Source organism: Desmodus rotundus, chromosome 2, assembly GCF_022682495.2.
Source record: "Desmodus rotundus isolate HL8 chromosome 2, HLdesRot8A.1, whole genome shotgun sequence".
Lineage (NCBI taxonomy): Eukaryota > Metazoa > Chordata > Mammalia > Chiroptera > Phyllostomidae > Desmodus > Desmodus rotundus.
The window spans coordinates 44,764,486-44,868,661 of NC_071388.1; the positions used below are offsets into that span (position 1 = coordinate 44,764,486).

The following is a 104,176-nucleotide window of genomic DNA, read 5'->3' on the forward strand; positions in this document are numbered from 1 at the left end:
GCTGTGAGAACAGCTTACCTGGAAGCAGTTAAATGTTCACAAAAGAGCGCTTAGAGTCAGAAATTCAAATGTGTTGTGGAAAATAAAGTTATAGTTTATACAGCTGAGCTTGTAACACATGAAATATTCACTCCCTGAACATAGTTTTTGTGATTTTCAGATTGAATTATTAATGGCTATATTTTATATTTAAAACATTTAATTTTTAAAAAGCAAAAACAAACAACAACAAAACAATACAAAAAAAGACAAAAGAAAGAAAAGCATAGCTTCCACAAAAAGTTGCTCATGAGTCAAGACCCTGCAGAAAATGGGGCATAAGGCTGATGGAAAGTCACCCCTGGTTCTGAGGGTCATCTTCCTAGAGGACCAGAGCTTGTTTTGTGTCTCTAACAGCCAGGACCCCCGGTCAAAGAGAACCTGGAATCCTGACCACAGCTTCTGCCATTAGGGTTCTGTGTTAGTGTAGGAGCAGCTGGGGGGAAATGTGGAACTTGCCCTTCTAGCTACTTCCTGTGCCCCATCACACTCCCCCACCTCCTCCCCTCCCCCAGCAAATCGATATTAGTAAGCTCCCCTCTGGAAGGCCCCCTCTTTTTTTAAAACCAAGTTTCATTCTCTGAAGCAATAGCAAACAACAGAACAAATCCACCCCCACACAATGACGACCTCTAAATGTTTGAAGAACATGTTGGTCTCCATGTAGGGCTTCTTTGCTCCAGGTTAAACCAAGCCAGGTCCTCACACAATATTTTCCAAGCCTCTTGCTATCCTGGCCACTCTCCTTGGAAGTTACACCTCGGATTGTCAAGGGCCACTTTAAAGCAATGCCTGGAACTAACAGTGTGGCCCTGTGCTCTGGCCAAAAAGACTTTAACTCTGCTAAGTCTTCAGAGGGCATTTAGGAGGCATTTGTGTTCTCTGCTGCCCCTGTGGTGTCTCCACTGCAGTAGGGAACTCGAACTCAGAGCTTTGTCAAGTGAATGGCTGTTATCCCAGCCCCCCTTGCTAGCCCTTGTGTTGCACTTGTGCACTTGCTGGGGGCTTGAGCTGCAGGTGGCACAGGGCCATTGGTGCCAATCACACCCAACCACCCAGAAGACCCAGGCAGTGCTGTCTATGCTGTCACCTACAGGGCCTTGACAGTCAGGTCTGGAGCCAAGCGGATGCGGGAGTACAGAGTGCCATATTGCTCTAGTGGCCACGGCCCTCCCTGGCTCTGCTGAGGGAATCCCCTTGTCTCGCTCCCATTCCCCACTTTAGGCAGAAACATCTCTCTTCTTTCTTTCTTTCCTCCAAGAATCTTACCTAAGATCTTAGCCCTCCCTTCTCACTCTAGATCACCTGTAACTTTGCTACATCTGTGGGCCTTGCCCTCCCTCTAGAACCCCTCTTGGAGGAGATAACGCTCCCCAATATTACATGATTTTATCAAATTTCTACACACACCCCTTTTTACCCTCAAAGACCCCATGGTGTGCTCAGATCACAACAGAAGGCTCGTGCTCTGCTGCCAAACCGCAGCACTCAACAGCCCACCTCACCTCGATGCACACCTCATCACTCCCTCAGCCTCCTCTCACTGCTGCTGGGACCATGTTCCAAGCCAACTTTAGAGCATCTCCCCCACCTCATTCTCAGAAGCATTGATCTGGCAGATTTCTTGGGGGCCAGCAATGTCCTAACCTGTTTGCTTTTCCAGGGCTCATGTTTGCAGGAGTTCTCTTGGAACCACAACAGAAATCATCCCACGCCCTTATGCAATTCCTCTGGGAGGCTTCAGCAGATAAATAAAGCCCTTGGCCTCTCCATTGGTCTACCTTTCCCAGCAGAGCACCTGATTACTTCTGAAGCTTCCAGCACCTGCCCACCTTCCAGGGCCTCTCTGGAGCAGCCATGAAGTTCCTCGTGCTGGTCCTCTGCCTTGCTCAGCTCTGGGGCTGCCACGCTGTCCCACCTGGCCTAGGTTTGGCCTATAGAGAACTGGATTGTGATGACCCAGAAACAGAGCAAGTAGCCATGGAGGCCGTGGACTACATCAATAAGAACCGTAATCGAGGCTACAAGCACACCTTGAACCAGATTGACAAAGTGAAAGTGTGGCCTCGGGTAAGTGAACCTGCTGCTATGAGCTGAAAGAACCTGTTTGTGGAGCTTAAGTGGGTGTCTCAAAAGATCACATCTGTCAGCACAGAAGAAACTGCAGAGGAATAAACTCTGACTTCTTCCCAGGAGAGAGGGAGGGAGCAAGTGGAGGGCAAGAGAGGAAACGACCTGATCTGTACTCGGGAGTCGCAAGGAAAGTGTTGGGGGCGGGGGAGATTTGTAGGAGAAGAAAAGGATATTTTGAGGATCAAAGGAAGAAGGTGTGGCTTGCTAGAAAAACCTGGGTGCAAGAGACTGGATTCTAGTTGCCTAATTACGACTGATTGGAAATCACTTATCTTTCTTTGCTTTTGTGTCTCTGGATGAAGACTGAAAGTGAATGAAAATAGCATTTGACAATTCACCTACTACATTCCAGACCCTTTCACATGTATTATCTCTTAACTCCTCCCATCCCCCAGTCCTGTGCCTTACAGAAGAGGAGACCAAGGATCTGACAAATTGCGGTTTGTTTGTCCCCCATCCCCAAGGTCATATAATTAGTAAGCATTGGTCTGGGATGTGATTCCAAACCTTCGTTCCTTCCTCTATACAAGCTGCCTCCCAGATCCCACAGCCCAGAGAGAAATCTTGGCATCAGTAAGATTTACTTCCTCACAATGCTGAACAAGAAACCAATGCAGTCAGTGACAATAAAGATCAAGCTAAAAATCATGCCTAGGAGATCAGCTGTGACATCTGGAGAGGTGGGGAAAAGGCATCAGTCTACTGACTATTTTGAAATTAGATTGTATATCTGATGAGGAATAATTCTTTCAGCAAATGTTGATTATAATCCTCCTTGGGCAAGAACCAATGTCAGATGCTATATTAGGTTGAACCACATGAAATTGCCATTTTTGTACATTAAAAGCAGTCAAATAGTGGCATTTTAATGGCTCAACCCAATACAAAAGTGAGAAATGACGTAGTGCCCACAAGAGGTTTACAATCTAGAGAGGAAAATAAGACACACATCATCAGGATGTCCAGATTGACTAACATATGATCTCCTAATGGGATAAAATTTCTAAAATCAGGATTGTCCCAGATGGATTGGAGGAGCTCTGCAGCCATACTGAAGTCCAGAGAAAACACGGATTCAGGGGGAATAACACACAATGTGCATATATGAGGAAAAGGTAATGAACAGACGTGGTTTTCACTAAAGGCAGAGCTTGAGAGTTACTTTCCCTGAGAAATGCAGGGGTGTGCAGCTCCTATTCCCTGCAGCTCTGAGTGTTTTCAGGAAGTTAACTTGGGCACATCTGCACATCATAAAACAGCTTTCTCCAGGAGAGGAGATTCCGAGGCTTCGGGTACTAGTGAATAAGGCAGAACAGATATGAGAGGCAAGGGTGAAATAAAAAAAAAAGGTATACCTATACCTTCTTGATTTTCCAGGCTTTGAAGAAAGGATACAGAAATGGGTGAACCAGCAAGAACAATTCCAAGGAGTTTTATAAGCTCCCCTATCATTGCCTCCCCCACAACTACTGGCCTATGCTAGGGACTTAGAACACAGCTTCCTTTGACAGAGAGGTGCGCTTCTTTCCCCTCACTACCAGCAGGGGGCAGTAGAGGGCAGCAACACTGCATCAAACATTTACAAAACCAATGACATATCCAAGGACTTTTTCTTTAGGAAGTGGGGAAGGAAGGAATGTAGATGATGAGAGGGAAGAAAAAAAGAGGTTGATGGAGGGATGGAGAAGATAAAGTAGATATTATGAGTAGAATAGTAAGATATTATTCTACAGTATCTTACTTTGCTGCTTAACTGAGAAGAATCCAAAGTTGACTTTTTCAAAGCTGCTTGAAGGGCGAAATTTTCAAAGTTAAACCAGTGTCAGCACTCCCTTTTATCCTCCAAATAGAGCTCAGAGTGATGACTGTGGTTCCATCAATCCATCCAGGCCCATGCCCCCTTCTTTAAGCACCTGCCCAGTCAGCAGGTGAGGACCAGGAGGCCCTGTTGGGGTCCAGTCCACAGGGCAGATCAGAGCTGGATGGAGTTGCAGACTCACAGTAGAAATGACTTCCCTCACCTCTCCAACGGGGGGTGGGTTTAAGCTCAATGAGGGCTCACATTTTGGCCTGATCAACAGGAACAGGGCAATAGGCTGCTTACCTCTTCACTCTATGTCTCCACAGAGGCCCATGGGAGAAGTGTTTGAGATTGAAATAGACACGCTGGAAACCACCTGCCACGTACTGGACCCCACCCCTGTGGTCAATTGCTCTGTGAGGCAGCTGACAGAGCATGTGAGTGGCACTCTTAGGGTGACTGTGGGGGGTGGGGGTGATGCAGCCATTTCCATCATGGTTCTGCAGAGAGCAGGCCCATTTATCCAGCTGCCCAGCTGGCCCTCATGACCAGCCAGTGTGCAGTTTCTAAAACTGCCATTTGAAGCCTCCTTCCCTAGGGCTGATCTTTTGCAACAGTTCAACTTTCTTATTGTAGCCCTCCCACAACCAGAGTGTAATGGGCCAATATCATTCAGTGAAGGTGATTTAGTGAGGCTCACCTTTGACAACCATGCGTGAGGGACCCACCCCTCCCTGGGGGTGAGAAGTGAATGGTCAGCCCTCCTCCAGGGCCCTCACTGTAGGTTTATTTCTCTAGGCTGTGGAAGGAGATTGTGATTTCCGTGTGCTGAAACAGGACGGCCAGTTTTTCGTGTCGTTTGCAAAATGTGATTCCAGTCCAGGTAGAGATGATTCTTCTTATTTTGTTTGACCTTGTGGAGAGAGTGAGGCAGGAACCTACATTGTTATCTACATAAGTAGTTCTAGACCCTTTGATGCTGAGGAAAAGAAGAAGGCAAATTTCCTGGATTCTGGGATTTTATTTTATTTTATTTTATTATTTTTTTGATTTTTAAAAATTTTTTTATTGTTATTCAATTACAGTTGTGTGCCTTTTCTCCCCATCCCTCCACCCCACCCCATCCACATCCCCCTCCCTCCCCCACCTCCACCCTCCCCCTTGATTTTGTCCATGTGTCCTTTATAGTAGTTTCTGTAATCCCCTCTCCTCACTGTCCCCTCCCCACTCCCCCCTATCCATTGTTAGATTGTTCTTAACTTCAATGTCTCTGGTTATATTTTGTTTCCCTTTTTTTTTCTATTTATTATGTTCCAGTTAAAGGTGAGATCATATGGTATTTGTCCCTCACAGTCTGGCTTATTTCACTTAACATAATGCTCTCCAGTTCCATCCATGCTGTTGCAAAGGGTATAAGCTCCTTCTTTCTCTCTGCTGCGTAGAATTCCATTGTGTAAATATACCATAGTTTTTGGTATATTTACACAATGGAATTCTACACAGCAATCCAAAAGAACCTGTGCACCCCAATGTTCATAGCAGCACAATTTACAATAGCCAAGTACTGGAAGCAACCTAAGTGTCCATCAGCAGACTAGTGGATCCAAAAACTATGGGTTCTGGGATTTTCAAACTGTTTTAGGAAGCTGTTCTCATTGGAGGTGAAAATTGCCCTTGTTGAGAGAGAGGGACTCCTGCAGGAATGCCGGCATGACAGGAGCCACCTGAAGCAGAGAAAACGCCTGAAGCCATTTGGATCACGTCTTAGCCCTTTCTAAATAAGTAGAGTTGGGGTGAACGCCGCAGAGAATTACAGCCTATTCATTTCTTCTTTCTGCGCATAGACTCCGCAGAGGACGTGCTTAAAGTGTGCCCAGACTGTCCCCTGCTGGCTCCAATTAACGCCACCAGGGTGGTGCGCACTGTAGAGGCTGCGCTGACAGCTTTCAACGCTGATAATAATGGCTCCTACTTTCAGCTTGTGGAAGTTTCCCGGGCTCAACTTGTGGTAAGACTGAGACCTTTTGACAAATTGGGCAGTTTGGTGGCCCTTGGGGAAGGCACGTGATGAAGGAGCAGTGAGGGAGAGAGCAGGTGCAGAGGTAGCAATGGGAAGGCAAGGAGGGTGATGGGAAAAAAAGGGAAAAGAGTTGTGGAGGATATGAGGGCCCTGAGTGTCATGTGGACCCAAAGAACCCTCAGTGCCTCCTCCATGCTGAGCCACTCTACCATAAACAGCCAGTCGCTGCCTGTCCCCAATTCCTCAGTTCTAGTTAATGCCAGGGCTCGCTGTTCAGTGGGTAGGAGTTCCCATATTACCCAGAAGGACTCACTGGAAATTCATGGGTCTCCACATCCTTAGCAGCCATCACCACTGACCATCGACAGCACTCGCATAACTGATACTTATAAAGGTGTGAGTCTACTCACACAGGCATATAATGGCAGGATCCCAAAATGCCTTTTGAATCACTGAAAAAAAATCTAATTGTATTATGGATAGTTTAGCATATTTGAATGCAACAGAATTCTAATATTTAAGAAAAATGGTATTCTGGATACCAGCTATGGCACACTTGGAAATGCACTGTATAGGTGGTAATTCTATTAACCGGAACATGTGCTTCTCAGAGCATGCCCACCCCCACACTATACCAAATGACAGACATTTGATTATTTTAAATGCCCAAATGCTTCTTAAGAACTACAGAAAAGAAAAGCATAAATATCTTCCGTATTCTCATTTCTATTTTTCATTTGATCCTACTTGATACAATTTGTGGGAGAGGTATTAATTAATCTCTACTTTTCTGCCCCTTGGAGTAACCTTGGGTCTCAAAGTGCAGCCCCACGAGACAAGGTTGGGGTGGGGGAAGCTGGGTTTTCACTCAGATTAGTGTAAGGTTGGTTTCTGGGCTCCTGCTTCCTATTTGAAAATTCACTCTGCCCTGAATGATGGACCGTGGATACCTGCACCTTCTTTAGGGGAGACCCACCCCTGACCTTTGTGTACAAGCACTTCAGAACATGAGGCTGCAGTAACCACCCCATGCAATCCATTGGGGATGTGATTTCTGGCCGCTCACTGTGGTGCTCCCTGCAGTGTGCAGTGCCATGGCCCTGGCTACTTCTTTCCAGCCTCTCCTTCCCTGCCTTTTTCATGCTGTCATGTTGCCTCATGAGCATTTTCATTTATTCTCATCAGCCTCTTCCACCTTCAACCTACGTGGAGTTTGCAGTGGCTGCCACTGACTGTGTTGCTAAAGAGGTCACAGACCCAGCCAAGTGTAACTTGCTGGCAGAAAAGGTGAGTGGACCAGGTCCTGGGAAGGCAAAGCTGGTCATAGAACAGAGCATTCTCAGAGCAAGCTAGTATCTTGGGGCTGTGGAAAGGAGATCACTGTGAAAAATACCCACTCCCTGTGGGGCTGTATCATGCCAGGGCTTCTTCTAGGATGTTACCTTCTCCCTTTAAGAGCTGTCCCTGAATCATCTCACCTGCTGGAGTCCCCTGGAGTTGGGAAAAACAGACTGTTCCTAACTAAGCTAAGTCATGCCCTGTTGCTGGGACTGTGAAGTCCAGATTTTCTAGATATACCTCTGATATGAAATATTTCAAGCCTTTGAGCCAATAATGCCCACTTCTAGAATTTAGCCTAAAGAGATCATCAGAGACATTGGACAGAAATTTATATATACACACATGAAACTAATGCAAAATAATACTGAAGGTAATTGGCCCTGATTGGTGTAGATTAGTTGATTGGGCATTGTCCCACAAAATTAAAGGTCACCAGTTTGATTCCCAGTCAGGGCACATGCTGGAGCTGCAGGTTCGGTCCCCAGTCAGGGTGTGTAAGAGAGGCAACCAATCGATGTTCCTCTCACACATCAATGTTTCTCTCCCTCTCTTTCCCTCTCCCTTCCACTCTTTCTAAGAATAAATAAATAAAATCTAAAAAAAGTATTGAATGTAATTGAAAAGTAAAATTAAAAAAATAAATAAATAAAAAGAAAAAATAAAATAGTTTCCTAATTTAAAAGATATCTATAAAGATGATTTATCACAGATACAAAATGACCCCCAAAAGATCTGAATGTCTAACAGGGGAGAGTCATTGAATAAAATATGGCACATCAGTGAACAGAAAATTATACAGACACTAGAAATCATGTTTTCAAGGAATAATGAATAATGTAAGAAAGTGCTCTCATATTATAGTAAGGGAAAAACACAGAATACAAAATGGTACAGTCACAATGATTTCAATTTTTAAATGATACTTAACAGTGTTTTAAAATAAGAAAGAAAGACATGGTTGTTAATGGAAGCTCTCCTGAGGTGCCACCATTTGGAGGATTATGCATGATTTTTTCCACTCTCAAAGCATTTCTGTACTGTCCACATTCTATAAAGAATTATATTTTATATATCTTCTGTAAGCAGACACTATAAATTTTAGAAAAATCATTTGAAAAAAGGAATTAAGAATTCAAGTTTTTTCCCTCTGATGTGTTGGAGTATTGGTGGAACTGGGGGGAGAAGTCCGCTTATTGAACCAGTTCAACTAATTCCTGTCTTTCTGCAGCAGCAATATGGCTTCTGCAAGGCAACCCTCAATGAGAAAGCTACTGGGGATGCTGTTGATGTGACCTGTACAGTGTTCCAAACAGAGGTAATGGCATCAGGGATACACTTGCCCTCATCTTCAGAAACCAAAGACCCTTTGACATGTATACAGTTTGTTCGTAATCACAGGGCATTCTCCGCCCTGTCCCTCTGAGCCCCATAGTGATAAATAGCACTGGGTTGTGTGGAACCATCAACAAATGGAAGGGTATTTCAGCCATTCCTTCCCTTTCTGTGAGCTGGTGCCTGCAGGGCAGAACCATCCTAGTAAGTAGTTGAAAAGGCCACCTTTTTATTTGCAGGGAGTGGGAATGGTTTTCTGTGCTGCAGAGACCAGATGGCCAGATCTGGCCTACAGCTCCCAGTGGCTGCAGGTGTAGATGACAAAGTGGGTGACACTGTGGTGAAGGTTAAACATCAAGTGGGGTGCTGTTGCTCGTGGGACATGTGTGAGTCCACAGTCCCTAAGACAATTGGTGAGAAGGGGCTACCATAAGCCAGTTACCCTCCCCTCAGCTCTGATGACAATCCTTTGCTCCTAGGTAGTCCTTTTTATTGTTTTTGCCAGATTCCTTGCAAATAGAAATTATTATTGTGGGAGAATTTGGTGGGGCTCCACCCAGATGCATGGGTGGCTTTGTCTGGGAGGAGAAAGATAGCTTGCTAACCCAAGGAAATGGTTCTCTCTCCAGCCTAAGTTACCACAGCCTCAGCCAGACACCTATACACTCACCCCTGGGGTGGCCTCAGCTGTGCCTGCAACTCTTCCAGCTAACCTGCCAGCAGCTGCCATGGTGGTGGGACCCCTGGTGGTGGCAGTTCCCCCGCCACCTGCACCAGTGAACCGGGCACACTATGACCTTCGCCACACATTTACGGGGGTGGCCTCAGTGGAGTCAGCCTCAGGAGAAGCATTCCAAGTGGGGAAAGTACACACGGTGGTGCAGCCTGACGTTGCTGCTGCTACCAGGCCACTGGTCCGCCCTTGCCCTGGGAGAATCAGACACTTCAAGATCTAGGTGAAGGTCAGAGATGAGAAGGATTGGCAGAAAGAACATAGCCACCATTTTGTCCAAGTCTGGCGTAGGGGCCTTGTCTGCTATCAAAGCAAGTGGTACATGTGGTCTAGATTAATATCAAGCCTTGAATCGCAATTTCTCTTCATTCTTCAGAAAACAGAAGCAGAGGGGGTGACAGTTATATTTGATAAAAGGCATAAAGCTGGCCACTCGATTGTCATTGTTTTGATGCTAAGCCACTACCACTGTTCTCTGACTTATTTGACCTCACAAAAACGAGAACTGTGATTTTGACAGGTGCTCTTGCCAAGCTCATATCTGCTTGTTAATAAAAATGTCAGAAGGACCTTCCTTAATAAAGAACGTTCTAAGCTGAAATGTGGTCACGATCATTGCCTACTTCCTCCAAGCTCTTGTATATGGACTGTCTTCCCAACAGCCACGCCACAAGTGTCCCTAAGCAAAATGAAAATGTAAATAGAGACAAAATAGAATGAAAAGCTGCTACATTACTATACACAGGAAAAAGTGAGACTAGAATCTGCTCAAAACCGATAGGATATGCCCATTTCCTCATGAGAAAATAGTTCTTTTCATAAAGTTCAAACTTAGTGCTAAAGGAGGACCAAGTGCCTGAACTTTGTACAGACAAACCACCCATTGTTTTCCCCAATACCCAGGTAGGGAGAGAATGGTAATTAACACAGGAACCTCACTTTAATTATATGTTTATTGTGTATGTTTAAAGTAACTGTTGGTCATACTGAATACACTTCATGTCATTATGCAGGATTGGTCTTTTTAGCCAATCCATTTTAAGGCTTCAAGTGAAAGCTCTGGTTTGAAGAGAAGAGGACTACCTGGACAGGTAAATCCAGTGGACGTTTGTACACACTATTCAAGTGCTCAGATAACATAAAGGAATAAACAGGTCCCACTATTGAATTGTGCCTAGACAATTTCAATTTTTGTCACCTAGCAGTAGGTTGTTCTGAGCAACCCAAGTGATGGCCCCTTCATGTGGAATTTTAAAGAGGTGGGACTAACAACCAGTTGAGCGGTTTCACTTGAACCAAGAAGACTGAATCAAGCACTGACTCTCACCTAATCACTCTTGCCTAGAGGTTTGCCAATAATTCAGTACCCAAAGGGAATGGCCAAGAGAGAGATGAGGAAGGTATGGTCAGCTGGGCTAAAGGCTGCAGAAAAAGCAATGAGAATGAAGACCCAGAAAAGGCCATGGTTAGTTGACCTACTTGGAGGTCATGGTAACCATTGGCAGACTCAGTCTTACCAGACAGGGGGTGTAAAAGCCTGGTTGCAGAGGGTTGATTGGTGGTATGTCTATGATAAGGAAATGAGAGGCACATATATTCTCTTGCAAGGAGTTTCATGGTGAAGGGTCAGAGAGATAACATGTAATTTAAAAGGATAACTGGGTGGAGAGAAGACTTCTTTTTCAAGAAAGAATTTTGAGCCTATTTAGGGAAAAAGATAAAAAGAGATGGAAAAAAAAAAAAAGAGAGGAGATGATGGAGCAGGATGCCAGGAAAGATATTTAGTGGAGAACTGGAAATGAGAAGATTTGAGCAACTCTGCCAGGGATTCCAGTCCTTCCTTGAGGGAGCTTGCAAGGAGATCCAAAAGAGTCACATTTCACCCAGTGCTAAAAGAGACTAACCTTCTATCCACCCTTATACACACAGGTGCGACTCTGAGGAAGCACATGGAGTATTAGTCACAATATTTTCCATGGAAAGTGAGCGATAGATACCCCACCCAAAGTATCTTTAGTGAAAAGGGGAATGCTACTGCCTTGTGTACTGAGAATTCAAATGGATGAGTTCTCCCTAAGGCACAGCCAGGTCCAGGGGTTCAAAAGATGTCATCCCTCCTCCTCCCCCACCTCTATTCTCCTCCCCTCCTCTCCTCTCTCTTCATCTCTTAGCAATGCCTGCTTTTAGTCTTAGCCCAGATGGCCATTGGCAATCTCACACCTACATAAGCATTAGTGCCTACGCTTGAAGAAAGAGAAAAGGGTCAGTCAAGAAGAGCCAAGAAAGGAGCTATCCCAGGAGAATAGCAGGCATAAAGGCCTAGAGGCAGGAAATAGTTGATGTAGCCAAGGAGGAGAAAGCAAGCTGGGCTGAAGTAAGCAAGAGGAGGAGGTGACGGGCTGTAAAAGATGAGGGTGGAGAAGTGGATGGGGGCCAGGTCATGAGCAGCCTTGAGGTCCGCAGAAGGAGACGGAAAGTTATTCTCAGTGCAATGGGAAACCATTAAAGGTTTTAAGCAGGGCAGTGACATATTCAGATTTATGTTAAAAGATCACTAAGGATCCATGGGTCTCAACCTGGGGATGGGGTCAGGTGGGGTGAGGCAGTATTACCTCCAACTCAGAAAGATGTTTGGAAGTGGAGGCATTTACTTAGGATACTACTGGGCAGAGGCTAGCAATGCTAAACGTTCTGAAATGAGTGGGAACGCCTGACCAATGAAGACCCAACAATGGACAGTGATTATCTGAGGCTCCAAGTGCCAATAGCATTCAGCTTGTTAGTTTCTGTAGGGAAAATGGATTGTAGCTGGGTAAGAGTAGCCACAGGATAGGAAGTGACTGGAGCTTGCTAGGGGAGAGATAAGTGTACCTTAGACAAAGGTGTTGGGCAGCAGATGTAGTAAAACAAGGATATAAATTTGCAGGTAGAAAAACTCCTAGGACCTGCTGATGGATTTGATGTGGGGGTGAGAAAGAGAGAGTTGAAGGATAACTCCTGGATTTGTAACTTGGCTAACTGGGTAGGCGGTGGTGCCATTTACTGAGGCAGAGGACAGTGGTTCATTTCATCCTAGTTACCTCAGCTTCTCTCCTCTCTATCTTGAAACCATGCAGTTTATTATTCTATGTCAGGCTAACCCACGCTTCTTAAGGAAGCAGTGAATCCAACAGAACTGCATGACCTGGGTCACGTTGCTTTACCTTTCATTTCTCATTGCCCTCCTTGTACAACCAGGTGTATACAACAGCCCGGAATTAAATAGTAGGACTAAATGAGATGCTAGAAGTAGATACTTGCAACCTTCTTGGCACATTCTATGTCCTCAGTGACAGTCTTCCTTCTCTGCTTCTCTCTTTCCGTCCTCTGAATTTGGTGTCTTCAGAAGATAGTGTTTTTGACCTTCTCTTAAATGTGTACTCGCTGCTTGGCAAGTCCATTCTCTCTCATGATTTAAATTCTCAGTCACACACAGATAACTTTCGACTATACAGCTCCAGCTTGGGCCTCTTCTTTTGAATTCCAACACTACACTTCCAAATGTCTCCAGGGTTTCCCCAGTTGAATTACCTAGATCTGTTTCTTACATGATTTATTTACCTAAGAGATGCATGTCTGAAGACTCAGCATTATTCAAAGTGTGCATGTTCTAGAAAATTTCTTCCCCAGGATAAACATAGAGATGACGAGTTATGAATCTGTTAAATTTATTGTGCTTATTACACATTTTTGCATTAATGTCGCCCTGTATTTTCTCAAAATCATTTTTTAACATTTTGCAGAATGTTCTCTCCTAAATTAATAGCATCGCATATGTCCCACTAACTTGCCTTCTTAGTAGATTTTTAATCACTTCTAACTCATGTTCTAAAGTTATTGAATTTCAGGTATATTTTTCAATACTTGTACCAATTAGCAATATTTGATGCATGTTAAGATAATACAAGCATTACTTTTCCAATTAATGATTTTCATGAAAGATTACTCGTGTTGACACATTCCTATCTCTGCACTGACATTTTAGGATCTTTTACCACCATCCCTGAAATTTTCATTCTCCTCTGCCATTGGGATGCCCATTCCCATCCTTGTCATTATGACTCTGACACCCCCAGGGACTCCCCCACATTCACCAATGGCTTTAGTGTCTCTGCTGTCCAGCTGTAGCCAACTTCAACACCCCTGCTGATGGCACACCATCTCTCCCCCCATCTCACCTCCTCTACTGTTTCTCTATTTCTGTGACCCTCTGGTTCCCACCACCACGCAGGAGTTGTCCTCATCCTGATGGCACCCCTTGCTCTACCCTTTCTCTGCCCTTACTCTCCTTTTCATCCACTTCTCAGTTGCCCCCGATCAGGTTAAACTGGGTGTTCAGTCTCCTTAAGGGCTTCAGCCCCTCTATTTCTATGTATTGTAATAGTTTACTTGTCAGACTCCTCCTGGTTTCACTTCCTTGTTTATGAGCCCCAGGCCCACAGTCGGGCATTTCAGTGATACTCACACAAGCATCCTCTATAAGTCTTCACCTCTGTCCTCTGGACTACATGCCTTTCCAGAGCCCAACTCCAGCCATTCCTGTTTACAGCCTGCTGGGTCCAGCCGAAGGGCTTCCCACAACGTGGCTCTTAATACCCTGACAAATGTTGCTTTCTATCCTCAGATGAGACCATGAGGCTACTCCCCCTCATTATCCTCATTTTTACTCTATTTCCCATCCACACATATTTCCCTCTCAAGTCTCCAATCTCACTCCTATATCTCTACCCTCAATAGATGGAAACTCCCAGTTTCCATATCAAGTAAATGTTCCCAGGTAAGAAATCCCCTCCACTTCTATCCAAAGTCATTGGTTGTTACCTCCTTCTCTCTTGCTCAGATTAGATGTCTTTCTCTTCTCTCAAGCTGCCCCCTACCCCATCCTAACCCCTCACCTTCCCTAATTACTTTGCCCTCCACAGCATCCTGTCTACTCTCACATCGGCCTCACCCTTCTTACTGACCACAGACTTTCACATAATCCTCATCCTAAAGGGTCACTCTCCCCTTGATCCTGCATTCCTCCAAAGACACTTCCCCATCCCTCCCCTTCTCTTCGCCATCAAACTTTTTAAAAAATGTTTACTTAATTGTTTAAAATGTTACATGCACATTAAAGAAAACTTGGAAAATACTGAGAAGCTGAAAGAATAAAAATAAGTGCTTCCTATAGTCAAATCCTATGTCTCTGATAATAGTAACATTTTTGTATTGTATTCATTCTACTTCCCAGCCCTAGTCCATAGAGGTGCTTTATGAATCAGTATAACTACCCTGTAGTTTCAATAGTCTATCCAGCTATTAAGCTTATAACCTAACATTATAATGTAAACATTTCTGTTCCTACATAGACTTCACAAACATAATTTGTAATGACTAGTCAGTATTCCAGCAAATGGACATATCATAGTTTACTTAACTATTCTTTTATTGCTGAACATTTAGGTGGTTACTACCTTTTTACAGTTATAAGTGGCATAGCAATTATTAAACACAAGACAACAGGCTCAAAATGGAGTTGCTTTTGCTAAACCCCACATCACTGAACCAAGACAATTTAATTATAGTTTTGACTCTCCCAGAAATGGACTCTTAAACTAATCAATCAGGAATTGCCTGACCAGTACCAGTGAGGTAATCTGCCTGGTAGACTCCTTCCATCTTCATGTAGGGGTGTCCAACTTGCAGCCCATGGGCCACATGCAGCCCAGGATGGCTGTGAATTTGGCCCAACACAAAATCATAAATTTACTTAAAACATTATGAGATTTTTTTTTTGTGAATACATGTTGCAATGCATTTAATGTATGGCCCAAGACAACTCTTCTTCTTCCAGTGTGGTGCAGAGACACCAAAAGTTTGGACACCCATACTTGAAAGTAACTTTGCAATAACTAATTCTCTTTTTTGTCCAGTATAACTTCTTTGTTCCCATTCCTTTCTGCTTATACAAGTCTTCCATGAGGCCTGGCCAGTGTGGCTCAGTTGGTTCGAGCATCGTCCTGTAAACTGAAGGGTTGTGAGTTCGATTCCCAGTTAGAGCACATACCTGGGTTGCAGGTTCAATCTCTGGTCAGGTCATGGGCGCATGTGACCCTTGGTCCAGGCACTGATTCCCATTCTGAGCATATATAGGAGGGAACCAATCAATGCTTCTTTCTTGCACCGATGTTTCTCTCTCTCCCCTCTTCCTTCCCTTCCTTTTTCTTAAAAAGAAGTAAAAAAAAAAAAAAATGTCCTCAGGTAAGGATAAAGCAAGAAAAAAAGTCTTCCATGTTGTGCAGCTTTTTGGAGCTCCTTTCTATCTGCTAGATGGAATGTTGCCTGATTCAGACCAATTTCTGCTTATATAAACTCAAAAATTTAAATATGCTTCAGTTAAATTTTTAACATAATAAAATCATTATTATGCATGAAATTGTCCAATATTTTGATCTTGTTGTTTACCTCCTATTTGGAGCTCTTTCTCTGTCCCTATCTCTTCTACACATCTATAAAAAATTGGAGTCCCACCTTGGGGCGGTGTGGCTCAGTGGATTGAGTGCCGGCCTGCAAAGCAAGGGGTCACTGGTTCGATTCCCAGTCAAGGCACATGCCTGGGTTACAGGCCAGGTCCCTGGTGTAGAGAGTGCAATAGGCAACCACACATTGTTTATCTCCCTCTTTTTCATCCTCCCATCACCTCTGTTTAAAATAGATAAATAAAATCTTTAAAAAACAAAAAAGAATGGTTAAAATGGAATATTAAAAAAAAAGTTGGAGTCCTTGGGATTTCTATCTTGGGTCTTCTCACTTTATAAGCTCTCTACCTGCCAATCTAATCCATTCTACAATTTCAGTTTACTGAGTGGTCTTATTCCATAAAATTTCCTCTTTCTGTTGTATTTTTAATCTTCCCCTCTCTGATGATCCTAAACCCTCAGCATATAAATGTTCTCAAGTTTATTCCATTTAAAAAAGTTATTTATTTTTTATTTACTTATTTTTTAATCCTCATCCAAGGATATATTTATTGATTTTTAGAGGAGGGGGGGCGAGAGAGAAAGAGAGAGAGAAACATCAATCATTTGCTTCCTGTACATGCCTTGACCAGGGATCTAACCTACAATCTCGGTATATGCCTTGACCTGGAATCAAACCTGCAATATTTTGGTGCACGGGATGATGCTCCAAGCAACCAAGCCACCTGGCCAGGGCAAGTTTCTTCCATGTTTCTAAGAGGCTCTTCCTCAGTCCTGTATTCTTGTCTTTCATGTGTTACTTTCTTTTATTTGCAGTTAAGCTTTTAAAAAACAGTGGTATTAACTTCCCAAACTCCCATTTATTTTTAAAAATTTTGTTGCTAACTTCCAGCCAAGATGGAGGTGTAAGTAGGTGCACATTGCTTCCTTATACAACCAAAAGAAGAACAACAAATTTAAAAACAAAAAATAACCAGAACTGTGAGAAAATTGAACTATATGGAAGTCTGACAACACAGAAGTTAAAGAAGAAACATTCATTCAGACTGGTAGTGGGGGCAGAGACAGGCAGCCAGGGTGAAGAGGACACACAGCAAGGTGGTAGCTGGGAACCGGTCAGTCCCACCTTTGCGTGCAGATAAACTGGGAGGAACAACTGGGGAACAAGGCAGACCACATAACTCAGGGTTCCGGTGTGGGGAAATAAAGCCTCAAAACCTTCGGCTGTAAAAACCTGTAGGGGTTGTGGTGCCAGAAGAAGCTCCCAGCCTCACAGGAGCATTTATTGGAGAGACCCACAGGGTCCTAAAGCATACACAAACCCACCCACCCAGAAATCAGCACCAGAAGAGCCCAATTAGCTTGTGGGTAGCGGGGGAAGTGACTGAAAGCCAGCAGAGAGTCAAGCAAGTGGCATTGTTCCCTCCTGGATACCTCCCTAACATACAGCGCCACACAAAGCAACGTGGGTTGCCCTACCCTGGTGAATGCTTCAGGCTTTGACCCTTATAATGTAACAGCTGTGCAGAGACTATATATATATATATATATGTATGTATATATATATATATATTTACTATATAGTAGGTACAATATTATACTATTTTTATATAAAAATGTGCATGATATTTGAATAGAAGAAAATCTAGAAGGTTATCCATCAACTATTAACAATGGAGTGGAATATTATCATCTTCTTTACTTTCTGATTTTTAAAATTTTTTTCTAAATGCACACAAATATTTGATAATATTCTCTTAATGAGAAAAATGTTTATGAAAGTTGTATTTAGTTCTCTAAACTCTTCCCCCAGCTCCATTCATAGGCATAAATGCCTTTGAACCCAAAGGAAGAAGAAAAAAATTACCAAGTACAATTGGGTGGGCATGTATCACACGCATGATCACAGTTGTCCCCATTTTTATTGATGAGAAAACTGAATGTCAGAGAAAATAAATTGCACCCGTGCTTTAAAGTCACTCAGCTCATGACGGGTCCCGCCCACCAGGTCTACCCAACTGCAAGCTCTGGACTTTCCACTGCATCACATAGCAGGGGCCTCTCTTGGGAGTGCCCACATCTAAAGCCATTGCCCACATTAGTTCCTGATGCCCTTGTCCTCTCACGTAAGCCCACCAGAGGCCATGTACCCTTGAATTAGTAGGAACTGGATCAAAGCTGTGGGGGTGTATGTTGGGTTTGCACTGTGGTTAATGAATAATAGTCTTATCTGAGTATTGTATTGACCTAACAAGATCCACAGTGAAGGAGGAAAACAAATACCACATACTAACTGTGAAGAGCACTGGGTTAGGGTCTTGGGTCCACCCCTGGCTGGATGCATTGTCTTGGGCATGTCATCTAATTTCTCAGGACTGTGGTCATATCATTTAAAGAAAGCAGGTATTGGCCTGCCCAGTCTCCAAGTACACTTCAATCTCCAACGCTTTACAAGTCTGTGATAAGATATACATCCCACAGCATGTAGGAATGGCATCTTCTTAAGAGAAGGGGGAGAGAAACATGTTTCCAGTGCCTCAAAGACTTCGGTTTTAACATCCCTCAGAGAGAGATTTCCTTTTTCTTATTTTCAAGATGAGGAAACTGCTTCTTAGAAAAGTTACAGGGACAATTTTTAAAGCTTTTGAGCAGCTTCCTGTGTGAAATTTCACACTTTTTTTTCTCCTCCCCATGTCTTTGTTTTTTTTAAAGGATCTGTGACTTCCCAGTTTTCTAGAAATTAGTGAGGGATAAATCAGTGCTTCACTGACAGAGAGGTAAAAGCTGACACATTTTCCTCTGACAGATCCACAGAATTCTCTATCCAGCTCAGCTGCGATTCCTTTAGCCTGGCTCAGGAGATGCAAGACCAAATATTTCTTAAAGGCACATTCCTCAAAGCTTATTTATTTTTTACTTACAGTGTTGCTGACCATCATCTCCACCTAGGAATCTTTAACAGCCTGTTTTCTCTGTGTGCTTTGAGTACCTGGATTGTGAGACTTATACCTAATACTGCCAGGATACTGCTTAGAGTCCCCTAGTACTTCTCAACTGTTTTGAAAATAAAAGAAAAATTAACAAATTTTATGAACATTGAAAAGTGGCAAGGTCATGCTGATAAACAAAGAAAATGTCTTCAGAAATTCTGTTCTGTTTTTTTCCTACTAACTGGAAGATACTGGTATAGGGTGAAAGGGGCAGAACATGTTAAATTCTACCCACTCCTTCTCTGCTAACTCACCTTTGTATTCTCATACGTCTGCCCCACTCTCCTCACTCCAGTTTCTCCCCATCCATCATTATTCTTACAGAACTGCTTAGTGTGGCTGGTAAGCAGTAATTACCAGCAGCAGGCATAGCAGGTGTAAATCCTGGAGGACAAAACCCTCTCTCCTGTCTCTGTTGCATTGCAGACAGAATTGACTGTTGATTGTTTCTTCTTGGTGCTCATAGCTGAGCTTCTACTGAAAGAAAATGTGCCAGAGCTGCAGCCCCTCCCACAGAATGGGTCATGCAATCAGGTTCTGGTTCTGTTAATCTGGCAGATGTTACCATATTGTGGGTACTGGAAAACACACATGTTTGGGTGACATATTCATCAAGTGGGGATGAAGATACCTCCCAACAGGCTTCATGAAGATTAAGTGTAAATGCCTCACTCTCAGCAGTGCTGGCATGCAGTAGGCATTCCGCAGTGTTACTTCCTCATTCCCATCTTTGGTCAGTGTATGGGAAGTACTGGTTAGTGTAGAATGTAGCAATAAACCCTCCCACTGGGAGTGAAACCCATGAGAACCAGCACCTGTGGGTGAAGGAAGCCAGCTGCAGGAAGGCCTCACCCTCTGAGCTGGCTTGTAAAGGTGTTGGTGAGGTAACTTGGGAAGTGCCCAGGTCAGGCTAGGGTGCTGGGTAGCTTTTCAGAAAGAGACTCTTCCTAATTAAAGTTTAGCCTCATGCCTAGGACCTCACCTGTAATGCAGGAATGAGGTGTATGCCTGGCAGTGGAAGACACTAATGAAGGCTGTGGCTCAGCCAGGTGCATTGTTGCATGGTGTTGTGAAGTAACAATGCAGTCCGTTTGCAGGAAACAAAAGGGTGGTGAGAGAGGAAGAACTTGTCAATGTTTCTCCATCCCTGCTGGGGACATGCCAGAGAGGCAGCCCTCTACAGTGTAAATGAAGCATCAGGCTTCTGGTTTATACATCAGTTGCTGTGCATTGGGTTGGTCTGAGTCAGCTCCCAGGCCTGTGTGACCCTGGGTTCTCAGGAACCTGAATATGTGGCCTACAAACCTTTGACATCTCTTCATAAAGCAGGACTGCTGCCTCCAACCTCATTTATCACTCTGAGTACAAGATGTGGGTTTGGAGATCCTACCTGCCTTCCCTTCTTATCTTTTAGATTCTCTTTGGCAAGGTGCTGAAGGCAAACCGTGTGCCAGGTACTCTTGTGTAGGATCTCATTTACCCTCACATCCATCCTATGGATTCACTCTGGCCTCGATTTATCAATGAGGGATTCAGAGAGAGTGAGAAGCCTTTTTGTCACACAGCAGATGAGTGGTAGAGCTGGGGTTCCAACTCAGGCTGTTTGAGCCTACAGTCTGTGCTTTAGGCCACAGCACCTTAGGGATTCTTGGAGGAAGTTCCACTTTGCCCAACAGATTTGCCCAAGAATATTTTGGGCACTAAAAAATGAGTTCTAAACATTCTGAATTTTCTCATACATTGCCTGCATGTGATTGATAAGAGTAAGGGAGGAAAAGAGGTTCCAGGTGTAGGGTACTTCAGGAGACAGACTGTCAAAAGGTGGCCTGAGGCTACTGGGTAGCTTAGCGGTGACAAACGCCATCCAGTTTATAGAGGAGACAATGGAAAGTGATGAAAGGACAGAAGGTAAACTATGTAATTCATATTTGTTGCTTTTACTACTCTTACTCCCATTTCCTTGGCCCATCAGGCACATTCCTATTCATCCTTCAAGCCCCAGACTGAATGTAACCTCCTCTATGAAGTGACTTCTCCAACAGAGCTAGTTTCTCCCTCTGTTGCTTTCTTGGTACCCACTCATCGAGGGCAAGCACTGTGTCTTCTTCTCTGAAGCTACATGGGTTAGACACAAACCCTGGCTATAAGACTTTGGGAAAGCTTCTCAGTCTCACTGTTCCTCAGATTTCCTCATCTGTAAAGTGAGAATAACACTGGTACCTACAGCCCTGGTTGGCTGTGGGCCTTAAATGAGAGAAGGAACACAAAGTGTTTAGGATGGGACTGGGCACACACTGAGAACTCATCAGTGTTATTTATTAAAGGGTGAGGCAAAAGTGGGTTTACAGTTGTTCCTATGGAAAATAATACAATAGTTAATAAATAATAAAACAAGAATGAACTCTGTGTTTTACGTACTCACAACTGTAAACCTACTTTTGCTCCACTCTCTACTTGGAACACTGGGCCTTGGCAGCATATCAAGCAGATTTTTATTCAGGATTTGTGGAAGGAAGAAAAGATAAAGAAGGGGAAGAGAGAGAGAGAGACAAACTGACCAGCTGCAGAGATCATTTCTTAGCAGGTCAGAACTAGCTTGATATTTTGGAGCTGTGGCTGCTGCACAACTTTGGTAAGTACACACCCCACCATCTCAGGTCAAGACTTGGTACCTATATTTCTAACTTCCCTGGACCTAATGCCAGGTGCCACACCTCACCCAGTTCTGCAGCAAACAATAGCTCACCTGTCCACCTGTGTGGTTCTAAAACCAATCCTAAATCGATGCCCTGACACACACTTGTCAGGAGGAGGGTCTCTGGGAGGCCTTGTACCCTCCTGGCTCAAGGAAAATCAAGTCCCTGTTTCTCCTAACCTGGCTCACCTGGTGGTGACTCTCCATTCAGGTAAACTGGGAAAAGGTGGCCAGCAGAGTCACTCGGGATCTGCACTGTGTGAGACGAGGTAAGGACCACAACAAGCAGTCACAGCACTGACAGAAGACATTGTCCCCAGGTGTCCTGTGTTCTGGGGCTGCACCAAGCACCTGGCATTCATTTCCCCAGGACTGGTCCTTACTGCAGCCTCAGGAGAGCGGGATTCTGCTGCCTTCCTTTGGCCGGAAGGAGCCTGTGAGTCTGATCAGGTGGCCACATGTGACTACTGAGCACCCTAAGTGAAGCCAGCCTGAATGAAGGCATGCAGTAGTGCGAAACAAAGAATGTAAATGATCTAAGTCATATTTTTATATTAATTACAGATTGAACTAATGTTTTGAATATTTGGGTTGAGCAAAATATTAAAATTAATTCCATCTGTTGCTTTTTACATATTTAATGTGGCTACCAGAAAATTTAAAATTAAACATGTGACTTGCACTGTGCTTCTGTTGGAAAGCACTGGATTAGAGGATTACCCTAAACCAGAACCCAGATTCCAATCCAGGATGATCTGTCTCCAAGACCTTGCTCTTCACTTCTATGCCAAAACTTCACTTCTATATATTGGTTCTAGAATTGTCCCCACACATGATGGGCACCCAGCATAAGGGTTCCTTGGGTGCAGTTCCCAGGGAAAGAGGAAATATGTCCCCCTCTTTCTACAAGTGAGTGCAACTGTGTGTGTGTGTGTGTGTGTGTGTGTGTGAGAGAGAGAGAGAGAGAGAGAGAGAGAGAGAGAGAGAGTACTGGGGGTGCTGCTATTTTATGGACAAGAAACTAAATGTTATGGTGTACCCAATGTCTCAGGCCCCCTACCATGCAATGGCAGAAGTGAAATTTAAACCAGGCCTGTCTGACCCCAAAGACTCACCTGTTCCTCCCCCTTCTCACCCAGGGCTCCCATACTTCACAACCTAGAAGGAGGCTGGGCTCAGGTTGTTGGAGACTCGGTTAAAACTCAGATCCCTGGGAAGTTGTAAGCAAATTTCATTGTACTGGATTCAAGGAGTGGTATCTCCTGGAAATAGAATGATGTCAGGTAAAGAGAAAGGCAGGAATTCCCTCTCGTCAGAACTGAAACATGTTTGATGCATTTCCTCAGTCTCAGGCTGTCTCCTCCAGTTTGGGCCCTTCTCCATTGCTGTGTCCTTGGTCCTTCTCAACCCCTTTCCGTACATCACTCCAGCTCTGTAATGTTTGTTCACTCATGGCTATAAATTTTTGTTTTACCCCAGAATTTGAACGTCGAGTGTTCATGCTGTCTGGTTTTCATACCCATTTTCCTAGTGTTGTTCCTATTTGAAAACAATGCCTAATGCCTCTCTCAAAGGAACTGGGATCATTAGACTTGGGTTTGTAAACCAAGCCTCAAAAACTGTTATTGGCTTGTAGAAATTACTTAGAGACTGTATCTTATTCATCTAATTAGCTTTATTAACCCTTGATTCCAGAGAGCTTGACACAGTTCCCTGTGGAGGTGCTCAATAAGGACTTGTGGACTTTCAAGCGACTACCATAATTATACTTAAAACAAAGCTACCACTGTGTGCCAGGTGCAGGTCCAGTCCTCCCTGTATATAATCTCCTATGAGATGGGAGTATGACGAACCCATTTTAAAGATCTGGCTACTGAGGCTGATAGTGGCTCAGTGACTTTCCAAGTGTATCCAGTTGATAATTAAAAGAATTAGAACTAGGCTACTGCTAAAATGCTTGGTTTGATAAAAAGAATTCTAAACTAGAATGTTTCTGTACTGATTCTGCCCCTAATTCAGTAATGATTTTTGTTTAGGTACTTCATCTTCCTACATCTCAGTTTTCTTGGCTGAGGTGTTGCTGATTAGATTCACTAAATTCCCATTAAGGGTGCTTTTCAGTAAGACCATGTATATATGACCACTGAAAAACCTACAATGCCATGACTTGGTTAGCAAATTTTAAAAAACCTATTTTTCATTCAACTTTTTAATAAAAATTTAAACTGTATCATAGTAGCTAATTATAGTAACCCTAACTAGCAACACAGATCATTATGTTTAAGCTTAGTGTGAAATTAAGGTTTTAAATAAGCATAGATAACATTAAATGCCTTGTTTATGTTTAGTTCACCGTTATCAGTCATGGCTTACCACAAGCTGAATTTTGGTTCAGGCCAATAAATTTTTTTTCCAATCCATTTGGAATATTTTCAATTCTAGTCATCAAATCTTAATACCACTGAACAGTTTCTTATATTAAAAAACTTAGATAGCAATCCTTATCTACCAGTGCAATAATTCCCAAGTTGCATTTTGTAGTAAGTATTACAAAGACCTGTCTTATAGTGAAATAATATAGGGCATTGTGGCACAAGTAGACTTCTTTACCTCAAAGCTTTGGAGAGCTTTCAACATCTAATGTGTGTGGAGATGCTATAAGACTGTACATCTGTGAATGCAGGGGTTCCCAAACTTATTGAAGCACAGAACACTGAGGATGATGTGGAGTGGGGGTGAGGCTGGGGGGAGTACAGGATGGGGAACACATGTCACAGACTAGGGTTCTATGGAATAGCTTCCTGTTTTGGTTCTTTTCTGTTACAACAGACTAACTCTGATGTGCGTGATTTTTTAAATAGACAGTATTTAAAAGATATTTGTATTTTGTACAATTCCAATCAGTAGAAACTTCTGAACCTGCAAGAGAAAAACAAGAGCCCCAACCTTTCGGGACTACTGGTATTCCCAGTCTACCTGCCTATCATTATCTCTCTGTTAATTTGTTTTTTCCATATGACGGCTCCAGTAGTGCTTAATTGTCTTTAACTTCATTCAAAACAACTTTGTTACATTGTATTGTGACAGCTATCATATCAGCATGCATTAAAAAAACATATCAAAATTGGTGAATTTTTGTGTAGCCATTTTAATATTGAAGATTGAAGAAAATATGCAACATTTTTGGCATATTACTCTATTATTTCAAGAAAGGTAAAAACACAACTGAAGCACAAACAGATATTTGTGCAGTGTATGGAGAAGGTGCAGTGACTGATTGAATGTGTCAAAAGTGGTCTGAGAAGTTTGGTGCTGGAGATTTCTCATTGGACGATGCTCCATGATCAGGTAGACCAGTTGAAGGTGATAGTGATCAACACTATACACTCAGGAGATAGCCAGCATACTCAAATATCCAAATCAATAAAGTTATTGGTGAAACTGAAAAATGTGTCTTTTATTCAATGGATAAAAACTATATAGACTTTTTGGCTAACCCAATAGTAGGTTTGTCCTGACCCGTGTGACTCAGTTGGTTGGGCATCATCCCACAAAGTGAAAAGTTGCTGGTTCAATTCCCAGTTGGGTCACGTGCCTTGGGGGCAGGTTCCATCCCAGGTCAGGATGCATACAAGAGGCAAGTGATTGATGTTTCTCTCGTGCATAGTGGTTCTCTTCCTCTCTTTCTCTCTCCCTTCCCCTCTCTCTAAAAATAAATAAAATCTAATAAAACACAACCTAATATTAAGGTTTTTGCTTCCTTATAAATTTGCTTCCACACAGCTCCATAGAAGGAATTATAGATATGGAGTATGATCAGGAACTATTGATATCTTTTTTTTTTTACTTAAATTAAGTCTTTGTTTTAAAAAACCTAAACGGCACTACATAGACCACTTTCTAGCCAATCTCAAAGTGCTTTATGAATCTTACTGGTCTTTTGTGCAGGTGATTTGGGGTTAGAGCATTTTCTCTGAACTAACAAGAATGGTAACACAGGAGTTCAGGCAGGAAGTATGAATTCACTGAGTACTGTTGGCACCATGACCCATGACCCCAGGCTCCATGACTGGGACAACTATTAGTGTGGCCGAGGACATCAGCTGGATGAAGGTGTGAGGGGAAATGGGAGAATGGGACAGTCTATGTACTCTGATTCAGGTGGAGCTTGGGAGGAAACCAGGGTATGGTCATGACCTCCCAGGGGCCTTGATTCACATGTTTACTATGATTTCTCAGGAAATGGTTAGGAAATGTCATTTTGCTTACATGTACAAGAATATGAGGTCGCTCATGGGCCTAAGGTTAGAAACATTGACAAATCCCATCCAAAGTGCTGATTCAGAGAAATTCACATATAGAGTTCCAGGAGATAAAGTGAGACATTGTGTTTTAAATTCTGGTCATGTGTTCAGATTGTGATTATGAAAACTGCTCCAATTGGCCTTATAGAGCTGTGTAAGTAGCCCATCCTTGCAGGTCCACATACTGAATCACCCTGGGTCTTGTTCCCCACAGAATGGGTATGTTCCTACCTCTGGTGCTCTGCACCTTGGTTGCATGCTGCACGGCTAGATCTATGCCCCCGATGTTACCCAGCCCCTTCTCTCTCCTCTCCCAGGCCTGCAACGACTCAGATGTGCTGGCTGTGGCAGGCTCTGCCCTGAAGGACATCAACAGTGACGGAAAGGAAGGCTATGTACTGAGCCTCAACCGAGTGCGTGATGCCTGAGAACACAGACAGGCAAGTAACAGTCCTCTATCTGGGGCAGGTGTTCACACTAGCTGCGTAGGCTGGCAGCGGGTGGAAATCCAGAGACACACATTGGTAGGTACTTTCCAAATTGGAAACCTGCTAAAAACCCTCTGTTCTCCTCTGCTAGGTTGTGTTGTATATGCTCTTACTGTCATTAGAAACAAGTGCTAACAGTATCCTACTCTGACCCTTGTCTGGTGCCCCACAGTTTATAAGAAATCATCACAACCATGGTAGCCTTGGGCTCTGCCGTAAACCACAGACTCTTGGGCCAGTCTATAGGGGTTTCTGCTTCATGTGGGGTGTGGTGCGTTTCTTCACTCCTTCCCACAGGATGGTCTGGGATCTCTGTTCTATCTCACATTGGACGTGTTAGAGACTGACTGCCATGTGCTCAGCAAGAAGGCGTTAAGGGACTGTAGGGTGAAGATCCTTCATGAATCTGTCAGTGTTTGTTTCCCAGGAGCTCTAGAGGAGAAATTACGTGTTCTCTGTCTATGGAGTGAAGATTTTTCAATGGGCGCCATCTTTTAAATGTTTTTCTTTATAAACATTTTCTTGGGCATGGTGCTCATGTGGTTACTCCAATTCTATTAGACAAAACAGAGGAATTTCTGAGAGTCCCATTGGGATTATGGCCCTAGAGTTGAAAAGTTGCCCCCAACTTATTTCCTGTTCCCAAGACCTTTCTGAAGGCTCCAAGCCTGGTATTTAAATTGTAAGAAAAATGCAGACAACTGTAATTGAACAACAATAAAAAATGTTAAATTAAAAAAAAAAGAAAAGAAAAAGAGCTGAGCTCTAGTGCTCTGGATGTGTGTTTAAGGAAGGCTGTGGAAGAAGTAAAGGCAGAGCTTTTTTTGTTTTATTTTGCTTTATTCTGTTTTTAATGAACACTGACATGAAGTTTGAGGCTGGGGAAAGGAAGGGCTTACCGTATGGGAGCTTTCAGAGGTGCTGTGGAAGGGTTTCCTGGAATCATAAAACCCAAAAGGGCTCAGAATTGAGCCTTTTAAAGATGACCATTGAGTTATTTCCATTAATTGATATAGCACTTTTGAGTGCAAGATAATGTTTAGAAGTAAACTATTCAATCAAGGTAACTTTTCTAGTCACTTAACCAGATTTGTCAAACTGCACCTATCTGATTTTGAAGAGACATTTCTGCGTCCCACTCACCCTGTTGTGAATATTTGTGAAGGTGACACATCCCTAAAAGGTGCATACTGATTCCAACATGATGGAAGTTTATTTCCCACTCATGTAAACTTCAAAATAGAAAGTCCTGATCAAGAGGAGGCTTTCCTTCAAGAGTGACTTGGAGACCCAGGTTGCTTCCACATCGTGGCTATAGACTCTGTCACCTTCACCTCCTGGCTTCTGTAGTCACCTCACCATGATCAACTGCATGAAGCTATAGGAAGAGAAAGAGCCCTGGCTGGTGTGGCTCAGTGGCTTGAGTGCCAGCCTGTGAGGCAAAGGGTCACTGGTTAGGTTCCAGGTCGGGGTACATACTTGGTTTGTGGGCCAGGTTCCCAGTAGGGAGTGTGTGAGAGGCAACCACACATGGATGTTTTTCTCCCTCTTTTTCTCTCTCCCTTTCCTTCTAAAAATAAATCTTTTTTAAAAAGAAAGAAAGAGAAAGAGCATGGAGGAAAGATCACACAGGGGAGATCTTTATGGTCCAGTCTGGGAAGTGATTGCAGCCACTTCTGCTCAGCTTCTTGTGGTTAGAATTCAGTTATACACAGTCACACCTACTGCTTGGGAGGGAGGCTAGGAAATGTGGCCTAGCTGTGTCCCAGGAGATGGTTAAACTGTTCAATGATCAGCTGACAGTTTCTCACACTCAAAGCCACCAAAATTGACCTTAAGTTTTTCATTACTCAGAAAATATAATGTCCAATTTCATTTTGTGAGTATTTTAAAAAGTTAGAGTTTATTCTATGATGTCATAAAATGTGTTTGTTGGTTCCAGGTTTATGGTGAATACAAAGTGGTATTTTACATTAACTATCCAAAAAGAGTTCTCTATTTAACTGCTTATAACTGTACTCTTCGTCCAGGTAAGTGAGCACTCTGATTTTTAAAAATTTTATTTTAATGGAAGGTGGAAAAATAGAATTAAGCAGGGCTATGCCCAGAATGTATAGGGTTCTTCTATCCTTACTTCCTATTCATACTAAGACCAGGTTCTTAACATATCCAATACTTGCCTCCCTTGTGAAATTCAACTTAAACTGCTCTTCCCATAATTAGTCTTCCTAAATCAACAATTTATTCATGAGTACTGCATTAAATCCCAATTTTTTTTAGTCTGACATAAATGGCATCATCTCTACACTGGTCCCCAGGCTGCCTTTCTAGATGTCTATGCCATTACTTCCCTGACTACACCAACTCTGCTCTTTGTTCAACAGAGTATCTCTATTTTCTGAATCCATATTGCACTTTCCCATCTCTGCATCTTGCTTGTGCCTTTCCCTCTGCTGAAGATGCTCTCCCCTGATACCTCCTGCTCTTGGAACTCATATCTATTCTTTAAGGACCATGGCCAATGCTACTTCTTCCACAGCATTCTCTATTCAGGAAAGGAACAAGCTCTTCTGTTCTCATTCCTACAAAACTGTAACCTAACCACTCATGGAGCACAGACCATGCACTGCCTTGATTTGAGGTGTTCAATTTTATTTTGTGTAGTATATTTTATGTCTTCTTTCTTCTGGCTACAACCCTCCCCTAGTTCCTGTCAAGTATAAGGAGTCCATAATATTGAACAAGTGTGTGTGTAAATGGAGTAAAAATGAGGCTGAAACTAAGGACATTTCAAATAAGCACATGCATTCATTCTGGATCTTTCTTTGGAAAGCAAGAATCCAAGGCATAGGAAAATCGTATATGGCTACTTGTCAAACTATTATGTGCATGTGACTCCCCTGGAACTTGTTCAGTTACAGACTCTGATTCCATACCCCTGTGGCGGGGCCTGAGAGTCTGCATTTTTAACAAGCTCCAGGCCATAACAATGCTGCTGGTTCCTTTGAGGGATAAGGCAACAGACCAAATATTTTATTAGCCACAGGTTGAGCTTCCTAGTTGTGAAAAGACTTACTTAAGTTAGAGAACAACAACTAATAAAACAGATCAGGACTTGGAAGTCACAGGTACTAGAGGCATGGGAGGTCAGAAAATGACATGTGGGGATCATGCCAGGGGTGACAACCTATGGATATAACTCTGCATAGTACACCCAAATACACTCAAATAAACACAAAACTGATCAATTATTTTGCTTTGCAAAAACAATTTGCAGACAAGTTTCTAGCCTGAGTTTCACACTAGTTTTGCTGGCCCCAGCCCCTCCCTGTCAGAAATTCTGGCTCTACCATTAGAATGATTATTCTGTCCAGTAGTACAGTGACTTGGCTAATTTTTTTTTCTGGCTCATTTCCATTTTCTAACCAGAGAGAGTGTGCGTAGTCTTTCATATATCATTCACTCATTCATTCACTCAACAAGCATTTGCTAAACACATTCTCTTAGATGCTGGGGACTAAAAGGTGAATAAGACATATCAATAATAAATCCCAACCTTTTAAGACACTCAGCTGCTTTACAGAGGCAATAATGATAGAAGATATGAGCTACTAATAGAGGGGAAAGTTTTTATATCAATATAAATACATACATGTTTTTGAACATAGCACAAAAGTTCCTAGCATAATTTGTGTGAGGTAAAAAAATCTCGCTTTGACTTTTTAATAAATTATGAAAGAAATACATATTAGTTGCAGAAAACTCACTGCTGACAGCTAAGTTTCATTCCAGATAACGCCTTTCCCACTCCATCCTTGCCCAAACTGAGTATCTTTTCATGTTTTTAAATTTCTGCTTCTATTGTGGTCATATGCTTTGTAGGATTAAAAATTATTAAGGAGCTTTATTTTAAAACTGCTCTGTTTGGCATCAACAGTTTCTCGGGAAAAGATTCGCATTAATTGTCCTGACTGCCCAAGCCCTACTAACTTGTCACATCCCAGAATTCTGGAAACTGTTCACGAGTCTCTTGCAAAACTCAACAACGAGAGTATCTTGAAGCAGTATTCTCTCTTCAGAGTCACCAGGGCACCTATGCAGGTGAGGCTGAAGTGCCCAGTTACAGCAGCAATGTGATTCATGACTGTCGCTATCGATTCTAAACCGAGAGGAGGGTTTTAAGGCATGTCTTTTGATTAGAACCAAAGAGCCTTTCTTCACTCCTTAGCTTGGTAGACCTGATGCACATTCAATCGTGTTTCAGTTTCTGAGCTGTTCCTTGGGATTCCCACAATAGTTGTGGGATTTGATTTTACCTCATTGCCTTAAAGGCAGGAATGGAAATGGACTCATGGTCTCCTTGGGTTATTCTCCTGGGTTCACTATTTACAGCTACAGTCTCGTATCTGATTGACTATGCATCTCATCTAGCAACTTCCACTCCGTGATAAGGCCTGAAGTGGATGTTGAGTTTTATGGGTTAGGGGAAATGGAGGCTCATTTGTTTTTGAATTATGTTGATATCTGTCATATAAAGAGAAACTAATCTAAAAACAAATCTACTTGAAGAAAAATAAGCTCACCCCAAGGAGTCCACTCAAATAGTTAAGAAGGGAAGAAAGGTATGCTGATTATGTTTTCTAAATAACAAAATCATCATACCTGGTTTGATCATGGTGGGGATTACAGGGACAACAGGAGACCTGAGTTGACACTGATTATGGTTTCTGTAAAGATTATGCTGGCCAAACTCGGTTATTTCTCCACACGGAGAGGTTTGATTTCTGTTTCTCAACTTTTGCCTCATACCAGGGGGGATTTGGCATCAGTTACTTTGTGGAATAGTTAATCAAAGAGTCACCCTGTACCAAACCCCAGGCCAGCAGCTGTGCACTTCCGCCCCGTGACTCTGCGGTGAGTTTTCCTGAATGTCTTCATAATTTAGGATTTGTGTTCACAAATCATCTATATATATGTATTGAACATAAACTATACATGAGCTGTTGGAATGCATGAGACACTTTTCTTCCCCTCAAGGATTGTGCTGGCCCAGATGCAGTAGTATTTCATTGTAAGTGCAGTTTTCATCAGTAATGTTATGCCTTTGCATAAAATGATCCATAGAGGCTATAAAATATATAAACAAATTTCCTCAGTGGTTGGTGATGGTCCTGCTTTTATCTGAACAAATCCAGTTACATTTGGAATACAGCATGGTGTTTCATTTCTTGGACCACTCTCTAAGAAGAACAAAGTCAACCAGGACTCTTTGAGAGGATGCATCCAGGATTGGGAGGGCGCATTGAAACCATTTGACACACCTGGTGGGAATGCCAGCTGGCACAGTGTGTTGTAACACAATTGGGAAAAATGCATTGAAAGTCTTTTCTCCCCTTTTTACTTCTAATGACAGCTTTATGAAGAATAATTCACACACCATAAAACTGACTTTTTTAAGGTATCAAATTTAGTGGCTTTTTAGTATATTCTCAGAGTTGTGCCACCACCGTTTCTAATTTTAGAATATTTCATCAGCCCCTAAAGAACCCCCATACCCATTAGCAGTCATTCTCCTTGCCCCCCTACCCAAGACCCTGGACACTATTTGCTCTCTATGTCTTTCCATTTGTTTAGAACTTAGTTTCTTTCAACAATGTTTTGTAATTTCAGTATACAAGACCTTCATTTATTTGTACACCTAAATATTCTCTTGATGTTACTATAATGTATTTGTCTTTTTAATTTTATTTTTGGACTGTTCATTGTAAATTTATAGAAATGCAATTGATTTTTATATATTGACCTGTATCTTGTAAACTTGCTGAACTGATTTATTAGTTCTAACAGTTTCCAGTAGATTTCTTAGGATTTTCTATATACAAGATCATGTCATATGCAAATAGAGATAGATTACCTCTTCCTTTCTAATCTTCCTTTCCTTTCCTTTCTCCTTTTCTCTCTCTTTCTCCTCCTCCCTCCCTCCCTCCCTTCCTTCCTCTCTCTCTCTCTCTCTCTCCCTCCCTCTCACTCTCTCTTCCTTTCTTTTCCTCTTTCTTCTTTCTTCTTCCTGGCTAGAACTTAGAACTTTCACTGCAATGTTAAAGAGAGGAGAACAGACATCCTTATCTTATTCCTGTTTTTAGGGAGAAAGCATTCAGTATTTTTATCATGTAATATGATGTTAACTGTAGGTTTTTCATAGATGACCTTCATAAAGTTCTATCGTTAGTTTGTTGAATGTTTTTTCTATGAAGAAAGAGTGTTAGAGTTTGTCAAGGGCTTTTTCTGTGTTAATGAGGTAATTATGTGATTTTCCCCTCCTTTAAGCTATTAGTATTGTATATAACAATGATTGATTTTTGTAGGTTAAAACAATCTTCCACTTTGGGGATGAATCCAAATTGATCCTGGTGTATAATCTTTTTTACATGTTGCTATTTCATTTGCCAGTATTTTTTTAAAAGAGTTTTCATCTATATTCAGAAGAGATATTGACCTGTATAGTTTTCTTGTGTTGTCTCTAGCTGATTTTCACATGCATTTAATACTGGCCTCAAAAAATGAGTTGGGAAATTTCCCCTCCTCTTCTACTTCATTTTGGAGGAGTTTGTGAGGGAGTTGATATTCATTCTTCTTTAAATGTTTGATAGAATTCACCAATGAAGCCCCGTGGGTCTGCATTTTTCTTTGTGGGAAGTTTTCTTGATTAATAATTTAATCTTTTATTATAAGTCTATTCAGATTGTTCATTTCTTCTTCAGTGAATTTAGGTAGCTTGTGTCTTCCCAGGAATTTTCTCATTTCATCTAAGTTATCTAATTTGCCAGCACACAGTTATTCATAGTATTCCCTTTTTATTGAATATTTCTGAAAGATTAGAAGTGATGTCCCTTCTTTAATTCTAATTTTAGTATTTTGAGTTATTTTTTCTTGGACATTCTAAGTAGAGTTTTGTTAGTTTTATTGATCTTTTCAAGGAATTAACTTTCAGTTTTATTTTCTTTATTCTTTTTTTCTCTCTACTCTTTATTTTTGCCTTCATTATGCTTGCTTTGGGCTTAGTTTGCTCTTCCTTTTCTTGTTTTCTAAGGTAGAAGTTAGGTTATTGATTTGTAATCTTTTTTCTTGTCAATGATTTGTAGACCATTATTGTCAGCAGACAGGAACTGGGCATAGAATGGTTCTGCCTTGGGCTGGCCTGTAGAGTGTGGTTTCTTGACTTTGTGCAGGAAAGATTTCACAACATTAATCCAAGTGATTTTGAAAGTACACAAGTCCAGGTGATTTTTAGTGCACGTTTATTAGCTGGGGACAGTGAAACAAGGAAGGGCTTAGGATGGAAAAAGCAACAGAATAAACTAATGGACAAAATAGAAGCAGAAGCACAGATACATGGAACAGATTGATGGTGTTGGAGGGAGGTGGGGGGACTGGATGAAAGAAGGTGAAGGGATTAGCCAAAGAACATATATACATGACCCTTAGATGCAGACAGTGATATGGGGATTGCTTGAGGGTAGGGAGGTGGGGACTGGGTGGAGGTAGGCTGGTGGGGAGGGAAGGCAGGAATAAATGTAATAGCATAAACAATAAAAGGCAATTTTTAAAAATTTAAAATAAAAGCTATTCATTATATACATGCACTCATTGAAGAGAGAAGCAACAGGAGAGAGCCTAAGCAGGACTGCTTTGGAAAGAAGTGAGCCCAGGTGGAGCTGCTTTGACTCACTGGGAAGTTAGAGAAGAGGTCCTTGGAGTCAGGTTCAGGGGGTTAGCCTGGCATGACTAACCAATGGGTTCCCTTGGTTAGCCCATTGCTCCCTTGGTTGCAAGTCTCATGGGACCTTTAGAGTTTAGGAAATGCACCCCTGAGAGGGAAGAAAGGCAGGGGTGTGCTCTTGAGGGGGAGAGCACTGAGTTGTAATCTTTTTTCTCTTTTTAACATAAGCATTTACATCTATAAATTTTCCTCTAAGCAATTCTTTAACTGCCTCTCAATAAGTCATACATATTGTGTCTTTGTTCCCATTCATCTCAAAGTATTTTTCAATTTTCCTTGTGATATCTTTGACCAACTGACTACTTAGGCATATATTACTTAATTTCCACATATTTGTGAAATTCTCCATTTTTCTCCCGCTATTCTATTTCTAAAATAACTTCATTGTGGTTAGAGAATGTATGTTGAATGATCTCAATTCTTAAATTTATTAAAGTTTATTTATAGTCTAACATAGGATATATCCTGGTGAATGTTCCATGTGCACTTGAGAAGAATGTGTATTCTGCTGTTGTTAGGTGAAGCATTCAGCAACTGTCAGGTGTAGTTGATTTATAGTGTGGTAGAAGACTTCTGTTTCTTTGTTAATGTTCTGCATAGTTGTTCTATCCATTATTGAAAGTGAGGTTTCCACCTGTTATTGTTGAACTGTCTTGTCTCCCTTGAATTCTGTCAGTTTTTCCTAATGTAATTTGCTCTGTGTTGTTAGGTCATATGCATGTATAGGTGTTGTGTCTTACTAATAAATTGATCCTTTTATTGTTATAAAATGTTTTTCCTTGCCCTGGCTGGGTGGCTAAGTTGGTTGGACCATCATTCCATACACCAAAATGTTGTAGGTTTGATCCCCAGTCAGGGCATATACCTAGGTTATGGGTTTGATGCTGGTCAGGTTGCATACAGGAGGCAACCAATTGATGTTTTTCTCTCACATTGATGTTTCTTTCTTTCTCTCTCTCTTAAAATCAACAAACATATCCTCAGATGAGGATTAAAAAATGTTCTTTCTTCTCTCTAGTAACAATTTTTACCATAAAGTCAATTTTGTATAATAGTTGTATAGCCATTCCAGCTCTCTTTTGGTTAATGTTTACATTGTAATTTTTTCCATCTTTTTACTTTCAACCTATGTATGTTTTTGAATATCAAGTGTGTCTCTCAAAAGCCTTTTATAACCAGTCAGTTGAATGATCTCAGTTTTCTCAAGGAATAATTGGGAAAGCATCTTCACACTATTCTGCAGATCACTCTTGCTCATTTGTCAGTGACATCTTGGGCAGATCACTTAGCTTTCTGGTTATTTTCAGCAAGAGAAACAAATTCACTTAGATAATTAAGGTTCACTCTCAGGTATGAAAAAATTCTGTTCAGTCAATTCTGAATCAGAATTTCTACCTTATATTCAATGCAAAGCCTTCCCTTTCTATAGCTCAACCCTGATCTAGAACTTAAGAGCTGATGTGAGGAAGGGATCAAGGTCTGTTCTTTTATCCTCTCTCCCCCTCCTGCAATCTTTTACTTAATTCTGGATCTTCCAAGTTGAAAGAAGAATGAGAGAGGATTAGAGAAAAGAGTACAGTCTTTTTACATAAGTGAACCTGCAGTTGTAGTTTTCTCTTGGGCTACACTGGCCCCTCTGAAACAGGCTCTAGGGCTGGTTCTGTCAGGTGGTGCAGGCATGAGTTCCTCCTCCTCTTCCTAGTAGGATGGAGTGGTCCCTTGCCGACTCCCTGGAACCACTCTTTTTCAGATTCAGCCCCCACATATTTTTACTGTTAAATGCCTTGTATCTGAGAGTCCCTTTGGGTGGGCACATTCAGAAGAACACTACCTGTTACATTTGCTTGTTCCATGTAAACCTCACACATTTTTATTATGCCAGACAGTGGAGATAGGCTTCCCTTGCTGCCTTTTCTCCTTACCATAATAGGCTGCTGTATCCAATATCCTGCTCTTAGAATGCTCTGAGAGAAAAGCAGATCCAATCTCCATAGCCTAAATTCTAGGATTCACATGCCAAGCATGCCCTCTAACTCCCTTTTTGTGGTCCACTCTAGTTTTGGCACCAGGTAGGCCAATGAATTATGGTAGCTCAGCAGATCCTAGCCTGAGTTGGAGGGGCCAGGCTCTGCTTGGTACCAGGACCTGCTGTCTCTCCAGAAGGTTCTCTTAGAGCCCTTTCCCTGGGTGATTTGGTGATGAAGAGGAGGAGGGAAAGAATGAAGCACCATTCCCCCCAAATTTCCTACATTAGTGAATTTTTCCCACTTAAAAAAATTTCTAATCTTCTCTTCATATTGTCTGCAGATGGGTGATGGAATAATATTCAGGCAATCTGTTTAGGCACATTTTAATAAATTCTATGTGGATACTGTATTCTTAAAATTCTTTAGAAATTGAGGCAACATTTTATTATACTACTCTACACTTAAAAATGTATATACTCTATGACTCTAAAACTTCTCTTCCAGGAATTTACCCTAAGGAGTTAACTGGGGATATATGAAAAGATATAGCTTGAATGTTTAAACAGAACGAATGAGATGCAATCTAGTGTCTAACAAAGAGAACTTCTTAAATAACACAGAGGAATATTAGGTAGCCATTATAAAGATCATAGAAGACTCTTCAATGCCATAAAAGGATTTTTACAATATATTAAGTGACAAAAGACAGTTATAAAATAATATATATAGTGTAATTCTATTTCCTAGAAGAAATATATATGCATAGGAAAAAAGATTAGAAGAAAACAAATCATTGCAGAAAAGATGTACCTTTCATGTAACTACAGGTCTTTTTTTTTCTTTCTGTTTACACATATTCTAAATAACTATTACATGTGTAATAAGAAAGCAAAATTATTTTACTTTTAAATAAAGAGAAGGTGAATGAGGTAAGACTAGCTTTGTCTGATAAAAGTAAACTCAGGTGGACTGTACATAAAGGGCTGCTTTATAGGAGAGTTGAGAACAAGTTTTTTCATTGACCCAAGAGTAGAAGGACAAAAGGTAGATACATTGTATAGACACAAATTTCCACTCAATATAAAGAATTTTCTAATAGAGTTTGTTCCTCAAGAAGTCCTGAGTTTTCCATTACTGGAGGAAATTTAGCCTTGTTTGGGTAGTTGCTTGTAGGAATAACCTAGAGAGAATTGGCTCAGAGCCTGCCTACTGCATGGTGGTAGCATAAAAATGTTGATTGGCTGTGTGTCCACACAAGTGGAAAGCAAGTTGATTTCCATTTACAATCACTGATAATGGTAAAACTCAAACAACATTGTATCTTCTCTCCTTTTTTTAGCCTGTTGCTCTTTGCCAAGGTACTCTGAATGATGAAGGCTTAAGAAAGTTTGTCTCGGTGACTTGTAACTTCTTGGAATCACAGGTATTTTTTATTCTCATTGTCTGTCTTCCTGTGGGGCAAAAGGATTATATTTTAGCAGATTATCTATGTTTTAGCTGTCCCTACCCCATCCTCTCCTTTTATTTCCTGAAATCCATGCTCACCACTTTATTCAGGCTGCCCTGAGTTCATACCCTTAGGATAGTTGGTTAAAAACTTATCAGTCTGTGTTTTTGTTGCAATGTGCTACTGCAGAATAAATAAGACTCCTTCAGAAATAGGGACTGACTAGCTTGCATGGCTTAGGCCTCCGAGACATTAAATTCAGTGTCCCAAAGACCCTTATAGTGAACTGGAGAGAGAAGTTATTTCCATGGAAATATTCAGTCCCTTTCCAGAAGTATTTATTGAGCACTTACTATGAGGCAGCTTGGTATAGTTGAAAGGATGGTTGAGACAGGCCACCTGGGTTCCGGTCCTGTTCTGCTACCTGTGAGCTGTGTGACCTGGACAAATTCTTACCTCTCTGAGTGATGGTTGCCTCATCTATGAATGGGATTGCGGTGCCTACCTCATTTAGTTCCCTGTGAGAAGCAAGTGAGAAGACCTGGATAAGGACACTGTATTGGACCTGGCACAGAATAAACAATTAGTAAAAGGCAGATGTTGCTACCACTACTAGGAACAGGGAGATGGCTCACTGGGGACTTTGAATAAGCCATTCAACTTCTCTGGATCATCAATCCATTCTAGATTTGTGAGACTTGCAATCAAGCTTCTACCAGTCTTGGTTCCCCCTGGCCCTTATCTGTTTTGCTTCATAACCTGTTAACCAGAGGCCCATCCCTTTAGCTAGTCTCCGTTTGAAACACTGTCAGAAAGGCACAGAATACCTTAGCCTGGCACCAGGCACAGCAGGGATTTCCTTGGTGGACATTCCCCTTATTGAAAGCCTTCTTATTTTAGGCTCCAACCCCTGGAAGTGAAACTTCTACTGCTAACCAGGGACCTGTGAACCTCCCTAAGGTGGAAAAGTCCCAGGAGAAAAATGCAGAATCCATTTGCTCACCCTCCAGAGCTGTGCCAAGAGGGTCTGTCCAGTACCTTCCTGAACTGGATGATAAGGAGCCTGAAGATTCCCAGGAAAGGGGTCCTGTTGAGGCCTTCCCTGTGCAGCTGGATCTAACCACAAATCCCCTGGAAGAAACCCTCGATCTCTCCTTCCTCTTCCTGGAGCCTATGAGTGAGAAGCTGGTTGTCCTGCCTTTCCCCCCCAAAGAGCAACATTCTGCTGAGTGCCCAGGACCAGCCCAAAAGGCCAACCCGCTTGTTCTCCCACCGTGAGAACCACGTAGAGAATTCCATGTGGATGCGGCACCATGCGGGAGATGAGAGGTCGCAGGGAAGGGAGACGGAGAGACAAAGGGTTTGGACATAGACAATGGCTAATAAAGTGTGTCATTTTGACTCTCCTTCATCTTGTCATTTTGGCTGGAAGTGGAAAGGAGGTGAAATCCTCCACTCATACACTGAGCTGCATACCTCCTAAACCATCTAAGATATTCCGTGGGTAGATGCCACTTACGTATTCCACCTTTCCCTTTGTAATGATTATTGACTTTTAACTAAGTGTCTCTGATGTAGGGCCTGCCATTCTTAGGCATTCCCTCCTCTTTCTGGGAAAGAGCATACTGTGATTATTTTGATCAAAATGAGATGAAAATTGAAGGATACCAAGAGACTGAGATTCATCACAGTTTCACACTCCCTTTATTTCATAATTATTTTAACACCAAGGGTTGGTCAGATATTGTCTGCACAGCCATCAGCCTGAAGGTGGATTTTTTTTTTACTTGTCTGAGCTTCCAAGCACAGAACTCAATAAAGTCACTTAGCAATGGGGTAGGTGGAAGAGACGGTTGCCTGTGGCCTGTGGTTGAGCCTGGGGAGAATGAGATATTGTTCCAAGTTTGAGAGCTGTCTGGCTTACTTAATAGTTTTGCTCAGAGAAGAAATTAAGAGTCCAGATAACATTCATTCTCAATTTTTTCACTTAAAAAAAGAAAATAAATATATATATAACATGTAGTATTATATACATGTATATGTATATTATGTTTATATGCATATATACACACACAAATGTATGTAATATATACAGTTATATACACACATACATATTTTTAATTTTAGAAAATTTATATCTCATAGCTCCCCAATATTTCATTCCCTGAATATTTTATTTTATTTTATTTTTAATTATTTTATTGTTGTTCAATTACAGTCATCTGCATTTTCCCCCCACTACTCCCCCCCCACTCCAGCCAAACCCACTTCCCTCCCTTGCTTCCACCCTCCCCCTTGGTTTTGTCCATGTGTCCTTTATAGTAGTTTCTGAAAACCCTTCCTCCCATTGTCCCCTCCTCCCTCCCTTCAGGCTATTGTTACATTGTTCTTAATTTCAATGTCTCTGGTTATATTTTGTTTCCTTTTTTCTTCTGTTGATTATGTTCCAGTTAAAAGTGAGATCATATGGTATTTGTCCCTCACCGCCTGGCTTATTTCACTTAGCATAATGCTCTCCAGTTCCATCCATGCTGTTGCAAAGGGTATAAGCTCCTTCTTTCTCTCTGCTGCATAGAATTCCATTGTGTAAATATACCATAGTTTTTGGATCCACTCATTTGCTGATGGGCACCTAGGTTGCTTCCAGCACTTGACTGTTGTAAACTGTACTGCTATGAACATTGGGGTGCATAGGTTCTTTTGGATTGGTGCTTCAGGGCTCTTAGGCACACATATATCTTTTGAAATATGAGAGGTGTTATGTGCTGAACTGTGACCACCAAAATTCATATACTGAAGTCCTAACCCCCAGTACCTCAGAATGTGACTGTATTTGGATATGAAGTCTTTAAAAAGGTAATTAAATAAAATGAAGTTATTAGAGAGGGATCTAATCCAATATGACTGGTGTCCTTATAAGAAGAGGTGATTGGGACACAGATGAGCACAGAGGGAAGACCATGTGGGGACACGGAAGGTAGCCACCTACAAGCTGAAGAGAGAAGCCTCAGAAGAAACTAACCCTGTGACACCTTGATTTCAAACTCGTAACATCCAGGATTGTGAGAACATTAATTTCTGTTATTTGAACCACCCAGTTTGTGGCACTTTGTTATGGCAGCCCCAGCAAACTAATACAACAGGGAATTTGCAGATATAACTATTGTCCTCTGTCCTGGCAGCTGTTTCTTAGAAGAGGCACGTAGGCTTTGGCATAATTTGCTTAAGAGCAGTAGGCAATATTCACACTCAATTACTCTTCTCTGCTTCCTAAAAGAAGGAAAAATACGTACAGTGTCATGTGGAGTTTTAAACCCTATTTCAATCAAAGTCTGGCAAGAAATACAATTTTACTCAGATAGTTTAACTGAAGAAACTTAACAAAGGGAATGAAACCTTATGGGCAAGTTAAGGGAACAACAAGGGGTGCTGAGACACCTGCAAAAGAGCAGCAGTGGGAGGGCTTGACCACTCTAGGCCTGAGAAAGCTGGAGGCAGAGTGGCCCTACCCAAGCCCCTGGGGAGCTGGAGCTGTTGGAAAAGGGGCCCCTTGGCAGGAACAGCCCTGGAGAAGGGTGGAGCCACTGCCAAAACCTAGTGCTGAAGTGGGCAAGAGCAGGGAACAAACACCCTGACCTCTCTCTCCTTTCCTCTGATATCCTCCTCCCATTGGCTTTCTGACTCTAATAGTCAATTAGCCTGCAGGGGAGCCTGGGTCACTCAATCTATAGGAGTTGGCCTCCTGAAAAGACAAAGAATGGACCTGGGGGCAAACAGAGGAAAACCACTGCCAGCCCCATATAGAATTTCCCAAAGGTGTTCTATAACACCCTTGTATACTTTTTTTTCAGTAAAAATGGGTGTGGAAGGACCCTGGACTTTGTGTCCCCTTGTGTCCTTTGCTGAATGGACAAGAGCACCATCCACAGAGAGGATACAGGAAGAAAAGTAGGTTTGACTGAGGAGTTGCTGAGCTGACTTTCTTAAATTCAAAGGAAGCATTATTGTTGACACTTACCCTCTTTCGATCATCTGACAATGCTGACTCTTTCTCTTTCTTTAAATTTTCTCAAGTAGACTTTGTCCTAAATCCAGGTCCTTCTCCTACCCTTCTGACAACTTGTCCTAAGGCATTTAGGTTCCTCTTTGGCTCATCTCTTAGATGCTGTTTATCCAGTTTTTGAATCTTGATGTATTTTTTCTTACTCTGAAAACTTCATGTAGGCAAACCAATCCAATAGTCTTGTTAATAGTCTCAAAAATGCTGTAATCATTAATCATTTGAGGCCCTTGTATTCAAATAATCAGTGTTTGCAAATTGCTGATGTTAATCTTCTGTGCTAGAACTTCAAGATATGGACATTTCTTGTAATGTGGTATTAAGAGTTCTTTTTGACGAGTCTTTAAAAGTAACTTCTATAACAATAAGAAAATGAGTGACCCAATTAAAAATGAACAAAAGATTTGAAAAGACACCTCATAAAAAGATGTATGAAGGCAAATAAACATAGAAAAAGATGCTCCATATCACATGTCATTAAAGAGTTGAAAATTAAAATGATGATATAGCATTATTTATCTATTAGAATGGACAAAATCTAGAACACTAACAATACCAAATGCTGGTGAGAATGTGGAGCAACAGAAACTCTCATTCATTGCTGGTGGGAATGCAAAATGGTACAGCTACTTCGAAAAACAATTTCTCAGTTCTTGCAAAACTAAACATACTCTTACTATATAACCCAGCAATTGTTAATATTTACCCAGATGAGTTTAAAACTTATGTCCACATAAAAACTTGAACATGGATGTTTATGGCCGCTCTACTCATAATTGCCAAAACATGGAAGAACCTAAATACCTTTCAGTAGTTGAGTGGATAAACTGTGGTACATACAGGCAGTGGAATATTATTCAGTGCTAAGAAGAAATTAAGCCATGAAAAGATATGAAGGAAACTTAAAGGCCTATTACTAAATGAAAGAATCAAATTTGAAAAGATGACATATCTTATGATTCCAACTACATGATATTTTGGGAAAGACAAAACTATAGAAACAGTAAAAAGATGAGTGGTTTGGTGGTAGAGAGGGATAAACCGGCAGAGCACAAAGTATTTTAGGGCAGTGAAACTGTTGTGTATGGTACTATAATGGTGGATACAGGATATTACACATTAGTCTGAACCCATAGAATATATGACACCAAGAATGAACGTTAATATGAACTATGAGCTTTAGCTGATAATGATGTGTCAATGTAGGCTCATTGATAAGAAAATGTACCACTCTAATAAGCATATTGATAGTGGAGGAGGCTGTATGGGGGGGAGTGAGCAGGGAGTATATGGAATTCTTTTTTATTAAGTGTCTTCTTTACAAAAAACTGGATATTATAAAATTCTGTCAGCTGATCCAGTGATCCCCAAAGAAATCAGAAATTTATAAAGATGTTCATATTAGCATTATTTATGAGAATAAGAACAAATATTGGAAACAACATACATGACCAAAAATAGGGAAATATTAACATATTACAAGCACATATAACATACAATACGACATGATCTTTGAAAATAATCTTTCTGAATAATATTTAATGATTTAGGAAAGTCCTCATGTATAACCTTAAGGTAATTAAAGTTATTAAAAAACCTCAAATTTAGCCCTGGCTGGTGTGGCTTGGTGGATTGAGTGCTGGCCTGTGAACCAAAAGGTCACAGGTTTGATTCCCAGTCAGGGGTCATGCCTGGGTTGTGGGCATGATCCCTGACTGGGAATCAAACCGGTGATATCGATGTTTCTCTCCCTCTCTTTCTCCCTCCCTTCCCTTCTCTCTAAAAATAAATACATAAATTTTTTTTAAAACCCTCAAATTAAAAAAAATAAAATCTTATTTTAAAAAATCCCAACACAACATTTATAAAGCTTATGTGGCTTCAAGCAATATCCTTCAAAAATAGAGATTGTAAGTAAACATTCAGTCCCTGTGGAAGAAAAAAATACCTGTATGTACAGAATAATCCCAATAATATACAAATACATGTTATAGAGATTCAAATAGAAATGTCTATGAAGACATATAATTGTTAATTTTTCTCATAGTAGTAGAATTAGAGGTGAGTTTTTCTTTATACTTTTTGTATTTTCCACATTTCTAAATCTTATATGGCTTCTACTAATACCCCTCAAAAATAGAGATTATAAGTAAACACTCAAACACAGTGGAGGGAAGAGAAGCTTTAAAGAATAAACATTGTGTTAATTGGCTCTTTCTTATCCTATAGTCAGGATACCCAGAAAGAACCTGAACTCTAGAATGAATGCATGAAGGTGGAGATCTATCTATCCCTGTCTTCCCTTATAACCATCTTGTGAAAAGTTACCACTTCCGTCTCCATTCCACATCTGAGGCCATTCTCTGGCTCAGGACTGTCAGGAAGCTTTCCCAAAGCCAGTGAGAAGCTTCACCAAAGCTAAATGGCACTTCATAGATCAGAGAGGTTGCCAGGATAGACTCTCTGGCAATCATTCTGTCTCCTCAATCAGCCCCCCAAGATGTCTCATCTGAAGCTACTCCAGTTACTGGAATGGCATCACTAGTATTGTGCATAGGGTAAATGGAAGCAGTCTGGCTTCCTCACCCAGGTGTCTGGGTAACTAAGGGAAGCAGTTTCACATAACCTTAAGAATGGGCCTGATCACAATTTACAATAGTGAAGTACTGGAAGCAACCTAAGTGCCCATCGGCAAACGAGTGGATCCAAAAACTATGGTATATTTACACAATGGAATTCTACGCAGCAGAGAGAAAGAAGGAGCTTATGCCCTTTGCAACAGCATGGATGGAACTGGAGAGCATTATGTTAAGTGAAATAAGCCAGGCAGTGAGGGACAAATACCATATGATCTCATCTTTAACTGGAACATAATCAACAGAAGAAAAAAGGAAACAAAATATAACCAGAGACATTGAAGTTAAGAACAATCTAACAATGGGCAGGGGGGAGTGGGGAGGGGACAGTGAGGAGAGGGGATTATAGGAACTACTATAAAGGACACATGGACAAAATCAAGGGGGAGGGTGGAGGTGGGGGAGGGAGGGGGGTTCGGCTGGGGTGGGGTGGAGGGATGGGGAGAAAAGACACACAACTGTAATTGAATAACAATAAAAAATTAAAAAAAAAAGAATGGGCCTGATAAGTAGTGTTCTCATAGCCTTGACACTGGGTCCAATAAATGGTTCCCATAACATTGAGTGGGCTCCCGTGGGCAGAATCACGCTGTGTTATATAATATCCTGGCTTTCTGCCGGCTTTGTCTGAATGTAGTATAAAGAAGGTGGGGGCTTCCCACTGGGGACACATGCAGCTTGCAACATGCGTGGATCGCCCTCCATTGAATAAAGACATGTCAAGCATTCTCACAGCTCCACTCATTTTCTTCCATCTGACCGAATCCAGACTGGACCTGCCAGGCCTTGACAGGCTGCAAGACATTGTGTCTCTATTTAATACTCAGTAAAGCAAGAGAAAGAGAAGGCATGGCTCTTGTGAGTACCCATAAATCTTAGCAAAACAGTAGTGTAGGAAAAGCTTATTATCATCCTTAGTGACTTTTCCCTTTCCCATCCATCTCCCTTCATTAGCATTTGGCTTGCACAGGGCACTCCATATTGGATATGGACAATATAGCAATAATAGGAAGGCTTAATGAAGGACTCAGTTCAATGAAACATAAAACAGGTTTTGCTTTAATCAATAGCTTTCCCCCTACCTACCTTTTTTAGGGCACCTTAATGATACCTTGACCAGATTCCATACTATCCCTGTCATTCTAAGTTACCCCAGAGTGATACTGTTTGGATATTTAAAAGCTAGTGTTGTTAATGTTAAAAGTCCAATCTCAAACACAATTCAAAAAGTGTTTCTTCCACTGTTAGCACTTGCTAAACCAATCTGTGACTCTGAGAAATGAAATCTGCTTTTCATGTACCCTGCCCTTCCCTCTCTCTTCAAACTCTTTCCCTCAAGGTTCTGCCCATGGCCCCAGTAGTCCTCAACCTTGACTGCACGTTGGAATCATCTGGGAGTTTTAAAACTACCAATACGTGGGTCCACCCCCAGAGACCCTGGTTTAATTGCTTTGGGGGGAGGGCTAATCATATGGATTTTTCAGGTGACTCTGGTATAAAGCCAAGTGTGAGAACTATTGCTGTCAACATTTACAGACACTCACCATAGAGAAGAGAGCAGGAGGGAGGTACTATCTGAATGACTGGTAGTGGGAAAGAAACCTCTGGGCCTTTCTGATGCTGCTGGGTTCTACTGCTATGAAGTGACCTTACAAGCATATTAGTTTCTTTGGAGGAATAGGGCTGAGGAATCAGCTTAATTCCAGCTCTGTCCTACAATTCTGAGCCAATGGTATAGTCTCTCTAACTCCTTCTCTGGGATGGGTGGGCATCAAATGGCTTGACTTCTACCTTCACCATGGTTCTTTTCCACATGAACCAATTTTCTTTTTTGGCCACGCTTTAAGAGCCATGGAAAACTGGAAAGATATGGGGTGTCCCCAACTTCTTCTCAAGCATAATAATAATAACAAAAACAACAATAATAACAAATAGCATCATTTATTCAGCACCTGAATTCGTGCCAAGAATTGTATTGGTTACATTATTTTTTCTTATTTAATTATCATACAATCTTGCTAAGAGGTATTAACCCCCATTTTATATATGAGGAAACTAAGACTCAGAGAAGTTTCATAGCTTACCCAGCATCACACAGTAGGAGAATAACAATGCAGAGTTGAAATTGAGATCTGACTTCAAAGCAACAACCTCTTCATCATTCTGTTCTACCTGAACTCAGTTCCTATTTGGTGTTAACTGTCTGAACAGAGGTGTCCAACCTGCAGCCCACGGGCTGCATGAGGCCCAGGATGTCTATGAATGAGGCCCAATACAAAATTGTAAATTTACTTAAAATATTATGAGATTCTTTTGTTTTTGTTAGTGTTTGTGTATTTAATGTGCAGCCCAAGACAACTCTTCTTCGTCCAGTGTAGCCTAGAGATGCCAAAAGGTTGGACACCCCTGAGACCTCTCCCTTAAATAATACAGCTGCTTTCTACTAAAGACTTCTAGTGCTATAATCTAAAGAGGGTACTGATGGTGGTAGTTTCTGGCTGAGACAGGCAGGCGGATGGAGGAAAATTACTTTACTCTTAACCCGACCCCTCACACTAACGAGGCAGTGCTTATGGTCAAAAACAGACTTTGGATCTGGTACCTACTAGAAATATCCAGATTTGTGCATATCACAGTTTCACCCACTCACCAGAACATCTCAACATTCTGTCCCCAGGATCCATTAATCATTTACAGCATGTTGACAGACATTTTAACCAGGGGTCAAGGTGAACATCACTGGTTACACAACAAAAATGGACAAAAACCATTTAATTAATTGTGTGTGTGTATGTGTATTTAAAAGTTTGTATGAAATTCTCTGCTGTGGTATCCCATAGCAAGGGATGGTTTTCCGATTTTAACACAATGAAGGCATTCACAGCAGCTCGGCTTTCCATCCTTTTAATCACCCTGCAGTATTCCTGTGCTGTGAGTCCCATAGACTGCAATGCTACTGAGCCCCTGGCCGGGAAAGCTCTAGACCTGATCAATAAAGGACGTCAGAATGGCTACCTTTTCCAGTTGCTGAGGGTTGCTGATGCCCACTTGGACAAAGTGGTAAGAAATTGCTGAGGGTAGAGCTTAGCTGGAAAACCATGCACTGGGGAAAATGTGACTCTGGTCTATAAGCCTATTGCTTTGCACAATGGAATGGCTTTGGTTAGAGTTTTCCATTTAGTTTCTGCTGCTGGCTCTAAACTGTTTTGTTTTTTTCAAACTAACATTTGTTATTAGTATGTCCTTAACTGTGAATCAATCTGTGAATACTTGTAGCACTAATGCTGAATCCAATCAAATGCTAAGTACTATAAGAGAAAAATTAGAATGAACTGTGGTGCTTGTCCTCATGGGAATAATCATTAGCTCACACACACATAATAGACAAACTGTGCAAGGTAAGATATATTTAAATGACCAAGTGAGTGGTATAGATGCTGGACAACTTAATGAAATGTGATCTATTATAATTGAATGAGAGAAGGCTTTATTTGGGCCCCTGCAAATAAACAGTATTTAAGTAGGAAGATGGCCTGGGGAATTAAAAGAATACCACCTCTATGTGGGTAAGAAAGCAGGAAGGAGGGCATTAGGGAGTAATTAAATATAAGCAGGGGTATTCTAGAAGTTCTATGTGAGATTTGGCACAGCTAGCAGGGTGGAAAAAAGAATGTAGACTTATCCTGATGCAAAGCAAGCCTACTGTCTTCACTTAGATCAGCAATTTTCAACCAGTGTGCTGCAAGAGGCACACTGGTGTGTCACAAAAATTTTTAAAACATGCAATATCCAACTATTTAGTCAAGGGCACTGACCTCTTTTTTCTTAGATTATCAAATTAAAAAAATGACAATAGCCAATATAACAATAGTCACCTGGTATGAATGAATCAAAATTATACCAATTTTTTTCAGATCAGCAAAAAAAATTTTTTTTGGTGTGCTGCAGAATTTTAGTAGTTAGTTTATGTATGCCATGAGATGCAAAAGGTAGAAAGTCACTGACTTAGCAAAAGACCTGAACAGACACTTTTCCAAGAAGGACATACAGAAGGCCCAGAGACATATGAAAGGAAGCTCAGCATCACTAGCCATCAGAGAAATGCAAATTAAAACCATAATGAGATACCACTTCACACTGGTCAGAATGGCCATCTAAACAAATCAACAACTTGTTAGTGCTGGCAAAGTTGTGGAGAAAAGGAAACCCTAGTACATTGTTGATGGGAATGCAGACTGGTGGAGCCACTGAGGAAAACAGTATGGAATTATCTCAAAAAACTAAAAATGGAACTGCCTTTTGACCCAGATTCCACACCAATTCAAAAGAATCTATGGACCCAAAGTTCATAGCAGCACAATTTACAATAGCCACATGCTGGAAGCAACCTAGGCACCCATCAGTAAACGAGTGGATCAAAAAACTATGGTACATTTACACAAAGGAATACTGTGCAGCAGAAAGAAAGAAGGAGCTCCTACACTATGCGACAGCATGGATGGAACTGGAGAGCATTATGCTAAGTGAAGTAAGCCAGGCAGTGAAAGACAAATACCATATGATCTCATCTATAAGTGGAACCTAATCAACAAAACAAACAAACAAGCAAAATATAACCAGAGACATTGAAATAAAGAACAAACTGACAGTAACCAGAGGCTGCAGCGGGGGGAGGGGGGATTGGTGAGGGGGAGATAACAGGGGAAAGAAGGGAAAGGGTCTTCAAGAACATGTATAAAGGACTCATGGACAAAGCAAAAGGCGGGTAGGATTGAGGGTGGGGGTGGATAGGGCAGGGGAAAGTGGTGGTGGGAAAATGGAGGCAACTGTATTCAAACAACAATAAAAAAATGATTAAAAAAAAGAAAGAAAATCACTGACTTAGATCATATGCTTATTTGGAGTAGATTTTAGGGCTTGATAGAGATTATGGAGGGTGGCCTCCCTCCCCAATCCCCCAAAATAAACTACCTTTTGGAGAACCACTAAAATCAAGGAGGCTAGAAAACAGCACCACAGAGGACAAGCAGATAACTTTATACTTGAAAGTATTAGATGTGGAGGCACTACAGGTTACCGAGAATGAGTGCAGGGATTTAGGACTCAACCAGCAATTCAGTGGCTACTAGTCACATTCCGGGCCCTCTGCCACATAATAGGACACAGGATGAACTGGCCCAGTGCTACCTCTAAATGTAGTGTAAGCGGGGAGGAGCACAGTGTGCCTGGGAAGATGGATGCAGGTGACATGGACATGAACTATAAAGCTATTTACATGTTCAGGAATGAGGAAATGAAGACCAGACCCAAGCAGTGAAATTTAGGTCAATGAAAATGAAGAAATGACATGAGACATTTCAAAGAAATACATTCCATAGGGAGGGGTGGGAGGATCAGTGTTTCTCATTTCAATGTTTCTCTCTTTTTCAAATCAATAAAAAGCACGTCCTCTGGTGATGATTAAAAAAAGAAAGAAATCAAGAGATTGCTTCTATTGAAAACATACTAGGCACCCACATGCTCCTCACCTGTTGCTTTCTTGGAATTTCTTAGGAATCCACAGCTGTCTATTACTTAGTCTTAGATGTGAAAGAATCTGACTGTCCAGTCCAATCCAGGAAACACTGGGATGACTGTGAGCCAGCTCTTTCTAGACGTCCATCTGATATAGTAAGTAACCATGATACCATTCTCTTCTTATCATTCTTGACTTCTATCTACTCTATTTACTCAGGGTAGCTGTCTGCCTAGGCTAACACAGCACAAGAGTAAGACCAGTTTCTGTCTTTTGACTCATGAAGATTATGTCAGCCTTGATTAATATTCTCTTGAGAGCCATACCCACAAACCTGTTCAAAGTAGGTCATTGGGGCTTGTGGTCCCTTGTATAGCATGACCAGCTGCGAGACCTCGTGCAAATGACCTAATGTTGCTAGGCCTCTGTCTTCTTCACTGTAAAATAAGAGGAAGACTTTAGAATAGATAAACTCTAAGATCCTTTATGGCCCTGACAGTCTATGGGTGTAGGAACCTATGAATCTGTAAATGTGTCTGATGAAGGCTGGTCCCGTTAGCAGGAATGGCCAAAGGGATTAGTTGCAATTACCATGAGGAATGGGGTCTTGTTCTGCACATTGAATGTGGGTACTCAGGTCCCAGGCTTTCTGCCCCAAGAGGAGAACACAAAGATGAAGAGGCACAGATCTAAGATTTCAGTTCCAGAAAATAGGACATTTACATACCTAGAAATTTTAGCATTTCTTCGTCTTGAAAATGTTTAAGATATAGTCATGATCTGCTTAAAGAGTTTCTCCCTAGTCCTCTTAAGGGTTTTGGACTCCTATAGCATCTAACTCACAGGAACAGATTAAGAAAATACAGGTTTTTGAAAGAGGATTTGTTGAGAGAAACTGCAAATAAATTTTAAGTGGATAATAGGGTATGTTGTATCACTTCTTTGTTTCTTCATATCCAACCTGAAGAAAGCAGTAACCAATGACAAACTCCTCTTTCTTACAGGTGATTGGACAATGTAAGGTAATAGCTACAACATGTTTGAGTGAATTTCAGGATCTTAGAGTGAATGACTTCAACTGTACCACAAGCTCTGGTATGGCAATCTATTAAAATGCTACTTAATTATAGATTAATATAGAGTTCAATCAGATAGTGGTATTTAATGTATAAAACTATGATGTACATATTAAAAATGATGCCTACACACATGGAATTGATTATTACTTACTCTCCTGAGAAAAGAAGCAAGAGGGGTTCCCCTGTTATATCGGTGTGCTTTTTAAAAAAGAAATTCTATATATAAAAAGAAATCTACACAAGGCAGTATGGCATCATTGTAGAGAACATGGGCTCTAGGGTCAGATTTGCTGGAATCTAAATCCCAACCTCTTCATTTAGAAGTTGCATGGTCTTGAGGGTAAGTTAATTACCCTCTTTAAGCATTCCTCATTTGTAAAGTTAGTAATAGTCTTAGCTTTTTGGACTTTGGTTAGAATTAAATAAGATGCTCTGTGTAGTATACTTCCAGAGTACTTAGCACTCAGCATCTAAGTTATGCATTAATACTACAGTTTACAAAGCAGTTATACACATGTCATCTCATTTAATCTCACAACAAGACTGAAAATTATGATACTTTCTATTTTAGAGTTAAAATAACTGAGGTTCAATGACTTGACCTCAGGCACACAGTCAAAATGTGGTGAACATAACCTTACCCTGCCAGTGTTGAATATAAATTCCATGCTCTTACTATTTACTTTTTCAAAAAGAATTAGCATAGAATTCTTTTAAAATGGCAAATCTCAAAATGATTCAGTATATAAAAATTCAACAACGAAGCAAATCCTTCAGGAAGTTGCTTTAAAGATTGAGCTGAAGATTGAGAGAAGAAGATATTCTCTCGGTAAAACTTCATGTTAATGATGCTCTCCCTCCTTGGCAGAGATAGGAAGAATTCATTAAAATATTAACACTCTAGGAATGATGGGAGTGGGGCATCATGAATAGGGTCACAACAGAAACTTGAGCACCAGAAGGATCTGGGTTTAAGTTTAGCTCTGCTGATGATTGACTGATTTCTGTAACAAGTTTCTTAGCCTCTCCAAGCCTCAATTTCCCTATCTGTAAAACGGAAGCTTTTGTTGTTCTTGCCACCATGCTTATACATATTTAGTCACAGCATTGACATTGCTGTTCCCAACCCAGTAACCACAAAGCTGCCATCTTCTTTCTCCAGTCTTCTCTGCACTGGCCAACACTAAAGACAGCCCAGTGCTCTTTGATTTCTTTGAGGATACTGAACTCTACAGAAAAGAAGCAGAGAAAGCCCTTGCGAAGTACAAAGAGGAAAATAGTGACTTTGCCTCTTTCAGAGTGGACCAAGTGGAGAAAGTTGCAAGAGCGGTGAGTCTGCAATAATGTCCCGCTAGAGTCTGAGGCCCAGGCTCCGACAGTGCAGGCACAAATTCAGTAGCACTGACCCTCGCCAGTGACTTCACTTGGCCACCTGTTTTTATTATTATAATTAAATTTTTTTTCAGTTACAGTTAACATTCAATACTGTATTAGTTTCAGGTATACACATATTCAAAGAGATATATGCATCCTTATATTCACTGCAGCATTATTTTACAATAGCCAAGATATGGAAGCAACCTAAATGTATATTGATAGACAATTAGAGAAAGATGTGATATATATATATATATAGAGAGAGAGAGAGAGATATCTATATATAGATATATATAATGAAATATTACTCAGCTATAATAAAGAATGAAAATTTTTTTTTACCATTTTGACAACATGGATGGACCTAGAGGATCTATGCTAAATGAAAGAAGCCAAAAAAGAAAGTCAAATACCAGCTGTTTTTAAAATTGAGAACCCCTGTTGCAGTATCTAGAGATAGGCAGCAGATACCACAGAAATGCCCTCCTACAATTTTTTATTTTGGGGAGTCGTGAGTAATGTGATATCTAATGGGGAGGGGGAGAAACCCAAGCAAACAAAAAAAAGAGCAAAAGACAGAAGAGCAAATTAGGGTTCTGTGAATCATTAAAATCACCTGGTCCTAACCTCCTTGTATTATGATGGAAAACATGCTCAGTGGTATGGCTGGAGCTAGACAGTGCTTCCTTCCAGTTCAGGGACACATGTGCATCCCACACAGAGTGGTCTCGTAGAGAAGCTGGTTGACGTTGTCTTGTATTTTGAAAATATAAAATTAAATACATTATGGTGCATACAAGCAGTGGAATGAATACAGTGCAATTATTGAAATGAATGTTTTGGACCTACATGCATGGGAAAGAGTTTCAAGATACATTGCTAAGGGGGAAAGCAGGTTACAGAACAATACTTAGAGTATGAGACCCTTTACATTAAATAATTAGATATATTTGTATATACACAACATATTTAGGAAAAGACTAGAAAGAAAAACACATCAAATGAATGATAGTGGGACCTGTGAGAAGAACAGCCTGAAGTACAGGAAGAAGGACTTTTCACACTATGCTTGATTATGTCTGTATCATCTGAACCTTTTCAATAAAATAGTATTCACCTTATCACTTATGTGATAAATTTTAAAAGGGAAGAGACAATAAGAAAAATAGCACATATTGGTGATTTTGAATCCTCATAGTGACTTTATAATATATTAACTAGTAGGTATCTACTGCTGTTTTTTTTTTTTTAATGTTTCTGAAACTCCTTTGATCCTATTTGTTCTAGAGAGGAGGGGAAAGAACCAATTACTATCTGGACTTCTCTGTAAGGGACTGCTCTCATCACCATTTTCCCAGGCACCATAATGTGAGTATATCAGATATCTGTGAAATAGTAGGTAATATTTAGAGACTAATTATGTGCCAGATACCCTTGTGAGGGCTTTACACATATGCTAACCTATTACCCCTATGAACTAGATATTATTTATGTCTCCACTTTGCATATGGGGAAACTGAAACACAGAGAATTAAGTGAATCATGACAATGTCACTTTTTAAAATATACATGATATATACCTAAAATTAACACTGAGGGGTTTTATTTTAACTCATTAGGGTTAAAGCTTAATCCTAATGAGTTAAAAAAAACTTAGCTAAACTAATAACTGGAATGCATTAAGAACCTACACTGATGGGTGCTTTCATTTACTTTATCTCATTTACTCCTCACAGTGATTGATCCCATTTGATAAATTGGGAGGGAATAGGATCAGTAAAGTAAGGGTCTTACCCAATGTTCACAACCAAGCTGATATCAGAATCCATTTCTATGCTCAGGCCAGTGGGATTTTTCCCTTAATAACTTATAAATTGACACTCATGTGCCTGCAGGAAGATGTTATGAATGATACACAGCATTCACATAGTAACTTATAGTTTATAAAACACTTCCACATATGTTATTGCCTTGTTGGAGCTCTGTGACAACCCCATTGAGGACAAACAAGTGTCTGCTTCCATTTCCCTGGGACAGAAGGGCCTAGAAGTTTAAACACTTACCCATGGGCATTTAGCTAGAAAGTGTTAGGGCATAGGATTTTAATGGCAGTCTTCTGATTTCAAGTCCAGAGTTTTTCTGGAGCATAACAATGTGTTCTCCAAGGCCAGAAGAGAGAAAGCACTTATTAATTCTTTTTCTGGCTATTCAACTTTTCAACCTGAAGTAGTTCTAGAATCCTGCTTAGTGGCCACCAGAAAAGACACTACCTTCCCCACTCCCATTCCAACACACCCTTAACTATCTTGGTGTGGGTAATGTAAACCCAGTGTAGAAACTTGGAGGCTGGTGAAGAGGAGCTCAGTGCTAAATGGTTTATAGCATTATCTTATTTAATTAAGCTCTCCCACAACCTGGGGGTAGATAGTATTGTACCCATTTTACAAACAAAGACTGAGTTTCAGAAATTTTATGCAACTTACCTAAACCTCACACAACTGGTAAATGATGAAGCCAGGATTAACATAGGTCTCACTGACGCCAAAACTGTACTCATAACATCAATGCTTAACAGTATCTTCTAGAAAGTGAGTTTTCTTCTTGTAACTTTGACAGCTGGGCTTGGGATTCTCCAGAGCAGAGGGGTGCCAGCCAGTTGTAACTTCTGAACTCAGGGTAGGGGCAGCAGACAGTCACTTTGACAAGGTCTGTGTGAAACCGTTTTTATATTGGCTTCCTCCTTTCCAACTCTTTTCTCTGAGGAACTGGTTAAATTTGTACAAGTCTCTCATTTACACCACTCTTCATTCTCTCTAGGCACAAGCAATTCAGGTCTTCAGTGCAGGGGGGTTGGCCTAAAGTCAAGGCATTAAGGACATAATATTCCCTACTACCACCCATGGGGAAGCCCAATGCTAGTGATCAGTCCTAGAAAAGAACCACAGCAACTTGTGCCCTGGCTGGTGTGGTTCAGTTGGTTGGGCATCATCCTGCAAAGTGAAAGGTCACGGGTTCAATTTCTGGTCAGGGCACATGCCTGGGTTGCGGGTTTGGTCCTCAGTTGGAGACAAGTGATCAATGTTTCTCTCTCACATCAATGTTTCTCTCCCTCTCTTTCTCCCTCCCTTCCTCTCTCTCTAGAATCAATAAAAGAAAAAAGAATTCTAAAAAAAAGAACCACAACAACTTGTTTTGAAGAGCTTGGGAACCTGTACTTCTCCCAAAGTTTTGACTAGGAAGTCTGTTAAATAACTGGTGGAGATACTTGATAATATTACCCTGATTTTTCTAGAGCTCTCCTTCCTTTCCAGAATGTCTGGAAGTTCACAACTCCAGCACACCTTCACACCACCTGCATACATACACACAAATACACACACACTAACAGGCTTCTCTCTTATCTGTAGGTTTTTGGGTTCTGCACATTAGATTTGTCCTATGATGCAGGAACCTCTGACATGGAAACTCCAGAGGATGTAGTCATAAACTGTGAAGTCTTCAAACTTAAGGTGGGTAGCCTGAGCAGACTTTGTCATGAGCAGTGCCAGACTCAGTGATATTTTCACCCATAGTGTATTTTGTTCTTATGTGTGTGTGTCTGTGTGTGTTGGGGGGTGAATGAGAGAGATGAGATGTGATGGGGGAAGGGTTTAAGAGAAATACAGAGAGAACAGCCACTGGGGAAAGGAGTGCAATTGCTGGTATGACACAAGTATGAATTTTTTTCCAGAAATTGGAAAGGGTAAAATTTGGCATGAAAGTAAAATCATGACCAATTTAATCAACATTTAATAAATTTGAAAATGGTCCTTGCAGTTAGGATTCCAGTACTGAGACTTAATAAGCCTAGTTTTATTATTAGGCTCAGAAGCTAATGGGAATTATTAGTTTCAAATTTATCTATAAAGATGTACAAAATAAGATGCAAAACAATATTTTTTGAGAATATCTGTGTGTAGAAACCTTTGTTCTGCACTCAAATATTCTTCACACTGTTTTTTATATCAGCAAAAAGCCTGAAAATAATTCAAACATTCAGTGCCAAACCCAAGAGATGGGGGGTGGGGGGGAACAGGTTAGTCACCATGAACATGGCTGCATAGATTTAAAAAAAAAATTAAAACCTAAGTAAGGAGAATGAAGGGGCGAAGTGTTCATCCTTTTAGGAGTAAGAGATGCGTATACCATAGGGTCTCAGGATTCTGTTGAGAGCCTAAATTATAAGGCACTAGTTTTCTAAATATTGGCCTACAGATGAGTACCCTCCCATAAAATAAATTTGGCACTTTATGTTGAAATGAGAAAAATAAAGATAATAAGAAAATTTTTTGGTGTTTTAACATATTTTATTTAAAGAACCATCCTTTACTCTGAGATTATCTTTCTGTTGTTATCAATATTATTCTTACTATGAAATGATAGTGGTAGATGACAGTTTTTGTTTCTGTTTGAAATGTCAACTTTGGCTAGATAAAAATTTGAGAATGCTTTTTTGTTTTTTTACTTTTAAAATTTCTTCGTAGAATCCAAGATGATGGTAACCATTGGCCTAAATCAAATTAAACATCTAATTTTTCCTTTATATGGTGATTTTCACTTTTCTGTGTCCTTTTCCAGGAACATGGAAACATCAGTGATGTACAGCCCCATCTGGGGCCTCCCCTCCTCCACTCTGGTGCACAGGAACACTCTCCTACTGGCAAGCCTCCATTTAAGAACAATGGGTCCAGAGATTACCACCATCCCCACAAGACACATAAACTTGGATGCCCACCTCCTCTAGAAGACACAAATCACTCAGACAGACCATCACTTCAGGCAGGAGCTCCTCCACTATTGCCTCCTTCAAGATGTCATCCCTTCCAGTCTGGCACAAATGGAACCCACATACACCATCGTAATCATAGCTCCAGTGAGCACCATCCCCATGAGCATCATCCTCATGGACACCGTCCTCATGAGCGTCATCCTCATGGACACCATCCTCATGGACACCGTCCTCATGGACATCGTCCTCATGGGCATCATCCTCATGGACACCGTCCCCATGGACATCGTCCTCATGGGCACCATCCCCATGGACACCATCCCCATGGACACCATCCTCATGGCCATGACTTTTATGACCATGGATCCCGTGACACATCATCCCATAGCCAAGGTCCCCAAGATCACCATCACAGGGGCCATGGCCCACCACCTAGGCACTCAGAAGAAAGAGGTACAGGTAAAGGACACCATCCCTTCCAATGGAGACGAATTGGATATGTTAACCGACTCCCTCCATTAAAGAAGGGTGAAGTTCTTCCTCTTCCTGAAGTCAATTTTCCTAGCTTCTCATTGCCAAACCACAGCCATCCTCTAAAGCCAGAAATTCAGCCCTTTCCTCAATCAGCCTCTGAATCATGTCCAGGGATGTTTAAGAGGGAGTTTTCACAAGTCTCAAAGTTTTTTGCACATACATTACCAAAAGAAAATCTGAGTTCCTGGAAAAATGAGTAATGTTCTGAATTATAACAATAAATAAAATATAACCAATAATAAATGCATAATTACAAGTTATTTTATCTTACCTTCATATTTAGGCTAGGACAAAATGTGGGTGGGGGAGGTGATAGCATGAGAAGAGAAGACAAATGGAGAGGAGAAGGAAAAGCTTGGTGTGACAAAGCAGAAGTTAATTCTCTCAGTGGCTACTACACCACCCAAGACAAATCTCTGATCCTCAGAATTCTCTGTTTCCTGGACTGAACTCCTGAAATTCTAGCATCATTCTGCTATTAATACTTATGCTGTAGCTGGGCATACCAAGAAACTATACATTGTTATATAAAGGACTATTCTTATAAAAGTGATCCAAATTCTCTCCTATTTTTTAAATTTCTAGTCTTCTAAATTTTGTTTTGGAAAAATAAGTTCTAATTTTAATTATAAAGCAAACAAAGTTCAGGCTATAACATGCAAAGAAGTTTATAGACGTGAATCATGATCATAAATTTAGGTGCAGCAGAAATATCACTTTATTTTCAAAATGCATTAATTTCTATTTCAGGCTGCCATCCTCCTGGGCTAACAGAAAATGTAACCTTCTTGGAGTTCCCCCACCCTGCTGCCCCCCGCACAAAGTTGTGCCACATTCAAGACTCTCTCATAGTCCAAGGTGGTGGGCATGAGAAAGAGGTCTGATTCTTCAAGCTGGGCCACCAGGCCCCCCCTACCCTTTTCACATGACTCTTTGGGTGGAGTTTATCTGCTACTTCTGCATCAGACTGGGGATATAGGAGTCTCGGTAAGACTACTGATGAACGTGACTGCCAAGAGATACCGTGTGACTCTTTGCTCCCTTAGATCTTGCTGTCTTTCAGCCTGTATGTCCAGAAAGCAGGGCAGAGGTGTCCTCTGCTCCCAGACACACAGACTCCTCTGCTCTTCTCATACCTCCTCCCCAAGCTAGGGGCTTTCTAGTCTCAGAAAGTTTTCTTCATTCACTTTTGATCCCAGGGGACTCTTTTTCCATACTTGAATTCTCTTTCTCTTGTCTTTTTCCCAAATCAGGCTCAAGCATTTAAACATAAGCTAATGAGACTTTAAATTTAGAGATGTCCAAACTTTTGGCATCTCTGGGCCTCACTAGAAGAAGAAGAGTTGTCTTGGGCCATATGTTAAATACACAAACAAAACGGAAAAAAAATCTCATAATATTTTAAGTAAATTTACAATTTTGCCTTGGTCTGCATTCATAGCCATCCTGGGCCACATGCGGCCCACTGGCTGCGGGTAGGACACCCCTGCCTCTATCTGAATTACTGAAGCAGTTTCAGGGTGTGTGGTGATGGCAGAGGTAGATTCTAATGGGGGAAGGGAGAGAAAGAAAGAAAAACTAGGTTTCAGGCTGGGAAGAAGGAGGGGCCTACAAAGATGAAGAAGCTGAAGTGGGAGAAGGAGGAGATGACTAATGTGCTCGTTCCAGGAGGAGCTGAAGAGGAGCAGAAGGCTAATCAAGTAAAGGACTCAGAAACACGACATACAGGAATGTGGTCAAAAGACACAAAGTTCCAGTTTTAAGATAAGTGAGGGCTAGGAACATAATTTACAGCGTGGTGACTATGGCGAACACTGCTCCATGATATACACACACGATGTTAAGAGTAAACCCTAAGAGTTCTCATCACAAGAAGTTTTTCCTTTTATTGTATCTATATGAGACAATTAATGTTAAGTAAACCTATTGTGTAAATCAAAGCATCATGCTGCACACCTTAAACTTATACAGTGATGTATGTGAATTACTTGCTAGTAAAACTGGAAAGAAAGCAGAACATGGCAGTGTATTCAGGCAGTGTAATAAAGAGGAAAGAATGTGACTGTGGAGAAGGCCCACCTGGGTTCTAAGTCGACTCTTACAATTTATTGACTCTAAGGTCCTAAGAAAGTTAATAAACCTATTTGGGCCTCATCTTCCTTCTCTAAGACATGGCGATGGTGGCAGCCCATTTCCCCTTCCTCCCTACACTTCATTTCCTGGAGCCACATGATGATACCAAACAATTTAATAACCAATATGACGCCATCACTGACCAACACAGCAGATACAACCACCAGTTAGAACCGCTGCCAGCCATAAGCAGCCTGGGGGACAGCAGCTGAATGTGGGCTCTGCAGAATCGATATTTTCTTCTCCAGGAGCGAACACAGGGTGGGCTGGATAGAAAGTACAGATGGGTGAAATCCAGGAAGAACTCCCCCAACAAAACACACATAGTTTAGTAACTCACAGACGCATGTGACTAGTGCTTTTTAATTTACAAAGTACTTTCACAAATATTGCTTGAGTTACTGAAAATATTACCTGGAAAGCATAGGATTGAATGTTCTCAATCCACTTCAATTCAATGCATTTATAATATGCAAACAGCATTGATGCAAGTGAATGATGGGGTGAGAAACAATCCCTCCTCTAGGGAGCTTACATTGTGTAAGAGGATTAGACAAGATACCAGTGATTGCTGCTTGGTCTGGAATTTTTCTACATGATAGCTCAAAGGTGCATGAATGTTCAATGTCTGTTATGGTCAGTAATCAATTATGGGACTGGAATTAGGACCAGACCAGCCTCCACAGTCACGTGCTGTCCTGTTTATTTTGCTGCCTGTATGACTGCCATTTTCTGTTTCTGAGTCTCCACTTGAAACACCCACCGTGACAAGCCTTGTGCCCCTTCCCAGCTCCTCCTGGACCGAGAGCATCAGTCATCTGCTCACTCTCTCATTCTCAGCTTCTCCATCCTCGCCGGGCCCTCTTTCTTCCCAGACTAAGGATGTAACCAAATCTCTTTCACCCTTAGTTTCATTTCCTACATCCCTCCATCTCCCCCAAACACACACTAAAATCTACTTTCTGCCATCACCACACACCTGAATCTGCTTCAGTAACTCAGAAATCTTTAACTATCCCACCCTAATATTAGACATAACTTATAAGAACTAATGACCAGGCCCTGCATATATATTATCTCATTTACTCCTCAAACTAACCTCGTTAAGGTATTTAAATTTTTCATTTTTCCCAAATGAGGAAACTGAGGCTCAGAAAGGCTATATGACCATGACCTGCTCAGAATAACACGATCATCAACTAGCAGAGCTGCATTGGAATCAAGGTTGGACTTACTGCCAAGTTCAAGTATCTGCCACTCAGCCACAAGGCCATCATTCAGCTCCATTGACCCCTCTTTGCAGGGGCTCTCAGGAGACAAAACTGCAGACCCTATCAACAACAACAAAGCAGTCAAACCTGTTCTGTAGGGGAGGAGGGTGAGCCCTGAGGGCACACATCTACTGGGGGCCAGCCCTAGAACTCCTCTCCCTGCTTAGTCTAACTTTGTCAGAAAGGTTACTGAGCCTTGGTGACTGAAAGACTCCCCGAAGTCCACCAAACCAGAAATGAGGAAGGCCGGGGCGAGCAGGCTTCACTCAATCCACCTCTCCTTATCCTTCCCCCCTGTCTCCTCTCCTCCGGAGAACATTTTCCGTTCTGCAACTAATACAACTGAGTGGAGAGGGACTGGCTTGGCCAGAGGCAGACAGGATACCCGTTTCTAATTTTGGCTGTGCCAGTGTCCTGGGGTGGGACTTCCAGCACTCACTATGTCCCTGTGTGTGGCTCCCCAGGTGTGCAAAGACATTTTATTGAGAGGCATCTGCACATGGTGACATTGTTGTCACACGTAGTGACCTTCATAAATGGCTTTGGGAGAGTCATTTGGAAAAGGGAATAACTTGGAGTTGGTGTTGTTTTCTCCTCCTTTATTAGTTTCTGCTCTGAATTCCTATCGAAGTTGTGCAATTGCATGGAAATTTGCTCTGTGCTCCCACGTGATTCCCAAATGCAAACAAGCATTTGTTGTCACTGACCCCAGTGTTGTAATGTACCAGCCTGAGATCTGCTTGTGTAACCCAGCAGAGCTGTTTGTCCTTTGCCAATAGGGCAAATAGTGGGTGGCAGCAGGGATCCAAGCAGGCCCCTGAGGTGCTACAGCAGAGAAAGCACAGACACGGGAAACAGAGAATTAACATCAGCATCCAAAGCAGCTCCCAACTGTTGGTGAAACTACCAGAGGGAGACTGTTAAATCATGAAGTTCATTGCCATCCTTCTCCTTTGCTCCAGACTGTTACCAAGTTTAACCCAGGATTACCACTGGGAAGAAGTAGACTGCAATGATCAAGATGTATTTAAGGCTATGGACTTAGCTCTGAAGGAATATAACAGTGGAAGCAAAAGTGGCAACCAGTTTGTGTTGTACCGCATAACCGAAGTCAACAAGACGGTGAGTGAGCTGTGTTCAACCTTGAGGTCGTTTGGGATTTGTGCTGTCATTTGGAACCTGAGACAGACACACATATATATGTGTACACACACCAATCACTGAAGAATTGGTAATCAAAGGTGGGAGCTTACAGCATTTACAAAAGACCAATCCCACCTCTGGGCTAGGGTGGAGGGCAGGGTACCACTGGTCTTCGGCCCCTGAGGCTGGCTTCCTAGGTGATCAGAGGAAAGGTATCCTAGGGTGAAATGAAGGAAAGGTAGATGGAGTCCTTTGAAAGGGACTACACAGAGTGGGAGAGTCCTTGAACTCAGACCTAGCAAGATTTCCTGGGTGACCAGCCTCAGACTAAAATACAAAGACCTCCAGACCTCTAATGAGGAAGTGGTGACTAAGGGGGTGCATCTAACAAATACTATATAAATTTCCTTATACATAAAAATTTAAAGGGCCAAAATCCCCAAAGCAGAAAACAGAATGGTGGTTGGCAGGGGCGGTGGGGGGCGAAGTAGGGAGGTGCTGGTCACGGGGACAGACTTTCAGTCACAGGATGAATGACTGCCCCTGGGGGCCTGCCGTGCAGCGTGCTGGTTAGAGCTGATGATACTGTGTTGTGTTCCTGAGATTTGCCAAAAGGCTGGACCTTAAGCGTTCTCACCACACACACAAAACAGGTAATTATGTGAGGTGATGATGTGTTAATTAACTTATTTGTGTTAATCACTTCACAATGTATACGTGTATCAAATCATCTCATTTTACATCTTAAATATGTACGATTCATTTGTCAATGATGGCACAATAAAGCTCGGGTAATGAGGGGCGGTGAAGTACCTCAAAGAGGAGTCACAAGTGAGATTCACATGGTTCTGCTGCATTTGACAAAATATCTGCCAAAGAGTCCCTATTGCTGAGCACAAAAGGTAATAGTACTGTTCTAGTTGGTTTGGAATATTGTTTTTTTATCACTGGTCCATATACTCAGGTTGAAGATAAATCCCGTCAGGATGTGTGATTCCAAGAAGTACAAACTTTCAGACCAGGTTGGGCGGCCTCTGTGGGCAGTGTGGGCAAAGACTCAGCTGGGTGTGCAGGAGGGGGAAAGCTTGACAGTTGTCCCTTGAACCTTCTCCCAGGGATTCCATGGCCCAGTATATCCCTGTGTGGCTCTGGTCTGTTCTGGGACACCTTCCCTCCGATGGAGCCCAGCCTTGTACAGCCCAGTCCTGTGAGCTCCACTCCAGCTCCAGTTTCAGCTTCAGCTCCAATTCCGACACCAGCTTCCCAGTCCCAGATGAAGCAGCAAGGTCCTTTAGGTCTATCATGGAAATCTGCATTCTGATGAAAATGAGGAGGAATCAGATGAGGCAGAGGATAAGGACAATGATTCCAAAATGGAGAGACCTGTACATAGAAGAGACAGCCCAATTCCAAGTGTTAGCTAAAGCGATGGCAGCAACAGTGAAAGGTGTTCTGCTTCTTCCCTCTGTGTCATGGACCGCTGCCACCCTCATTAAAAACCAACAAGAACCAGATTCTCAAATTGAAAAGTCCAGCAAAGCCTAGCAAATCAGATAAGCAAGTAAAGAATGGTGAACGTGACAAAGCAGACCTAGGTGCACTGGTAGAGCTTCAGAAGGTTAATGACGCTGGAGAAAGAAACATTGGACAGCAGGTCGTGAACTCCATAGCGAAAACTGGACACTTTTATATCACAAATGCATTTGATTTTGACCTTTGTTGCTGGACGAATCAACAGTCCATAACTACAGAGTTCCCTGGAAACATCTGGAGCATCCTGAGGATACGTCACCTGGATGCATCAAAAGCTATTGTGGTTTTATGCTGCTATTTGTGATTTTTTTCTTTATATGAAAACACTCAGAATGGTGTAACTAAAGGGGAAAAAATAAAAATGAAGCAACCTTAAGCTTTATTTTTCCTTAAAGCCAATCATCATCTTTTGATAGAGAAAAGACTAACCCCTGACAGGCTTGGCTCAGTTGGTTCAGCGTTGTCCTGCAGGAAGAGAGATCACCAGTTGGATTTCTGGTCATTGCACATTCCTGGGCTGTGGGCCCAGTCCCCAGTTGGGGAGCTTGTGAGAGACAACCAATCAATTTTTCACGCACACATTGATGTTTCTCTCACTCGATTTCTCCCTATCTTCCCCTGTCTCTAAAAAAAAATAAAATCTTTTTTTTTTAATAAAGAAAGATTAAGCAATCCAGTCTCAGTAGACCACTCTTCTCTTCCAGGAAATCCCTGGGAAGAGTTAGGCTGGATAGCCTTGAAGACAAACAATGCAAATCCAACACAAGAAAACTTAAAGAATGTGCCTGGTTCATGTATCTCTGTCTGTGCTGGTTCATCCCACAGGACGGATACATTTCAACCCACTGCCTTATTACACAACTCATCTACTTATTATCACATACAGATATTCCAAAGTCGTTTAGGGTGTGACTTGGCAAGAATATAAGTATTTGTTCCCATGAGTGCTCTCTTTTGCAGCGCCCCTGCCATCCCAAGCCTAGTGCCACTCTCCACCAACTTTTTCCAACTCCTACTCATGGCACTCAGTGTTTTCCACCTTCTGTTCTCCTTCCAGGACACAGATGATGTGGGGACCAAATAAACACCCTGATTTTTTCTTTGGGTCTTTTTCCTGAAAGTTGAAGCCCAGGACTTGGCTGTGTCCATATAACGATCCTGGACCATGAAAAATCACCAAATAGGACCATATAACGTGCTGTCTAGACTTTGTCTATCAACCTGTTGAACTTTTAGACAAAAGTGTACGTGGAAACGTCCTGCGTCCAGCATTTGGGCTGTCATCACCATTCTGGTGCCTGTTTTACTGTTATTATATTAGGTAAATATGAAGTAAAGGCATTCCACAGGATCCTCATTTTTAAAAAGGAATTCTGGAGACTATTATGCCAAATAAAATAAGCCAGTTGGTGAAGGACAAGTACCAAGTGATATCACTTATAAGAGAATTCTAATGTACAACATAAACTAAATAACAAAATAGAAATAGAGACATGGAAACATGGAAGACATTGACAGCTACCAAGGAAGTGGGGACTGGGATACTGGTGGAAAAAAGGGAAGGGAGTAGCCAAAGAACATGTATGAATGACCAATGGACATGGAAAATGGTGTGGGGATGGACTGTGGAAGGGGAGGTGTGGACTGGGTAGAAGAGGGCTAAGAAGGAAAAATTGGGACAACTGCAATAGAATAACAAAAATTAAAAATAAAGGAATTCTGGTTCTGTTTTCTAAGCACAGTAGAAATTCTCAATTTGGATCTATTTACTAGTTGAGAGTTTCAGCTTTCTCAGATGCAGTGTATTATTTATTTTTACCATAAAATCTGGAATAAAAGATCTTTGCTTGTTTATATATGATCCTCTGAGAATCTTTTATATTTGGAAAATTAAAATCTTTCTTTGGGGCACATTGTTGTTTATTCTGCCATAACAGGTTACGAATTAACTTGTAGATTCAGCGGTTCAATACCTGTTTAGTCACTTGATTATATTCCAGAAGGATTTCTTGTATTGGTGAATATGAAGATGGTATGGAAGGGGGATATTTCTGTTCTTGATGTATCCTACTTTGAAACTAGAAATCTGTTTTGTGGCATGCAAAAGAAAGCAAATAAAAAACAAAACACACACTTTTAGTAGTTTGTTTAAATGGATTTCACTGTGTCTCTGTGATAGTTCACTTCAGTGGAAGAAAAAATTCAGCCATTTGATGTGATGAGATGAAAGAAAAACGCTCAGTGGGCATTTTTTCTTTTTCTGAAAATAAAACCAGGCCATTCTATTTATAAACCAGTGTAATCATGTGAGGCCTAGTGCCCTCAGCAACATTTAATGGTGTCGTTTTCATTGGCAAATGTGTTCTTTTCCTGTAAAATGTCCATAGAGTCACTCTTTACCTTGCTATGTATACCAGTACCACCTGTTGCTTCATTGAAATCTGAGACCTGGAAGGAACCTCAGAGATGACCTTGTTTGACTCCATCATCTCCCAGATGCAAATACTCTGAGGCAGGCAGACTGAGAGAGAGCTCTGCCCTGGGACTCAGGAGACCTGGGACCTGGGCTGGCTGGGCCTTTCCAAGGTGGGAGGCTGCCTAAACTATTGTGGCCCGTCAGCTGGGGCCTCTTTCCTCTCACCTGCAAAGTGAGGGACTGTACAACATCACCTCTCAGGTCCCTTGCTGCTGCAACAAACCAGGACCTTGCATGTGAAAGCTCATCTAACTCAGAACCTTTGAACTTTAAAAGTTTAACTTATTCTTTCATGGTATGCTAGAAAAAATAGAAAACAAAACAAAGCAAATAAAAATATTAAAATTATCATAACTAATCCCAATATTCAGAGATAACTGTTAACATTTTTTTTCAAAAATAAAAAAGTCCTCGATTTTTTCTCATTGAAAAATTAATATATTTTTGTTTGCAAAAAATACACAATTGAGGAATGTTTGTAATAAGAAGAGAGTGAGAAATAAACATTTTAACAGCTTTGCTGCATAACTTCCAGACTTTTAAAATTATATATGTACATATAAATTGGTTTCTACAAAAATAGGCTAATACTAAGGATACTACTTTGTGATTTAAAAAATATATATTTATAAATATATTATGAATATCATTCTGAGTATTTATAACTTTCAGTAGTTTTAATAATGTTTTGGTCTTATTAAATTACATCATATCAACTATATATAAATATGCCAGTTGCCACTCAAATAGTTGGTGGATGCACAGTTGGATGAAGCCTGTGTATCTTTTGTTGCTTTTTTTCAGGATGATGAGGAAACATTCTATTCCATCAAGTACCAAATCAAGGAAGGAGACTGTCCTGTTCAAAGTGGCAAATCCTGGCAGGATTGTGACTACAAGGAAGCCGAGCAGGCTGTAAGTGGGATGCTCCAGAGCCTCCAGGTTTCTCTGTCGGCACTGCCAGATTATTTCACCAGTGCTGGGGATGATAAGTATTGTGAGCCTGTTTGTGTGGGGTGCACATAAACCCTCAAATGTTTAGAAAAGACAAATGCTCGATGTCTGCGTTCTTGCCTAGACAGAAAGGGCATGACAGGCCAGCCATTAAATGTGGAGAAGGACCTCCATGAGGAGGGGACTCTAACGACCAATTGGGACCCACGGGCCAGGTCCCAGAGAGTGAACTAATTGATATTTGGGCTGAGATCAAAGGCTTGTAGGGGATAGCATGGGTGCTTAGTTTGCACAGACCTGAGTTTGCATCCTGCTCTGCCTCCAACTGGCTGACCACTCTGAACCCATGGGCTCCCTTGTAAAGTGGAGGTAAAATTGACCTCACCTGTTTGTTGGAGGCTGCAAGGAGATCCACTATGAAATGGCCTTATTTTAATAACAATGGCATCTTTTCCAAGTAACATATGTGTGTCACACCACAGCTGGGTGTTTGGCCTTAAGTGAGGGAGGCTGCACACAGTTTCTGCCAGGAAGCAAGCCACTCTTTCCATGGTGCATGGACTCACCTCTTTAATGGCAAAAGACCTGCACCCTTTGTGCACTTGAATGTTGAACCTGAAAAGTAAGTTAAGAGGAGAGTAGAGCTGGCTGGTTCTAGGGCATTGTATTCATCTTGGTGGAAGAGAAGTATCTCCAGACCTCCAAATATAAAGCTGCCTAAAAACCAAGTCTATATTGCCTTTCCTCCTGATGCCTTCTGAATATCAGTGGCTTGTAAATAATAATGATCAGGATGCAAACACATTCATTCTTGTGTCTCCAAAGTCTGTTAGAAAAAAATCTTGACAAGTGTTAGGTAAAGGAAAGCCATACTGAGCAACAGTACTAGGTGAATTTCTCCATTGAAAAATTAACAGAAATGGTCTCTCTCTCCCTCTTTTTTCTCTTTTTAGGCCACAGGAGAATGCACTGCAATTGTGGGGGAAAGAGCAAGTAATCTCTCCGTAGCCACCCAGACCTGCCAGATTACTCCAGGTAGCTGACATATCAGGTGGCCTTGCCCTGGGGGAATGAACCATTTCCCTGTGAGGCCACAAGCATAACCTAGACAAAGCCCCTTTCCAAGGGAGCAGAGTGGCTGCAGCAATGCCATTTGCAGCCTTGGTGGGGGTGTAGGAGCTGGAGGTGGGAGAGTCCTGAGTTCAGGGCCAGGCTCCTGCCAATCATCTCCTCAGCACTAACCCAACCCTCTTCCTGGACAGCAGCACTGTATTAGGCCTGTGCAAGAGCCCTGGGAAGGGGCTAGAAAACATACCACTTGCCATCCATTGTAGGCAGCATGCTACAGTGAGAAGAACCAGGCTTTGAGGTCCAATCTGGCCTGAAATCTTTCAAAAGCTCTTAACCTTTCCAGTTTCCCTTCTCCTTATCTATGAAAGGGGATTGCTACAGGAGATGCTTGTACACTGAACTAGAGGATAGGCCTGCAGGTACAATCGTAATAATGCAGTAAGGATGATCAGAATAAGAGTAACAATATCTGATGTTTACTGAGCACTTATTGCCAGTCACAGTTCTAATCACTTCATATGCTGACTTATCTAATTCTCACCAAAGTTTTATGAAGCAAGTGTAAATATTCTCATTTTACAGATGAGGAAACTCAGGCCCAAAATGGTAAAGTATCTCGCCCAAGATCCCACAGCTAGCACTTAGCAGAGTTGGTACATAGACCCTGTAGGGTGGTGGCGCAGAACCTAGGTGCAGAAGAATGGGCACATCTAGGTAATGCCAATCACAAAGCAAACTGAGAACTAGCTTCCTGCAAGAGAGGGTTTCAGCATATGAGGCTCCCGAACAGCGTCATCAGCGTCGCTCTTGACTGTCGGTGGAGGGGCAGTTATTCTGTCCTGGCTTCGTCATCCATGTGCAACCCACAAAACTATATCCCCTGAGCTTCAGTTCTTGCAAGAAGCGGCATTCAGAGAAATACAGTCCAAATAGAAAAGACATCACAAGCAAATGAACAATTTTGGGAGTAGCTTTTTGTTACTCAATAGAAGACCTCTAGCTCATAAGCAAATTTTCACATTATCCAGAGCACAGCCCTTCTGTACTATGGTGGAAAAAGCTCTTTGCCAAACTTCTAGGTCCACAATTACTACTAGGTCCACAATTACTCTTAGATCCACAATTCCTTATCTAAAACCTTTTTGGGTGAGTATATTTTGATTTCAAATTTAAAATCTTTATTTTAATTTTTAAAAATTCCCCTGGAAATGTTGTGTCATTCCGTCACCCAGAAAAACTGTGTCTGCATCAGTCCCTACTGTATTCACCCTCAAAAGGTGGCTCCATCACTTCTCTGACCCCAGTCAGAGCTGCCCTTGAGGTCAACAACCAGCCTCTCTTCTCCTCTCCATCTTCCTTTCACCTCCTGTGACCATCAGTCTTTTGTTCTTCCGTTAGGAATTCTCTCACCTTTCCCATGCAATTCCCTTCCAGTTATTTAACTTTGCCTACTAACCTGATGCAGCATAGCTTCTGCAAGGGGGCAGTGAGGAAAGCTGACATGTGGAGTGAAAGCCAGGACGCAGTGGCAGGGGGCGCTGTGTGGACCTGCTCACAACTGAGGGGCACTGCTGTAGAACGCTGCTGGCCTCCTGATTCTCTCTGGCTGGAACACACTCAGGCCGCCATAGTTGCCAGGTGAAGGAGCTCAGGATGCCCTCACGATTTTCGCCTCTCTATAGCTTGTGCCTCTACTGACCAGTGGGTTAGAGCTATCTGTTATAAACATGACTTGGTAACTTAATACAAACTCAGTCCTGTTTTAATATTTATTATTTTATTTAAAAACCCTGCAGTGGCACCCCACTCTTACTGCAGACCATTCATTCTTCATTCACATCAGTGGTTCTATGTATACCCTGAGATTATGTGGAGAACATTGTGAGTACCCACATTTCCCTGGAGAGGGCGCCATGGCTTTCATCAGGTCCCCCAAGGAGCCCATGACCCTTGGAACAGGGTGTAACCCCTGGCCTCCAGAGTGAGGCCCAGGCTCAGCAGCAGAGGACTCTCTCTACCAACTGTTCACCCCTCAGTCACCACTCCCTGCTTTCTGCTTTAAGCTCTGGTAAAATGCTTAGACACCCCGTCCCACACGGCTGCCCCTGACCCGTGCTGCTTTCTTGGCAGCCATTTGTACCTTGTTCTCAGGCATCACCCCTCATGTTGCCCAGCTGGCCTTGTCTGCTTTTCACCCTTCTTGGCTCAGGCCCTTTTCTCCTGAGGAAAGTCTGTCCTGAATTCACTGTGGGCCCCTGTCTTCCCAAGCTCTTGCCGAATTATAATGAAATATCCATCTACAGTTCTGTCTTTCCCACGCGACTTTGCCCAACTCCTTCACCACAGTGACAATTACTAACCCATTTACGTGTCCGTGTAGTCTAGCTCAGCACCTGGCACATGACAGCAGGTGCAAAACATGGACGTGGACATGGTTGTTGAATTGAATTGACACAAAACATGTCACACCCTGGATCAGGCTTCAAGGAGCCTTTAACACTGAAAAGTAAATAATAATACATGGGTAAAGGTTTACATTTTTATAAGTTGATAAATTCATGTATTACTTCTATAATTTCAAATGACTTCTATTTTTATTTTATTTTATTTATTTATTTTTAGAGAGAGGGGTAAGGAGGGAGAAAGAGAGGGAGACATCAATGTGTGGTTGCCTCTCACATGCCCCTTGCTGGGGACCTGAGCAGCAACCTAGGCATGTACCCTGACTGGGAATTGAACTGGTGACCCTTTGATTCATAGGCTGGTGCTCAGTCCAGTGAGCCACACCAGCCAGGGCTACAATGACTTTAAATACATGTAAAACAATTACGCACAGTAGTATGCATGTAAGATGTTCCTAAGTCAATGATAGGTTTTTCCTCTGACTGAGTGAAAAGTAAGCTTATGTTCTCATTTTCTAATGTATACTAGAATTCATTAGAAAGTTTGTTTAGCCCTGGTTGGTGCAGGTCAGTGGATTGAACACTCGTCTGGGACCTAAGTGTTGTTGGTTCGATTCCCAGTCAGGGCACATGCCTGGGTTGCAGGTCAGGTCCCCAGCTGGGGTTGCATGAGAGGCAATCACACAATGTTTCTCTCCCTCTTTTTCTCCCTCCCTTGCCCTCTGTCTAAAAAAAAAAAGGAAAAAAAAGCACAAAGAAAGTTTGTTTACTAGGGCCATTGAAGTTATCTTACTTAGTTAGGGTAACGTGTCTGAATGCAGATTTTGCTCATTAACGCTGCCCTTTGGCTGTTCTTTCTTTGTGTAGCCAGGGGCCCTGTGGTGACATCGCAGTATGACTGCCTTGGCTGTGTGCACCCCATCTCAGCTGCCAGCCCTGACTTGGAGACCATTCTGAGACATGCCATTCAACATTTTAACAACCAAACTGACCGTTCCCACCTCTTTGCCCTGAAAGAAGTAAAACGGGCACACAGACAGGTTTGTTATTTCAGTTTTTATTTTGCAAAGAATTGTTAAAATTTGTTGGAAATTTATGCTTAAAGTTTCATTACCTAAAATATACCATTGGTCAAAAGAAAACCTAAGATTCCATGACTGGTAGTGAGGGAACAGAGAAGGCAAAAAAAGTCTCTATATAGTCAAAGTCTCTATATAGAAAGTTTCTCTAAATTAAAGTGATTCAGATACTGTAATAGGAAAAGGGGAAAAGTTGGGCTAAGGAGACCCCTTGCTCTGAGATTGTTTTTAATAAAGGAGTAGTTAGCACTACATGTTCTTCTTAGAGATGGGGAAATGAAAAGGTCTTTCTGGCCCTAGAGGATTCTTTTTTTAAAATTAATTAATTAATTAATTAATTAATTATTTCCTCATCCTTGGACATTCTTATTGATGGTAGTGAGAGGGGAGAGATGGGAGTGAAAGGGAGAGGGCCAGAAACATCAATGTGAGAGAGAAATATCAATTAGTTGCCTCTCCCACACCCCCCAACAGGGAACTGAACCCACAACCTAGGTATGTGCTCTGACCGGGAACCAAACCGTGAGGTTTCAGTTTGCAGGACCATGCCCAACAAACTCAACAACACACCCACCAAGATGGCCTTAAGATTTTAAGAAAACTACACCATCACCTAGCTATATGAGTCAAACATGGCTCCAAAATATTAAATGGTACCCAAAAAGGGTGGCACAGATTCCTGAGTACCCTTTAAAGTATAGTTTTCATATTATCAGGGGGGAAAACCAAATACTTGTAAATCTGGTTTTCGTTGACTCTGTTCACTAAGTTTTTCTGGATCCCTTGTATTTCAGTGTATGATTATGAGGGACTCACTTTGGTCAGTAACATTTCCAGCTTTTAATAGAACTTCCAACCTGCCTTCATGCAAGACACAGGTTCTACTCAAATATATATATATCCAGCTATCTGGGTAGGACTAGGCCAGGATCAAGCAGAAGAGAACTTATTGCCTGACAATCTAGGAACATGAGAACCTACCAGTAAATTCCACTGACACTCCAAAGTTTTCTTTAGCCATCTGGAAGAGCATTATTAGTATTTCACAAAATTCAATAGGACATTATTTTTCTGTTACCTAGCATGGAAAATATTGCTAGGACTTATTTAAAGAAATACAGTCCTCTCGCTATATATCGTTTTCCATTTTCAGATGTGGAGTTGTGTCTGTGTGTGTGTGAGCATGTGTTTTGAAGGGTTTGAGAGTTTTCAAGTGCTTAGTATTTATTCAGTCATGATTTTTGCCTATTAATAATAATTTATACTTTTGTGTACTTGTGATATGCTCAGCAGTATTCTAAGCTCCTCATAACACTGTGAATAATGTTTAAAGTGCCCTTTAACTATTCCATTCAAAATTGTTTCAGGTGGTGGCTGGATGGAAGTATGAAGTTACTTACTCAATTGAGCAAACTAATTGTTCCAAGGAGAATTTTCTATTCTTAACTCCAGAATGCAAGGTCCTTCTCAATGGTGTAAGTAGGCCAAAATCTAATCATAAAGTTATTAGCATTTGGTGTTCAGTATTTTTACAGGACTGGGAATACTCAGCCATATAGGAAGGCTTGGTCACTAAAATTTCACGTGACACTCATGAGTTCACAGTCACATTCACCTCGTCAATGGTAAAAAATCCATACATCCTGCAAAAAGCACACACAGATACAACCAGGGCCTGAGACAAAATGACGCCACGCCAAGTTTGTCTGTTCATGTGCTCACACTTTCCTGTCGCCCTCTCTTCCCCCTGTGCCCAACATCCTTCAGGTCCTCCTGAGCTCTACGCAGGATAATCCCTCACTTCAGAATTTGTTTTCTTCCCTTCCCTTCTCCCCTCCTTCACCTTTAGTGAACACATCCTGAACCTCTATCACTTTTCAGAATTATATCTTGTTATCAGATCTGAAATTACATTAAAAGAGTAGTTAGTGCCTGTCCAGATGACTAAGGCATGATGACCTTCCCAGGGATATTTGCATTTTAGAAGAAGGCTGTGCTTCAAGCAAGGGATCGCTGCAAGCCTTGCAGTCTATTATTCTACTTCTAAAGTTTGATTATATGGGAAGAAAATGAGAAATCCAGACAGTAAGATATTCATTTCAGCATTATTACTAATAGAAAAATATTGGAAATAACTTTTTTGAACATTCGGGTCTGTTTAAATAAATTACAGTGTATAGATACAGTAGAACATGTGCAGCCATTAAAATTATGTTTACAGATTTTTAGTGACTTAGTAAAATGGTTATAGTATGTTAAGTAAAACACACAAAAAATAGAATTCAACACTATACATACAGATTCATTCAAATATATGACATAAATGTAAATACTAAAAGTGATGCAAGAGGCATTTGAGATCTTGCTCCCCAACAACCATTTTTAGTTTGGCTCAAATAAACTCATAAAAAAATTTTTTAAGTGATGGAAAAAACATGCCAAAATATGAAACATAGTTAACTTTCAGTTGCAAGTATGGGTGCCTTTTTTTGACCCTTTGTACTTTTTGGGACTCATCATTTAATACTTTCCAATGTTTCTAATCAAGCATGTGTGTGTTTCGTAACTGGGGAAAAAACTTAAAAGGATACTGTTAAGAGAGTGAAAAGACAACCTAGAGAGTGGGAGAAATTATTTACATCATATATATGATAAGGATTTAATATACAGAATATATAAAGAACCCCTACAAGGCAACAACTAAAGGCCAATCAACCTAATTTTCAGATGGGTGAAGGACTTAAACATAAAAATTTCTCTAAAGGAGATATACAGCTCTGGCCGGGTGGCTACTTGGTTGGAGCATCATCCCATACACCAAAAGGCTGTGGGTTCAATCCCAGTTTAGGGCACAAACCTAGGTTGCAAATTTGATCCCTGGTTGTGGCATGTAGAGGAGGCAACAGATCAATGTTTCTTTCTCACATTGATGTTTCTCTCTGCTGCTGTCTCTTTCTCTCTGTCTCTCCCTCCTTCTCTCTCTAAAATCAATTAACAATATCCTTGGATGAGGATTTAAAAAATTAAGAAATTTTAATAAAAAATAACCAAATCTCCAATAAGCACATGAAGAGATGTTCAACATGGTTAGCTATCAGGAGAGTGTAGATACACACCATAATGGGATGCCATCTCACACCTAAAAGATGACTGTAATTTTTTTAATTCGAAAATAATTAGTGTTGGTGAGGATGTGGAAAAATTGAAACTTTTTTCATTGCTGATGAGAATGTAAAATGGTGCAGCAACTGTGGAAAACAGTTTGGTAGTTTTTCATAAAGTTAAACATAGAATTGCCATATGACCCAGCAATTGCACTTTAGGTATATATCCAAAAGAATTCAAAACAAGGATTCAAACAGATACAATGTGCCATTACTCACTGCAGCATTATTCACAATAGCCGAAAGTGGAAGCAACCCGAATGTCCATGGACAGATGAATGGAAAAACAAAATGTGACATATATGTAAAACAATGAAATATTCTTTAGCCATAGAGAGAAATGAAATTTTGACTCATGCTATAATGTAGATGAGCCTTGAAAACATTATTGCTAAATGAAAACATTATGCTAAGTGAAAAAAGATGAATATTCTATGATTCCACTTGTATGAAATATCTGACATATACAAATGCATAGAAATAAAGTAGATTAGAGTTTACCAAGGACTGGGATTAAGGAAAATGGGAATTTGTTGCTTACTGGGTGCAGAATTTATGTTTGGGGTGATGAAAACTATTGGGTATAGATAGTGGTGATGGCTGCATTGTAATTAACGTCACCAAATTCTACACTTAAAAATGTTTAAAACAGCAAATTTTATGTTACATGTATTTTACCGTAATAAAAAAACAGTAAACAGAAGAGAGGGAAACTTGCTAAGAAATGTATGCTCTAGTTACTATTTCTCTTGTTTAGTTTGAGTCAAGTCTGGCCTTTTAAGCATCTATCAACACCTTCTGGTGTTTGTTTTTCAGTTATTTGAGATCATGTCGGCTCAAATATTATGTAATTTGAATCTTTCTGCATGTATTTTGTAAGGCCTCAACTTACTGGTTTTCTCTTTGCAACACAGAGAGATTCAAGGGCTGGTTGCAGTCACAAAGCCAATCAGGTTTTGGGTATCACTTCTCTGAGCTTCCACTTCCTCATTTGGGAACCAGGGAGGAATAACAGCACCTATCTCACAGCTGTGGTTACAATAATGAAAGGACATAAAATGGGAGCGAACTGTTGTGCCTACAGTTGGTACGACTGAAGGCCTTGCTCTTCAGTGCTTGGTCCCTGAACCAGCAGCATCAGCATCACCAGGGAGCTTGTTAGAACAGCAGAGTCTTGAATTCCACCCAGGCCTACTGGAACTACATATTAACAAGATTCTCAGGGGATTCATTTGCACTTTAAGGTTGAAGAAGCACGGATTCAAGAGGTCTCATAAGCAGTTCTCAGGCCAGGCTGCATATTAGAATCACTTTGCCAGCTTTAAAATAACTATTCCTAGGCCCTTCCCCAGGCAGTGTGACTTAATTGGTCAGGGGTGGGTTTCTGGAGTCAGAATAAAAGCTTCTGTGACTCAACTATGCTGACAGAATTGAGAACCTCAGGGCTACTTCTAGCATCCTTCTCCCCATCCAAAATTAAGATATTATAAGTGTGGCATTTCTTGTATCTTTAACAGCTATGACACATTTTATATATATATTAAAAATATACATATATATAAAATATATGTGTGTGTGTGTATATATATATATACATACTCCCTTATCGGAAATAAAAATTAATAGAAAACATCAAGGCAATGCAGAAACTTGGAAAAAATGATATGGAACCACATACTCAAATACCCAAAGATATCTTAGTGTATTTCCCTTATCTTTTTGTTTGGATGTGTAGTGGGGGCAGGGGTGGGAGGCAGAATATAGACAATTTTTGGTGATTTTTTTCCTGTTAATAGTTGTAATTATTTCACATGCTACATTTTCACCTAAGAATTTTCCTATGTCATTAAAACTCCTGGTAAACTTTCTCCTAAATAACTATATAATATCCTATTAAAGATAATACAGATTGTTTTTTGAATAACTATAGTTAGACATTTGGGTTGTTTCCATTTTTTATTATAATAACAACTCATCTAACATTCTTGAGAATAAAGCTATTCTGTATTTGGTATATTTTCCTGTCTTCATACATTTGTTAGAAATTTATGAGTTGAATTTATGAATTGTTTTCTATATCCTGTGCCCATTTCTTTTTGGGATAAATCTTAATGATTTGGAAAAGTGTATCTGGTTATTAAAGGTATCAGTGTTTTATCATATTTTTCTCAGTTGTTTATTTTTTAGTTTTCATTGTGGTATTTCTGACTCACAAATAGACTTTGCTTATAGGTGGCCAAATCTACCAATATTCTCCTTTTGAATTCTTCTGCCATTTGCTCTGCATTCATCTTTCCCCCTCTAGTTTGTCTAGAGTCAGTATTTTTAAACATAACTCATGAAACTATCTGGAATTATTTTTAATGTATCTTGTGAGGTCTCTAAATTGAGTTTTGTTTCAAGAGGATAACCAGGTATTTCAACATTCTTCTCTCATACATAAATTTGTGACAACATTTATCCCATAATAGTTTCTCATGAAAAGCCTGTCCTCTATATCACCGTGTTTTAACAGCCATAGCTTCATAGTAGGTTTAAATATGTGATTTACTATTCTAGTGTTTATATCTTCAAAAACCAGCCTTAGAATAAGTTTGTAAGAAAAACTTACATTGTCACGTAGATTAGAATCGCATTACATTTCTAAATTAATTTGAGGAAAATTGGCATATATACTATATTTAGTCTTTTCAGTCAAGAACTTGGTATACAGCTCTACTTAATCAAGTTTTATTTTAAATTTCTAAAGGTGGGGTGATTTTATATATATATATATATTATTGCTCACTAACATTATTTCTAGTTTTGGGGGGTATGTGTATTGATTTTTGGTTATTTATTTTTGGTTATTTTGGTTCCCTTTAATTCGTAAGGGAATTAAATCTTATGATTTTTTAATTTTATTCTTTTTTTTTTATTGTTATTCAATTACAGTTGTATGCCTTTTCTCCCCATCCCTCCACCCCACCCCAGGTGAATCCACCTCCCTCCCCCCTCTCCACCCTCCCCCTTGGTTTTGTCCATTGTGTCCTTTATAGTAGTTCCTGTAATCCCCTCTTCCCACTGTCCCCGACCCCACCCCCCAACCCCGCCCTGGCTATTGTTAGATTGTTCTTAACTTCAATGTCTCTGGTTATATTTTGTTTGCTTTTTTCTTCTATTGCTTATGTTCCAGTTAAAGGTGAGATCATATGGTATTTGTCCCTCACTTCCTGGCTTATTTCACTTAGCATAATGCTCTCCAGTTTCATCCATGCTGTTGCAAAGGGTATAAGCTCCTTCTTTCTCTCTGCTGCATAGAATTCCATTGTGTAAATATACCATAGTTTTTGGATCCACTCGTTTGCTGATGGGCACTTCGGTTGCTTCCAGTACTTGGCTATTGTAAATTGTGCTGCTATGAACATTGGGGTGCACAGATTCTTTTGGATTGGTGTTTCAGTGTTCTTAGGGTATAATCCCAGCAGCGGAATTACTGGGTCAAAGGGCAGTTCCATTTTTAGTTTTCTGAGGAAATTCCATATTGTTTTCCACAGTGGCCTCACCAGTCTGCATTCCCACCAACAGTGCACGAGGGTTCCCTTTTCTCCACATCCTCTCCAACATTTGTTTGTGGATTTGTTTATGTTGGCCATTCTGACTGGTGTGAGATGATACCTCATTGTGGTTTTAATTTGCATCTCTCTGATTTTATTCTCTTTTAAATGTTATTTTGTATATAAATATATCAATTTTGATACATTCACCTTATATTCAGCAAGTGAACTCTCTGGTTAACTCTAACAGCTTTGCATTGACTCTTTTGCTTGTTCTAAACTAAAAAGATAGTATTTCATCTCCTCTGTTCCAGCACTTATTTTTTGTTCTGTGTCCCAATGAATTCATCCAAATGCCCAGAGATATTTCACACAAATTTATGTTTTATTCCTGATTTTATTGGGAAAGCCTCTAGAGCTTTGTTATTATTAATATTTGCTGTGGGTTCCAGGTAGACATTCATGTCGTCTTAAAAAGCATCCTTACATTCCTGCTTTTAAAGAGGTTTTTTGTTCTTTGTTCTTTGTTTTTAAATAAGAATTGTGTGTTACAAACTCCTAGATACAGAGAATAGACTGACTGCTGTTAGAGGGGAGGTGGATTAGGGGGCTGGGTGAGAGATGAAGGGATTAAGCAGAAAAACAGACAAAAACTCAGACACAGACAACAGTATGGTGATTACCAGACGGAAAAGGGGGTGGGAGGAGGTAGAAGAAGGTAAAGGGGGGATAAATGGTGACAGAAGGAAACTTGACTTTGGGTGGTGAACACAATACAGTGTACAGATGATGTGTTATAGAATTGTATGCTTGAAACCTATATAATTTTATTAACCAATGTCATCCAAATACACTCAAAAAATTTTAAAGAGAAAAAAATCGGCATAAGAATGTAATAAATCCTTTGGATATGTATCAAAATACCATGTTATATATTTTTAATTTAATCTGTTATGTTTTGACAACTTTCCTAATAGTAATCTCTAGAATCTTAAACCCTGTTTGTTTAGTGTTAATTATTTCTTAAATACGCATTTGCATTTTATTTCTTCTAGTGTATTTAAGAATTCTACATCTATATTTATAAGTAAAAATGGTTTGACAGTTTTCTGGGTGTGTGTGTATGCACTCTGTTTTTTCAAGTTTTGCTATTTAGATTATAGTTTTATAGAACGGATTGGGTGGGAGTTACATGCAGCTGAGTCAGCTCTGACTCCCGGCGACCCTACAGATGAGTGGTGGCCACACTGTCCTGACCTCGACAGCTCTGCCACGCACCTGTAGTCCATTCCTATGACTTCTTTCATGGAGTCAGTGAATGTCATGTTTGGTCTTGGTCTTTTCCTGCTGCCTTCTACTTTTGAGTTCAGTTGTTTGCCACTGTTTTCTATTCAGACACAGTTTATGTAGCATGGAACTATATGTTTCTTTAATTTTAAAAATTATTCATCTATAAAACATCTATGTTGTTTGGAGGTGAGAAGTGGAAGGGAAGTTAAGAATAATGACAGCATACCCAGTTCTTCAGTAATTGGTCCATACAAGGATTTTATTTTGTTTTAATTTTTCCATCACCTTTTATACCCACCGCCCATGCACTCTTCCACCTTCATCCACCTGACCTCGCAATCACCACACTAGTCTTTATCCATGGGTTCTTTTTTTAAATTATATTTTATTGATTATGCTATTACAGTTGTCCTGACTTTTCCCCTTCTACCACCCCTCTACCCAGTACCCCCCACCCTCTCAGGCAATCCCCCACCATTGTTCATAGCTATGGGTCAAGCTCTTTGCTAAGCTCTTTGGCTACTCCATTTCCTATACTGTATTTCACATCCCCATGGCCATTCTATAACTGCCTAGTTATACTTCTTATCCCCTCACCTCTTCATCCTTTCCTCCACACCCCCTCCCATCTTGGTGATGATGAACTCCTTTAGTTTTTTCTTGTCTGGGAAACTGTTTGTCTGCCCTTCAATTCTTTGTTGGGTAGATAGCTTTGTTGGGTAGAGCAATCTTGGCTGTAGGTCCCTGCTTTTCATGACTTTGAATATTTCTTGTCAATCCCTTCTAACCTGAAAGTTAGAAGTTTCTTTCGAGAAATCAGCTGACAGTCTTATGGGTACTCCCCTATAGGTAGCTAATTTCTTTTCTTTGCTGCTTTTAAGACCCTCTCTTTATTTTTCACCTTTGGCATTTTATTATGATGCCAAAATCATAATAAAATGGTTTTGGAGAGGGCCTCTTTGCATCCATCTTATGTGGGAGTCTCTGTGCTTCCTGTACATTTTTCTTTACCAAACTAAGAAAGTTTTCTTTCATTATTTTTTCAAATAGATTTCCAAATTTCTTTCTCTTTCTCTTCTTCTGGCACCCCTATGATGCAAATGTTAGAATACTTGAAGTTGTCCCAGACGATGACTACACTATCCTCATTTTCTGGGTTCTTTTTTCTTGTTGCTGTTTCAATTGGTTGTTTTTACTTGCTTATGTTTCATATCATTGATTTGATTTTTGGCTGCATCCACTCTATTGTTGTTTCCCTGTAAATTGTTCTTTATTTCAATTAGTGTATCCTTCTTTTCTGACTGGATCTTTTTTTATGCTGTTGAGGTCCTTACTAAGTTCCTTGAGCATCCTTATAACTAGTGTTTTGAACTCTGCATCTGACAGATTGTTTATCTCCATTTTGTTTAGCTCTTTTTCTAGAGTGTTATTCTGTTCTTTCATTTGGGCCATGTTTCTTTGTCTCCTCATTTTGGCAGCCTCCCTGTGTTTGTTCCTATGTATTCGGTAGAGCTGCTTTGACTACATGTCTTGTGTGGACAAATGCAGTAAGTGTCCTGTAGGGTCCAGTGGCACAGCCTCCCCTATCACCCAAGCTGGGTATTTGAGGTGCACCCTTTGTGTGGGCTAAGTATACCCTCCTCTTGTAATTGAGCTTTGGTTGCTGTCGGCAGATCAATGGGAGGGATTTACCCAGGCCAGTCAGCTGCAGGGATTGCCTGTGACCAGTGACTACCAACCTCCACCCTCCATGGAGGATCAACTGTGCAGGGGCAAGGTGGTGGGGCTCTTAAGTGGTCTGTAGTTGTCTACTGGGTACACTGGCCATAGGGTTTCCTGGGTTGTGCAGCCCAAGGTCAGCCTCCACCTGTGTTTTGCCCTGATTCACCCTGCCTGAACTACAAAGCAATCTGAAATGGTTGCTACTTGTGCTGGGCTTGGAAATTCCCAGGGGAAGCCAAGCTGTGAATTTAGGTTGGCTGCTGCTAGTGCCAGGCCTGGGGCTCACTGAGGTCAGCTGTTGCTTGTTCGATAGGATTTAGGAAGTTGTGGAGCATAAGCCAAAACCAGCCATCATATGGAAGAGCATCTTGGGTGGGCCCATAAATTGGGTGGGGCAGAGTCTCTGGGGATCTCCAAGGCAGGTCAAACAATGTTAGCCAAGTTGATGGAGACTCAGATATGGCACCAGCTTGCCAGCTCTGTGGGAGGAGGGTTTAGAAAAGAGACAATGACCTCTGGTCCCCTGATGTCAGACACTTCAGTTCCTCCCTGTATACCACTGGTACTTTTCAAACTACCACGGTGCTGGTGCTCAGAGAGAGTGAGTCTGAGTAGGTGAGTCCATGTGTGGGTTCTTTAAGAGGAACTGCTTGGGGTTCCAGGAGTTTCTTCCACTGACTCAATCCCCACTGATTTTTGAAGCCAGAAGTTGTAGAAACTTATCTTCTTGGCACTGGAACCCTGGGCTGGGGGGCCTGGTTGGGGCTATGACTCCTTGCCCCTGAGATATCCCTCCCAAATTTTTATCCACCACACGTGGATAAAGCCCATTTCACGTCTGCGCCCCTCCTACCAGTCTGAATGTTTGTGGTTTCTTTAATTCCATAGTAGTCAGACTTCTATTCAATTCAATTTCTGATGGTTCTGAGTGTTGGTTGTTCAATATTTTAGCTGCAATTTTGATGTGTTTGCGTGAAAAGGTGAGCTATGTCTACCTACACTGCCATCCTGACCAGAAGTCTTCTATGAGTTCCTTCTCTCTTTTTTCTTTTTTGGTCAATTCTTCCACTACTCCCACTTGCAATCCCTCCCCAGAGCTCTCACCCTGCACTGTATCTATGAATCTGTCTCTGTTTGACTTGTTCAGTTTGTTCATTAGATTCCACACATGAGTGAAATAATATGGTATTTGTCTTTCTTTGACTGGCTTATTTCACTTAGCATAATATTCTCCAGGTCCATACATGCTGTTGCTAAGGGTAAGATTTTCTTCAATTTTATGGCTGAGTACTATTCCATTATGAAATGTACTATAGCTGTTTTGTCCACTCATCTACTGATGGATGCTTGGGCTGCTTCCAAATCTTGGCTATTGTAAATAATACTGCAATGAACATACGGGTGCTTATATTCTTTTTAATTAGTGTTTTGAGTTTCTTCAAATAAATTCCTAGAAGTGGAATCACTGGGTCATAAGGCACTTCCATTTTTAATTTTTTGAGGTATCTCCATACTGCTTTCCACAGTGGCTGCACCAGTCTGCACTCCCACCTACTGTGCACAAGGGTTCCCTTTTCTTCACATCCTTGCCAACACTTGATATTTGTTGATTTGTTGAAGATAGCCACTCTGACAGGCATGAGGTGATATCTCATTGTGGTTTTAATTTGCATTTCTCTGATGATTAGTGATGTTGAGCATCTTTTCATATGTCTATTGGACATCTATCTGTATGTCCTCTTTGGAGAAGTGCCTATTAAGGTCCTTTGCCTATTTCTTAATTGCACTGTTTATGGTTTTGGTTTAGAATTTTTTTCTTGTCTTTAAATCAGTGTTGGTTACTTATAGATTTTCAAAAAAGTATCCATTCTGGAGGGATTTAAATTAGCATACACTTGTTCAGAAATATTCTCTTATATTGTTATACTTCACTGTAAAGTTTGCCATGTTGCCTTTTTGTATTTGAGTTTTTTCTTACCTGAGAATAATCATTTATATTCATTTAATAATGCCAGTGCTTTCTGTTTTCTAGTTTATTAGTTTTGCTTTATTGTTTCTTCCTTTCTGCTGTGCTTAAAGCTATTATTTTTTCCCTTTTTCTAACTTCTTCAGATAATTACCCAGATGTGAGGTTATTTTATTCACGTTTTGCCTATTTCTTCTTTTAAATTAAATTAAATTTTATTTTAGTTTAGCCTCTCTCTTTTTAAATTTTGAAAGCATGTAAAATGATGATTTAAACTCTAAATGCTGCTCTGGCAACATTTTGCAAAATTTTTATTTTTATTTTTATTTTTTTAAATATTTTTCCTCATTTAAGGAAGACCCTATTTAGCCAGGTGAGTTTAGGTTTCCAAGTAGTTAGCTTTTGTTTACTTATTTAAACATTAATTTTTAAAGATTTTTTTCTTTTTGGTTTCCAGGTCAAAGAACATGACCTATATTGTTTGGATTTGAAAACTTATTGACACTTTCTTGTAAAATAATGTAAAAGCTATTTTTAAAAATCTGTATCATGCTTATAAAAATATCATTTAAATCATATGTATCATATGAAAATATCGCTTAAATAAATTATTATGTTACTCCAGTCTTCTATGACCTTATTCATTTTTTATCCCTTTGGTCTGCCTTAGATTTATAGTTGTATATTAAATTTCCCCACCATCCTTATTTTAATCTATTTCTATTCATACATCTAATTTTTGCCTTATGTATTTTGACTTCATGCTTCTAGATTATATCTTACTGTATCTTGTATTAAAATAAATTTTTTATTACCATTATGAATTTTTTGATACCTGAGAGTTTACTTTGTCCAATATTAATAATACTCTAGCTTCTTCTTTGTTTATACTTGCCTCATATAGCTTTGCTCATCTATTATGTTAATCTTCCTTTGTCTTTTATATTAAAAGATATTATTCTTGAATATGTAGTACATTAATTTTGTTTTTAACATAACTGAGGTCCACACTTAAAAAAATTACCCAAACAATTATGTGATTATTATGTCTATATTAGGTATTCTTGTCACCTTATTTCATGTTTCTATGTATTTGTGTATATGTGCTTATTGTTGTTGATGCTAATACCTAATTGTTTCTTACACTCTATTTAGCAATTGGATCATGTTTTGTTTTGTTTTCTATGTAAAGTTGACATCCTATATTTAGTTTTACTAATTGTTTACTTTAAAGGTTCTTAAAAATGTTTTAAACTTATGTACTTATATTAACATCTAGGATACTGGTGAATGTACAGATCATGCACTCATGGATCTTCAGCTGAGAATTGCTTCCTTCTCACAGGAGTGTAATCTTCATCCAGGTATGGGATAATACGTGTTTGTGCTCTAGTTTAGTACATGTTAATCCCAGACAACTGGCTAGGTCTTTTCGTACACATTGTGCTTTGGGCCCCACGATATGACACAAAGCTTATATGGTCAACAGACCTCTGCACGGCTGTGCTGTAGCAGATGCAGTTGAGACTGCTCTGGAAGTGTCAGAAGGGAATATGGTGACAGAAGAAAGATTTATGTTCTGTGGGCAAAGCTGGGCTCCCAATACAATGTCATCTGGTCTTCCTTGTGTATAAGATGTCTCTGTGTCAGGTGCTATAAATTGGGGAAACAGTATCACATGTTTAACCACTCAAAACAAAATCCTTTCAATTAAAGACTATTTCCTCCTGCATGTTATAATGTGGGAAAAGGGAAATAGTGAGAGTTTATGGTCAAGATAGTATTTCTTATACCAAGTGTTGGCTTTTCTCCTACTTGGAAAAACTTGCTTAAATTCCATGATGAGAAATATTGCTGAAGCTGCCTGGTCACTAGAATCATAGGACTTAAAATTTTCCCACTAGATATTCATTCCTTTTACATTTAGCATTGCTTTTTACACTTTCTATCAAAAATGCAAAAACTTAGAAAAAATGAAGCATGTTGATTGAGTCACAAACTAACACCAACCAAATGAAAGTTCCCCTAAATACACTTGACTCTGAGGAGAGGACAAGAGGAGAGGCAGTAAGGGGAAGGTGAGAAAGACAACCTCCACCCACTCGCTACTGGGCTTTGGGTTGCTGCATGGCCCTCTGCAAATGCACGCTGGGCCATGAGCAGGAGAGGTACTGAGCTAGACTGCACCTTCAGTCACATGCTGACTTAAAACCTGATTCTTTCAGGGAAGGATTTTAGCCCACGTTGCCTAGGCTGCCCCAGCGAGATACCTGTTGACAGCCCACACCTAAAGGAGCCTCTGAAACATTCCATTGCAAAGCTTAATGCAGAGAATAATGGAACTTTCTATTTCAAGATTGACACTGTGAAGAGAGCAACAACACAGGTCTGTAAATTTTCCTGCAAAAACAGTGATATCATAGTCTGTGTGCAAATTGCTTACTGATCTAGGCTCTGGGGTGGGAAACAGTATACCTGGTGAAAGGAATTTGAATTTCAAGTCCCAACCTCTCTGCATGCTTGATATGTGATCTTGGACAAGTCTTGAGAACATTCTTTTCATTTTCTGTCTGTAAAGGACAGGGGTGAGGATCAAGTAAGATAATCTATGTCAATACATTATCTTTCCAAACTCTAAAGAGTTATATAAATTCTAGCAACTATTATATAATTAATAAAATGTAGGGCTATAAAAAGCAGGACTTATTCTCTGCCTTTCCAGTCTCATCTCTTACTGCAGCATCATTCAGGGCCTTGGACTCAGTCACATCACTCAGTCTATAATCACCCACACTCTTCACACTCACACCTCTGTGTCATTTGCCCCCTGTCTGGGTGGCCTTCTGGCCCACAAATATACCCTCTAAGGAGTTGTCTTTCCTTCCATGCTCTGTTAATGGAGGATAAGAAGAGTCCCAGTCTGGGGGTCCAGAGACCCAGTTCTACCACAGTACCTACCCCTCATATCCTAGGTAACCCCGGGCAGTCATTCAGACTCACTCAGTCTCTGTGGCCCCACGTGTGAATTGAGTGGCTGGATGAGAAAAGTCCAAACTGCTTCCAACTCCAACAGCATATGGCTCATCTATTCATGGGCAGATTCCTATTATAAACCTCAAAACTGGCCTTCCTAATGATAAGCTAAAGAAAAGTAATCAAAATAGAACCACACTCTTAGAGGTAACAAACATGCTTTATGATCTGAAGAATAAAAAAGCCTCCTCTTAAAATAGTTCATACTTTTGGCTCAGTAATTGAATTTCTAGAAATCTAAAATAGAGTTTTTATAGACAATGACATTTGTTGCAGCACTAACTATAAAAGAAAAACTTATAAACCATCAATTGATTAATAATATAGAAAGAATATCAAGCAGCAGTTATAAAGCATCTTTGTGAGGAGTTCTTGATGTGGTAAATTGCTTGTGTAAAATATGCAATGAAAACAAAAAGGCCATCAATTGAATGTACATTCTGTTGTCAATTGTGTTATAAAAAAGTACAGAAAACACTGCTGAAAAGACACAAATGCCTCCAGCTGGCCACAGTGATGGCTTTAAGTAAGGGCACAATGGGCTGTTTAATTTCATCCTCTAATGTCCTGTATTAGTTTTACTACTGGGAAAAAACCCTAAGCAAATCTTATTAAAATAAATCAAGACTGACACTTTGATCTCTCTCCTGCTCAGGCACTTACTCCTGTCCTGGACAACACAACCTTTTCTCCCTCATTTCACAGGCACATGACCCACGGTAGGCTTACTCACAGGGTACACCAATGATGCTACTCTTGGGTTTGTTGGCTTGTCTTCTCACTTCCTCTTCCTGCTTTCTTGTGAAATTCCTTTATTCTTCATGATGCAGGAACAGTCTAGTACTCTGTCATACATTGTATGTCAGGGGTTTGCTGTTAGGACATGCCTGTCTAGTCCTCTTAGTACTTAGAGTTCTCTGTAAATTAGCTAATCAACGTTCTAGCATGTATGTCTCTTTGTGTGTATGTGTGTTCATGCTGAGGATGCCAGGGGAAAACAACAGGTAATGCTGTGAATTGAAAGGAACTGATATTCCTTAATTTACCTAATCAATCTGGAATATTTTAAGAATCTCAAAATGACTTATAACAGTTTTACTGACTTTTGAATTTAAAGAGAACAATTTGGCTCTTCTGACATGGTCATTCAAGGAAGCCCAGGTGGGAGCAGCCAAGCTACTGGAAATCCATTTACCATCAGATGAATTTGCCAAAAGCCAATCTCCAAATCATCAATTTGCCAAATTACTAAAGATTTATTTTACAGATTTAGCCTTTCTTTGGCTTTGCATATTTAGTCCTATTTGAATGCATGTGCATTTCAAGTTTGTTTCATATTTCATATACCAAATATTTCTTAAATATCCTCTTTGCACATGTGAATGATTACAATTTCTGTCTTAGGCCATCTATTTTGCCCTGCCTCTACTGCCACTGTCCTCCCTGTTGCCCATATTCTTCCCTGTCTTTGCTCAGATGAATCAGGGTCAGGCTCAGGCTCAGGATCGGTTCAAGAGCCTGTGTACACATTCAGAATTCTTTTCCTTTACAAAGTACTAGAAAATATCAAGGCTTATGTACATGTTGAAGACTTTTGCAAATCACCAAACCAGTTGCAATTATGCAATTTAAATTCACACCTCCTGGGTATAAAACATTCGAATTCTTGATCTGAGTTCTATTCCTACCAACTGTGATTGAGGCCGAATGCTTCCCACACATGAACAATACCAAGTATCACTGCTGGTTTTCACCTTTGCCAATATATGAAAGATTTAAAATACTGTTGCATTTTTTAATGTGCATATCTTTGCTTATTAATGAAGGTAAACATTTTTTTCACACTTAATGACCATTTTAACTTTTTTCTGAAATACCTGTTCATGTCTTTTGTTCTTTTTTAGTGTTTGGCTTGATAGGCATAAGAATATTAATCCTATACCATATTTTCCCTGCTGTCTTTTTACTTTATTTGCTATGATTTTTGAGAATCAATGTTCATTTTTTATGTAGAAAATTTAGATATTTTGTCTTCCTTTAGATTTTCTTCTTGTGCTTATCACCTAAGAAAGACCTTCCTCATCCTAAGATCTTATGAATTTTCATTTATATCTTTAGAGTTTCTTTAATTTAAATTTATAACGCATTTAGAATTTATTTTGCTATATGGTATTCTCTATTTTAAAAACAACACTTCAGCAGGAGGGCTTAAGCAGGGAAGACTTCTGATGAGAATGACACCTAATATTAATGGCAATAGTTAAAAAATAAAAGACAATAAATACATATCTACCAATAATTACCTTAAATATAAATGGCTTAAATGCTCTAACCCAAAGACGTACAGTAGCTGAATGGATAAGAAAACAAGACCCATATATATGCTGTCTCCAAGAGACTCACCTCAGTTTGAAAGATACACACAGACTAAAAGTAAGGGAATGGAAAAAGATATTTCATATAAATAGAAAAGAAAAAAGCTGGTATAGCAATACTTATCTCCAACAAAATAGACTTTAAAACAAAGGCTATAGTAAGAGAGAAAGAAGGACACTAAATAAGGATAAAGGGAACAATCTAACAAGAGTATATATCCCTAGTAAACCTTTATGCACCCAACATAGGAGTACCTAAATATGTAAGGCAAATCTTGGTGGACATAAAGGGAGGGATTGAGAGAAACAGTGTCATAGTTGGGGATTTTAACACCCCAATGACTTCAATGGATAGATCTTCCAGACAGAAAATCAATAAGGACGAAATGACAATAACCAGAGGGGAGGTGGGAGGGGATAATGGGGGGGGAAGGGGAAGAATTTTCAGGAACAACTATGAAGGACACTGGGACAAAACCAAAGGGGGGTGGAATCAGGGGAGGGAGGTAGGGTTGGCTGGGGTGAAGGGTGTGGTGGGGGGAAAAGGCAGACAACTGTACTTGAACAACAATAAAATAATTAATTAATTAGTTAATTAATTAAAAATTTTTTAAAAAAGAAAATCAACAAGGAGACAGAAGCCTTAAATGACAACACACTAGATCAAATGGATTTAATTGATATATATTCACCTCAAAACAGCAGAATATACATATATTTTAAGTGTACATGAAGTGTTTTCTAGGATAGATCACGTGCTAGGACACAAAATAAGTCTCGATAAATTTAAAAAGATTGAAGTCATATCAAACATCTTCTCTGACCACAATGCTATGAAACTAGAAATCAATCACAAGAAGAAAACTGAAAAAATACACAAAGACATGGAAGCTAAATAACATGTTATTAAACAATGAATAGGTCAACAACAAGATCAAGGAAGAAATCAAAAGATACATTTAAACAAATGAAAATGAGAACACAACAACCCAAAATCTGTGGAACACAGGGAAAGCAATCCTAAGAGGGAAATTCATAGCATTATAGGCCTATCTCAAGAAACAAGGAAAAGTTCAAATAAACAATCTAACTTCACACTTCAAGGAACATGAAAAAGAACAATGAATAAAGTCCAAAGTGGGTAGAAGGAAGGAAATAATAAAGATCAGAGCAGAAATAAATGAAATAGAGTCTAAAAAAAAATGGTACTAAAGGTCAATGAAACCAAGATATGGTTCTTTGAAAAGATAAACAAGATTGACAAACCTTTAACCAGACTCATCAAGAAAAAAAGGACCCAAATAAATAAAACCAGAAATCCAAGAGGAGAAATAACAACTGACACCAAGAAATACAAAGGATTGTAAGAACATGTTATGAATAATTATATGCCAAAAAATTGGAAAACCTGGATGAAATGGATAAATTCCTAGAAACATACAATTTTCCAAAACTAAATCAGGAAGAATCAAAGAATTTAAATAGACAGATCACATCTAGTGAAATTGAAGCAGTAAAAAACCCAAAAAAACAAAAAAACACAAAAAAACCCTCCCATAAAACAAAAGCCCTGGGCCAGATGGCTTCACAGGTGAATTTTACCAAACATTCTAAGAAAAACTGACACCTCTCCATCTCAAACTATTCCAAAATATTCAAGAGGAGTGAAGATTCCCCAGCTCATTTTATGAGTCCAGCGTTATCCTAGTCCCAAAACCAGATAAAGACACTACATTAAAAAAAAAGAAGTTATAGGCCAACATCCCTGATGAACAAATCCTCAACAAATATTAGCAAACCAAAAATAGTAATACATTAGAAAGATCATACACCATCATCAAGTGGGATTTATTCCAGAAATGCAATGTTGGTACAACATTCACAAATCAATAAATGTGATACACTGCATAAACAAAATGAAGGATTAAACCAGATAATCATATCAGCTGATGCAGAAAAAGCATTTGATAAAATCCAGCACCCATTCGGATAAAAACTCTTAGCAAAGTGGAAATAGAGGGTACATACGCAAATGCAACTGAGGCCGTATATGACAAACCCACTGTCAGCATCATACTCAATGGAAAAATCTGTGAGTGTTCCCCTTAAGACTGGGAATGAGACAGGGATGTCCACTTTTACCTCTCTTATTCAACATAATACTGGAAGTGCTAGCCATAGCAACCAGACAAGAAAAAATAAAATGCATCCAAATTGGAAAGAAAGAAGTAAAACTGTCTTTATATGCAGAGGACATGATATTGTACACAGAGAACCCTAAAGATTCCACCAAGAAACTACTAGAACTGATAAATGAATTCAGAAAAGTAGCAGGATACAAAATTAATATCCAGAAATCAGTTACGTTTTTATATGCCAATAATGAACTATCAGAAAGGGAAATCAAGAAAACAATACCATTCACGATTGCTTCAGAAAGAATAAAATACCTAGGAATAAACTCAACCAAGGATGTAAAAGACATATAATTGGAAAATTATAAGGCACTGAAGAAAGAAATTGAAAAATATACAAATAAGTGGAAGCACATACCGTGTCCATGCATAGGAAGAATTAACATCTCTAAACATCACTCACATGTCTGTGCTACCAAAAGTGATCTATAGATTCAATGCAATACCTACCAAATACCAATGATGTATTTCACAGAAGTAAAACAAATACTTCAAAAATTTATATGAAACCATAGAAGGCCTTGCCAAGCAATAACAATCCTGAGAAAGAACAAAGTTGGAGGAATCACACTACCTAACATCAAACTATACTATAAGGCCATAGTAATCAAAACAGAATGGTACTGGCATAAAGACAGACACAGAGATCAATGGAACAGAATAAAGAGTCCAGAAATAAACCCACACCTTTATAGTCAATTAATATTTGACAGAGGAAGCAAGCATACATAATGGTCTAAAGACAGTTTATTCAATAAATGGTGTTAAGAAAATTGGACAGATACATGCAGAAAAATGATATCAGACCACCTTATTATGCCACACAAGAATAAATTCAAAATGGATTAAAGACTTAAATATTAGACCAGAAACTATAAAAATCCTGCAAGAAAACACAGGCAGTAAAATCTTGGACATTGCTTATAGCAATATTTTATCTGATATATCTCCCCAGGTAAGGGAAACAAAAGAAAACATAAACAAATGGGGCTATATCAAACGAAAAAGATATTTCACAGCAACAGACACCAACAAAATAAAAACACAACTTACAAAATGAGAGAATGTATTCGCTGATACATCTAATAAGGTGTTAATATGTAAAATTTATGAAGAACATACAAAACTGAACACCAAAAAACCAAACAATCCAATTAAAAAATGGGCAAAGGACCTTGATAGGCACGTCTCCAAAGAGGACCTACAGATGGTCAATTGACATATGAAAAGATTCTCAATATCACTAATCATCAGAGAAATGCAAATTAAGACCACAATGAGATATCACCTCACACAGATCAGAATGGCTATCTTCAATAAGTCAACAAATATCAAGAGTTGGCAAGGATGTAGAAAAAGGGAAACCCTTTTGCTCTGTTAGTGGGAATATAAATTGGTGCAGCCACTGTGGAAAGCAGTATGGAGATACTTCAGAAAAAAAAAATGGATCTGCCTTTAGACCCAGTGATCCCACTTCTGGGCATTTTTCCAAAGAAACCCAAAACATTAATTCAAAAGAACATAGGCACCCACATGTTCATTGCAACGTTATTTACAATCACCAAGATATGGAAGCAGCCCAAGTGTCCATCAGTAGATGAGTGGATAAAACAACTATGGGACATTTACACAATGGAATACTACTTGGCTGTGAAAAAGAAGAAAATTTTGCCCTCTGCAACAGCATGGATGGACCTGGAGAACATTAAGCTAAGTGGAATAAGCCAGTCAGAGAAAGACAAATGCCATATTATTTCACTCATATGTGGAATCTAATGAACAATCTGAACTAACAACAAAAAAATAGAGACAGACTCATAGATAGAGAGCAGGCTGACAGCTATGGGGGATTTGAGGGTGGAAGGATTGAGCAAAAAGGAAACAGGACTCATGGACATGGACAACAGTGCAGTGATTGCAGGGGACAGGGGGTTGTAAGTGGGATAAATTGTAAATTTAAAAAATATAATAAAAAAAGAATGATGCCTGATAATAATGGCAGTATAGATGTGATCTTGAGGCCCTAGAACAGAAGATTTATGTCCATTTAATTTCATCTTCTGTATGATGAATAGAGTTGAACCATCAGTTGTGGCTTGTATCATATATTGTCAAGTTTCTTAGGCAACATTACCTTGGTCAACATTGTTCTTTAAAAAATTAGATTAAGGTATATTCTGAAATGAGTAAGAAAACTTATGATCACAAAAATTTAAACTCTAAAACTCTCCTAGATCTTTCTCCTCATTTATACACATACAACTGGAGTTTGAAAAGTTAATTATGAAATTTTTATTAAAAACTTAACTAGGCTTACCTAGCAAAACAATTCCAGAAAAGGTAGAAGAGGGGAGTTTAGTTCTTCCTGTGACTGTTCTCTTGCTCCTCTGTTCTTCTCACCACATTTTCTCCGTGCTTTTAAAAAACACCAAGAGATGAGGTAGATTGCTGCGGTTTGCTTTTAAAATGAGATTATACCTCCCCCTGTGATTTTTTTTTAATAATGGTCGTATCTCCAGGTCAAGATATACTGATGAATTCTGTAGATAAGGATATAATACTACAAACACATACACACACATTTAATTCTAGAATTAAGTACTGAATAACTTGGTCTAGAAAGTGGACCATATCAACTAACTTTTAAACATATAATTTAAAGTCATTTTTACCAAGTATACATTTTCATTGTAAGAGATATATGATGTGGCATTTTAGAATGACTTTTTAAAAACTACATTTGTGACATTGTTGACCTCAAAGTATTTTTAAAAACATGAGTTTAAAAAACTAAAATGAAATGAAAAACATTGTTTAAAAAGCATGAGCTTAATTTTTTTAATAAATAAAATGTGACTATTCTAGAAAAAAATTAATTGGGCCACAAAATGGCAATTGTGGAGACAGCACTGTATAATGATTAAAACCATTGCTAGAGATTGAAATGGCTTCTTAATGTAAAGAAAATTAAGAGAAGCAAACTGCAAAATCAGAACAACTTTTCTAAACACATAAGTTAACCCACATAATTTCTGTAGTGACACTAGCTCAATATTTCTCTCATTCAAGACTTGGCAGGACAGTAAGGCGGACTTAAAGAAAATGTTTAAATTTTTGATCCTATACTTCATAGATTCAGTTACAACTTGAGCTCTTGAATGACTAATGAATTTTTTAGCTATTGAACAATAAAACTCAGAAAGGTACAAAAATAAAGATTATAGCCTGCTTTTTCTCTTCCCATGTAGAAAAGGAAACAAGACCAACCAACAGCCAAATATTTCACACACTCATACAAACTAAAAGTTTAGTTGTCAGACATTTGTGCTTTTTCAGTATAACTCTCAATTGGTCAGTGTGTAATTAAAATTTTAATATTCTCCCCTAAGATCCCTTAGAGTAAAAACAAATGATTTATTATATAATATTAATTAAGCAGCTATTTTCTGCTAATTTATTTTCCAGGTGGTGTCTGGATTAAAATATTCTATTGAGTTCATGGCCAGGGAAACCACGTGTTCCAAGGAGAGTGATAAAGAGTTGACTGAAGATTGTGAGATCAATTTATTTGGAGTGCGTAGTAGTGCAACTCTCTACTTATTCCCTGAATATCTACTTGATGTTTTAAATGTGTTTAAGTGATTCATGAATAGCACTGTTCTCAATTTTGACTTTCGTTTTCATGGATAGGAAATTCTAAGCTGCACTGCTACAGTTTATGAGGTACCATGGTTGAAAAAAACTGAATCTACTGTCAAGTGTCGACCACTACAAAAGGTATGCTTCTAATTATAGTCAGTTTGGGTAAATTTTGATATTCTGAAAAGCTCTATATGGGGTAAAAATTAACCATTATTTAAATATTTGGGGACAATTTTTAAATGGGGAGAAATGCGGCATATCTGTGCTGAGCTCTCATTTTTATGGCCAGAAAGGAAAACAGCAGTCTTCTTAATCACTCCCCGCACACTGTCAGTGCCCCATGCTTCAGCAGGCTCTCTCTTAGTGAAGTGCAGCCCCTGCGGAGGAAAGCCGACACTAGCTATGCAGCTTCAAGGTGTGCCTGAGATGCTCCTTTGGCATCTGCCTGCACCCAAGGAACTTGGGAGAAGTGCACATCTCTGACCCTGCTCCACATCTACTGAATCCACACCTGCATTTTAACATGATCCCCAGGGGGTGCACACCCACCTTCAAGTGTGAGAGGCATTAGTTTCCAACATCTTTTGTAGTTCTCAAGAGAGTGTTGGGAGGTAATTCTTTTCCCATTGTGAAGAATGAGACATTAGAAATTACCAAGCTGCTGAGATCCTAGAGTGAATAATACCATTGTCAAGTGCATCCTCTGACCCAGGCACTGCACTGAGGACATCACACATAGTTTTCTCCTCAGGAATACGCTGTTGGTATTCCTTTCTTAGGGATGAGAAAAGTGAAGCTAGTGGCCCTCAGATGCAAGTCTAGGTCAAATCAGAGCCTCCACGTTCACATGATGCCGATACCTAGGGTCTGGCTTGTTTGACTCTAAAGAACATGGTCTTTGCACCACTGAACACTGCCTCCAGCCATCGAGTTCCCGCTAGCAGTGAAAGTGCAGGAAGAAGTAATCCATATCTCCCATGCAAGTTACCTCTTCTCCCTTTTTTCTGATTTAGGTTTTTGCCAAGCGTAGATATGTATATAGTCTAACACAAACATGATACAAAGCCTGCATTTCAAGCTCGTGAACACGTCGTAATGTGTTTCAGACAACAAGGTGATTGTGGATATGTGCTTCATGTATGTTTAATTCTTAAAGCCACTTCGAGTCTTTGTAAATAAAAGCAGTAATTTTGCTAATAGAAATAGTATCGATTAATAAATAATGTGCCATGGCTTTACATAGACATAGGCCTAGAAGGAATCCTAGAGATTATGTGGTTCAAACCCCCAATTATTCCAAAAGAAGAAAAAAACTCTCCATTAGTAGATTATTATTATTAAGAATAATAATCAATATCTACAAAGTATAAAATCAGTGAAAAGAAAAATATACATTCTTATCTTTTCTGCACTATTAAAATAGCACTTAAAGACTTGCTGCATTGTAAACCAAGATAGCATTGCCAGGCCGGAGTCCCCTCTTACTTCATTGACAGTGTGGCTTCACAATAATGCATTCATCTTAATATTTCTTGTTTAGAACTTAATGCTGAGAAGACCTCCAGGTTTTTCACCTTTCCGATCAGTACAAGTGGAGGAAACAAAGGAAGTAACAACTGTAAGTCCACCCTACACTTCCATGGCACCTGTACAAGATGAAGAGCAGGATTCAGAAAAAGAACAAGGACCCATGCAGGAACGTGGCTGGGGCCATGAAAAGAAAATTAAACATGGCCTTGGCCTTGGCCATAAACATGATCATGACCAAGGCCATGGTCACCAAAGGGAACATGGTCTTGGCCATGGACATCAACAGCAACATGGCCATGGTCATGCACACCAACCAGAACGTGACTATAATACTGAATACCAAGGGAGGCATGGCCTTGGCCATGGACATAAACATGAGCATGGTCATGGCCATGGGAAACATAAAAATAAAGGTAAAAAGAATGGGAAGAACAATGATGGGGAAGCAATGCATTGGGAAAGTTCTTCTGAAGATAGTACTACATCTGTACAGACACATGAAAAGACAAGAAGGCCAACAGCCTTCCCTCCCCCAGCCCAACCAGGTGTAGCAGTTACCTTTTCTGGCTTTCAGGACTTAGATCTCATTGTAGCTCCAATGACTACTACACCACCAACTCCCACATCCACTGATGATGCTTGGATCCCTGAAATCCAGATAGAGCCAAATAGCCTTTCATTTAACCTGATACCTGATTTTCCAGAAACAAGCTCCCCCAAATGTCCTGGACGCCCCTGGAAGCCACTTAATGGAATGAATCCAACTATGGAAACAAAAGACGTTCATGATTTCAATCTCTCTGATGCTCTTTATTAATGTATGCAGCCATGGGGGTTTCTTTAACACTTCACCATCCCCCTTCCCCATTGTCCAAATACCCCATTATAACACACCCAAAACCATGAAGCTTCAGAACAGCCTAGAGAGAAGTGGTGAGACACCCGATGGGGACACCATCAGTTCCTATGGACAACATAAAACTGTGTGCAGAATTCTAAACCCTTTCTGAGTCTTCCTCTCAAGTGTTCTTAACTAACACAGAAAACGGGCAACCAAATGTGCCTTGTGGCTTACTGCAGTTTACTTTTCTAATAACAAATGTGTACATTAGAATGATATTGCTCTTCATACAAAGATTCTTCCCATTTTGAATAAACTGTGGTGTCTGATTCCTGAACACCTGTGAAGTAAAGGAAAGTCAAGAGACGGAATGCTGACCTTCTGAATAGGGGCAAACTAATAATAAAAACCAGTAGAAGTCAAGGGGGAACAAGCAAGAAAGGGAGACGTAAACTAATTGACTTCTTGTTTCCAAAATGGAAAGTGCCTTTACCAAATAGGCACTCCCAACTTGACAAAGTTATTTTGATAATTCTCTTTCTGATTGAGAGTGTTTCTCATAAGCCAATAATTTCTGTTACCTCATTAACTACTCTTTGCAACATGGCTGTCAAATAGAAATGTTCTGTGTGTTTATTTGTTGCTCAGGCTAGTTTGAGTACTCCTTAGTTTTTAGCAGCTGTGCACTGAATGAAAAGAAAGGAAAGCAGAGGAAGTAAGATAGAGGCATGCTTGTGAAGGAAATCTTTTTTAATAATTGCCAAGGGAACACCATGAGATGTGATGCAATGTTTGTTCAGAAATTTTGGCAGGAATTGCCTCTCCACCCTCACTCTACCATCGCATCATTTTTTTTCTACAACACTGGAAAGCACTGATTTTTTCAGAAAAGCACAGTGTGTTTAATATCTGTAATGTGAGGGAGGCACGTATTTGATAACCCTTGCTGTTTTGCCTGGGGAAACAAGATTGGGCTTTAATCAACTATAGTTGCCTGTGGATGCATGTGTCACTGCTACTTCAATTTATGGGATGATGATTTCAGCCTCTGAGTTTTTATTTCATTTCAAATGTTATCTGTACTTTTCAATAAAGAACCAGTGATGCCAGGAAAAAGTCTTATTTTGTCAACTCGTGCTTCACTCTTCTCTTAGTGAATGATAACATCAGATTAACAGAATTTTACTATAATTACAGAAGCAACTAAGTCATTGCGAGTACAAGGGCCGACCTCAGAAGGCAGGGACAGGACCAACATCCCAGAGTGAGGTCTCCTGACCAGTGGGCAGAATCTCCATGGCTGGCACACTAGCCCCAACAACCAACCTGTCAGCAGTCCTGCATGGAAGGACAAGAAGGTGGGAAAGAATGCAGTTGAGAAGAATGCCACTTAATCACTCTGTTTCTGGATGAAATAAAGTTTGGTCTTGATGTTCTAACTCCTGGTTAATTCACAGTAGTCTGCTTTCAGCCACACCCATCCTGAAGCAAATCTAAGGAATCTCTCAATTGCCCTTCTTTCTCCCTCTGATTCCCAGCCCAAAGTTAAGAGTAATTTGTGTTGAATATTATGCTAAGTGAAATAAGCCCATCAGAGAAAGAAAAATACCATATGATTTTACTTATATGTGGAATCCAATGAACAAACTGAATTAACAAGCAAAATAGACATAAGACTCACAGAGAGCAGGGTGACAGCCGTGGTTAGGGGAGAGGATGGGGGTGGAGGGATTGGGGAAAAAAGAAAAAGGACTCATGCATATCTACAACAGTGTGGTGATTGTGATGGGGAAGGGAGTATAAGGCGACTAAATGGTAATAAAGAATACAATTAAAAATTATAATAGTAACAGTAATTTGTCTTTTAGTATTTTTTTTATGATCTAGATAATTACCAAAAAGAAAAACATCTTTGTTAATATGATGTCTACCAATTTTTCATTATCAAAAATATCTAGCCTCAAGAAAGTTTAAAGAAATTTAAAGTTATTTTTCTGGTCTGAATAAAGGAGAAAATAGAAATCTAATGGGATAAAAGTGATAGAGTTTTTAAATTCCTGTAATAAAACACACTTACTGAATGCCTACAAAGCCCTTTTAGACAGGGCTAGACAATTTCTGTTCCGTGTGTGACTTGGTCCTCACAACCACTCTAGGTCCCCATGATCACCCTTCTACAATGAGGAAACTGTAGGTCACAGTGCCCTCCTCAAGGTCACGCAGTTGATAGGTGAGAGGGCTGGCATTCCAACTCAGAACCTTGAAACTTCATTGCACCACATTATCATGAGGCATTATTATCAATGTTGTCATTACAAAAAAATGCATTTCTGAATCTGAGATGATCAGTATCTCAATACAACAACCCTTAACAAACATCTCATTGTGGCTGGTGCTGTTCTGAGCATGTTCAGGGTAAACTGTAACTGAGCCAAACACCAGCATTGGCCATTTACTGTATACTTAGCACTAGGCACTGAAAAGAAGAGAAATAAGTATTAAAGACATAAGTCCTTTCCCTCAAGGGACTCACAGTCACATTGGGAAGTCAGGACTAAAGCAGGAGGACCAGATTGGATCCACACCATGATCATTTGTGGAGCAGTAAGCAGAGCTGATGAGTGTGGAAGTTGTGGAGGGACGAACTTGGAAAGATGAAATGAAGTCCAATTGGGAATATGGATTTGTAGTAGGCAGTAGAGAGCCTGTTACAGTTCTTGAGCTAAGACGTGCTAACAGAGGGTATAAAAGCCATCACTCTGAAGCTGCTGGGGAGCATTGATTAGAGTGAGATGAGACTGGTCTCAAGGCAATGGTCCAGGTATTTTAACAGAAGAACGACCACTCAGAGCCGGTATAGAAAGCCTACAATTCTCACTTTACTCAACAAGACGAAGTATTCCCACTTTAGACCTTTCCCAGATAAAATAAGCACAAGTTCCCTATGACCCAGCACCTACCTCTCACTCTTTAAGTATCTGCATGCTCTTCTCACTCCCAAGCTGAAAGGCACACCCGTGTTTCTGACCTTGGCTCTGAAACCATACAGCTTCATCCATTTGTGCTTTTCTTCAGTGCAGAAGTTCCTCTTGTCAGCCCAACCCACATTCCTCATGTTGTGTAGGCCTAGCATCTCTAGCAGGAAGCCCTTCCTGGCTTTTTACCCCTTCTTCCATTTTCTGCTTCTAAGCCTCATCCCAGTCTGTCCTATACTCATGCTTCACCCCATACCCTCCCAAGCCCTTGCTGGTGCTCTGTGGGAGAGGCCAGACCTCCCCAAGGCTCCTAGGGGAAGACTTGAGGGAATCCAGTAGGTATGATAACTACCCATTCTTCTAGAAGTTTCAATGTCTCCACCTATCATAAATTACATGATTAGAAAGCAAAATATTATCTAAATGCCTTGCAAAAATGCTTTTGTTAAATTATTTACCTTCAGCTTTTATTCTAGAAGAATCTCCAGTTGACCACCACATTCTGGGTTTTCAACACCTTAGCTGGCGGTGTTGCCCAGTACTCACATTGGAGACAGTGCACTAAAGTTGCTGAGAACCTGGGTTGTGCAGTTAGACAGCCTGAATTCAAAAGCTAGAAATTTATGTAGTTTATCAAAATCCCAGTTTCCTGAAATATTAGACTAACAATATGCTCACATCATAGGTGTGTTGTGAGACTTAGAAGAGATAATTCATTTAACTGGCAATGCACAGCACATGGCAAGCATTCATCAGAGGTATCTACTTCTGCATTACTAGGACATATATATATTTCTTTTAAAACTTAACTCTGGGAAAAATATTTTGCCAGAAAATGAGATGTACTTAACACAGCATACATACATCCCTTTTTGCCTTTGCAAGCTATACACAGGTCTCAAAGGTTGTGATCAGTTCATATCAAATGACCTGTAATATCTCATTTTCAATTCCATTGTTCTCAAACTTGGGTGCACATTAGAATTACCTAGGAATCTCTAGACCATGTGATTCCAAATATTTTTGAATTGTTCTGAGCATAAGAATTTTTCAAAAGTTCTCCATCAATTCTAATACGTCTGAAGGTGGTACAATTGATTTATGCCTAGTCTGTTTCCTTTTAATCTTAGTTATCCAATTTTGCAGTGGTCCACATTATTCTGTTTCAATTTTTTAAAAAATAAGATCATTATGAAACTCACCAGAGATAGATGGATTGATTGACAGATGTATGTGTAGACAGACAGACAGATAACTAAGTTTTATACACACTAAGGTTGTTGCAATAAGAATGGAGAGTATAGATTTCTGGTTAAGATGGTGGCCTAGGTAAACATGGGTCACCTGTTCACACAACCACATCAAAATTACAACTAAGATATAGAACAACCATCAATCAGAACCATCAGAAATTGGGTTGAATAAAACTCTGACAACTGCAGAATTAAAGAGACCACATACATCCAGACTGGTAGGAGGGGCACAGATGCAGATTGGCTGGTCCCACATTGACATGTGGGGGATACAAATTCAGGAGAAATATCTTGGGAGCTTGGAGTCCCAGCCTCATACCAGGCACCTCTGCCCAGGGCTCCAGTGCCAGGAAGATAAATCCCCATAACTTCTGGCTGCCAAAAACCAGTGGGGATTGAATCGGTTGAAGAAACTTCTGGAGTCCCAAGAAGTTCCTCTTGAAGAAGCTGCACACAAAGTTACTCAGACTCATTCCCTTGGCACTCCAGCATCAGGCTAGCAGCTTGAAAGGCACCAGCAGCACACAGAAAGGAACTGAATTGTCTGGTATCAAGGTGGGAGCTGGGGCACAGCTTTCTCCCAGTCAGAAAGGCAGGCAGAGTCCACTGTCCCTTTTCTGCGCCCTCCACACACAGTGTCACAGAATCAGCAGGAGGGTGCCATATCTGAGACTCCATCAACCTGCTAAACCTGTTTGTCCTGCTTGGAGATCCCTTGAGACTCCGTCCCACCCATAGTTAGTGCCCACCCAAGCTGTTAATCCTGACTTTTCCATATGAATGGCAGGCCTTGGCTCACTTCATAACTTTCTAAATCCTGTCAAAAAAGCAATAGCAGGCTCCATAAGCCCTCACCCCCATACCTCTTGCTAAGTGGCCCAGGCCCAGCACTGGCGGCAGCCAGCCTAGATTCAAAGCGTGGCTTCCCCTGGAAATCTCCATGCCCAGCACAAGTAGCAGCCGTCTCAGACTGCTTTGTAGCTCATGCAGTAAGGCCCTGTGCAGGACTCAGGTGGGGGCCAACCTTGGTCTGCACCATCCAGGAAACCCCAGGACCAGCATACTCAGCAGACAGCTACAGACCACATTGGAGCACCACCATCCTGCCCTTGCACAGCTGATCCTCCACAGAGGGTGGAGGCTGGTGGTCAGTGATCACAGCTAGTCCTTCACTGGCCTAGGCAAATCCCTCCCATTTACCTGCCAAGAGCAATCAAGGCTCAACTACAAGAGGAGAGTATAGTCATCCCACATGAAGGGTACACCTTGATTACCCAGCTTGGTTGATAGAGGAGGCTGTGCCACTGGACCCTGCAGGATACCTACTACATTAGTCCATGCTCCTAAGGCAGGAAACCATAGCACTTCTACCTAATACATAGAAACAAACACAGCAAGGCTGCCAAAATGAGGAGACAAAGAAACATGGCCCAAATGAAAGAACAGATAAAAATTCCAGAAAAAGAATTAAACAAAATGGAGATAAGCAATCTATCAGATGCAGAGGTCAAAACACTGTTTAAAAGGATGCTCAAGAAACTTAGTGAAGACCTTCACAACATAAAAAGATCCAGTCAGAAATGAAAGATACACTAATTGAAATAAAGAACAATTTAGAGGGAACCAACAATAGAGTGGATGAAGCTGGGAATCAAATCAATGATTTGGAACATAAGGAAGCAAAAAACAACCAATCAAAACAACAAAAAGGAAAAAGAATCCACTAAAATGAGGATAGTGTAGTCATCCTCTGGGACAACTTCGAGCATTCTAACATTTGCATCATAGGGGTGCCAGAAGGAGAAGAAAAAGAGCAAGAAATTGGCAATCTATTTGAAAAAACAATGAAAGAAAACGTCTCTAATTTGATGAAGGAAATAGACATGCAAGACCAAGAAGTATAGAAAGTCCCAAACAAGATGGATGCAAAGAGGCCCACTCCAAGACGCATCATGATTAAAGGTTACAGATAAAGAGAGAATCTTAAAAGTAGCAAGAGTAAAGCAGACAGTCACATAGGAGGAGTTCCCATAAGACTATCATCTGTATTCTCAATAGAAACTTTGTAAGCAGAAAAGATTGGCAAGAAATATTCAAAATCATGAAAAGCATGGACTTATAGCCAAGATGGTTCTACCCAGCAAAGCTATCATTTAGAATTGAAAGGCAGATAAAGAGCTTCCCAGACGAGAAAAAACTAAAGAAGTTCATCACCAAACCATTATTACATGAAATGTTAAAGGGACTAATTTAAGAAAAAGAAGATCAAAATGATGGTTGGGGGGGGTGTGACAGAATGGGTGAAGAGGTGAAGGAATTAAGTACAAATAGGTAGTTACAGAATAGCCATGAGGATGTAAAGTACAGTATAGGAAATGGAGAAGCCAAAGAACTTATATGCATGACCAATGGGCATGAACCATAGTGTGGGGATTGCCACAGGAAGTGGAGGGTGCAGGGTGGATGGGAGGTAGAGGGGGAAAAATTGGGCCAACTGTAATAGATTGATCAATAAAATATCATGTTAAAAAAATCAATAAAATACCATGTTAAAAAAAGAAAAGAATGGAGAGTACAAGATGGGGGTAAATGGCCTTTCAGAAACTTAAAAACAAATTGCTTACTGAGTATGAGGAATAAAGGAAAGGAATAAGTCAAAGATCACAAAAAGTTTTCTAGTAGGTGCCTACAGGAATGGTAATGCTGTTAACATAAACAAGGAATCTGGGAGCTGGTCTGAGTTTTCTAGTAACTCATAAAAATCAGACTGACCCCCAAATCCCAAAGTACACACATTTTAAGATATTTCAACAGCTAAACAAATACATGAAGTTATTATGCAAATAAATGTAAAAGACTACTGTGACTCACTTCAAATTATTTCATTTAGTGCAATATCTGTGGCCCCTGCTATAGTAGCAGGAAATATCATTAGATATTCACAGACTAAGCTCGTGGGAAAACTTCAATTACAGGACTCCTTTTCATGTCAAAAGGACAAAAAGGAAAGAAATTATTTTCAGAAATTGACCTTAAATTCTATTTTTATTGAT

General features: G+C 40.3%; 4 protein-coding genes across 7 annotated transcripts; all 4 read left to right on the forward strand.

Annotated features, from left to right (window-relative positions):
- The first annotated feature begins 1,798 nt into the window (after positions 1-1,798).
- On the forward strand, positions 1,799-10,000 carry AHSG (alpha 2-HS glycoprotein). Of its 2 annotated transcripts, none has more exons than XM_024560852.4 (7): positions 1,799-2,109; positions 4,300-4,410; positions 4,772-4,856; positions 5,818-5,981; positions 7,179-7,280; positions 8,566-8,649; positions 9,296-10,000. In XM_024560852.4, the coding sequence occupies exons 1-7, from the start codon at positions 1,897-1,899 to the stop codon at positions 9,620-9,622; spliced, it is 1,086 nt and encodes a 361-aa protein (XP_024416620.1). In that variant the 5' UTR covers positions 1,799-1,896; the 3' UTR covers positions 9,623-10,000. The 2 variants fall into 2 exon arrangements, with proteins under 2 accessions (XP_024416620.1, XP_045055025.1); XM_045199090.3 differs by having other exon boundaries at positions 1,800-2,109; positions 8,563-8,649.
- Positions 10,001-21,819: 11,819 nt separating this feature from the next.
- Positions 21,820-38,966, forward strand: FETUB (fetuin B). The gene is given in 8 exon segments (XM_053919427.1): positions 21,820-21,853; positions 26,103-26,328; positions 26,674-26,784; positions 28,319-28,406; positions 30,314-30,477; positions 31,189-31,290; positions 37,463-37,546; positions 38,471-38,966. Coding segments are annotated over 7 exon segments (1,152 nt in total). The 5' UTR covers positions 21,820-21,853; position 26,103; the 3' UTR covers positions 38,849-38,966.
- An 8,050-nt stretch (positions 38,967-47,016) lies between these two features.
- HRG (histidine rich glycoprotein) lies at positions 47,017-58,192 on the forward strand. Its single transcript, XM_045195127.3, has 7 exons — positions 47,017-47,326; positions 49,820-49,936; positions 50,786-50,876; positions 52,023-52,189; positions 53,525-53,605; positions 55,645-55,746; positions 56,855-58,192. The coding sequence occupies exons 1-7, from the start codon at positions 47,078-47,080 to the stop codon at positions 57,737-57,739; spliced, it is 1,692 nt and encodes a 563-aa protein (XP_045051062.2). The 5' UTR covers positions 47,017-47,077; the 3' UTR covers positions 57,740-58,192.
- A 3,491-nt stretch (positions 58,193-61,683) lies between these two features.
- LOC112305173 (kininogen-2) lies at positions 61,684-98,334 on the forward strand. 3 transcript variants are annotated; one of them, XM_024560883.4, is made up of 11 exons: positions 61,699-62,065; positions 66,900-67,010; positions 68,003-68,084; positions 71,390-71,562; positions 72,969-73,076; positions 84,559-84,643; positions 85,505-85,665; positions 94,348-94,455; positions 94,573-94,659; positions 96,065-96,142; positions 98,093-98,334. In XM_024560883.4, the coding sequence occupies exons 1-11, from the start codon at positions 61,871-61,873 to the stop codon at positions 98,171-98,173; spliced, it is 1,269 nt and encodes a 422-aa protein (XP_024416651.2). In that variant the 5' UTR covers positions 61,699-61,870; the 3' UTR covers positions 98,174-98,334. The 3 variants fall into 3 exon arrangements, with proteins under 3 accessions (XP_045055045.2, XP_053774174.1, XP_024416651.2); XM_045199110.3 differs by lacking the exon at positions 98,093-98,334 and having other exon boundaries at positions 61,684-62,065; positions 96,065-98,021; XM_053918199.2 differs by lacking the exon at positions 94,348-94,455 and having other exon boundaries at positions 61,695-62,065.
- The last annotated feature ends 5,842 nt before the right edge of the window (positions 98,335-104,176 follow it).

What these genes read in the sequence shown, in the direction of transcription:
- AHSG (XM_045199090.3), top strand. Translation starts at nt 1,897, where the DNA reads ATGAAGTTCCTCGTGCTGGTCCTCTGCCTTGCTCAGCTCTGGGGCTGC. An exon ending in AAAATGTGATTCCAGTCCAG is followed by an intron (nt 4,857 to 5,817) that starts GTAGAGATGATT and finishes TTCTGCGCATAG; the next exon opens with ACTCCGCAGAGGACGTGCTT. An exon ending in TTTCCCGGGCTCAACTTGTG is followed by an intron (nt 5,982 to 7,178) that starts GTAAGACTGAGA and finishes TATTCTCATCAG; the next exon opens with CCTCTTCCACCTTCAACCTA.
- HRG (XM_045195127.3), top strand. Translation starts at nt 47,078, where the DNA reads ATGAAATTCTCTGCTGTGGTATCCCATAGCAAGGGATGGTTTTCCGAT. An exon ending in ATGCCCACTTGGACAAAGTG is followed by an intron (nt 47,327 to 49,819) that starts GTAAGAAATTGC and finishes GGAATTTCTTAG; the next exon opens with GAATCCACAGCTGTCTATTA. An exon ending in TGGAGAAAGTTGCAAGAGCG is followed by an intron (nt 52,190 to 53,524) that starts GTGAGTCTGCAA and finishes TATTTGTTCTAG; the next exon opens with AGAGGAGGGGAAAGAACCAA.
- LOC112305173 (XM_045199110.3), top strand. Translation starts at nt 61,871, where the DNA reads ATGAAGTTCATTGCCATCCTTCTCCTTTGCTCCAGACTGTTACCAAGT. An exon ending in GACCTGCCAGATTACTCCAG is followed by an intron (nt 68,085 to 71,389) that starts GTAGCTGACATA and finishes TTCTTTGTGTAG; the next exon opens with CCAGGGGCCCTGTGGTGACA. An exon ending in TAAAACGGGCACACAGACAG is followed by an intron (nt 71,563 to 72,968) that starts GTTTGTTATTTC and finishes AAATTGTTTCAG; the next exon opens with GTGGTGGCTGGATGGAAGTA.